At 38.3% G+C, this 121,896-nt stretch overlaps 16 protein-coding genes, 1 non-coding gene and 2 pseudogenes across 17 annotated transcripts; 17 read left to right on the forward strand and 2 right to left on the reverse strand.

Annotated features, from left to right (window-relative positions):
• Nucleotides 1-6,198: 6,198 nt before the first annotated feature.
• Nucleotides 6,199-6,270, forward strand: trnaa-ugc (transfer RNA alanine (anticodon UGC)). Its single transcript has one exon. It is a non-coding gene; the product is annotated as a tRNA-Ala (tRNA).
• A 201-nt stretch (nucleotides 6,271-6,471) lies between these two features.
• On the reverse strand, nucleotides 6,472-34,962 carry LOC129104447 (alsin-like). Its single transcript, XM_054615133.1, is given in 41 exon segments — nucleotides 6,472-9,800; nucleotides 9,993-10,089; nucleotides 10,325-10,474; nucleotides 11,241-11,302; nucleotides 11,486-11,531; nucleotides 11,673-11,855; nucleotides 11,981-12,022; nucleotides 12,024-12,077; nucleotides 12,187-12,344; nucleotides 12,858-12,972; nucleotides 14,240-14,395; nucleotides 14,583-14,719; nucleotides 15,019-15,096; nucleotides 15,352-15,463; nucleotides 15,768-15,932; nucleotides 16,200-16,298; nucleotides 16,535-16,600; nucleotides 16,796-16,974; nucleotides 17,663-17,729; nucleotides 18,291-18,361; nucleotides 20,323-20,451; nucleotides 20,753-20,884; nucleotides 21,317-21,476; nucleotides 21,617-21,682; nucleotides 22,470-22,665; nucleotides 22,957-23,128; nucleotides 23,331-23,546; nucleotides 23,970-24,047; nucleotides 24,310-24,406; nucleotides 24,587-24,755; nucleotides 26,453-26,622; nucleotides 26,831-26,918; nucleotides 27,209-27,423; nucleotides 27,533-27,657; nucleotides 27,841-28,035; nucleotides 28,132-28,164; nucleotides 28,407-28,597; nucleotides 28,836-29,051; nucleotides 29,334-29,494; nucleotides 30,522-30,707; nucleotides 34,799-34,962. Coding segments are annotated over 40 exon segments (4,905 nt in total). The 5' UTR covers nucleotides 30,542-30,707; nucleotides 34,799-34,962; the 3' UTR covers nucleotides 6,472-9,761.
• A 14,880-nt stretch (nucleotides 34,963-49,842) lies between these two features.
• On the forward strand, nucleotides 49,843-54,788 carry LOC129104597 (frizzled-7-A-like). Its single transcript, XM_054615362.1, has one exon. It carries the CDS (start codon nucleotides 50,353-50,355, stop codon nucleotides 52,042-52,044), a length of 1,692 nt encoding a protein of 563 aa, XP_054471337.1. The 5' UTR covers nucleotides 49,843-50,352; the 3' UTR covers nucleotides 52,045-54,788.
• A 2,764-nt stretch (nucleotides 54,789-57,552) lies between these two features.
• Nucleotides 57,553-58,491, reverse strand: LOC129104948 (olfactory receptor 4D10-like). Its single transcript, XM_054615813.1, has one exon. It carries the CDS (start codon nucleotides 58,489-58,491, stop codon nucleotides 57,553-57,555), a length of 939 nt encoding a protein of 312 aa, XP_054471788.1.
• Nucleotides 58,492-63,491: 5,000 nt separating this feature from the next.
• LOC129104949 (olfactory receptor 52D1-like) lies at nucleotides 63,492-64,439 on the forward strand. The gene has a single exon (XM_054615814.1). The coding sequence runs from the start codon at nucleotides 63,498-63,500 to the stop codon at nucleotides 64,437-64,439; it is 942 nt and encodes a 313-aa protein (XP_054471789.1). The 5' UTR covers nucleotides 63,492-63,497.
• Nucleotides 64,440-67,251: 2,812 nt separating this feature from the next.
• Nucleotides 67,252-70,061, forward strand: LOC129104950 (olfactory receptor 4E1-like). Its single transcript, XM_054615815.1, has 3 exons — nucleotides 67,252-68,171; nucleotides 69,452-69,538; nucleotides 69,992-70,061. Exons 1-3 carry the CDS (start codon nucleotides 67,270-67,272, stop codon nucleotides 70,059-70,061), a joined length of 1,059 nt encoding a protein of 352 aa, XP_054471790.1. The 5' UTR covers nucleotides 67,252-67,269.
• Nucleotides 70,062-71,352: 1,291 nt separating this feature from the next.
• Nucleotides 71,353-74,955, forward strand: LOC129104951 (olfactory receptor 2K2-like). The gene is made up of 2 exons (XM_054615816.1): nucleotides 71,353-72,286; nucleotides 74,864-74,955. Exons 1-2 carry the CDS (start codon nucleotides 71,371-71,373, stop codon nucleotides 74,953-74,955), a joined length of 1,008 nt encoding a protein of 335 aa, XP_054471791.1. The 5' UTR covers nucleotides 71,353-71,370.
• Nucleotides 74,956-76,304: 1,349 nt separating this feature from the next.
• Nucleotides 76,305-77,864, forward strand: LOC129105059 (olfactory receptor 142-like). The gene is made up of 2 exons (XM_054615932.1): nucleotides 76,305-77,215; nucleotides 77,840-77,864. Exons 1-2 carry the CDS (start codon nucleotides 76,305-76,307, stop codon nucleotides 77,862-77,864), a joined length of 936 nt encoding a protein of 311 aa, XP_054471907.1.
• Nucleotides 77,865-78,732: 868 nt separating this feature from the next.
• LOC129104952 (olfactory receptor 1D2-like) lies at nucleotides 78,733-80,366 on the forward strand. The gene is made up of 2 exons (XM_054615817.1): nucleotides 78,733-79,430; nucleotides 80,174-80,366. The coding sequence occupies exons 1-2, from the start codon at nucleotides 78,733-78,735 to the stop codon at nucleotides 80,364-80,366; spliced, it is 891 nt and encodes a 296-aa protein (XP_054471792.1).
• A 1,903-nt stretch (nucleotides 80,367-82,269) lies between these two features.
• Nucleotides 82,270-84,544, forward strand: LOC129104955 (olfactory receptor 4Q2-like). The gene is made up of 3 exons (XM_054615818.1): nucleotides 82,270-82,967; nucleotides 83,704-83,886; nucleotides 84,520-84,544. Exons 1-3 carry the CDS (start codon nucleotides 82,270-82,272, stop codon nucleotides 84,542-84,544), a joined length of 906 nt encoding a protein of 301 aa, XP_054471793.1.
• Nucleotides 84,545-85,770: 1,226 nt separating this feature from the next.
• On the forward strand, nucleotides 85,771-87,678 carry LOC129104956 (olfactory receptor 4P4-like). Its single transcript, XM_054615819.1, has 2 exons — nucleotides 85,771-86,399; nucleotides 87,384-87,678. Exons 1-2 carry the CDS (start codon nucleotides 85,771-85,773, stop codon nucleotides 87,676-87,678), a joined length of 924 nt encoding a protein of 307 aa, XP_054471794.1.
• Nucleotides 87,679-90,152: 2,474 nt separating this feature from the next.
• On the forward strand, nucleotides 90,153-91,109 carry LOC129104957 (olfactory receptor 4S2-like). Its single transcript, XM_054615820.1, has one exon. The coding sequence runs from the start codon at nucleotides 90,153-90,155 to the stop codon at nucleotides 91,107-91,109; it is 957 nt and encodes a 318-aa protein (XP_054471795.1).
• Nucleotides 91,110-92,801: 1,692 nt separating this feature from the next.
• LOC129104958 (olfactory receptor 51G2-like) lies at nucleotides 92,802-93,335 on the forward strand. Its single transcript, XM_054615822.1, has one exon. It carries the CDS (start codon nucleotides 92,802-92,804, stop codon nucleotides 93,333-93,335), a length of 534 nt encoding a protein of 177 aa, XP_054471797.1.
• Nucleotides 93,336-95,243: 1,908 nt separating this feature from the next.
• On the forward strand, nucleotides 95,244-96,167 carry LOC129104959 (olfactory receptor 142-like). Its single transcript, XM_054615823.1, has one exon. It carries the CDS (start codon nucleotides 95,244-95,246, stop codon nucleotides 96,165-96,167), a length of 924 nt encoding a protein of 307 aa, XP_054471798.1.
• Nucleotides 96,168-98,648: 2,481 nt separating this feature from the next.
• On the forward strand, nucleotides 98,649-99,605 carry LOC129104960 (olfactory receptor 4E1-like). The gene has a single exon (XM_054615824.1). It carries the CDS (start codon nucleotides 98,649-98,651, stop codon nucleotides 99,603-99,605), a length of 957 nt encoding a protein of 318 aa, XP_054471799.1.
• Nucleotides 99,606-101,601: 1,996 nt separating this feature from the next.
• On the forward strand, nucleotides 101,602-102,610 carry LOC129104961 (olfactory receptor 142-like; annotated as a pseudogene).
• A 2,303-nt stretch (nucleotides 102,611-104,913) lies between these two features.
• Nucleotides 104,914-105,740, forward strand: LOC129104962 (olfactory receptor 6N2-like; annotated as a pseudogene).
• Nucleotides 105,741-109,535: 3,795 nt separating this feature from the next.
• On the forward strand, nucleotides 109,536-110,465 carry LOC129104846 (olfactory receptor 6B2-like). The gene has a single exon (XM_054615705.1). It carries the CDS (start codon nucleotides 109,536-109,538, stop codon nucleotides 110,463-110,465), a length of 930 nt encoding a protein of 309 aa, XP_054471680.1.
• A 3,826-nt stretch (nucleotides 110,466-114,291) lies between these two features.
• Nucleotides 114,292-115,221, forward strand: LOC129104819 (olfactory receptor 4E1-like). Its single transcript, XM_054615670.1, has one exon. The coding sequence runs from the start codon at nucleotides 114,292-114,294 to the stop codon at nucleotides 115,219-115,221; it is 930 nt and encodes a 309-aa protein (XP_054471645.1).
• Nucleotides 115,222-121,896: the final 6,675 nt, after the last annotated feature.

Here is a 121,896-nt window from a genome sequence, read left to right on the forward strand (position 1 = left end):
CCCAACCTTTCACAAGCACCGGCCCACATTCCTGCAGACCACTTTCAAATAAATGCAGGATGTGTGTTCACGGGAATACAAGATGCTCAAACAGATTAATGTCGACGTTTACATAAGAAAGAAGAAAAAACTACACAGGATTCAGGGGTGAAGTTTGACTTGATGAAAATTGAAATGTCGATTTTCAGTTCACACTTGACCAGACAACAGACTGTTTCCACCCTGATGGAAAAATGTAGCAGGAAGTGTCCTCAGACATCTTTGTGACTAAAACAAACTGAATGTGTTTGTGTATGTATCAATGTTTCAATGATAAATAGCTCTATAAACATAACAGCCCTCTTCTTTTATATTGAAAAGCATTGACTGTATTTTGACCCCTTAAGGACCGGAGGAACAACTCCAGCCACAAATAACATTTCCATACGGGCATATGGGTATTTTTTCAATAACTTAAACCCACTGACAAGTCTGCTGTCTTAACCCGTATCCTGACTAAAACCCAGCACGCTTCCTTCCTGATCTCTCTCCAAGAACTCTGTCAAGACAAAGAACAGACACAATGAACCGAACAATGTGTTGGATACGGTATGCACACTCTCAAACGGTCTCTTCAAAGAAAGTCATGTTTTTGCAAATGCGCAAGAAGATCATTTGGAAAAACATGGTAGGTGCTAAGGGAAAAAGAAAATCCACATGTAGAGCCTATTTTGTGTCTTATTGTTCTCAAACTGTCTTCATCATTCTGAAACAATAACACAGCAAATGTTGTGGCCGACTAATTTTCATCCCGACCAGCTAAAAAGAGAAAGTGAGCAGAAAAGTAGGGTAGGAATCTGGCATGAGCAGCCTTAATAATCTTGAAACATATTTCCTGATGTGTGTCATGATTAAGATGCAAGAAAAGTCCAATTAAGACATTTTAGATCATCAAAAGAACCATGTAGTTCTATTCAAGATGGATAGATTAATAGATTGCTAATGTTTTGCGCACTAAGCACATATTTAAACATAATTGACCTTTTTGGCAGCTTCATACTTTGCATACTGATTTATCTCACGGTGCATATTCTCATATGTGAGTTCAGTGGAGAGAAAAGTGGCCTTTAAGTTGCCTTTAATTTTTGTCCCTGTCACGTCACTAATGTCCTCTACTTTCAGTAAAATTGAAATAACTCACGGGTGAATGAGTGGTGATGGCAGAGTTCTGTACTGGAGGCCGGATGGCCGGGCGATGCACGTGTACCGGGCATGCCAGCGTTTAGTCACGGCAGATAACTGGGTCAATAACCCAGAATCCCCCAGAACAACATCTCTCTGCTGCAGAGGTCTCTTTATATTCATGCTTTCCCTCTTTCTAACGTCTCAACCTTTCTCTCCTTTGAATAAAAATCTAAATGAATGTTAACATCTATTGCCATGTGGAGCTGCTGAAGGGTGAAGATGTTTTTCTTCTTAAACAGGTGTTTTTTGTTTATTAAATCAGTCTAGATGACAGTTACACCTGGTTTGTAATCTTTCAGTCAAATTAATCCTGAAACTTGGCTCCTTTCTTGGTGCCGGCAGGACGATTTTAAGGTAAGAAGGATAACGTGATGAGACTTGAGATCTCTTTTTCCTTCTCCATCTGCTTTGTATTCTCTCCCGTGCTCTCCCTGTCTGTCTCTCCTCCGCCTCACTTTCTGTCATCCTCTCTGCAGTGAAGCACAGCTGAGGTACGGGGGAAAACCACCAAAATGTGTGTGTGTGTGTGTGTGTGTGTGTGTGTGTGTGTGTGTGTGTGTGTGTGTGTGTGTGTGTGTGTGTGTGTGTGTGTGTGTGTGTGTGTGTGTGTTGTGTTTGTGTGTGTGTGTGTGTGTGTGTGTTTAAGAAGCAGTGCCAACCTGAACCTGCTGAACTGCAGCTCTGACAATCCCTCAGCTTTCTCTTCCTCTCTTTGCAGATGAGTTGGATTTCAGCACTCGCTGTGTGATCCAGCCAGCAAAACAAACAAGTCCATTTGTTTTATTAGTACTTCTTATTGGAGTTAAATAAACTGGATATTGGATATTAACTGCATTACATGACTGTAATCAAACAGGGCTGACTGTGTACAGAAAGCACTGTAGTTCCTTTTAATCTGGTACATTTTCATTTAATATATTAAAATAATGATGATTAACAGATGAAGGCCAGCAGGTAAGACATTGTTAAAGACAGACAGGATTTCATTTCTTGACGTCCTGCAGGATTGTGACACTGTGATTGTCAGTCACAAACTGTGCATTCAAATACACGTACTACCATGATAGGTGTATGCCAGACAAAGAGTTCGTCCCAATACATAGTATGTCAAATTCAGTGTGCCAAAATACCAGGATGTCCTACTACATCCGCTCACATTTTGCAGTATGAAACCCAGCATGCTTCTCCGACTATTCTGACCCACAATCCTCTCTGCAGCAGATTGTATGAGCAAGAGGGTCAAAGTTCAAGGTGCAATGATATGATGAATGTCATATTTGAATGCATAAGTCATGCAAACAGTACGTACTTTGTGAAGGCGGCTGCGGTGTGTACTTAAAAGTCAAAAGAAAAAACATTCCAGGTGGAACGCAGCTCCAGGACTGAATCCTGCAGATTTGTCATGACGGTCAATCTGTTTTTTTTTTTTGTTTTTTTTTTACATCTCTGGGTTTCCAGCTGGTGATTTGCTCCAGATTTTGTGGGTTTGTAGCTGTAATCAAATGTTGTGTATTCTATAATGTATTTATTTATACTTAAGTTTGGCCAATTTTCATACCGACCCTATTACATCAACGCTATTTCCTCCAAGATTGCTATTTGCTGTATTTTCTCATCTCCCTCCCTGACCCTAACTTGCAGCGTAAACAGCACCAGTGTGAATGTATTCGTGTCCTTTCACTGATGCAGCTGAAATGTCTTAATCTGCAACAGCCTGAAGCTCTCACTGTGTTTTCTCCGCTGCAGGTTTGCTGAAGCTCCTAAAGGTCACTCTGCCCGTCTCCTCGTCCACCAGAAACAACTTCCACTTTTTATTTTGCTGCCGTCTTTCCAAAACACGAGCCAGCAGGGTTTGATGTTTTTTAAACACTCTGCAGTTCCTGTGTTTCCCTGATTAGCCTCCGGCTTTGACACCTCGTTACAGGCCACCGACACTGGAGGAGGAAAAGTAAGAACAAACAAAACCAGCTGCATCACCAAGAAACTCAGCAGCAGACATTGTTCATTTCCACAGAAATGATTATTTTCAATTGCAGCATCGCTCATGTCCTCCCCCACTGAGGAGTTTATTACATAGGTTACAGATCTAAAGTATATATATATATATATATATATATATGTGTGTGTGTGTATATATGTGTGTGTATATATATATATATATATATATACTAACTTCTCTGTCATAGGTTTTGAAGAAACACTAAAATTAACATTATTACATGCATGTTGTTCTATTCATGTGCCACATTAATATATCTGTACTTTTCAGTAATAATCCCCCCGCATGTTCCGACTGGACCACAAACACATAAAAAATAAAGCTAAAATAAAAAGGTTGCAGTAGTAAAGTTCAGTTGTTATTGCTCAGTTCTCTCTGTCTCATAAAACACTTCCAACTAACTGTCCAGAGAAGAGAACAGCTTCTTCTGCTCAATACTGAGACTCAGCAGATTCAACCCAAATTAAATCTCTCTGTATAATCAATACTGGGAGGTTTTTTCTCTGTACGGGAGCAACGACTTGGGATCTTAGAAGGAAAAAAATACAGCGTCAGCATTTAACTCAATGTTCCTTCACCGGTCAGTTTAATCCAATCTAACCAGCAGCAGATACACTCCTGACCTAAACGTGTAAATGTACAGCATTAGATTCACCTCAAGTGCTGCTAAGACAATGAAGTAAATGTACTTAAAAGGTCTCATTGGAGGTACAGCCTTGATATAAAGATACACACACACACACACACACACACACACAGACACACACACACACACACACACACACACACACACACACACACACACACACACACACACACACACACACACACACACACACACACACACACACACACACACGCAATGTCTTTGTCACACTTTACACAAAAGATGCAATCAAGTGAGTAACTACAGCATTAATTAATAATGAAAAAAAGATACCTGCTCTTGTTACAGCACAGGTGGGAATCCATGATCAAACTCCACACGCAGATGTTACATTCAGGTAACACACCGAAAGGTTTTGATGGTACCGACATCTGCTGTAAGTGGAATAGATCTGAACTCAGGTTTCATCTGCAGTCAAACATAGTTATCACTCTGTAAGATCAAGAGACTAAAACTACCGTCTCAGTCAGGACTAAGAAAGTCCAAATGATCAGATACACGAGTACTTCTGTCAATCATCAAGATACTCATAAAGACACTACTTTTCTTCTTTGTGTCTGTCTTATTTATAGGACCCTAATCATGTTCAGTGGTGGAAGAGAACATATTTACTGAAGAACTTCAATCAGTATACTTACTTTGAATCAAATGTGTTAGTTTAAAAGGAGCGGATTGAAGAGACTATTAAGGATCGTCAGCAACTATGCAACCCCACACAGCTTTTTGACTCTTAATGTTTTTTTTATTGATTTTTATTTGAACCTTTACTCCACCAGGATCGTCCCATTGGGTTTGAAATCTATTTTTTTCGTACAAGTCTTGGCCAAGAAGGCAGCATAAAAGTTTTACAATAAAGCAAAATACAACAATACTGCAGAAAGTTAAAAACAACTGAAGCAATTTCACATAAAAGAGTTAATTAGCAGATATAAATCAGACTTGCATCAACCAGAGAAACAGCAGTGATGTTCAGATCTACATTCAGCGCTCAATTAGTCCCTAATCCTGTTTTTAAAGCCTTTGATGCTTCTTTTGGGGGGGTTTCACTGCACTTTAAATTTGTGCACATTGTATGGAGTCTCACCACCTCCATGAATACATATCATAGCATATCATTGCTGTGTTCCACATTAATGGAAGCAAATGGTTCCCTCTAGTGTCCATTTTGTGCCATTGCCCTTTCTACAAGTTCAGTTTCTTGCTGAGTTGTGATGTTCAGATTCAGATTACTTGACTATCCATTAGATTTGCATAAAATAGAAATGTGTCTTTGTGACTGGCATACAATACACAACAATACACAACGTATAATACAACCAAGTAGCAGCAATAAGAACAGTGCTGAGTGGTAGTAGTATTATTGTATAGTATATTTTGTGTCACTCAATTTAAATCATAGCTGTTTCAGGATTTCAGGATCAGCATTCACCAAACACTGTTTCCACTATATTGCAAATATAAAGCTTCCAAATCTTTTGGTTGTTATTGTCAAACTTCTTGTCAGAAGTTAAAGAGGAAAAATCTTTATGTCACTGATGTTGGAGTATCTAAAAACTGTAACGTGCAGAAACAGATTTGGAGGGGATGTAGCTCAGTGGTGTGTGTGCTTTGCATGTTCAAGGTCCTGGGTTCAATCCCCAGCATCTCCAACAAGTTTGGTCTTCAGCCTTCAAACTTAGCATTAGATGCTTTCAAGAGTATCTTGTTTATTAATCAAGCAATTTAAAGAAAAGGATATGTGGATGACAATAATGAATTGGTTGAATTGATACCTAAATTGCACTGCATGAACACTCAATGGCCGCTTTATTAGGCACATCTGTTTACCACCAAGTACTGCGTGACGCGATCATGTCAACATGGAGCAGAATCTTGGAATCTTAGAAATTAAGCCACCATTAAGGTGGATAAAGGGGATCCAACCTAGTAATGTGTATGTTTATATCATCTCAAAAATAATATAGAAAATACATCATATAATAGAATAATAATAAAAATAGAAAGTTATGCATGAACGACAGAGGGTGTAGCTCAGTGTAAGAGCGTTTGCGTCGCGTGTATACAAGGGTTCAATCCCCAGCATCTCCAACATGGCTGTTGCCTTCCAACACCCAGTTGTACCAAATAGAAACTATGAAAAAAAGGCAAACAGACGCATCAGATAGTTGCTTAGGGCGACCAGAATGAAAGCTAAATACTTTTGATCAAAGTTACTCCTAATCTGTGTTTATATTGTCTCCACAGACGAGTTCTCAGTATAGATTATTTATTATTATTATAATACAGACCACCCATTCTCACAGTGTAAGGGGATGTAGCTCAGTGGTAGAGCGTGTGCTTTGCATGTACAAGGTCCTGGGTTCAATCCCCAGTATCTCCACTATTATTTGATTAAAGTATACATGTGATAGATCACATTATAACTACATATAGTAACATTTGTTAATAGTTTCTCAGAGCCATTGTTTACAGAGGATGTAGCTCAGTGGTAGCAATGCTAATGAACAAATAAACATATTAATAAATATGTCAAATTAAGGAATAGAAATAAAATACACATTTATCAGGAGACATTTCCAGATTTAAACCAAATTTATTGCCCACACATTTATTGTAAACACATTTTTAATTTCCCATCTCACTGCATTTATCTATCAAAACTAACATTCTGCAATCAGTTCCCCTGAATCATCTCTCTCTATTAATACATGAAGTTACAAAAATATAGGCTTAGTTACAAAAATAATAAACTCAAGTCATAAATTCAGTCAGGTTATAGCCTCATATTTTGAAACCTCCAAGAAATTTAGGTTTTTACAGAAGACGATGACATGTTTAACATGTTTGAGCCCAAAAAACTAGAAACTATGTGTGCTTTTATACAGTATATTACCTCTGGCCATTTTAGAAATCATAACTGCATTTTCTGAGTGATTAGTTTATTTAGGTACAACAAACCATAATGAAGTCCTGTCAGTGATAATGATTGGGTTGGTAGACTGAAAATGTCAGGTAATTTGTTGATATTTGGGCTAAAACATGCAAAACATCTGTACAGTCCGTTGACCTGGTGTCAATGGAGGCGAGCTGAATGCTTTAGTCTCATCCATCCTTAGTTGCTACTTCTGTATTAAAATAAACTGCAGCTGTTTTAATAGCAAAAAGAAAGAAAACTGTCTCAACACATACATGTCTACATTCTGCAAAAACCAAAGTAACAATAAATACAGTACAAACACTGTTCAGTAACACCGAAAAAGAGAATAATATTTTGAATCCAACAGCTGCTATTCTGTAATATTGTTTTTGTTGTATTCTGCAATTCAATCTGAAGTTTCTGCAGTTTTATTCATGACAACTTAAATACAAGTTTAGTTCATCAACAGTCAGTAACATGATGGCGGTGCTTAAAAACATCCAAAGTTCTCAGATGATTAATTTTTTCATTTTTTTAGATGGAATCTAAATGTTTGACTCCACAGGAATAATTAACATCCAAACAAGGTTGTTGTAAATTTTCTGATATAGGATTTATACTTTTAATAAATCTCTAATAAATAATTTAAATTGCTTCTTATAATAAATAAATGTAAGACAATTCCTTTGAGAGTGATTGGAGCTCCTGGGTTCTTAAAAAAGAAAGAAAACAAAATGATTTTTTTTACTCAAACAAATGTTAAAATTGCTGAGCTCGGGACATTCTGGGGGTTAAAACTGGTTGTCAGGTCAAATTGTAATCGTAAACTTTTTCTTTTGCCAGAGAAAGGAACTTAAAAAAAAAAAATACAGAGTACTGAAAGTTATTACTTGAAAATACAGTCCTTTACGATCAAAGGATCGAAAAACTAACTGAAAGAAGTACCTTGCTGTTTTCTGTAATCTAGTTAATTAGCTGCATTAAAACACACACAGTGATAGATAATCATGGCGTACATATGCCATATTTTTTTCTTTTAAGGAAGTGCAGTAGTTCTTAAGAAAATAGTGAATGTTTAAAATATCCTTTCCTCGCCATGTGAATGAATCCTTTGAAAAAAAATATTGGATACACATCAAGTGGTCATCACTTTTTGAGGGGTAAACATTTCACCAAATTTCAGTGAAATCTGCAGGATTTCCCCAACAGGACTGAAAACATAATGACTTTGATGGAGACAGGGTGAAATCCTGGAATACATATTATTTTTAAGGTAGCTTGGATTCCAAAGCGATTGCGTTTTAAAAGATAATATAATCTCCTGACTATTTCATGAACTAAACTAAAAAGCTGTCAGTTTAACTTTTAAAGTGTTCCTCGTCAGACTTGTTCACACACGCTCATTCAAACACAAACACACACTCGACAGAGTAACAAACGGAGTGAAATATAAGCAAAGGAATTAATATTTCCTTAATGCTCAACTATTCAGTGTTACTCTTATTAATTATATCAAGTAAAGTATAAAAAACCTTCCCTCTGTAGTGACATGTTACTGTCCTACTGGTCAGCTTATTTTTTTTACTAGTTGTGAATATCAGAAGTTCAGACCTGAGACAAACCGCTTCATGGCACGTTTCAACAGCACAGGCTAGGTTTGCATTACAGGAGAGTACAAGGGCGAAAAGATGAATAAATAAAAATAATTAAAAATGTTCAAGAAATGAAACTGTCTGTTTAGTGTAATGTTTTTAACTACCTCTCCTGCACTCAAAATACGTAAAAGGGTCTAAATTAGTTAAGGGAGTGAGAGGGGATGTCACTGAAATGTAACATATGCAAACAAAGTAAGATAATGTTTAGACTTATTTACGTTTGAAGGAACATAAATGTTAAATGAGACATTAAGCTTTCTGACTCGGTGAATTTGGTTTGGCTTCTGATGGAAGAAATATTGAAACCTCAGTTGAGTCATTTAGTGGTTGGTTTTGATTTCAAACAGACGGTAAAATTGTTAACTCCATCTGTGTCTCCTGACGTTGCTCTGGTAATGAAAAAAAAGTGCTCACATAACTACGAGTGATAAAAACATCCTCAATTGCAGGAGAATCTTTGTTTTTACAAAATCGACATCAAAACATAAAGCGCAACCTGTTTATGTCCTGACAAGCAGCAGTCTTAACTGCTCATTATGAGCAGAACTGCAGTTACCAAACACAGTGTACTGTATTTAGTTTTGATACTGCGATGTTAGGCTTCATTACATTTTTATATTTTCAACAGTGCATTTACTGTTAAATTAATACATGGAAATAGACAAAAAAAACTACTACTTTACTACTTTAAAACCTTGAAGTTCCCTTTGAGGATTTCCTGGCCATTTAAACAAGATCTACATTATTATATCATATTTTCAGTAACTAGCCCCTTAAAGTTTTTTTTTTTTTTTTTTTCATCAACTCCCTTTGCTTTGAGTATTATACAGTGCAACAACTTCCAGGGCCATCACTATTTATTTCATATAAAATAGTATGTTCTAATGAATGACCTTTTAGAGAAATCTGCTGCTACTGAGTTTAGAAATGAAAACTGAGCTGATGTATTAATATAAAATATGACTGAAAAAATATATACAGTGACATCTCACCAAATGTTATTTTGAGGATAATAAAGCATATTTCTTACTTGTCCAGAAGAGGGCGATGTGTTACTTTCCTATGAAAACTTAAGGTACAAAAGAAAGAAATTTGGTGTGTTGTGACATACTGACAGGATCGGCAGTTAACGAGGTTTCAGACATCAGTTTCCTGTTTGACAGACGGTGAAGGAGTGACGCTTTTCTCCTCCCTCCATCTGCAGCTTCCCAGTGGCCTCCAGTAGAATCCTGGTGGTTTGACTGGTTTTGTTCTGGCAGCTCCTATGTGTGAAGCACTGTGGTGTCTTCCTCTCTGCTCCTACATAGCAGCTTCGTGCAGGATCTGGATGTAGCAGGCCTGCAGCAGAGACATTTAACTTATGATAAAGTGATGAATGACTAAAGACTGATGAGGATGAATTTATTATATAAACTACAAAGCACTAATATTGCACACATATCTTTTTAAGGCGGTATAATCCTCTAAATTTATTATTTTAGTATTTTTTAGTCAATTGGTTAAGGAGTAATATGTGTTTGGGGGTTCCACCTTCAGTGTGGTGAACATCAGTCCCATCTCTCCGTGCTGAATGTTGGGATCCATTAAATCTTCTATCAGACTGACCTCAGCGTCGAGGTTCCTGATCCTGTAGAGCAGAGCAGCAGAAACATGATGATGAAGCCTCTTATTCAAAAGTGTGTCCTGCTTGACTTTTGTAGCTACAAACTAGCTACATTAGCTGCATACACACTAGTAACCAAATGACAGTATATATCTAAAATGAACAAAGTGTGTGTGTGTGTGTGTGTGTGTGTGTGTGTGTGTGTGTGTGTGTGTGTGTGTGTGTGTGTGTGTGTGTGTGTGTGTGTGTGGTAACACACCTCGCTCTGAGCACCACATAGATGAAGAGAGGGAGCAGGTCGTCCATGCACCACAGGAAGTTGCTACCCTGCATAGGTTTCACTTCCTGGGTCAACTCCTCAAACGTCTTCTGGATGACCAGGAGTTTGTCTGACGGAGTGAAGGTGGTGCTGCGTGCGTTGGGAGACATATTTTTTTGTTTATACATATAATATTACACTTTCAACTTTAGTCATGTCCTGAATTGCACTGTTCTGTCACAGCTTGCTGCATCAGTGAGGGGATTGTTTTTTGGGTTTGTTTTCGTGCTGGTGGATAAACTTTTGAAATGTGACTTGGGGCTGAGTCAGTGAAACCTCTTCAGTCGCTCCATCAGTTTGCAATCTTGTGATCATAAGGATTCATGAAAATTCAACCAATCCAAGCATTATTTGCAATTTTGTCCAATCAAAATGTTCAGGCATAAAAAATAAGAAAAAAATCAATCAATAGCCTCAACAATTCAACTTACATACATTTTCTTAATTTGCTGTGTTTGGGACGTATCTGGGCACCAAACTCTATAAAAACGTAAAGTTCAGGTGCCAGATTATAAGCAAGCATCAGAGAGGACACTACGGAAATGGAAGATAGAGTATTGAAACGCCAAGCAGTCAAAGCTCGTTCCAAATAGAGAGTTAATCTGGGGTTGGCTTTCACCCGCTGGCGAGCACCGTAACCCTCGGTGAGCCGGGGAGGAGGGGAAAACAGGACCCGACAAATCCTTCTCATTGTGCCTTTAAGTTGTGTATTAACTGAGATGTTGGACATGAACTCTAGCTCCATGGGTCTGGATGGTAATCCTGCTCCATCATCTGCTAATCACACTGTCTCAGGTGGTCACATCACATTTAGTGACATCTCTAGTTATGTAAAGTCAGGTCACATGGCAGCTACCTGATTTGTTGGAGTGTCTCTACAGCAGAAACAAAGCAGGCATCTTTACTGCTGGACACAATCTGTGATAAAAGGTTGTAAAAGAAAATCAGTTATAGAGGACAAAATCAAAAAGAGCACACTTTAACCTCATGTTGGAATCACAGCAGATCCCTCAATGTGTGTGAGTGAAGGATGGGTGGATTGAAAGACGGTGAACAAAAATGGAGGAACATGAGGAGAAAATAGTACATTCATCATCTAACCTGCTTTTTCTCTCCCAGAATCGACATCCACACTGGCCAGAACTTCCTACAAAAAAAACACAAAGTAAGCTCTCAGCATTAGAAGGGCATTGGGAATGTTAAAGGCATTAAAAAAAACAACCAGAATGACATCATCTGTGGGTGTGCAAGAAAACGAGTGTGTGTTTGTTGAATGCAACACACTCACTCCTGCACTCCCAGGAAGCGGAGCAGCGACTGGTCGGGCTGTTTGTTGAGTCGGAGGATGCGCTCCCAGTACTGGGTGTCCTCCTGCTCCTCCTGCAGGCAGTACAGGGTGAAGAGGGGAGGGTAGAGTCGAGGGAGCAGCTGAGGGAGGAGCAGAGAGGAGCAGCTCACCACCATGACACCGCTGGAGGACGAGGTTGAGGAGGAGAGAGATGGAGATGAAGGTTCAATTTACAATAGCATAACCATTGCATTGGCTCAGATACCAATCACTGCCTCTATTTTCATAAACATGTGTGTGACACTCACCCTTGCTCTGCTATGTTAGAGTTCTGTTTGCTTTTAGATGGGGGCGGGCGGGTCTGGGATGATGCCGCCATCATCTGGTAGTCCTGGAAACAGAAACCTGCAAGCAAAAAAATGATGTTATTTAGTAAAGTGACAAAAATACACCATGTGAAGAACACTGCAGTGAAGAGGCCCCTCAAAGAGAAAAGCTCAGAGCTTGAGTCTACCTGACAATGCTGAAGAAATTAGTGAGGTAGGCCAGAACCTCCTGGACGGCCTGTCTGAGCAGCCGGCGGTTCGATCCCACGCCGACGTAGGTCATCCTGTAGACCGTCACCAATGTCTCCACCAGCCAGCCCAGAGGGTGGTGAGGAGTCTCGCACGCCTGACAAACAACAACAATCACAGAGTGCAAACTTAAGTATTACACCGACAAAACTACAGACAGAGGAACAGACAGTTTTCCTTGATTCAGTCGGAGATTAAGGCAGTCGTACTCTTCTTATGGTAAATCAAGTACTTCCTCACATGTGCTATTACTGCCACTATCCTCTTTAGCCAAAGCCTGACAGATTCTCTGCTTGCCAGTTTATTAGTTTAGTACAACTACCTTAAACTAATGTAGTCTAAAACAATAGTCCTGCAATAAATCCTCTCTTCATGAAGGTTTAAATGTTTTTTTGTGGAGACTGTTTTAGATGCTTTGATTAAACTACTTTGTAGTTCTGCTGCATTATATTGTATACTGAGAGGTACAGTTACATTTTTGTCTACCAGATTATAATGACTTTGGACAAAACAGTAGAAGCATTTCTAGTTAGAACTAATTTGCAGGGTTGTTAATTATTATAAATACAGAGAGAATGATATGGAGAGCATTTTTCACAGCCATTTGTACCTTGATGAGGTATCTTCGTATGTTGTCGTAGTTTGCCGTTGTCACCGGTTCTCCATGCTGAGGAATAAACTCCAAAGACTCCAGTACTTTACTCTGAGACCTACTGAGATTTGGGCTACAAACACACACACAAACATACACTCACGTTTTTTAATATACAGCTGTTTTCCCCACTTTACATGACACAATTCCCTTCCATTCATTGTGTTTTGGAAGCAACAGATTTGCTGCACAAAGCATGCTGGGATATCTATTTGGACCGAGCTGCCAGTGTAAGATCAACAATAAACTGGACTGGACACACAACACCGATGCCCTCTGCAGGAAAGGACAGAGCAGGCTGTTCTTCCTGAGGAGGCTGAGGTCGTTCAATGTGTGCAATAAACTGCTCAAGGCATTCTACCAGTCTGTGGTAGCCAGCGCCCTCTTCTTTGCTGTGGTGTGCTGGGGTGGTGGCATCAGGACTGGAGATGCCAACAAACTTAATAAGCTGGTGAGGAAAGCCAGCTCTGTGGTGGGTCTGGAGCTGGACAGTCTGGAGTCAGTGGGTGAGAGGAGGATGAAGGCCAAACTCGGAGCCATCCTGGACAATCCCTCTCACCCTCTCCATGAGGAACTGTGGCAGCTGGGCAGCTCTTTCAGCCATCGGCTGATTCTGCCAAAGAGCAGGACTGAGCGCTTCAGACGCTCATTTGTGCCCACTGCCATCAGACTGTATAACAACAGCGGAGACCACAGTCTGTCAACATGCTGACCAGCCCCCCCCCCCCCCCCCCCCATGTGGACATACTGTACATTTTTATTTTTATTCTTATTTTTATTTTTTTGTATAATATGTGTATTTATTATCTGTTTCTATGTAGTTGAGCTGCTGCAACACCTGAATTTCCCCCATGGGGATCAATAAAGGAATATAATAATAACACTGTGTGTGACGTTTGAAAAATTCTAACAAAATCAAGCTGCATCGACTTTCTGAAAAGTTGTGTGTACAATCAGGACATCTCAAGCAAGACATTACATTACATTACATTACAGTCATTTAGCAGACGCTTTTATCCAAAGCGACTTACAATCAGTAGTATATTACATATCATTCACCCATTCACACACTGATGACAGGCTACCATGCAAGGTGCCACCATCAGACTCTAACTAACATTCATCATCCAGTCCACACCGATGGCAAGCCTTCGGGAGCAACTTGGGGTTAAGTGTCTTGCCCAAGGACACATCGACTGCCGAAGCCGGGTATCGAACCAGACGAATGATTATTGTATGGTAGTAATTATCGATCCATGCAGGCGGATTTGAGTTAATGTGAATTGATCGCGTACAGGTTGCTTCACATTGCTTCTGTATGTGTGTGTTGCTGTTTCTACCTTTGTCGTCTTGCAGTTGTTATGGTGACAGCGATGTTGTCCCAGGCTGCAGTCCTCTCTCCTCTCCCAGCAGAATCACAGCCCAGTCGACTCCAACATTCGTCAAACACACAGAGCCACCTTTGACCTGCAGGCACCGCGTACTGACCCACCTGGCTGCACATGCACACATTTAAACATTTATTAAATAAAATAAAATAAAAATAAAATAAAATAGACATGCGCACTAGATGATACAAACTGGAATATCCTGTGTGTTAGTAACACCAATCAGCCTCACGCTTGCACATGGTATTTTTTTTACAGAAAATCAAGATTTAAAAGAGTACGAAGTAACACTCACAGCAGGCTGTTTCTCTCTTTGTTTTCAGGTTCATCTGCCGATGGTTTGATGTAGGTTCCCACTACTTTCAGCCCTGCGGTCCACTCTCCGCTGAACATGCCCTCCAGGCAGTCACCGTTAGCCAGGGATAAAGTACCCTGAAGAAGAAGGTAAGGGAGTAATGAATGTGCATGAAGTTATATCAAACGTCTTGTAATTGTGTAGGTCTGGTGTTTTTGGTGACTGACGAGGACTTTTTGCATTAACAACTGTGAGATTTTAATTGGAATGAAGTACAAAAAGACAAGTAACTAATATTCCAAATACTCATGTAGTCCTAAAGAAGGAAAACCAGTTACATTAGAAAGTTGTACAAACCATTAGACATGGACACTAGATACTCTTAGGGACAGAAACTGCCAGAGAGCATGACCAACATACAACCAGAGCTTTCTACCTTCCCGTTGACAATCCAGTCATCAGAAAATTCCCCGTGTAAAGCTGTGTCATCATCTGACACCAACAGACCTGGGCCCTGATGGAAAGCAATAAACAGATTAACAGTTACACATATATTATTTTATTATTGTTTTCAGCACATCATCGCCTGAAGCCATTTAGCACCTACAGTCGATGGGAGAAAATCGAAGCTCAGTGGCATCAACTTCTGTCTTTAAGCGGCGCTACGCATCAGAGACATTATGAGGTGGGACCTTTACTCGTGGGAAATGTTTAGTAACTTGAGCTCTTTGACTTTTGAATCAGTGGCCCCGCTTTAGGGTGAACTTACACACATCTTGTTGTCTCTGAAGATCCCTTCATAGTACAAACCGTACTGGGTGACAACAACAGCGCTGCCGTGCCGCTGCTCGTCCGCCCACAGTCCCATGTACTTCTCACCTCTGGGAAGAGCACATGAGAGCAGTGACTAGAGACAGTTGTGTGTCTTCATGAACAACATCTAAATAGAATTATTGCACATTCAGCACAGACAGGAAACTGCTCTTTTGCAGAAACACTTTGGACTGACGACTAAAAGTATAGTTAATCATAAAAAACGAATTGTGCCAATTATTCATCTTCCGACTATATTAACAAACGTGGATGTTCTCCTGAATTTCTCTTGTATTCTTTGCTTTAGCAGCTGATATTTTCAAGATCGAGCAACACACAACAATGTATATGGAGCTTTTTTTCAGATCAGACCTGGTCATGTCATCGTAGACTCCGTATCCCGTCTTCTTGTCATGGACCCACTGGCCAATGAAAACGCTGGAAGACATTTTGGCCAGCCTACCGGAGCTAAGCATGCCGTAACCGTGCCGCTGCCCGTCACAGAAGCAGCCCTCGTACACCTCGCCACTGGCATACCTGGGCAGAACCACCAGAGACATGAATACCTCTGTATGTTCATGTGCAAAAGGGCACTAAGGATGTGGTTGTAGGAGTCAGACATGATGACTTAATAATGCATTTACATGAGTGAGTTGGGGTTAAGTACTGCAACTTAACACCAGACATGACTTCTGTGATTCAAGTATGACTTTGGTGATGAAGACCCCTGTGACTTTGTTAAATACAAAAAAAAACAACTCAGAACTACTTTACTAAAAAGTCAGTAGAAAACGGTGTACTGACTTGTACTTGCCGAAACCATGGATCTTGCCATCTCTCCAGACACCTTGGTAGCTGTCTGGCTTATTCAGCACTTTGTCAGGCATTATACACTCTCCATAGCTGGAAAGAGAAAGAAAAATTGCACAGACATGTTGAGAAAGAAGTTTAAGCTCTGCTAATTAAGCTGGTTTTTACTGTTTATGCATACTAGATGTTTAAAACATAAGACTAAAAATCATCACCAATATACCGGTTTCTGCAATTATTTAAATATTCTCACGTCTCCCTTAAAGGTAGAGAGAACAACATCGTTCATAAACTAGCTCTTTAGCACTACATCAGGTTAATGTACTTACCCATCCTCCTGTCCATTCTTAAAGTTCCCGCTGTAGGTCCTTCCATCCGGCCACTTCATGGTGCCTCTGTAAAGACAAATACATTTCACTATCAAACTATTTGCATCAAGCCTGTTTTAAAATCTGTGGCCATTTAATTATTTACTACCGAGTATAATCAACTTGAAAAATTTAAATAAACCCTGGGTTTGTCTCACTGTGACGACATTTACTGCTGCATAGGATTTACTGATGCATGTTGAAACAAACATGCTCTCTAACCTGCCATGAACTCGTCCTGCCAGCCAGCCCCCGGTGTACTGGGCGTCTTTAAACCGGCCCTCTCCGGTGAACGTGTAGGAGGCCGTGCGAGACATTGCCGTCAACCCCGGAGACGATCCTTGACCTGCACCGCCAAGCACCTGATCCACCGCCTGGTTAAGAGACCGTAGCCACTTGTTCTGGAGAGAGAAAAACAAAAGTGAGTTTTTTTAACAAAGAATGGCCACAGGAGAAAGAAGCAGAATAAGAGCAGAGAATTCTGAAATGAAGATGACAATGTCATGAGAGAACAAAATAATAATTTCACACAGACGAACATTTCAAACTGAACTTTTTGCTGAGTTGAAGACAACAAACCATCTTTATGTCAAAACCCACCCTGAAGGAAACATGTAAAGACTGGATAACCGAGCCGTAAATCAACTGATGGATGGGAATTAACAAATCTGATTCCTGTTTAGCATGAAAATCTCCCAGATGAAAAACTGAAAGTATTCATCAGCATTAGTAAAGTTTTGTTTTATTGTCAGCTAATAAGCAAAACAAAAAAGCAATTAGTAGTAAAAAAACACTGAATAGAAATATGTCAATCTACTGCTGTTTAGTAATAATGCTGAACCATTTAAAATGCCAAGACGTCATTATTTGTTCACAAATCCCATCACTACTTATCACAAAATGAACTTCATACTTAATAATATTGAAAAAACAACAACTAAATTCTCCATCAAACTAGCTTAAATGTTTTTTTGCAATGTTTTTTTAAAATTTGCAGCATAATTGACAAAAAAACAATTAGCATAACACTTCTTGAATGAAAACCAAGCTGCAATAAGTGTGTAATGAGTGAGTAAACTACAGATGTACCTTCTCTTGTGGCGTCGAGGCCACCAGGGTGAAACTCTCCTCTGGACATGTTATTTTGATGGCATAGCTGAAAACACAAGGACAAAAATAAACTTGATCTGTTTAAAACGTTTTAATAGAAATGCTACAAAATGTTTTACAAGGTACAAGGTCATGAAAAATAATTTTTTGGGGTAAAAATAATTTAAATAATCTGACAAAGATTTTTAGTTTGAAGCAGGAGAGGGTGTCTGTGCTTAGACGCGGCCTATCTCAGGTACAATCAAGAGTCAACTAATGTCAGACAGATTCAAATGATAAAGCGTTTCTATATAATGTAGTTTCAGAGATAAACCCAGATATCAGCCAGGCAGTAAGCAGCCACTGAGGCTGAATGTTCAACAGCACTAAAATGTAATTCATCTACTAGCCACCAGATGCTGGAGCCAAAGAATTGAGTCAATAAAAAGAGAATGAAGAGAACTAATTTAATGTCCTCCAATAATGAGATGTCTTTTGCCCATTATTCATCATCATAAAACACTGATGGCTCACTGGTTTTACTGTCGCATACAAGCATTTTTAAGTATTCTTTTTCATGTTAGCCTTGACATTCATAGTTTGGATTTTTTAAATACAACAAACTCACAGTCCGCTGCTGTCTTCAGTCACCGGTTTCACCCACAGACAGGTCAGAGGGTAGATGTGATGTGTGGAGAACTGCAGAGAGAGAAAGAGAGAGAGAGAAAGAGCAACAGTTCAGGTATTTATCACCATATTTTTGCGGATATGGGACATTGATACTTCTCACAGTATTCAGTCCAGTCTTCCAAATCAATGTTCAAATCCACATTTGGATTACATGTCTCACTGTAGTTTTTAATATTCTGATAAATTAAGCTAATAACAAAACATGAAAAATGTAATTCCATTTGAACTATTAACGTGCCTGTAGGGAGTGTTGATTTAGAGGTCACTGTAAAGCACCTCCTGATTCTATACAAAAATCACATGGATTATGGAGATTTTCAATGTTTTTTTCACATAACCTCTGTTTTATTATTGGAAATAAATTAAACTAAACCAAAACACACTCAACAGACCTAAACCAAACCTAAATTAAAAACATTTCACAAAGCATTTATTCGTTTTTTGATTTATTGACTTATCTTAAGTAAGTTTCAATTCCATGATGGTTACTTTTATATACTTCAACTAAGAAACAGGAATTCTTTGAAGGTAGGAAATTCTCAAAAACATCCCTTAGAGAATGACTAACAATTATTCAAGTATATATGTGATTTTTTTACTAATAAACAAAAGCATGTGAATCATCTGATCCTTTTTAGTTTAATTTGTCCAGATTTGTCTAGATACATACAGTAGGCAATGCTGGATTAACAAAATGTAAAACGTCTACTACACAACACAGGACATGAACCCAAAACCACAGAGAGAGAAACAGGACAGGTGTCACCACTATCTGCTGTCTAACAACACTTCACCAAGCACCAAACAGTTAGAAAGCCAAACTATTAGTCAGGATTCAGTAGGAAACTCTTTTATACTGAAAACAACACAAAGAAGAGAGGAAAAGACACACAAGACAAGGCAACAGTCCAAGTTGTCATCTGGTCCAATCAGTGACAACACACGTTGTCTTATAACAGCGTGAGCTACTTTAACTATGACCTCATCTATTTGCACCAATAGTTGATAAACATTACTGTAGCAAACACGTCTAAACCCAAATCCACACACACACACACACACACACACACACACACACACACACACACACACACACACACACACACACACACACACACACACACACACACACACACACACACACACACACACACACACACACACACACACACACACACACACCTGTTTGGTAGCAGCTAAAGCTTAGCCATCAGAAAATGTGCAAAATAAATGTTAACAAAGGACATCTGCAATGCTAAGGTGTGCAATATTACAAAGCCCGATATTCAATCATTCTACCCTCATTGGGATGGATGAAATATTAATGAAAAACATAATACTGGGATTTTCAACACAAAATTGTTTAAAAGAAAAAAATATAATCATCCGTGAAAGGAGGATTTATTGCAAGCCTCATTGCCTGAACTACATTAGTTTGAGCTAGAGGTGAATCGTAAACTAGCAATCTAAAAATGTTTTGGGTTTTGTGTGAACAGTCCCTTTAACATTACACACATTCCTTTGTTAACACTTCTTTATTTGCTCACTGATCCCATGTGAACCTGTCAGATTGTAAGCACTGAACAGAGGCCAGCCCGCCCATGCTGCTGCAGCACAAAGCTCAGGGTGGTTAGACTGGTGTCAGATATACTCACAAGGCTCTGAGAGGGAATGGCACCCTGAGTGAATGAAAGATACAATGTAGAGATATCAACTTTATCTGCAAAACATGACAGATGTCCAGAAACACCAGGAAGACGGATGCAGTGGAAGTTTTGTCTGATCTGAACAAGAATACCAAAGATCCTGTGGCATTTCTCTGTAGACTTTTTAAACAGTGTGTGTTGTTGTTCACTGTCACTGGAGTTAAATGTTAAAAGGTCTGTCTGCAGAGAATTACTAGTGTCCACAACAAGAAGAAAAATACCATAATTTGGCTATTTTAGATTTATGTTTGCATGTGTGTGTACCTGTGTGTGCACCAGTGTGTCATTGAACAGCATGAACCAGTGGTTGGAGAACCGCCCGGCGTTCTGCAGAGTCAGAGATCTGTTGCTGCTTTCACAAACCACACGACGCTGTGGGAGACGCAGGATCTCCTGATGAACAAACACACAACAAACAACTGTGTATTACACTTAAGAGTAGGTCGACATGCTGCATTTATGAAAGACCAGCTTGAGACCTTCTGTATCATTGAAGAAAACTAGCCGATAAATACATTCATCACACTTTCACAGTACCTTAAGTGGTTTAGAGATTATTTTCACGAGCATACTCTTTGTCTTCTGTGTATTGTAGTTTGGCAATACAAAAACTCTTTAACATTTTCTTTCCAGAACAGTTCGATCAGGAGATATGACAGCAGGTTTGAATAACTTAACACACAGTTGTGCTCACCATAGTTTTTCCAGAGTGGGTACTCCAGAAGAGGAAGGTGGTTTCAGCATCCTTCTTCCTCCTCAGCAGGGACGAAGACAGGGAGTCATACTGACTACAGCCCTGATGGAGGGTCTGATACTCTGTAGTTAACTGTGGGAGAAAAAGAAAAATTGAGAAGGGTTTACTTGTTTTTCCTTTCTTTTTCAGTTTTAGAACATAGAGAAGATTCCACTTGGCCGTTCTTATGAAAGTAAAACTAATAATTAATGGAGCACAGTTAAAAATAAACAGTACATTCAGGCAGACTACCTGACCACTGGATTAACTCTGACCACAAACTGAGGATGAAGATACAGTGGAATATTTTCTTCTCCACTGTAGTAAATATAATAAAGAATGACTTCATTAAGAATAACAACACAAGAAAGCGTACATTTTAAAGTTTTAATGTATTTTTAATGTAAAAAAATCAATAATTCTTACGAAATCTTGTTTGTCATGTCATGTTTTTAATTTAAGAACGTAGTGTTACATTATATCTAAAGTACTCAATCGTTGGAAAAAAGAGAGTTTCCTTCTCACCACATCGTAACAGGCTGCCAGTTTGAGCAGGACTCGGCTATACTGGTGAAGCTGCTGCAGGGGCCAGTACAACAAGGCAACCAGATCAACATTTCCACTGATGGACTGGTCTGGTACACACAGCTGAGCGAGCACAGTCTGCTGAGAGCCCAAACACTCACTGCACAGAAACAGGCAGAGAGACACAAAGAGGAATAAGACGCAAATAGAAGTCAATTGTCTTCAGTATTTTCATCTAAATATGAGTCTGTTCGATTTACTTTTCTAAGAGCAAAGGAAAATAAGAATATAGGAGCTTACAGGGAGAGTTTATGGAGTGATTTGAATCCACCCATCACCTGGAAGTTACCTACTGAAGAACAATACCTGCAGAGAGACAGACACACAGAGAGAGAGAGATGTTAATCTGGGTTTATATTTAACTTCACATACTGGATACAATATAAAAAACGTTAAATGCACTAGAAAGGCCTTGGTGAAATGAACTTGTACCCTCTATTTCATATCAGCGGCACTCATTTACTGTTCTAATGTCAACGGAAACTCTGGAAGCTTTAATTCTATTTGCTCTGGAAAAACAGTGCCAGCTTCCTGGTTTATGTCATAAACAAATTCTTTCTAACAAGCCCAAAGACCAGAATGCTGAAACTGAAAAATAAGTTTACAGTTTCGGCTGAAGTCCGAACAAGAACAATCAATTCAAAAAGCTTAGTATTCAAACAGACGTATAAAGTTATTTACAGTACAGATACAGTATGTGGAGTCTGTTGTTACAGAAGTGGACTTTTAAATTGAGACAAATAATATGAGCTGGTATTCACAGCCAGGGTGGGTAATGTATTTTAAAAACCTTTTTTGTTATACTTTTTGAAATTCTCATTACATCCCGAAAAATATTCAGTATCGTGGCTGTCACATGACTGTTATAAGCCTGTCTAATTATTTCATTTAGCTTGAATGAAATAATTGTCTCTGCGAGAAATAAAGTAGTGAAAAACAGTAATGAGAAGTAAATAAGAGGAACATACGAGCACAAGAAAATAGTGAGACTGGGAGTAAAGTTCCCCCATGAAAGAATTGAAAAATGAAAACTGTATAGTTGTAATAATAAAAACATTAAGATGTCTGTATCATTAAAACAGTATGAGCTTACTCTTTATAAATGTCCAGAAAGTACTCATTGTGCGTCAGCAGCGGAAGGGATGTCACATCAGAGCCCTGCACGTCATGAAGGAAGTAGCTGAGTGACGTGGAGTGTCGACCGATCAGGAGGCTCAGACGGACAAAACTCTCACAGAGGGAGAAGAAGAGATGAGTGCATGGCTCCCCTAATGACGGACACACGCTCTCTGTGGAGGAGCGCACACAGACACACACATATCAAGTTTATGCATTCACTTATTAGATGCTCGAATCATGCACTCATTATTTCAGAGATTCATTGTTGTATTTTTACGGACCGTTCTTTTAATTTGCCACAATTTCATATGTATTTTTTCATTTATATTTAAGAGGAACATTCAATTCCCATATTTTAAACCAGCAACAGTATGGGGGTCAGAGGTGAAAAGGCAGAGTAGATACACCACAGCATCTGGTGCTGATCAGCAAAGAAGGAACCAGTAGAGAGTCCTCCTCACCTCTGTTACGTAGCGGTTTGAGGAGGAGCTTCCTGACGCTGCTCAGCCAGCAGTAGAACTGTCTCTCTCTGGAGGCCAGCTCATGGATAGCGGAGATAAAACCCATGACGTTCTGGTCCGCCAACAACGCACAGCTCTGACCACCGCTGCTAACACTGCTAATGTAACCCATCTACACACGACGAAGAAATAAACGTTAAACATGCATTAACAACATGATAACGTTGTCAAGTTTTCATAAAACTTCAAAGGAGAAATGTTTGTACTTTAAACAAACTTAAATATGATTAATGACTAAAAACAAAAACACTTTAGTGTTGCTATTGGAACATTTCTCCAGTCACACCTTGCAGTTGTGTTTTGGACATACAAACCTCCATGCAGAAGGGCAGCAGGTTGGGTCTGACAGTATAACTCTCTGCTCTCTTGGGTGACCTTTGACTCCGGTTTGACCTCTCCGTCTGCACTGATGTTGGCTCTTGCTGCTGGCCGCAGTACAACAGGACCGGTTGGACACAGTCTCCATCAGCCAGGAATAGGGAGTGGCTCTGACCCGCTGACACGTCCCAAACCCGAAGACCTTCAGACAGCTACAGTGAGCAGCAAAGGACAAAATATAAAACGCTATGTACTTGTTTGTTGTAGATCTTTTAGTGTGACCACAACATGATTACTTCACTGTAAGCTATCTCTCGTATCTTATCTTGCTCTGTTATTTCAGTATATTTTCTTTCATATTCATATGTCATTAGTTTTACAGTATAATCTTCACCCACCTAATAATACGTTACTTTCTCATTATCAGTCATATATTTCTGTGTATGATGCCAGGACATGGCATAAGTTCACAAATTTATTGACTAACTAATTAATTTTGTGAAAGACTGGATTGTTGTAAGTGCATAAGAGAAGAAGAAATAACCATTTCAAGAAATTTAAATTATTTGACTAAACGTGACATACTGTAAATCAGAGTGAATGACTGAAAGAACAGACATGACAGATTGCCGTACCTTTGTCTGTTGAGGTACAGTGACCGGACTGTTGACATGGCCGAGCTGTCCACACATGTTGCTGCCCCATGAGTACACCTGAAAAACAAGAGATAAGTTAACTGGTGTAAACGTGTGTGTGCACTTGTACTTCTATGTTTGTGAAAACCAATTGGACTTTTAATAATTTTCAAATTATGACATTTTGTTCAGTTGACATGACACTTTATTTACAGCTTAAAGTTAGACTCAGGCTAGGGTAAGGTGATTAGTTGTGATGGATAAGAAAAGTGTCAGGGGCGAGGGGGCATCGAGTCGTTCAATAACATGTGTGTCTGTTTGTGCACTGTGTGTCTGTTACCTGGCATTGAGCGGTGAGCGCCAGTGAATGGTGTGACCCTGCGGCGACTTTGATCACCTCCTCACCTGTCAAACACTTGATGCACAGAGGCTGGAGCCTGAACACACACAAAAACACACACTGACAAAGCTTGTCTATGTTGGAGGAGTTTCAGCCACGTTTCACTCCTACTACATACAAACAAATGCGACCCTAAATGTAGTGTTAACATGGCTATAAGTGCATAACTATAAGTGGTGTTCTACTATAAGCGTATGTGTTTGCTGTGTATCCACACCTGGCGAGCTGATCTCCATGTCCCAGTTGCCCCTCAGACCCGCGGCCCCAGCTCCACACTTCTGTCTCCAGAGACGGCAGCCCTTCTCCAGCCTCCTCCGGTGCTGCAGTCTGGGTCCGACCAGAGGAGAACGGCTTGCAGACACAAGCCCGCCGTCGCCGTGGAGACCCTTAAAGAAAAACAGCCCTGGTAACAGTGTAGATTCTACCAACAGAACCATCACCTACTAGTTACATTTGAGCGTCTCTCAAGACTGAAAATTAAAAACAGCAAGTTCAAACAGAGGAAGCAGATGATACGTCTCCTTCTGCAACATAACAGGGGGACACAAACTGTCACATATAAGAAGTATAACAAAAGTCTGGAGCTGGCCTGTGTTGCCTTTTCTCATCAGGAAAACTGCACCAGAGTTCACATATAATTTTCTCACCAGCCTCAATAAACTGTATTACATGGGCAAACAGAAATAAACCGCACCAACAGGTTTGGTAAGAACCAGCCCTAATGACTTATTGAGCTCCTCTGGAACAAACCTGTATGACCTTGTATCCTAAAAATATCCAGCAGTGAGCTGTGCCAAGGTTGGGTAATGAAGCTTTATTTTCAGCCACACAGGTAAGCAAAGGTTTAAAAACTATTTACCACTTAGGTCTGCCCCCCCCTCTTAGTTGAATAGACGAATAATCGATTGTTTTGGTCTTTGTCGACTAACATTTCTTCAGTATATTAGTTGTTTTTTGTGTTTTTTTCATGCTGAATGAATTATTTCCAGGATATTTATGAACACATCTCTGGGAAAGACAATATTCAAGCTGGTGCTTTTGTGTTATTCTTTGCAGGGAAACAGTTTTATAGATCTGTCGATTAAATCAACTAATTGATTCAATTGAAAGAGTGTTAATTGACCATGCATTTCTTTGGTGTACCACAGGCCTATTACAGCTATTCAATATCAAATAAATATCAAAAAGATTTTGGTGACTAGTAAAACAGAAAGATGTTCTTTATGCTCGATGGTCTTCAGATCTGTGGTGACTGAAAACACTTTCATTCTGACACTCCTGAAACTCTGGGAAAACCAGAAAACAAGAAGTTCGTCTGCTGCGTCTGCTAATCACAATTCCCCTAAAAGGTCCAACGGTGTGTCGGCCTGTCTTTTGTGGCGCCATTTATACCTTTCAACATCACAAAACCCATCTCATATGGCTTTGTCAATAAGTTATATTTAACCAAAGGACTTTCTGATTTTCAATGGGAAGTCATTCATTCATATAGTTGATCTGAGCTGATAACGTCAGATCCAGGAGAACCATTTATTGTTCAGTGTGTCAAGGTGAAAGGCAAACACAGGCAGAAGTATTGTGTGTTTCTATTGGAGATACCGTCTATAGTCTTCTTACTTGTCAGCCATGCTGAACCTTCATAGAGGAACAGATTTCAGTGATTCTGCAGATATTCTTAACTCCATTGGTACCAGATAATTTATTAGAAGTGCATTTCCATTTTCTGTGATAGCACATTTGAGAAGATTGAAACTAATCTCATATCTTTATAATTAACATGAAGCTGGACCAAACAGACAGTTAGCTTAGCTTAGCACAAAGACTGAAAACAGGGGAAAACAGCTAGCCTGGCTCTGTCACACGTCAATAAAATACTCCTACAAGCAACTCTAAGGGCTAAATGTTGGGTTAATTAGCACGTCTAAATATTAATTGGTGAACAGCATCTGCCATTCTTTGTGCTAAGCTAATAACTTCCTTGTTCTATAACTACAGCTCAGGTTACCTACTTATCTAACTCTTAGCAAGAAAGTAAATATTGCCCAAACGTGTGGTCAAGTTGTTCAAACCCTACTATTCATACCACGTGTCGGTGTTCCTGGCAGAGAGCGTCTCCTATTTGCTGCTGCTTCGCCCTTCTGATTTATATTTGTGAGACTGGTGCTCTTTGGTCCCTTCAGCGTCGGCTTCTCCGCCTCCAGACAAAGCCGAACTTCTTCCAAACACACAGGAGAGGAGGAATACGCCATTTTACTGTTACAGTAGGAAAGAAGGTCAAAGATCAGGCAGCGAATACATTGTATATGATTGTATATGTATTTTTTAAGTGGTTATTTTTACAGAGTCAAAAAGGAATCACTTAAATAAAATGAAGAGCCACACAAATATGCTATTTTCATGTCAAATTTAAAACATTAGATTATTTAAAAACTGATAAATTCTTGTGCTCCATTGGTCTTACTTGTTGGATTGACTCCTAATTGGTGAATCTTCTTTGTAACTGGAAGTCAACAGATCCGTGGAAGGAGTTGAGGAAACACAGCTGTCATCTGGAGAGGACAGTGGCAGAAGAGAATGAATGAAAACATTTTAGGAGAAAGAAAATAGATTAAATACTAAAGAACAAAGTAACAAACAATGAAGTGAATAAAGGAACGAATGGAACAAGCAAAGCAATGAACAACTCAATTAACAAGGTGCAAACAGCTATGAATAAATAAAGAAACTAGTGAAAGAAGCAAACGACCACAGGGATAAAGATGTAAAGGAGCTACTACACAAAAGAACAAATAACTAAACTTCAAAACAAAAAAAGAAGGAACAGAACTGATTTACCAACCTGAAGTGTAACTGCTCAGTGAGTCAGTATCTCCAGGCCCGGTGGTGTGGCGCATCTCCAATGAGTGACTTGAGAGTTTTTGGAGCAGGTTCTGGAGCTCTACTTCGTCAGGGAATGCAGGGCTCTTATTGGCTCTCCAGCCTGACACTGGTTGAGACTTGCGGCTGTTGTCAGTTTCATTGAGGGGGTGAGTGTGCCCAACTGGAAGATTTGTCCTTAAGTTTTGCAAGGGAGGGAAGGGAAAGAGAGAGAAAGCAGAATAAAATGAGATAGATGAATGTTAAATGCAACAAATGGAGCGATAATAAATTAATAAAACCATACTGTTTAGAGTTAGAGTTGCCATCTTCAGAAAATGGACATAAACCGGCTGCAGAGCCAGGGCTGCTACCAGCTGACCTTTCCCCAGGTTTGACCCTTTGTCTTGGGTCTCTTCTACTGGGAGAGGTCTGGGAACAAAAACCAAAGACGGGCATCAACCAATGCTGAAAAAGCTGAACCTCTTCAATAAGTATCAATAATTATGAAGTTTTAGCTACTTATATCTAAAACATTTTAACAGCGTCTAGATTCTGTAATTTGTATATTTCTGGATATCTTTCTGTAATTTCTCCTTGTTGAAGTATAGTTACCTCGTCTGTCATGACTTCAGTCAGCTCCACCCCCAGCGGACAGTAGTGACCAGTTTCAGCTGCAAACAGCTCCTCCCTTTCTGTCACTGAATAGTGAGGTGACCGACCCCGCTGCCTCCTCTCAGAAGGATTCTGGGTATTCTGTTGAGGTAAACTCCGAACCAGGGCCAGGCTGTGGTAGGCACCACAAGCCACCTGTGGATAAAATAGAGATGATATTTTTGGACACAGTGCATAGTATTTCTTGGGTAATTTAAATTTGGCAATGAAGATAAGAGGAAGAGAAACTACCTGAATTACATGTCTGCCTGCCAAGTGCTCCACCTGTCCCAGAGACAATAGAATTTTTTTTATTAAAATCTACATTTTTGTCAAGTGCTCACATGCACAAAGACAAAAACCCCATTGATAATTTATCAATCAGTGCACGCATTTAGTCTCATGTTTCTCAACAGATAAAAGATTCCATATTCAACAAAAGTATAAATATCCACAACCGGGTTGAGTCAACGGTTTTCATTTTGGCTTGTTGACATATGAAATTAATTGAGCTTTATACAAATTACCTTTTGTGGTCTCCACACAGGAAAGGTGTTGGTGACCAGGCCAAGTTGGCAGCCGCTTCCCCAGGCCCACAGCTCGTTCTGGGCCGATAGAGCCAGGCTGTGCTCCCGTCCGAGAGCCAGATCCACAACCCGAACCACTGCTGGAGGAACGACCTCACTGTCCACCACAGTGACCTGGCAAGGCTCTGAAACTGGAGGTTTCATATAGCTTATGCCTCCCCAACATTTACTAATTTATTATTACACTTACCAAAAGGATTATTTTATCTTAATTGACTTTAAAAAAGCCATATAGAAGGGGCGATGGACAGAAGAAAAAAAGTAAGGAGGGCAAGCAGTGTGTAGGATGGACAAACAACCAGGGGGCTGTGGGAAGAAAAGACGAGAGGAAGGAAGGAAGGAGGTAAGGTGTTTACTAACCTGTGATGCTTGTGTCTGTGCCCCTCTCAGTCAGCCCACACTGTCCTGCAGTGTTCTCCCCCCACATGTAGACATTGCCCTGCTCGCTTAGCGCTCCGCAGTGGAAACCACCCGCAGCCACACGGACCACCGTCCTCCCCAGCAGAGAGACCTCCAGCAACGGAGCTGACACCGGGATGCTAAAATCCCTCCATGACAGCACTCCAAAGGAATAGACCTGTCCACCTGGACGACAGCAACAACGGCGTGATATTAGTAATCTTGACCTTAAGATGCCTCTGTAATGATGTAACGAACCACGGCCGAGTTCACAGCAGCAGCTATGTTACAACGACAGCTACAGATACACACAGAAGAAAAGTCTTGCATACTGGTGAGACAATATGGACAAATAATCCTGATCATCATTACAACGTCATGTTATATGCACAAAACTGAGAATTTTAAATCACAATAGTATTATGTGTGTTAGTTGCATTGAACCATCACACACAAACACACACTCACCCTGTATCAGCAGGAGTCCATGTTGGTCTCCCAGGCTTGCCTGAAGGACAGGCCTGGACAGCAGCACTCTCTCTGGACTGACTTGTGAACTAGGGCCCGCTGACTGCCAGATGTGGAGCAGTCCTCGCTCTGGAGGTGTGGGGGCCTGCTCATCTGCAGGGCTGCAATGATACGTGCAAGGGAATGACTTACTTTAGCCTGAAATGGGCCTAAACTATTTAGATATAACCTGAACAGTAGGTGTCAGTCCATCCTACTTGCCCAGAGAGTTTTCCCAGGCCATTATCATAGTTGTTTACATTCCTCCAAAGGCATCATCATAAAACTTGTTGTACGCCAGACTACAGACTCTGCACCCAAGTGACCTCATAGCGATCTCTGGAGATTCTAACCATGTTACCTTAACAACAACAACCCTGGACTGCAAGACAAGTGGAAATAACACCCTCAGTGACTAAAGACCAGTGGCTTTGACTTCACATGGAGAGGTTGGTCCTGAAGCAACTCCGTTCATTACTCGAGCCATCTCTGCAGTTTTCCTACCAGACCCGCACTGGAGTGGAAGATGCCATCATCTTTCGACTGCACAGAGCTTATATCTGGTTCAAGCTGCACTTACAACAATAACAACCACATCATGTGCAATCGTACTTTTTTCAACATCCTTCAATACAACATTTTAATTTCATGTGCATATTATTTTCATTAATCTATGTGCAATATAACTTCAATATCATGTTCAATATTACTTTTTCTTTTAGTTTCTATAAGGCACTGGTGTGAGTATCACTTCTTTTACACTTTATATTTTAATCTTGTATTTAATCTTTGTTGTTGTATTTAACTTTTTCTATTTTAGTTAAATTGTTTACTTTATTTACCTTACTCTTATTGCTATTTTATTCTATTTTTCAATGGTGTCAGTATTCTTTACCTTACACCTAATACTTTTTATTCTATTATTCATATATGTTTATAATTATTTTCACTCACTTTTAACTGAACTAATGATATGAAAGTTGCTCTACATAGTAATTTAAGTCGAAATGTCAGATTAAGAGATCAGTGGCCTAAATCTTACATCTTGTCACACAAGATTTGGCATCTTGCTTTGTTATTCAACGTGTTTGCAGTGGAGGGTGCAGAACAGACGCAGTGCATATGTGTGTGTGTGTGAAGTGTGTTTACCTTTCCTCTCTGTTCTCCATCACTTCAGACTCTCTCTTCCACAGGATAGTGATGGCATCTTTATCAACATTTTGACAAAGCTCTTGTCTTCTGTTCCCTCCCAACAATAAATCAGTTTGCAGGAACAAAAGGAATCCTCTTTCCTGTTTTAACGCCTCTTTGGTTCATCTGGCTTCAAGTGCTTCTCTGCGTTAAAGAAAAAAGGTTTTAAAGTGTGGCATGCACAATAAAGAGAGGTCTCAAGATCAAAATATTATTTTTCATCATGTTAGCAATTATAACAACAATATCGAGGACTACAGCGGTGAATGTTTTCAAACTTTAGAATAACACTTTTTTTTATTAATTTCCATCTGTTCAGAGAGGTGCTACGAAAATCAACACTGAGCTCTAAAACTTAGTTATCCATCACATTTAATATTTAGTCATCTTATAGACACATGAATACATGTATATTACAAAACTTATCCTTGTTAATATGAGCACTTTCTAGCTTTTTCCGAGGTTTTTTAACTGCACCTTACAGTCTTAAACAGTTAGCTCAGAAACCTTGAATGTATCTTAACTTATCAAACCACTAAATTTCAGCTTCAACAAGTGAGAATTGTGAATAATTAATTTAAGTCATGAGGCAGCTAGTTTGTAATGGTTCCTCTAGCAGCAATAATGGTTTCTTCTGATCTGTGGCTTTACTGGATTCTGCTGACAAGTCACAACAGCTCATTGCTGAGTAAAACTATCTGAGAGGCGTGTAGCTGTTGCACCATGCTCTGTCTGTGCTCTACATTAAACTATATGAAAACAGCTGATCCAGACAGTGTTCACATGTTCCGGTCACTATGGAAACACACACCTCAGCAGTATGGAACACGCCATCTCTCTAATGTTCATTTAAAGCCATTTAACGCTACGTAGTAATAATAATAATAATAATAATAATAATAATAATAATAATAATAGCAAAACAGTATAATAGATGAAACATTAAAAACAATCGAGATCAAATTAATTAATAATAATAATAAATCAAATAATCAATAATTTATCAAATTAATTAATAATAATAAATCAAATAATCAATAATTAATCAAATAATTAATAATTAATCAATAATAATTAATCAATCAAACTAAGAAATAAAATGAAATAACAAGTGAGAATCAATTAAATGAATAAAATAAATAAAAGCAAATAAAATAAATAAACATAAAATATATTGAATCATAGCACAGAGACGGCACTGGTGAAAATTACCAATGACCTTCTAATAGCTTCAGACAAAGGACTTGTCTCTGTACTTGTATTGCTAGACCTTAGTGCTGCATTTGATACCATTGATCACCAAATCCTATTACAGAGATTGGAGCATCTAATAGGCATTAAAGGAACCGCACTTAGCTGGTTTAAGTCGTATTTATCAGACCGATCTCAGTTTGTATATGTAAACAATGAAAGCTCGATGAAAACCAGGGTTAGTCACGGAGTTCCACAGGGGTCTGTTCTTGGACCTATTTTATTTACCTTATATATGCTTCCCTTGGGGAATATTATCAGAAAACACTCAGTAAACTTTCATTGTTATGCAGATGATACCCAGTTGTATCTATCAATTAAGCCAGACGAAACTAACCAGTTCTCTAGACTTCAAGCATGTCTTACGGACATAAAAACCTGGATGACCTGTAACTTTTTAATGTTAAACTCTGAAAAAACAGAAGTTATCCTACTAGGTCCAGATCACCTTCGAATTCAATTATCTAACGATATAGTTTCTCTAGATGGCATTGCTCTAGCATCCAGCACTACCGTTAAGAACCTTGGAGTTATCTTTGACCAGGATCTGTCTTTTAACTCTTATATAAAACAGATCTCAAGGACAGCCTTTTTTCATTTACGTAACATTGCGAAAATCAGGCAAATCCTGTCTCAAAGTGATGCAGAAAAACTAGTTCATGCATTTGTTACCTCTAGACTAGATTACTGTAACTCCTTATTATCAGGCTGCTCTAATAGGTCTCTTAGATCTTTACAGTTGATCCAGAATGCTGCAGCACGTGTTCTAACAAAAACTAAGAAAAGAGATCATATTACTCCAGTATTAGCTTCTCTGCACTGGCTCCCTGTTAAATCAAGAATAGAATTTAAAATTCTTTTACTTACCTACAAAGCTCTAACTGGTCAGGCACCGTCTTATCTTAAGGAACTTATAGTTCCATATTACCCAACTAGAGAGCTGCGCTCAATCAATGCAGGGTTACTTGTGGTTCCTAGAGTATATAAAAGTAGGATGGGAGCCAGAGCCTTCAGTTATCAGGCTCCTCTTCTGTGGAACCAGGTTCCAGTTTCAGTCCGGGGGCAGACACACTCACCACTTTCAAGAGCAGGCTTAAGACCTTCCTTTTTGATAGCGCTTATAGTTAGGGCTGGTTCAGGTTCGCCTTGGTCCAGCCCCTAGATATGCTGCTATATGCCTAGACAGCCGGGGACTACCTAGGATACGCTGAGCTCCTCTCTCCTCTTCTCTCCCTCCTTCTTTATGCATTAATCTCCTATTTATGCACATTACTGATTTTGCTTCTTCCCGGAGTTCTTGTGCTTTCTCGCCTCGCAGGTTCCCAGGAATCGGAGTTATATTTGGACTGTCATCGTGCCACCTACTGAGGCCCTGCTGACACCCACTACTACTACCACTATCATTATTAGTCACATTACTATTATTATTGCCTGTACTATTACGCTTATTGACTTGCTTCTACCCTGGAGTCTTTGTGCTTTCTCGCTTCGCAGGCTTCTATAAATCGTGGCTGTACCTGGACCGTGGATGTGCATCCTGCTACGGCCCTGCTGACACCGACTGCTACCACCATTATTATTATTACTAGTCACATTACTATTACTATTACCTGTACCATTAAGCATTTTAGTTTTACTTCCACCCTGAAGCCCTTTTGCTTTCTCGTTCTGCAGGTTTCCATGAATCGTTGTGGTACCTGGACCGTAGTCGTGCCTCCTGCTGTGAGCGACTGACACCCACTGCTACTTCGATTATTATTATTAGTCACATTACTATCCCTATTTTCATGGCTATAATTCTACTGTAATAATTGCTGCTGTTATTATAAGTAGTCTTATTATATGAATCATTTATGTCATATACATTGAATGTGTTGTATCTAAGAACTGTTATGCTGCTCATTCTGTACACATGACATCTATTGCATTCTGTCCATCCTGGGAGAAGGATCCCTCCTCTGTCGTTCTCCCATAGGTTTCTTCCTTTTTCTCCCTGTTAAAGGGGTTTTTTAGGGGAGTTTTTCCTGTGCCGATGTGAGGGAAGGACAGAGGATGTCGCATGTGCACAGATTGTAAAGCCCTCTGAGGCAAATTTGTAATTTGTGATTCTGGGCTATACAAAATAAACTGAATTGAATTGAATAAAATAGTGTATGAAAATAAGATAAGGTAGTGAAACCAAATAAAACGAAACATTAAACGTTTTTCGGTCACTATGGAAACAAACACCTCAGCAACATGGAACACGTCATCGCTCTAATGTTAATTTAAAGCCATTTAACGTAATGGCTTTAATAATAATAATAATAATAATAATAATTATTATTATTATTATTAATAATAATATTATTATTATTATTATTATTTAAGGTGTTATTTATATAGCACCTTTAAAAACAGGGTTTACAAAGTGATTCGACAGACAAGGCAGCAAAGCAGTATAATAGACAAAAAACAAATTAATTAATAATAATAATAATAATAATTAATCAAATAATAATCAAATAATTAATAATTAATCAAATAATTAATTATGAATCAATAATCAATAATAATAATTAATCAATCAAACTAAGAAATAAAATGAAATAACAAGTGAGAATCAATAAAATAAATAAAAAATAAAAAATAAAATAAATAAAATAAAATAAATAAACATTAAATAGTGTATGAAAATAAGATAAGGTACATTAAGGTGTTTCGGTCACTATGGAAACAAACACCTTGGCAACATGGAACGTTGACCTGGAACGTTCATTTAAAGCCATGTGACCTGATCAGCTAATAAACACATGCATGTTTTCATACATGCACATACATAAGAGACACTTATCCTACCAGGTATGACATTATTTACATACAGCGGAATTCTTTCCCCTTAACTAAAACGTGAATGTCGCGTACTGTCAATATCAGCGAGGGTGAAGCTAGGTTAACGCACTGAAGTTGGTTAGCTCGATGCTAACGAAGCTAACTAAACTCACCCACTGCCCGTCCGACGCGGCGCCTCTGGATGACTGCGTGAGGCTGTCAGGACAGGAACACCGAGCTACGGATAGTATAAGTACACATGTTCAAACCAGTGCACCGCAGTGGAAGCAGAAGTTGTCTCTGACAGTTTCGGGTTGTTGATGGGAGAAAACCTCAGAGACGGAAGCCGGGCAGGGACAAACAGGACGGCGGCGCCACACCTGTTGCTGCTGAGGAATGTCAAATATGGAGGACGAAAGAAAGATTTAAAATGAATAAATGTATGAATTAATACAGGAATAAATAAATAAATGTTTAAATAAATACAGGAATAAATAAATGCTTAAATAAATACAGGAATAAATAAATAAATGCATAAATAATTGTATAAATTAATACAGGAATAAATAAATGCTTAAATAAATACTGAAATAAATAAATAAAAGTATAAATAAATAAATGCATAAATAATTGTATAAATTAATACAGGAATAAATAAATAAATGCTTAAATAAATACAGTAATAAATGCATGAATAATTGTATCCATAAATACAAGAATAAATAACAAAATGCTTAAATAAATACAGTAATAAATAAATGCTTAAATAAATACTGAAATAAATAAATAAATAATTGTATAAAAATAAATACAGGAATAAATAAATGCTTAAATAAATACTGAAATAAATAAATAAAAGTATAAATAAATAAGTAAATGCTGAAATAAATATGGAAATGAATACAATAATCTATAGATAAATAAATAAAAGTTAATAATCAAACAGGACATAAATAAATACATATCCTACATTTATTTCTACATTTCTTTTCACTTACATTTATTTATTCATTTCTGTATTTATACATTCATTTATGCATTTATTAATGTATTCCTTGATTTATTTTTACATTTATAAAAGCATTTAGTCATTTTCTTAATTATTCCTGTATTTATTTATAAATGTATTAATGCATTTATTTATTTATTTATACTTAAATCATAATCTGTCCTCCATAATCAAAGAGGCGACAGTAGAATTAGGATTATGTGTTGAATAAAACCATAGATCGGTTGAATATACTTTAGTTTGTTTGTGTTTTATTTGCAATATAACAAGCTAGCAATGTTAGCAAACTAGATGATCAGCTGTCATCATTCAATGTTGGGACGTTACTCTGTTAACTTGCAGTAATGCTTCCTCCTCATGCGATTGCAGTTGCAAATGGGGGTTCTGAGTTTTATTATGTAACACAAAAACAGTCACACTCAAAAATGTGTCCTCCTTTTTCAAATTAAATATAAAGTAATTAACCCAAATGTAAATTAGGGTCATAAAAAGTCATAATTACTTTTAAGTCTTCTTCCAGGATTGCTGTGTATAAAATAACAATGTATATGTACTATATTTGTGTGAATGTTTGTGAGTGCAGGATGCCCCATCGTCTCCAGTTGTGTGTTGGAACAGCAGAGGTCTCCCTCCTCTGAGATGCAAAAGCAGCAGCGTCTACACCTGCTTTTTTTGAGGAGCTTAGTTTGCCTCCCAGATGTTGAGCACCAGGCCCACAAGATGTACTATCACACCACGGACATTTACACCAACCAGGGTTTTAAATTTATGCTGTACAAAGTAACCCTGTCGACAGTGTACTCAAGTAGTGAGATCAATACAACATAAGACAACACAAGACATTTTGCATTATATGTTAATACCAAGCATGATTTTAGTTATAATGATAAGTGGTTATACAAAGTCTCTCAAGCGGGATGCCATGTTATAATCTCTGGTTTTTTATTTGAATGTCCTCTTTTTGTGTAGAGATGGTGTTAGGTCCTCAACAGAGAAGGGCTTCATAAACTTTTCCATGGATCTAAAAGTCTGGAGATTCAGTGAGTCAGTCTCTGGAGAAATACCTCAAGGTAAGTGGAACATCTGCTCATTTGCTCCTCAACATTTTAAGTGTGATTTTACTACTCCTGACTCACACACCACCAATGCCAAAAAGCGTTACTGGATCGTTTGTCTAAGAGTGACTTTGATATATTACCAATTCAAAAAGTATTTAAATTAAATCATGCTTTCTGCTGTTCTTAGCTGTACCTTTGGCATCTACAACTTCTCAGCGAGTTTGGAAGCTGAACGGTTTTAACCAGTTTGTTAGACTATCAAGCCGTGTGTGTGTGTGTATATATATATATATACACACGGCTATATATATATATATATATATATATATATATACACACACACACGGCTTGATAGTCTAACAACTATATATATTCCACTGCTACATCCTTTCCCCTCCCTTTTCCCCTTTCCTTTCCCCCCCTTTCACCCATGTTCGTGATCAGGTCTTGTTTGCCGTTTTAGTGTTTCTATATAAAAGTGTCCAGCAGGTTTTGGCTCCTTCTTTTACTGCCTGCAGTAAAAACAAGGGGGGGAAAATTAAAAAAGCTACAAGGGCAGGGAATTCTAGAGAAACAGGGCCTAATATTTTTTTGCCTGTTTGGAGCTGAACACAAGACGTTAAAGGATCACAGCTGCTGGCAGTAGCTTCCAGGCTCTTAAATGCAACATGTGCTCCTTTTTCCTTCTAATTTAATATTCAGTTCACCACACAAACCTCTCAGTGTTGTTGTCAAAATCAGCTCAATCGTCTTAAGAGACACACTGTTGATGTCATTGTTGTTCAGGTTCTATTTTAAAACCACCAGCATCATATTGGATTACTGTAAATTTATCAGTCCTGGTTCGAAAATCTCAACAAAACTTGAACCCACCACATCAGCCGACTTTTGAAATTAAAAATATGGGGTTTTTTATTTGGTTGTAACGGTGTTTGTTGCAGTTTATAGTTCATGCAAGTACAGACGTATCCTGCAATTTCAGAGCATTTTTAATCTAAAACACTGCTCCAATCTTTCTGTACCTCATTTTACCCCCCCCCCCATCATAGAAACACACACACACACGCTCAGACACACACAGTAACCCCATGTCGTGACCTGAGCGGGCGTATTCCCCTGTCCAAACTCTCGTAAACTTCTACTGCTGCTGGAAACAACACAATCTGGATTTACAAGACTGCAGAGGCTGTGTGTGTGTGTGTGTGTGTGTGTGTGTGTGTGTGTGTGTGTGTGTGTGTGTGTGTGTGTGTGTGTGTGTGTGTGTGTGTGTGTGTGTGTGTGTGTGTGTGTGTGTCTGTGTGGGTGAAACCATACAGGGTTACAGCCAGGCCACAAAGACACAGAAAGTCTGAGAGAGTGGTTTGATTGACCACGATGTCGTGAGGAGTGGAGGAGTAGGTAACTCAGACACACACACACACACACACCAGACACACACACTTTGCCTCAGAGCTTATAATGTCTGCAACTGTGCCAAAAACGCATCTGTATTTGCAATCTACATTTACTCCACTTGCTATTTATATTTGTTTGTTTCTGCCATACGAGTTACACTCAATGATGTTTTTTCTTGAAAAGCAAAGTTTTTCATCAAATAAGAGAGAGAGATTTTTTTTCACTTCATCTTCCATATCTGGTAATCAAGACTAAACATCTTGTATTAATAAAGATCAAAGATTTTAACGAGTGAGTTGCTCTGAGAAAAAAACAACTCGTAAATATAAGAAATGATCTTTGGATTCCTGATAGTTGTTGAATTCATAAAAGTAATTGCAAGATCTAAAGATAAGCCATAATTACCATTTTTGACGTTTTCTTTATTTTCGGTAAAACATACTTTACTGATGCACTGGTGTGTTTTAAACAGGTGAATCTTCCAAAATTAACTTATGTAGCGTGTATAAGATCAAACTTAATGTTCTTGGCATTGATACACATCCACAGTCAACTTTCCATCTCTTTCTCTATCAGGTTTTTATTCACATGTAGTCTGATACCAAAAGAAGAAAAAAAATGTACTTTGTCTCAACAAGGAAGGGGTTGATTTTAACAATTTGGCACTGGAAGTACTGTGCTTGTGTATATATGTGTGTGTGCGTGTGTGTGTGTGCGTAGGAGGCGTATTTAAAGAACATTGGAAACACATGTCTGGAGCCTGATAAAAACCTTTTAGGAACTGGGTAATTTGGCTTGATCTTTACACCAACACACCAACACACAAACACACAAACACACAAACACACAAACATACAAACATCCTCCCTTGTATGGTGGAGGTTTGACTTTCTGAGGAACAACATTAAAGTGCATTAAATACCTAGACAAGAAACACTCAAGACCTTCAGTTTAAACTAGTTAGTTAGTTCATTTAATTAAAAAAAACTCCCTTAATCCCCCAAATGTTAAATGGCAGATATACAGTATGTACAATGCTGTGTGTATGCTTAAGAAAACTAAATCTGTTAGATCAGACAGCATGGGTCGATAACTCTTATTGCATTAAATGGAAAGATTTTATGCTCATAAAACTGGGATGGGTTAATTGCAGAGGCTAAACTCCACTGGTTGATTTAGCACTGTTTTTCTGCATAGGGATAGTGGCGAGGGAGATCTGCATCATTGCTATAAATAAAGCTCAATTCGAATTAATTAATGTAAAATATAATATATTCCACCCACTCACTCACTCTACATAAAGATCATCTTTTTGCGAAAATGTTTTGAGAAGTCTGTTAAAAGATCAAACTGAACAAATGTCGATCTTTAATATTCTTTTCTATATCTTTTTGCTTAGCCCTACCTATTCTTTTTTGAAGGGCTCCATCACTCAGACTTTCTTAAAGTTTTTACAGCATAAATTAGGTTAATCATGAACCTACACTGTGATCTCCATTGGCATTCAAAATGAGTGATTACAGACAGTTTGAGGGGACAGAAATTTGTCCTCTTAGTATACAACTCCCTGTGAGGGCATGTTATTGATACATCATTGATTTGGCATTGTGTGCCTCGTTCACACTACAATGCTAGACTGGTGTTTTGAAACATATCCACTGTGGAGAGCGTATTTGAAAAGCTCAGTTTTTTTTAGGTGTGAAAAGCACTGGCTTAGTGTGGACATGACAGAAAAAAAGAGAGCCATAAAAAGAGAGAGCGGTGACCATCTGGCCCAGGTCAAACTCCCACAGAGGGTGATGATCACAGTAGTGTGTGTGTGTGTGTGTGTGTGTGTGTGTGTGTGTGTGTGTGTGTGTGTGTGTGTGTGTGTGTGTGTGTGTGTGTGTGTGTGTGTGTGTGTGTGTGTGTGTGTGTGTGTGTGTGTGTGTGTGTGAGTCCCCTGCAGTGAAAGGTGATGACCGCAGCTGTGTGTTTGACCTCAAAACTGCAGGAGGCCTCCCCCCTCCTAATCCTCTTCCTTCTCCGTGTTACTCTTTTCCTCCCTCTGCTCCCCATTCTTTAGCTTCTTCCTCTTCCTCCTCTTCTCTCCTCTGTTTTCTTTTTTCCCAATCTCTTGATCACTTCTCAAATCAAAAACACACCACCAGAATACATAAAGTTCACTGAATACAAGCCATGCAAGCAAAAGGAGCTCTGTGAAAAGCTTAGCAGGGCGGCCATTGTGGCTTCACCTCCTCCATTACTTTGCATCAATTAGCACATCACCTCCAAGACCGCTGTGTGTGTGCTGAGGGGGGGAGGGGAAGTAAAGGACTATTGTGTGAAGTCAAGAAAACAACAGAGATTTACTGTGTTGCTCAACTTAATCTGTTAAACCCAGTTCATCTGAGGGGTCAAATATAGCACCAATATTGTTGCTATGGTTACTTACAGTGTATTATTCTCGTAAGTTTCCATGATAGAGCCTTTGGTTCTCTGCTTCCTGTGCTCTAACAAACTTTCCCGAGCTACTTATGTGTTCTTTTCATGTTTTGAATTAGATTCTTTTCTACTTTAACTGAAGCTCATACAATATTATCAACAAACAGTCACAACAGGCTTCAACATTACCAATTTCACAATGAGTACCAGCCACAAACCCTCATTTATTTGTTATTTGTAGAGCACTGAAAAAAGTACTTTAACCTACTTTAACCTCCCTGTTCCAAGTATCATTCTAGCTAATGCTCAGTCCCTTAACAAGAGGTAGATGAACTGAACTCTTTGATTCATTTAATGTTTATCGCGTGACACAACCCTGTTAGATAACAATAGACGGGGCTCTGAAATTAGCATCACACAAGCTCTCAGTAGAGGTAAGAGGGTCTTACTTTAATGGTTCATAACTTGAGATGTATGAGTATTCTACTTCAACTTAGAGTTCAGCTCTACTACTCTAAAGGCCCTTTCCCACTGGACAAAAAAAACAACACAAACAGCCACTAACATCTGGCTTTTGTCTTAAGTGGGAAAGCTCCAGCTCCAATTGACAGTATTGAAAACATGACATCTGGCTGGAAACTCCAATTGTTTTGCCCATTTTCTGCTGTCTTTGTCACTGCCCATGCAGAGATCAAACACTGATCCAAATTATTGTCCTAATTTTAGTGAGAAATTAACACAATAGATAACAACAGGTTCTTCCAATATATTATCAGCACATACCTACAAGAGGTTAATAGACATTGGACCACTGCTATACGAACTCCCCCCGCCCTGCCTTTGGGAAAGGAGATCATATCTCCATTCTCCGGCTCCAAGCATAGAAGAAAAGACTCAAACTGGACAAACCTGTTCCACACAACTGTCCAGTGTTGAGTGACCACAGAGGAGTCACTCTCCTGTTTGAGAATACAGACCGACAAACTCATGGCAACATCAGTATGTTAGACTGGCTCTGGCATAAGTTATATCACAAAGTGCATTGACGACACTCTACTAAAATAAATGTAGAGTCCCTCCCCAACTAAAGACCATGTATTAATGATAACATCCACTTTAATCTGGTTAAGCGCGGCCCACTGCCTGTACTCTGGTGTCATGGACCCGGGACTTGACACCTTCCTCTGCAGCTGGGTCCTTGATCTCCTGATGATTAGGCCTCAGGTGGTGAGAATCCACAACTCCACCTCCTCCTCATTGACCCAAAGGCACTGGTGTCCTACAGGGCTGCATTCTCTCTTATGCAATATACTGCTCATGCATAATTGGAGAAAACTGCGGATGACACAACAGTTCTCGTCATTTAGGAGTCAGCATACAGGCAGGAAGTCAAAGTCCTAGTGAGTTAGTGTTACGACAACTCCCTGTTCCTCATTATCAACTAGACCAAAGAGATGATAGTGGACTTTGGGACTGAAGAAATTTGGCATGGACCAGACTATCCTCGCTAACTTTCACAGAGGATTAAGAGCATTCTGACTGGTTGGATCTCTGGTTTGGCAGCCCTCTGCTCACAACAGCCCGCCTGAGATTTGTACGAACAGGCGAGCATGGAGCTCCCTGCCCTTCAGGACACGTACCACACACGATGTCTGTGTGGAAAGCCCAAATGATGATCTTGGTGTCCTGCCACCCGGAGCACAAACTGTTTACCCTGCTGCCATCTGGCAGACAGTATCAGTATCAGAGCACAGACCTGCAGGCTGGAAGACCATCAGGTCTTAAGGCCCCATATCATGAAGACCTGCACTGGCTCACTTAATGATCATCTGACATTGAATGCTTTTATGCTGCTGCTACTTGATCACTATGTGCCATTATGTCAAAAACACTGTGAATTAAAGTTAACATAACATGTTTTGTTTTATTATATATATTTCTATACTCGAGTCATCTTTAGTTTTTTATGTTGTCAACATTGTCATTGTGAGCATGTTAGCGTGCTGACAGTAGCATTTAGCTCAAAGCATAGCCTCACAGTGCTGCCACATATAGGCTCTTAATCTTGTTCCCATATACAGTGAGTTCTTTCATACTGTCAGGTTTAATGCCTAGTAGTATCAGCGTGTGGCAGATACATCAATCTTGCTGTTTATGTTGGCTGATAAGTAACAAGCATTTACAGAACAGAAATATATAACAGGTAAATTAAAACGAAACAATTTTATTTTCAAGCTGAAAATGGAACCCCGTAGTCCTTGTTTCAATTCAAATGTAATCTTTTGGAGTACAAAGCACAAACAATGAAAAAAACACCATCTTTTTACTTATTCCCAGCCATTAGCCTGTATCAATAGGGAGGTGATCTGCCCATTGATATGTTCCAGTAGCATGAATACAACAAGACTGCCCTAAACCCAGACCATGCTAACTTTGACTGTATTTGATAGAACTGTATTTTATTACTACATACAACATTATGAATTGACTATTTGCGCCACAGTCTCGTAAGGAGTTTTTGTCCGAGTAGTTGAGATGTCAGCCATTGAGCTTCCTGCTGCCTGCCACTGGACCGAACACACACTCTGTTGGTCCAAATAAGTCGTTCTTTCATCAGTGTGTGTGTGTGTGTGTGTGTGTGTGTGTGTGTGTGTGTGCGTGTGCGTGTGTGTGTGTGTGTGAGTAGTCCAGTACTGTAGGCTCTCTGTGTTGCACTGACAGACACAAACCAGCTGCCTGCATTCCTCTCTCTCTCTCTGCTGACTTCTTAAGGGCGATCTCCCCTCCCCCCATTCAGACGAGTGTCCCACACATACTTCTATAATGCTATATATACCAACCCATAACTCAGACACACGTGAGGAAACCAGGCAGGAGACAGCTTAATGAAGAAATGTATAGTAATTAGAGTAGATTAGAAATTGCCTTTTTTTTGTATGATTTTTTATGCACCTTTTCCAGCATGCTTTAAAGCTGTCGTATTCAATATGTGTTGCCATCTATCCTTAGTTTGAAGTTACTGACTTAAAAAAATGATCCTCAGCCAATCAGATGCCTTTTAACACTATGTTTCAATACGTTATCTTCAGTTGTCTGGTGTATTTCTGCTTTCCTCCATTGTTGCCATGACTACCTGCTCTGTCGGTATAGTCTCACCTTGATAGTTAGTAATCCTCTTTCTGTTACCCTTGAGTTTTTGGTTGGGAAGTGTTTGTACATACATTTTGGATTTATGGCTGTGACATATCGTCACCTTTTAAGCTGAAATGACAAACGTGTTAGCAAGCAGTTTCCTATTTATAGATCAAGCAGATATGGACCAACATTAGCACGCATTTCGAGTTGTGTTTTCGTGTTCACAGTTGGAATGCAAACCTAATTCATTCATTATCCGTTTTTTTTCATCATCATTTCCTGAGGGAAATACCTTGTTCTTAATCTGCTAAGTGATCTATTAAGTTCACCAGTTAGTCGCTAACTTTGTCTGTCTGCTGTTTGGTGCAAGAAAAGAAGCATTCAGTTTCTTTATCAGAGCTTTATAATTCGAAAAAGTTGCCTGCTGCAGCTCAAAACAACACTATGAGAGTGGTGGGAGCAAACCAAAAAACAATATTATATTAAACCACTATTGATATAAAAATATTCACTTAATCAGACTTAAAGCAGAAAAGGTCAAAGTAAGCATGTCCAACCTCACATCCTTGTATTTGGTGGGACAGTGTACAGCAGACAATTCAAATAAAACGGTAAATAGTTAAAGAATGACTGTATAATGCAAACTGGTTAGAGGGCAGTAGGCCCAAAAAAATCCTGAAAATGATTGTTCACTTTTTACTGAAGTATCTGCACCACCCCCAGAGACTTTTCATATAAATCAATGAATGAGGATTCCTGGGTTTACAAGAAAACACAAAATACTGCAAATCACATCCAGAATGTATAATTTTCAAATGCAACTACAAAGGATTACAAATTCATATGACTTACACAGAAATCATACACACATTTGGATAGACGCATGAATTTAAACTGGCCTAGTACAAAAACGTTTAGCTCACTCTGGTTAGACCAACATGGTAAGCCAACATGTCCTGTAAGCCGTCCTCAAATTTAAAAATCCTCCTCAGACCGAACTGAAAGGCTTGTGTTTTTCCACCTCGACTCCACATCTAAATAGTTGTTCAGTATTGGGTTTCACACGGTAGCTCACATACTTTGCATGGCGGTCATGCCTCTCTTGGCTATCATTGAACTGAGCAAGCACAGTCTAAACCATCTACATCTACATTTTGTTTTGTTTATTTCACCTTGGTCTACTGTAAATCTAGTTGTTGTTAGTGTAACACGTTTTTTTTCTCTCTCTAGCAGATGTCCAGCTGCAGCTAAAACCGCAGTCCAAACACTGACTGACTGTCTGGAAACCTGCTGACCTGCCCACATCTGCTTGACCACTGCAGACACTATCCACATAAACACGCACACACACAAACAAACGGCTACAGTTAAACACGATGGAGTGCGTCCATTTGACCTGGCGTGGCTACTAACTGCTGTGTTTTACACCACAGGAGAGAAACGACAAGTGTGTGAGTGAGAGAGATCAAAGCCATTTCCAGCCCGTTTAAAACACCATCCCCCTGCATCCATTATAAATGTACGTTTGAACAAAGTGCATGTGTTTACATGTCTGTGCATGTGAGTATACTGGTGAAATGCATTATTATTACTATCTGCATGACAGTCATATATCATCAATCATCCTCCAAATTAGTGGTCAACAGTAAGCGGCCTGTAGTCTTCAACCAAAATGATAAAGCTCCTAATAAAAATGTATGTTTCTACAGCTATAATATTAATAATATTATGTACATGGAAAATGCACACATTTGCCATATTGTGATATATACATAGAGAGAGATTTTGGGAAACATCCTTGTTAATTTTGTGACGATGATATTAACCATACCACCCATTCTAAGTATAGTATGCATGTTTTTGGTTTATCTTTTGTTGTTTATAGTTTTAAAAGATTAGTTAGACCTATTTTTGACACAATGATTATCATCATATGATAGTTACAATCTTTACATTTTTACATTTACTGAAGTATTCATTATAAGAACCTGATCTCATTGCCCTTTAGGTCATCGAGGAAGGATTATCATATTGTTTATGTACTGACCTGATTTGTAATGGCTCTACCTAGACGTGCACACATTACAGAACAATAAAAGTCTGGGCAAAATGTTTCAATACATGTATCAAGCAATGTTATGAAAGACATCAAGTTGATTATTTTGTAATACTGTATTGGTTGACTTGGCTGTTCATTCATCAGAGCCACCCAGCCATCTATTAACCACTTCCTTAGTGTCTAACACCACTGGCTGTGACATTCAAATGGTGATTTATCCAATACCTCCAATACCCTCCTGGGAAATCAGTGTACTAACAACATCCTTAATCAATAGCTTTAATAGCTTAAGTCTTTATTTATTACATAGCTGCCTATCAGCTCCTTATACCCAGGCTTAATCCAACCAGTGAAACCAATCCTCTAATCAGAGGCAGTGGCCAGCAAATTGGACTCTTCCCTCTGATTTATAATTGAGCCATCTCAAGCTCCCAGCTATAATCCTTCTGTTTGTCATTTAGCTCATATAGGTGTAATAATATAGCCTCTTATTAGCATACTTTGACAAAGAAGTCAAATATCTGAGCCCCCACTAAAGCAGTGTGTCTCTAAAAAGCATCACGCAGAAGTTTACAGGCTGGAAAGTGAACAAACTGTTCACAACCGGACACCTCCCTAAAAATGTTTTCGCTGGAACTACCTCCTCCGCTTTTGCTCATCAATTCAGTTTCCTTTTGAGTAATCAACGTGTCGCCTGTTGGAATGAGATAGAGGTCAGTGTGCATATTAGAAACACTTGTTGGGTAGATGAAAAAGACACAGCTGCCAATAAGGTTTTAAATTGATTTCATCAACAAAACCACTCAGGATAAACAAACCTGTATCTGTGTGCGTTTTTAAAGCTGGGATTGGCAGTTTTATTGCATCAGTAAAAAAATCCCTTTAAATAATTATAATCTTAAAAGAAAATAAACATTTTCTATATGTTAAGATAAAAAATAAAAGAAACAAAGAAGAAAATTCCTAAGTACAGGGTGAATAACGGTGATTACTTAAAATTCATCCAAAGGCAGTGGAGTACATCAAACTGTTAAATCTATTTTATAAAGGAAGTTAAAGCAAACAATGCATCAAAAGACAATGTGAAAACATTGTGTAATGTGAAAGAGAAAGCCTGCAGTGATGAACCTACAAAGAGTTTTATCACTGGAATCAGCAGCTCCCCTCAGCTTAACAGAGCTTTATAGAAAGTTTCAGATCACTATTAAACTGCCTGGCCCCAAACTTTAATCTCAAGTATTTGTACTTGAATATTTATGTATTGCTGAGTAAGAGAAAATAGTCCCTGTTGCATAGAACGATCTTAGAAATTCCAACCTACTTTTCGAGCCTGTTTAGTTGTTTTGTGGTTGACTGTGTCACAGGCAGCACAAAGCATTTTTCTTGAATTGGGTGCTAGATTAAAATCAATCTGTGGTGGATCAGATATCCAGATCGGCCTACTGGCCTATTTCAATCTAACTTGCCTTCTTTTCTTACAGGCCAGTTTACAGCAGGGAAACTCTACTGACTTTTCCTTTTGGTTCAGCTTCTCTTCCTTCTCTCTCTCCCCCTGCCCTTTTCGACCTTCTCTCTTCTTCCTGTCCCTTCCCCCACCCAACCCTACCCCCACCCTCTTTTATCCCACTCAGGGTAGAAACACACCAAATGCAGCGAGGCCACCAGGAACCCTTCTACACCTCCCACAGTTGGTCGCCTGTGGGCAGATTGATCATGCTGTCAATCCTATTTACCGCTTCTTTGACTGTTGTTGATGTTAATTCCCACAATGATACAGATCAATGCAGGATCTGCATCTGATTGTTTGCAATGAAACCCCTTAAGCAGTAAACAGCAACAGGTTCTTGCGGTGCTTGCTGTGGTTAAGACGCTGGAATCCATTTAGGTTTTTTTTCATGGTTTGCTCACTGCGCTGCAATGTGTTTACATGTCCTGCACACAGTGAGTGACTGTGTGTATAGATATTCTGTGAAGAGATGGAAAGAGCTCAACTTCACAGCTTCACAGTAAAATAGTGTTGATGGGCAAAAAGCTTAAAACTTAAACAAATCATCTCGACAAATGTAACACTAAATTAATCTTATTCTACATTAGCAGATTTTAACAGATTGAACCCATTTTTCAGCTGCATTGAAATAAGAACTAAATGTAAACTAAAAAGGAACATTCCAGTTTAGTTTGCCAATAATGAGCATTAACTGTTCCTTAAAAGTAAAAAAAGAGAAATTAAGAAGGAAAGAATTACAAAAAGGATTTAACCGTTGACATATGTGTTAAAGTAATGTTATAGTCCTATTGCCGTTTGGGATTTACACCTTTTTTAAACTTTTTTCATAAATGCAAAAAACGTAGGTTTATATATTGTATGTGTTTTATATATTGTATCAATGAAATGCAAGAACTGAAAAGGCTTTTTTTTAAATAATCTAACCAGAAAAATGCATTTTTGTCTATTGTAAAGTCTCTGGTGTAATGTAATTACTGTAACACATTTTCCTTCTAAAAGGGAGTAAAGGCCAATCAAGAACGAGTCCTTAAGGAAAACAAGCTTTTGAACATTCCTTCAGTTTAGTTTACCAATAATGAGCATTAACTGTTCCTTAAAGTAAAAAAGAGAAAAAAAATAAGAAGAAAATAATTACAAAAAGGATTTAACCGATGCCATATGTGTTAAAGTGATGGTATAGTCTTATTGCTGTTTGGGATTTACACCTTTTTTCATAGATGCAAAAAACGTGATTTTATATATTGTATCAATGAAATGCAAGAACTGAAAAGTCTTATTGCTGTTTGGGATTTACACCTTTTTTAAACTTTTTTCATAGATGCAAAAAACGTGATTTTATATATTGTATCAATGAAATGCAAGAACTGATTTTTTTAAATAATCTAACCAGAAAAATGCATTTTTTTGCCTATTGTAAAGTCTCTGGTGTAATGTAATTACTGTAACACATTTTCCTTCTCAAAGGGAGTAAAGGCCAATCAAGAACGAGTCCTTAAGGAAAACAAGCTGGATTAAATGTAAACTAAAAAGGAACATTCCTTCAGTTTAGTTTACCAATAATGAGCATTAAAGTAAAAAAGAGAAATAAGAAAATAATTACAAAAAGGATTTAACCAATGCCATGTGTTAAAGTGATGTTATAGTCTTATTGCTGTTTGGGATTTACACCTTTTTTAAACTTTTTTCATAAATGCAAAAAACGTGTTTTTATATATTGTATCAATGAAATGCAAGAACTGATTTTTTATAATCTAACCAAGGGAGTAAAGGCCAATCAAGAACGAGTCCTTAAGGAAAACAAGCTGGATTAAATGTAAACTAAAAAGGAACATTCCTTCAGTTTAGTTTACCAATAATGAGCATTAACTGTTCCTTAAAAGTAAAAAAGAGAAAAAAGAAAATAATTACAAAAAGGATTTAACCAATGCCATATGTGTTAAAGTGATGGTATAGTCTTATTGCTGTTTGGGATTTACACCTTTTTTCATAGATGCAAAAAACGTGATTTTATATATTGTATCAATGAAACGTAAGAACTGAAAAGGCCAATCAAGAACGAGTCCTTAAGGAAAACAAGCTGGATTAAATGTAAACTAAAAAGGAACATTCCTTCAGTTTAGTTTACCAATAATGAGCATTAAAGTAAAAAAGAGAAAAGAAATAATAAGAAAATAAACTTTTTTCATAAATGCAAAAAATATATTGTATCAATGAAATGCAAGAACTGTTTTTTTAAAATAATCTAACCAGAAAAATGCATTTTTTTGTCTATTGTAAAGTCTCTGGTGTAATGTAATTACTGGGATTTACACCTTTTTTAAACTTTTTTCATAAATACAAAAAAACTTGATTTATATATTGTATGCGTTATCAATGAAATACATTCTTTTTTTAAATAATCTAACCAGAAAAATGCATTTTTTTGTCTATTGTAAAGTCTCTGGTGTAATGTAATTACTGTAACACATTTTCCTTCTCAAAGGGAGTAAAGGCCAATCAGGAACGAGTCCTTAAGGAAAACAAACGCTCTGATTGGCTGAGACGCGGCCTCGGTTTCAAGGCGCCCCCCGCTCTGTCGGAGGGGGTCTTGTGAATGAACGGGGCGCCTTGAAACCGGTGGAATCCGCACGCAGTGAGCAGAGCGAGTCTCTGGACTTCCAAGAGCCCAGCATGTGAACCGACTCTCTGTGTGAAGTCAAGTCGGGAAAACGATGGAAATATAAACCTTTCTGAGTCCAGACGTGGCAGCCAAAGTGACCGTGGTGACGTGTTGCACGCTGCTTGGATAGGACTTTGCAGGACTTTGAAGAAATGGGACTTTAGGGTGGGTTTTGGTGGTTTTTTGGGTTTTTTTTTTTTTGGAGTGGGCTGCTTGGAGTCACTTACAAAGACCATCAAGAAGTCATGACACTGAGGACGCTCCTCTTGGATCTATCTGCGTGAAACACGAGGGAAACCCGGCCACGGAGATCCACACTTGATTGACTCAAAACGCACGCAAAGTTTTTTTGATAATTAATGCAGGTTTCTTTGTTTTTTCACCGTTTTTCAAGTCGCCCTACTTGGATCAAAAGTTTTTCCTTCCCTCCCCCTCCTCCTCCTCCTCCTTCTCCTCCTCCTCCTCCTCCTTCTCTTCCACTATGGCGGCGGCCAGGTCCACCGCTGGCTCCGTGTTTCTGCAGATCATGTGTCTGCTGAGCTTCTCCTCCACTTGGGCTCAAAACTACAACAGTGAGAGCGGGATATCGATCCCAGAACACGGGTTCTGCCAGCCCATCTCCATCCCTTTGTGCACCGACATCGCCTACAACCAGACCATCATGCCGAACCTCCTGGGCCACACCAACCAGGAGGACGCCGGGCTGGAGGTGCACCAGTTCTACCCTCTGGTGAAGGTGCAATGCTCTGCAGATCTGAAGTTCTTCCTCTGCTCCATGTATGCTCCAGTGTGCACGGTGCTGGAGCAGGCCATCCCCCCATGTAGGTCTCTGTGTGAGCGTGCACGGCAGGGATGTGAAGCCCTCATGAATAAGTTTGGCTTCCAGTGGCCGGAGCGGCTCCGCTGTGAGGCCTTCCCCGTGCATGGAGCAGGGGAGATCTGCGTGGGCCAGAACACATCCGAGCCCAGCGGCCCGGTGTCCTCGTCCCCCAATGCGCACGACCTTGTTACCCTCCCCCCGAACATAGGCCGGCCCAACCAACGCACGCCCCACAACAACCAGCACCAGTTCTCCTGCCCTCTGCAGCTGGAGGTGCCCACCTATCTGGGCTACAGATTCATGGGGGTCAACGACTGCGGGGCCCCGTGTGAGCCCACTAAACCCACCGGCATCATGTATTTCCGGGAGGACGAGGTGAAATTCGGCCGGTTGTGGGTCGGGATCTGGTCCATCCTGTGCTGTGTGAGCACCCTATTCACGGTGCTCACCTACTTAGTGGACATGAGGCGGTTCCGATACCCCGAGAGGCCCATCATCTTCCTCTCCGGGTGTTACTTCATGGTGGCGGTGGCGTACGCAGCAGGGTTCTTCCTGGAGGACAAAGTGGTGTGTGTGGATAAATTCAAGGACGACGGCTACAGAACCGTGGCTCAGGGGACCAAGAAGGAGGGCTGCACCATCCTCTTCATGGTGTTGTACTTTTTCGGGATGGCCAGCTCCATCTGGTGGGTGATTTTGTCCCTGACCTGGTTCCTCTCTGCTGGGATGAAATGGGGCCATGAGGCCATTGAAGCCAACTCCCAGTACTTCCACCTGGCTGCGTGGGCTGTCCCGGCCATCAAAACCATCACCATCCTCGCCATGGGCATGGTGGACGGCGACGTCCTGACGGGGGTGTGCTTCGTGGGGATCTTCAACGTGGACGCCCTCCGCGGCTTCGTCCTGGCCCCGCTCTTCGTCTACCTGTTCATCGGCACGTCCTTCCTCCTGGCGGGCTTCGTGTCCCTGTTCCGGATCCGCACCATCATGAAGCACGACGGCACCAAGACGGAGAAGCTGGAGAAGCTGATGGTGCGGATCGGGGTGTTCAGCGTGCTCTACACGGTGCCGGCCACCATCGTGATCGCCTGTTACTTCTACGAGCAGGCCTTCAGGGAGCACTGGCAGCGGACCTGGCACATCCAGACCTGCAAGCGGTACGCCGTCCCCTGCCCGATTCACAACTTCGCCCCCATGACCCCAGACTTCACCGTGTTCATGATCAAGTACCTGATGACCATGATAGTCGGGATAACCTCGGGTTTCTGGGTCTGGTCCGGGAAGACGCTTCAGTCATGGCGGCGGTTCTACAAGCGCCTTAGCAACGGTAACCATGGGGAGACGACGGTTTGAAGTTACCAGGAAGGAAACGGGCACAAAGCCTCGATGTTCTGGATGTAATAACCATGTAAATGAGGTCAAATAGCTTTCATTTTTAATACCATTTTGGACACATTTTTATTTTTTTTTAGGTTGTGACAGCAAGTCAGGCTTTTGGTCACAGAACCAAACTTTGATCTATATTTTTTTTTTTTTTTTACATTTGTTTGTTCATCATCAAACAACCCACACTCCTGGCTTTTTTTTGTTTTTGCATCGTTGGATTATGAACTGGTGTAAATGGGCATACTGGTCCCTGGACTGTAATGCCTGACTGGTGAGGCTACTTTTGATATGAAACTCCCTATTATTGATTATATCCTCAATATCACAATGTTATTGTATTTCATGTCCACTTGGGTGAGAGGTTCTCACCATGAACAGAAAAGACTGATGTTTCCATGCAGTGTGGCCTTCTGTCCATGCTGCAGCAAAAAAAAAAAAAGGTCAAAGGTTTGGTCCCTACAGCCGCCGCACCCGCTGACTGTGAATTCATTAATTAGGGATGCCTGGATTATATGTTTTAGGTCACTCTGCTTTTAGTTTAAGACTGAAATGCTTTAATGTGTGTGTGAGAAATTGCAGAGTACAATCTCGCCCGTTTTTTAATCTGATCAAACAATTCATCAACTCGTGACTCCACGCCGTTACGTGCCAAGTGGCTGCCCAGAAGTCCAAACTATTATTTCCTGTTTTTTAACTTTTTTTATTTTTCAGACTGTCGAGTATTTGCTCTTGTATTGAATGTTCACTCCGAAGGTGAATGAAGTTATGTATTGGTTTGCACAGCTATCCTAAAGGTTAAAAGTGTTAAAAATGACTGATTCAATCTGTTAAAGAGACCACACACACACACACACACACACACACACACACACACACACACACACACACACACACACACACACACACACACACACACACACACACACACACACACAGGTCTCCACTCTCTGCAATGAAGACACAACAGCTCATTGTTTGTCTCAGTGTGTGGTCTCTCTCAACTGTTGGATCCCTCCATCTAAAAGACTTTTAAGCTTTTAAGACATCCAAAGCACCATTTCAAGGATACAGATTTGATCCACACAGAGTGGAAATGGTTGCTCAGGAGTCCTATGTTATTTTATCCTGACTAAAGATGACTGTACACATTCACGCCTGTATTCTTCCCAGTGTATCCGCGCCCTCCCTTATTATTTCACTTGAAATGTTGCATGGTTCAAATGCAGACTTAACATTTAAGAGTTTTCAATGAATCATTTTTTAAGAGTCTGGGCTACGTTACAGAAGCCTTCAAACACAAAGAACCTGCATTTATTTTCTCTGCGTCTGGAAACCGGACTCATGTTCGGTTTTCTAAGTCATGGAAACACCAGGGAAGAGGTCAAAGTTCACCACTTTGTGGGACATTTTTTTATTTGGAGACAGCGGTGGAGACAGACTGCAGTGTTCAGCAGAGGTGGAGGGTATTTTCTGGAGCTGAATCACTGGGGACAGCTAAGCAATTTGTTACTACAGAAATTGAAGACCTACATTGCCTAGTGACAAGTTTATCATTTCCATTTTTTAAATAAATATATATATTTATTAAAAAAAAAACTTGAAATCTTTAAATAAAAGCGATTTCAGAACTATTCATTTATTATCTGAAACTTGGGTAGTTTTTGAAATTTCAGTGGAAAACTAAACGGTCAACGTAAAAAGGTAACCAGTGATTTAGTCCCATTAATCATCTGTTCTATGCAGCACATTCGCTATTTAAATTGATTCAACAAACCAGTTTATTTCTCGGACTAAATAATACAATAAGTAGGATTGATAGCAGCATATGTTTGCCAGAAGGTTTTGTATCTTGTTGTATAGCATACGTCACCTGTACACGATGAAATGAAACATCCGGCAGCAATATGGGCTAAACTCACAGCATACTGGCCTTATAGACCTGCTATTCTAGTTATGTTTAATCTCTCCAAAGTTCGGACCTGAATCCTCACATACTAATAGATATATAGCCTAAGTACCAATCTTATACTGTTAAAGCAGTTTTGTATACAGGAACTGTACATTTCCCATGTGAATGCACTACATACCTCAACCCTGGTTAAAGTTACTAAGTAGGATTGAGATAGGAAACATGTTAACACTCCTCTACTCGAGTTATCTCTCGTCCATGGTTTAAATAAACGGTGCAAAAGTATTCTGTGTACTTGCCTTCAGGCAGCAGAGATCTGCCAGTGTCAATGGTACCAGACTGATGTGTTTGTATTGTACTACGTTTTCAGAAGGAATATGAGTGTGTGTGTTTTTTTTATTTTTTATTGGAACATATGCAACCTACCAAGAAAACACAGACTCTGTTTTTTAAAGGCATATTGTATTTATGGGGATACTCATTTTTTTTGTCTTTTTTCACTTGTTTTTTAATGAGATAAGCCTGTTGTATGTGTACAGTTTGAATAAAATTGCTACGGTTTGTAATGCATTGATCCCTGTGGTTTGTGTGCAGAAATGAACTTGTTGTCGAGCTTCACTGTATATTCCCTTGGAAACAGCTGTTGACAAAACAGTAAGTAGATCTTGACCTCAGATTGTTTTGGCAACATATGTGTGGTATTTGTTGTTTAAAAAATGCACCACTGTAACCATGTTTGGCCCTTATTGCTTTCACCTATCACCTACCACCTTAACCTTATTGCAGCCCAGTGAAAATACTTTTCGTTCATGGGCAGGACACATGACTTTGTAGACATTAGCGATGACACACAGGCCACATTGTGATGCTGCAAGTCCCACAATCCTTAATGATGTTGATTAAAATGTGCAACTCTCCATTGCTCGCACTGTCTTCAGAATCAGATTAAGCTTTATTTGCTAAGTATGTCTGCAGATACAAGGAATTCGACTGCAGCTGTAATCATACAAGAAAAAGTCATTCTGGCTAAATACGAAAAAAGTACATATTGTATAAACAGAGCAACAGAACTGAGAATAGTCCTGAATCTAGGGAAATAGTGATGCCGTTTACCTGCCAAACATCTGTCACCAGATGAAAGCTGAGCGTACCAACACGTCTTAAATAAATATAACAGCACTGAACAAAAGGTCTTTTTGGGTTGTATTCTGCTGCACAGCTGTATAAAATCCCCTGCTACGTTTATGAACATATTGCATTCGTTTGCGATACTGCGGCATCGTCTACAAACAGGCAAACACAGGTACATAAATGGTTAAGTTCTTAGGGGAAAAGAGGAGAAAACGCTTTTGATGTTGACTAGAGGTAAAGGCGCCGGCCTGAGAACAGAACTGATGCTTCTCTCTTACTGAGATTTTACTGAAGCATATGATCACTGATGCGTAACAGTGTCTAATAAAAAATACACTGAGATGGATACACAAAAGTTACATTTTATTAATAACACCAGTGACTCCATGATACCAGTGATTTGTATGTGGCAGTGATGTTTAACTTCAGTGTCCGTAGCTTCTCAGCAAGCACACCCTTTTAGCTGAGCTTTAATGTATCAATTGTAGAAATGTAGGAGACCTAAGTGGACGTTTTGGTGAAGAGACAGCTGATGGACAATGATGCTGATCCACTCTGACTGACTAGAACTGTAACCCTTTACATATAACTTAAAAGAGCACTCCACCCATTTAGCATTTCGCTTCTATATCATTGTCGAACTATTAGTTTTCTTTATCAAAACCTGTAGCCTACATTACCCACAATGCAAAGTGACTGCCTTAGTATTATGCTTGTGGCAGCTACTAGCCTCGAGCAGAGTTAAGGAGAGTCTAGTAGTCACTTTTTTTTTAATCTCAAAAAAAGCTTTCAAACTTTCAAAACTTTCTTTCATTTTTAAACCTTGTAGTTTTTGGTCCAAACTGAAGTATTTGTCAGACTTCACACTTCCTTCTGAAGCAACTAAAGGCTTAGTACAACTTTTTTTCCCCCCAACATGTAGTTGTAGTCCCCAAGACCTGTGAACAGCTCTCTGAGGTCTCACACAATTACACTCTGGTCTGATGCTGCCCTCTGGTGGCCAAAGCTATAAACACATGCATCAGTCTGAATGCTGCTAAAGAAGGCATATATGAACTTTAAATCAATCATCCTGAATCATTCATTTTACTTTACAGTGTTTCTCCATTGTTTTAATCAATTGTAAGAAACAAAGGCTTCAGTTTTGAATCCACAGAAGCAACCAAATCCTAAAAAAACTAAAGTGTTTCAGTTTGTAATACAGAAAATGCATTTCCCTAAATCAAAATTACTTTAATTGTGTTTATGTAAAAAAAAAAATGATGTTGGATAACAACTCCTCACTCAAGATAGCAAAAATAGGAATATTTTCAAAGCAGTGCATTAAATCATAAGTTCACATTGGTAATAAGTTAGTGGTGATATTGGATGCTTGTTTTAAAAGTAAAGATAACAGAGTGAAACAATCCAAAAATCAATAAAAGGTAATAATATTTGCATTTATGATCACTGCATCACTTCATTAGTAGTTTGTGATTACACCAGGCAGAAGTAAAGGTGATACTGACCTCTAGTGGCCACAACTAGGAATACATATAATAGCCTGATATAACTTTATATTAGATCATATACACTTTACATTATCCATTTTGTTACATGCACTTGGTCAAACTTAATTTCACTTTTCCTCAAAATGTCAAATAAAAAATGAAGGGCCTTTTTTTTCAAATGATTTTATATTATTACCCAGTTTAGAGGATGAAAATATAATATAATATAATCATCCTCTCTCTAATACCAGAAATTGTAACAGATAACTGGAGCCACATCCTGCCTCTGAATTGTTTTTTCAGGTGTCCTGGTACAGACCTACAGAAAGTATTTGAATTTTGAGCAGTGGTAGTATTAAGTAGCAGTCTAAAGCTACCTTGTGTAGTTTTTTAAAGGCTGTGTCTGTCACTTGGAGTAAACAAAGTTGAATTTATCTTCAGATCTTACATAACGGTGCTTTAGGAGAAGAGATTTTGACAGAAAAGGAGGTAGAATTAAGCTCAGAAGAGAACTTACGGTTTACTCTGATTAGCAGCAGTCAAGCTGAGAAATGAGCCCGTTGAATTTTTAAAATCATGGTTTCATCAAAAGTCATATTTACTCTTCTTTCCTACAACAATTTGTTTTACGTTACTGTTATGATAATGTAAATCACTCAAATTGGCTGTAATATACTGTTAATATTTATTTTCGTTTCTAATGTTTTTATTGTGAATAGATCCTCATCATATATGGCATCCAGATTGCATGTGTGGAACAACAAGTCATGTGTAGAGCAGAGAAACCCCTCATTGTTCTTAAAATACTCAAATTTAGACAAATATTTTATGTTTCAAATGGTTTATTATCATGACGAACATACATAAATGTAAATTTCCCCGCTGCGGGACTAATAAAGGATTATCTTATCTTATCTAAAGAACTTTACATCAAAGTGAACATTATCACAAAACTATACATTTTCTCTCAAACAGAAATCTTTTACACGACTGTCTTATTTTGGGTAGCTTAAATCCATATATAAAGGGGGTGATAATTGGTTGGAAAATGAGGAGATATACAGATAAAACAATGCGCACTATATCCGGTACGTGGGCGTTATCGAACCTGGAATCCACAAAGTGAAAAATGCAGCCGACAAACATGTTTGACAGTGAGACAATCTGAGGTGTGCAGGTGGTAACGGCTTTTTGTGTGTTTTCTTTGGACGTATTTAGACAAACGGACAAAATCTTCATGTAAGAGACTGAAATGAGAATAAACGGTATAACCATAGTCACAAAGGCAAAGAGCAGGTCAGATAAGCTGATGAACACTGAGACCGAACATGCAAGTTTAATCACTAAGTGGTGGTCACAAAACACCTTGTCAATGACATTTCCACAAAATGTCAAAGGGATGACGAACGAAAATGCAAACATAACGTTAGCAAACGAATACGTCCATATAAACAGGATTATCAAACCTACTCTCCCTGTGCTCATAATGACATTGTAGTGTAAAGGGTAACAGATACAGACATATCTGTCAAAGGCCATAGCTGCTAAACTGCAAAACTCAACAGAACCACACGTGTAGAGGCAACACATCTGCAGGAAACACCACGGCAGCGTCACCTCATGTGTGTCCGACAACATCTGTGTGAGCAGAAGAGGATACATGGATGTGCTGCCACCCATTTCACTCACAAATATATTACACAATAATATATACATCGGCTCATGCAATCTCCTGTCCATATATATGACCACAATAAGAATTGTGTTTGACATGCAAATAGAGAGGTACCACAGTAGAATTATGCTGAAATACAGGTATTTTAAGTTTCCGATGTTCCCATAGGCAGCCAGCACGAAAGACACAATCTCAGTTGAGTTCTCCATTTCTTTCTTGTGCACTATGCGAGCTGCAAAGTAAACCCAGAGCCTATAGCAGCAACACTGGCTCAGTAATAGTGTTATCTATTATCCTTTAAAAAAATGCCTAAACTTAATTATTCTATCTGCATTTCAATTGTTTTATAATCGTTGTGCAAGGCAGGCAAACACAGCTTTTTTTCCACTGTTAAATTCCAGAGAACAGAAACAAAGAATCACAAAAGAACCTCATCGGCTTGAATTTTGTCCAAAAGTTATTTTCCCCATCAGTTGAGATAAATGTCACCAAGACTGATCTCTGCACACCAGTGTGCAACAGCACCACGGTGTGTATCACCTCGCTGGTCAAAATAACAACACCAAAGGGATTCTGGTCAAAGAGGAATACAACATTGCTTTAGTGTCTCATAGATTATGATGCAGACAACTGTCTTCTCAGTCACCTGTGACAAAATGGATTTAGATATCAGTAATCACAGTGCAATATTTAGCATACAGTATATGAACATAAATTCACATTTTACACTAATGCTCCAAGGTGTCTCTGAAGTATGAAAGCCTCCAGGCGGCCCTCCCAACTGAACAAGACAAAAGCCTCTGCTGTACTTTGTACACTTCTTGTACACAAATTGGTGGGTTGGGCTGCACTGAATTTGCATTAGAGAATACTATGCAATTTCATATTCTCAATTTGGATTTGTGAACAACCGGACATGATGGGGATGATGGTCCATGAGGGGTTTAGCCATGTTTGTTAAGGAGGAAAGGACAGATGGAAAAACTGAACATTTCTTTAAAGTTAGTTAGACTGATGAGAGAATGAGGGTGAGACATCAGGATCTTCTACATGAACCTATTCTGAACCCATCAGAGATTGATTTGACATTATCAATCCCTAAAAATGTTTTTGTGGATCTTGTAAATCTTGTAAAACGCATGAGTCATTCTTAAACTCGGTGTGTAGAGATCGCTATGCCTCCAGGTCGGATAAAGTAAGAGGAAAGAAACTCTAGCAACTACTGACAGCGGCCCTTATTCTTTAGTGTCTCATGTTTAACTCTAAGAAGGAAAATATATCAAACATGATTCCTCTCACTGTATTCTCTTCTTCCATCTCTTACTTTTGTTCAGTTTTTCTCAACAGGAAGTAAAAGTTGGAGCCAAAAATAAAATAAAAATTTGATCACAAACATTGGTGAGAGGAAAGGGAAATTTAAAGGAGATGTATTTAACATTCGGAACGCTAATATAACAGAAAACAACTATTATCTTTTTAAAGATATAGTGGAGTAATGTCTAACTGAGCAGATAATTAAGTCACTCTGCCTTTGTTTGTGTTGTTATCAAAGCTTCTCCTTGCTTTGTCGACATAGCCGGGCCGGCCATGAGTGCTTTTAGTGCATGTGAGCGTGCACCACTGGTTGGCTCAAAGACGCCGCTTGGCACTGCTCTCATATGGCGGTTACAGCTGATAACGGCGTCCCAAACAAGAGAGTCGCCACGGAAGCGCCCACCCTCCGGTTCCCCCTCAGGTAAACACTGCTAGTCCTGTTAGCACTTAGCCGTAGTTTGCACCGTTAGCATCATTAGCTGTGTGCGAGTCGCTGGCTTGCCTACGCCATGTTGAGAGCCATTAAGAGGCAAGCGAAATGCTCTCCAAATCTCGTATCTTGCACCTGTCGTATCTTTCATGCGACAGTGCTGTTGAAGTGATGAGAAAGGATGCTCCGCGGACACTGTTCTTGCTGGTATAATAAAGTTTATTACAAACAAGCAACACATGTCATGACGGACGTCTAGAGCGCCCGGAGGTCTCGAGTCAAATCTGTGAGTCCCCTGCCTTTCGGGCTCTTACACCTCCTTATATAGGGTACATCTTAATCACATTTGGGGGGGAAGTCAAGATAATGTATGTGGCTCCGTCATTCTACACACTTAATCACATTTGGCCCCTGGTATCCTGTCCATCTGCTTCCTGTATCCTATGTAAGACAAAAACACTTGGGTCCTTCGCTGTATTGTGCAAGACCTGAAAATATACCACACACCTTTAAAAAGAGGAGGACGGGGTAATGTTTTAGTATTATGATGTTTTTCATTCTGTACACGAAAAGGCATCAAATCGAGAAACAAAAGGAAGACAAGCAACACATGAGAGGAAACAATCTATACACCCGTATAGACTGTCTTGTCGTGAACTCTGAACTCAAACCCATCCATACTTTCATGATGAATTTGAACAGTGACTCTGAATCAGGCCTTATCACACAACCTTTTGTGCTTTTGACCTTGTTTTGGGCCTCAGAGTCACAGTTTATATGGTATTTTTGTACGTCATTGCCCTTATACTGGGACCAAGCTGTTGTGTTGATGGACCTAATTAGCAAAAGATTAATGGCATGGTGAAAAGGAAGTGTTCTCTCCGATATTACTGGTTACCATAGAAAATCACTAGGGTTATTTTTTTTTCTGATTTTGAAAAAGCTCCTTGCAGAGCCACTGATGATATACAACCATTTTTACAGGAGTCATACGCCCCAGTATGATATGATATGTAAAATCTGGGTTCGGTATTGGTACAGTACTTGAGTATTATAAACTATGAGGATGATTGTATGGATTTAGTTAGACACATATTTTAGAGAAAGCCTGAAAAAGCTGACAAATAGTGTTATTTACTACAGTTAATACCAAAGATATCATGCATACACATTACACTGTACGGCACCAGACTCAATACAGATTCATACTTTCATTAAAGTGTATTTGTGACAAACAAGCCCCTTAATGAACGTTTAACTTGACTAAACACTGGCCTTTGACACCGAGGACATCAGCCAGCACATTTCCTGAAAAACAACCTGATGTGTTCAGTTAATTCACATGAGATTACCATGCTATTGACAATAAAGACCTGCTGGTGTAACTCCCAGCTGCTGTAACTCATTGTCACAGGGACACAGACATGCAGAGTAAACATGATGATTAAGCCTCAGGATCATTACTCCACTACATTGTCTACGTATCCCCAGGACATCAGTCTGTTGTTGATGTCCTGCACTGGGACCAGCAGTCTCCATGCAGAAGAAACATGCAACTGTGTGCATCAACTCCCTGTGCACTGAGAGAAGGCCACTAACATTAGATACTAGATGACAAAGGCTTTTGTAATCTAAAATTAAGTAAAAAATAAGTATTTATGTCACATCAGATTAAGTGTAGCAAAAATATCTGACCAAAATCTTCTGAATCACCACAATCATTGGATACTTTCAAAGGAGTAAAAAAGTTTTACTCCTTTGAAAGTACAGCTTTGGTGAACTTGAACGGACAAACAGCAGCTATCATATTTTTTGTGTAGCACCTTCCAATATTATGTAACATTACTGTGTATAAACACAGTAAAAAATGTATCAGTTCAGTATCATTTCAACTTAAACATAATTTCCATGTTTTTCAGGTAAAATGTAACATATTTTAGAGAGCAACCTGGATGTAAGGGGGGAAAAAAGAAAATGAAAGAACTGGTATCATGTTTTTTATCTTTTACATACATGGTCAACTAAAGTTAAAAAAGAAACAGCCAAGAAATATACCTTTGACAGGTGACACCATGTCTGACCCTGATCCCTGATCTAACACACCTTTAAGCTGGCTTTAAGTCCTCCTCACAGCCAAGCACAGAGCAGATACTTGGTGGCTTGACCCGGCCTTGCATCTACATTGTATCTGCTTAGTTGCACCCACTGGCTTTTTTAATAAACTTTTTTTGTTTCATAACACAATAAACATGAGTTACATTGGAGAGAGAGAGAGATTCATTTTTATGTTCTTTAATTGTGTTTATGATGGTATCAGTTGTCAGGAATATATTCAAGTGAAATCAGTAACAAATCCTTTTATACTCTTGAGGCGGATTGAATATCAGTCCAGAAAGGCTAGAAAAAGCGACACAACAAAAAGATTTGAGTGTGATCTGCCATGAAGTGCCCACACTGCTTACAGCATTGATTCAGAAGTCCAGTTTGTTTTGATTTGATTTTTGGGGCTATGAAAAACCTCACACAGTTCTGCACCCTCTGGCACCTCTCAGTTGTCCAGTTGCCATTTATCTCGCTCCACTAGTGTTACAATTGACCACAAATAAGCAAACCCTTGGTTATCATTAATGTTTCTACGCATGAATTAAGGTTTCTCGTGCCACAGTAAAGTTGAGGGCACGTTGTTTGGTAATTCAAGGATTGCAACTGGGCCTCCAGGCAGCATGCTGTCTGTTGTTGACGACTCATTAATTTGCTTTCTGTTCTTTGGCATTATTGCATTGATCTGAATAAAAGCTGTTTCTATACTGAGCCTCAATCCCCCCTTAAGAATGAGCCTTTCTGTATCTTTGTCCGTTTGTATAGTACGTTTACCATTTTTTGCAGATGTGCAGTGTCTACGGGAATACTGTATTTTTGAGGCAGATAAAATTAAATTCTAACAGCAATATATATAACAGTTGATATATATAACAGTTGAACTTCAATTGATATTTTTCTTCAAAATAAAATAACAAGTAACCAAGTGTCAGCATACACCCTTTAAGATTTACCATCTAATTTTCTAGATACAGTACATTTGTTTGTGTATATTCTCAGGGATCAAAACAACAATAATAACATAACATGAGTACTTCTTTAACTAATAATGTTGATAATCAGTATAATGATATTAAAGAGTGATTTATGACCAAACAGGGACAAAAGTGAGATTATTTCTATTGTTTAATCAGGGCCGGTAATTAAACTCTGGAGCTTTATAGAATCCTGACAGCTGATTGGAGAATGACGATGCTCAACAAAGAATAAAAGCACTTACATTGTTTATGGACCAGTGGTAAGTTATTCCAGATGTTGTGACTCATCTTTTGAGTACTGCGTTTCGCATATAGCCAGCTGAGGCAATCATTATCAAAGACAAGGAAGTAATTACTATCCGGTAAAATTTTTGTTTGATAAATAGGTAAAAAAATGATCAATGCAACCATTTTAAGTACATTTTCCTTGTTAGGATTAGATGACACGACAACAAAGCACAGAATGACTCTTTTCTCTCTGACTTTATTGTGTTACGGTGTGATTCTACTTGTTAATGGGGCTCTTATTGTTACTATCATATTCGAAGAAAAGCTTCATGAACCCATGTACATCTTCCTATGTAATTTGTGCATTAATAGTCTTTATGGGACAGCAGCCTTTTACCCCAAATTCCTTTATGATCTGTGGTCTAACACTCATGTCATATCTTACACCGGTTGCTTGTTGCAGGTCTTTGTTATATACTCCTATTGCGCAACCGATTTGTCTATTCTAGCCCTGATGGCATACGACCGATATGTGGCTATATGTCGACCACTGGAGTATCACTCTGTTATGACTAAACAAAATGCTCTTTTGATGGTGTGTTTCTCCAGACTTATACCTTTGCTTTGTAAGGCTGTTGTGGTTATAATGACATCCCAACTTAAATTATGTGGCTCCCACATAGAAAAACTTTATTGTGAGAACTGGTCAATCCTTAAACTTTCCTGCGGTTCAATAACAACAAACAGTATTGTCGGGTTTATCGTCATAGTTTTCTATTTTGGGCATGACCTTTTCATCGTGTGTTCATATGTGCAGTTAGTAAAATCTGTTTTAAAGTCGAGAAAGGGAAGGAGGAAGTTCATGCAGACGTGTGTGCCACATTTATTATGCTTGTTTAACGTCTCAGTTGCTCTGCTTTTCGACCTCATGTATGCTAGATATGGATCAAGCTCTGTGTCACAGGGTGTAAAGAACTTCATGGCCATACAGTTTCTCATGATTCCACCTATTCTCAACCCTATTATTTATGGACTTAAACTGACTCAGGTCCGCAACAGTTTTTTAAGTTTGTGTAAAGTCAACAAACAGTTAAAAGGATCAGGCTGACACATTGTGAAATTTAGTTTTTTACGTCAGCCGTTCTCATGAAATACTTGGAAGTATATCCAACTATACGTGAAGCCTCTTTCAATCTCTGCTTCCAGAATTTTGGTTGATGTATAGTAAAACACACACTAAAATCAGGCAGGGGCTTTCTAAACTCATAGTTCTTAAAACATTTAACGATATCTTTTGTAAATTATTAATCAGAAAAATACAACTCAAGTTTTTTGTTTACTCTTTCTACGAGAAAGATGTTGATTAAACTTCATGGTCATTCATCAATTTTTTGCTGCTGTTGTTTTGTATTATTGAAAAGTGTTAATATTTGTAATAATAATACTAATTAATACTAATACTTGTTCATTTCTATTGCCTTGAATACTTTTATTGTAATAAAACAGTTGATATAATTTCTGGGTATTTATGCAGTTATTGTATTTTAAAAGAAAATAATTATTCACGTATATGGTTGCTTTTGCTTCAACTGTTTTAATAGTCATTTTATATAGAAATGTGTTTAAAATCCTTATCAAAAATACTACTAATATAGTTAGGAGAAGTGGGCTGCTGTAAATCGCCAGTGGAGCAACTTAGGGTTCACTGTCTTGCTCAAGGATACTTAGACCTAACCACCAACCTTGTGATTATTAACGTTGTCTTAAATTACATCACTTACATCAAATAATATAGGGGTGCCAGAATTATAGAAATAATAATTACTTTATTTATATAGCACCTTTAAAAACAGAGTTTACAAAGTGCTTTGACAAAGCAGAAAAAGCAAGGCAATAAAACAACAGCAAGCTCAACAATGAGGCCCAACAAAGCAAGACAAACTGAGGAAAGAGTTAAACTCACATAAAGCAGTAAAATATTTAACATGGTAAAACCAATCGATGCTATATAAATAAAAAAATAAAAAATAAATTAAAGAATAATTAAGTAAAACCAATAATAAAATAAAGCATTAAAGCAACAACATCACTTAAAAAACAGTCTGTAAAAGTGGGTTTTAAGAAGTGATTTAAACGAATAAAATGTTTTAGCCTCGACTTTGGAACAACCAGAAGGGCCCCACCTGAAGATCTAAGGTTGCGAGCTGGCTCATAAGTGGATCAACATTTCTGCTACATATTTTGGGGCCCAACCCATATGTTCTTTAAAAATTAAAATCATAAATCATAAAATGAATTCTAAAACAAACAGTGAGCCAATGAAGAAGCCAGGATTGGGGTGATGTGATGTCGTCTGTTAAAACCAGTCAAAAGCCTAGCTGCTGCGTTCTGAACTAGTTGGAGGCGAGAGAATGAATTGTGGTTGATGCCAGAGAGGAGGGAGTTACAGTAGTCAAGTCTGGAAAACATGAATGAATGAATGATTTTTTCAGAGTGAGGGAAGATCGGTTTGATTTAGGAGATGGTTCTGATTCGAAGGAAACGAGACTGGACAACTTTGAGATGTGTGGTTTGAAGCTTACATCTGAATAAAAAATAACTCCTAAGTTTCTGAGAGTGGACTTTATGTTAACAGACAGCGGACCAAGGGCACTTTCAATGGGACTGATAGGGTTCGGGGGACTAAATAATATGATTTCCGATTTTGAGTTGTTGAGTTGAAGAACATATTGTACCATCCAACAGTTGATATCCTTAAGAAAGTCTAATTTAGCAGCTATACTTCTTGGTACATCAGGTTCCAAGGGAAGTTATATATGTGTGTCGTCTGCGTAGCAATGAAAAGAGACATTATGACCTTGGATGATCTGACCTAGGGGGAGCATGTATATGGAAAATAAAATTGGACCTGAAATTGAACTATGCGGTACACCACAAGTGATGTGCGATGTCGAAGATGAGTACTTACCTATGGTGACCGAGTTGGTTCTATCTGAAAGGTAAGAATAAAACCAACTAAGTGCAGCGTTGTGGATGCCAACCAATTTTTTTAGACAGTTGATTAAAATGACATGGGCGACTGTGTCAAAGGCTTCACTTGGGTCTAAATTATTGTATTATGTGTTTGTTATTGTGCACCAGCTCATAAAATAAAATATTGTTTTGTAGTGAATTACATTAGTTATGCTTGAAGACTCTTTTGTCTCCACATTGTCACGACCTGGCTCTGGGCCATGACAAATATGAGTCACACCGTGTTCAGAAGGACAAAAAAACGAATTTATTTGTGACAAAATACCAGAAACTTAGACAAAACAGGATCAAAAGGTATGGTATGTGAGTGTCAGTAGCATCAGTAATGTAGGGTGTGCGTGGAAGTGAGGAATGATGTGTGAGAATGTTGTTTAAGTGCAACATTAAGCCAAAAAAGAACTACAGCAACGTAAACGGCCATATCACCAACAGGGTACCTGAAGTGAGAGAAAAACAGGACACAGTGAGTAGTCTGGCCTAGCTTTTATATACCCCAATGACACCGGGCCCAGGTGTCAAAGCAAGCCTTGATTACCAGCCCATCCCACAATCAAGCTGATCAATGCCAGACACTACTACATGAGCCGTCACAATGTATATATTTAAGTCAAGAAAATGTTTGAAAATATAAAATTGCACACATTTTTTTTTGTTCTGTGATGCCAGCCAATGAAATGCCTGCAGTAGAGGAGGAGTTCCCTTTAATATCCAACTATAAAGTTCATAAACACTGCTCCCCACACTGAGACATGTCTCATACTGTATGTTTATCATATCAATGTTTAACATACCCAGAGCCTATCCCTGGCTAACAATGAATGTTTTAACCTTTTTAAAACATTGCATCTAGTCTTGCTGTTTATTATTTTGCTGTTTGAGGTTTGGTTTTGGAGAGTTTTTGCAAAATGAATAATACATCTAATATAGTTCTATTTTCACTGTCTGGCTTCAGCACCACTGCCAACTACAAAGTCACACTTTTCTCTCTCACTTTACTTTGTTATTGTCTAATCGTGGTGGTAAACGTGTCTCTCATTTTAACCATAATATTGGATCAAAACTTACATGAACCAATGTATGTTTTTGTATGTTCTTTGTGCATCAATGGACTTTATGGGTCCATAGGCTTTTATCCTAAGTTTCTCTATGATCTTCTATCTATTATCCAGGTAATATCATATGAAAGATGCCTTTTGCAAGTCTTTGTAATATACTCCAATTCAAAAATTGACTACTCTATTCTAGTTCTCATGGCCTATGACAGGTATGTGGCTATATGTCGACCCCTGGAGTATCACTCTGTAATGTCTGTGCAAAGGACTTCAGTTTTGCTTGGTTTGTCCTGGCTTGTACCCTTGTGCTGTGAAGGTATGGTTACAACTGCGACATCCACGCTGAAATTATGTGCATCCAAAATAGATAAACTCTACTGTGAGAATTGGTCAATTGTCAAACTTGCCTGTGGCTCAGCGCAAGCAAACGACATTGTTGGATTGATAATTATTGCTTTCTACTGTGTGCATGTCCTCTTCATTGTGTGCTCTTATGTGATGTTGGTAAAATCAGCTTTAAAATCCAGAGAGGGCAAGAGAAAGTTTACACAGACATGTGTGCCGCATTTCTTATGTCTGTTTAATGTCACTGCTGCTTTGCTCTTTGATGTCATGTACTCTAGGTATGGATCAGCATCTTTGCCACAGAGTGTAAAAAACTTTTTGGCCATACAATTTCTCATAATTCCACCAATTCTAAACCCTATTATTTATGGACTGATCCTGACTAAAATACGAAACAAAATGATATATTTGTGTGTGTTGGTTTGTCAAAGATTTAAATTGAGAGTCAAGGTTTGATATATGTAAGCACTCCAAAATCACTTTATTTGTCTCAACGCATGGCTGTTTTGTTCAGGTGATTTTCCCTTTTGTACCTTTTCTCTGACAGTTTTTTTTTAATGTCAATGACCTCCAAGAATTGTGGAGCACACTTTGTGAAAACAGGTTTCAGGTTGTTTATGGACAAAAAACGGGATAAAGGGTTATAGTTTGAAATACAGGTTTAGTGCTTTCAGATACACATAACTGCACTTTATATCATCAAAAGGGAAAATATATAAAATCAAATATTGTTTTTTTAATAGTTAGAGAACAGATTATACGATTATATGACCCTTCTGTGTTTCAGCTTCTACTATTTGAAGCTTACATAATGCGCTGAAAATAAGAAAATTATAGAAATAATAAATCACATGATTACATAATTATTTGTGCTAAACTCTTATCTAATGACCTTAGTTCCTTAAAAAACTCAAGGACATCTTTGTCAAATTATTCATCAGATAATAGGACAATATTGAGTCCTGTAAAGCACAGTACAGTTCTACAGCTTTGACTATTGTACAATGATGTGAAAAAGAATAGTATCATACTGTTATGAGGTTATTATGTCAACTGGCCCAAGTTTCTGGCTGGTAGACAAAAGTAATATCTACACCTTTGCTGAAATTATAAACTACACTATACTTTTATTAGGTTAACAAATTGGTGCTATTTCACATCAAGAAACATTTATTGGTCATCAAATAATAAAAACGGGAGGGAAAATGCAAACCTACTCTGGTGAGGTGCTGGCTTGCAGGCAGACATAAAAAAGCCACACACTCCTAACTCTGAAGGAGTATTATAATGAGCAAATGCATGTAATTATTTTCATATGTAGTTCCTCACACCAGAGAGAAAATTCATCTGGTTGTCAGAGTCGGATCTCTGGTCCCATACACTGTAATGAATTGTATGCAATTACATTGCATTTAAAAGTTCAAAATGTTTTAGATGCGCACCTCTATCTCTCTCTATATCTCTCTCTGTCAAGTCAGTGAATCATTAGATTGATTGCAGTGTGTGTGTGTGTGCGTGTGTGTGTGTTTAACCCATCTAATGCAGACATATATCTGTATACACAGTCACCTTACAGGGCCTTGCGCTGCTTATGCGGATAAAACGCACGTCCACATAAGGTAAAACATAACATTTTACGCTGAAGACTTGACTGTGTGTATGTGTTATATGATATGCAACTATGTCCTAGGTTGACCCCCCTGTCGACAATTGGGAGCAGAGAGCAGGACCGGCACCAGATCAGCTCCCAACCAGTCGATCAGCTCTCTGGCGCCAGGCAAGTCCTCGGAGGAGGTACAGAATCGGTGGTCATTTCTGAGCTTTTTTTCCGCTCATACAAATACAATAAAGCGATATAGCTGCCCCACTCCGGAAAATATTATATGGTTTTGAAAATTGCTCTGCCACCCGAAAGCTTCTGGAAAATAAAATCTAATAGTGTCAATACACCGGATACTGATAACATGTTAATAAGACAGCTTTGGGGATGATGTATTTGTTCACTTTTGACAGAGGCTCACTGTTTTTTGTTTAATATGAGCCTTGGCTGTGGAAGGCCTGCATTGTTCCACTGCTAAACAGAGGACATCCTAAACATAGTATAGGTCAGATATGATAATGTCAGTGATAACAGGCCTGTGGTGCTAACTGCATTGTCATGAAGGCCTTTGAGAGACCTGTTTTACAGCATCTGAACACTCTGGAGACTGATTTTCTGGATCTCCTGCAGCTTTGTGTACCCGGCACATGTGAAGGATGGCAGTTTCTTGGATGATGCTGGTGTAGAGAAAATCCACTGAAAGATGATAAAAACTAAAATGTGATAATAACAACAATACAACTTCGTCCAGAGACTTTTCTCAGGGACCTGTAGGTTACTTAATAACCATATTCAAGGATTCAAGGATAATTTATTGTCATCGTGCAACACATGGATGCACAACAAAATTCAGTTGTAGCCCATTTTGTAACACAACAAGCATACATACATAACAAACAAAACAAAACAAAAATAGCAATGAAGTCCTGTTGTGCAGCATTAACAGTGCTCTGATCAGATGGCGTCGATCATTGTGAGATTGACAGTACTCTCGCCCAATAGCGTGGGCTGGTGTTGATCCAGTCGCTGTATTAACGTTTTATTCACTTATTCGCAGTAGGTTTGCTAGATGTGTGTTACTTTATAGGATATGATAATGGAGCCTCCTTTCAGTGTACTTAATGTTGTGTTCACTCTGATCAATCTCTAATCGCATCAGAAACATGTTGGCTAAAACATAAGCAGCCAGCTCTGACAGATTTTAGTTTTTGCAGTCCCCACATGGTATCTCTGTAGCTGCATTCGCCCTGATGTGTAGTTACATTTTTGAGGAGACACACGTTAACTACACCGTAGCTCATGAATTACATCCTGTCTGAATCGGGGGGATCTCACACACTCCAGTCCATTCAGACGAGTCACCACGACCTCAGCATGACACAATGGGGAACGCTCCCCAGATGTAAACCTTCAACGGAGCTGACCTCTTGAGCTCCAGAAGGTAACATTGCTCTGGACTAGAGGGGGAATATTGATATGTGTTGTTTGTCACAGGTCAGGTACAATTTTGACCTTGCAAACTTCCTCTAAAGCCCAGATATATATTAAACTGGCCAATGAAAACATATATGTAGCTAAATAAAAACAGCAATGTAAATAAATTGCATCTGGATCAGTAATTTATATATTTGATTAGTTTTAGTAATTTCAGCCATGTAATTATGTTTTTTAACAAGTCTGATAAAACAAAAATGACTTTTAGCCATGAATGAGATCAGTGACATTTGTAGACTATTTTGTCTTATATTTATCTCAATAAAGACAATCTTCAATATATTTTTTTCCTTTGCCAGCCAATGACATACCTGCAGTAGAGAAGGCGTTCCCTTTAACAACCAACTATAAGTTTCACAAACAACGTGCAGCACTTACATTTGGACATGCTGTTTAGCAAAGTCAGAGCATATTCCTGGCTAAGAATGAGTGTATTTTTATTTACAGCATTGCTTTCAGTGTTCTAATTACTGTTTATAACTTTGACAGTTTTGGTTTTGGAGAATTACTGCAAAATGAGTAATACATCTAATATAGTTATTTTTTCACTGTCTGGCTTCAATGCCACTGCCAACTACAAAGTCACACTTTTCTCTCTCACTTTACTTATTTATTGTCTGATTGTTGGTGTTAACGTGTCTCTCATTTTAACCATAATATTGGATCAAAACTTACACGAACCCATGTATGTTTTTATTTGTAATCTCTGCATTAATGTACTTTATGGGACTGCAGGCTTTTATCCAAAATTTGTCTTTGATCTTTTGTCTGATATTCAAGTAATATCATACGAAGGATGCTTTTTGCAAGTTTTTGTTATATACACCTATGCAACAATTGATTATTCAGTTTTAGCTCTTATGGCCTATGATAGATATGTGGCTATTTGTCGACCCCTGGAGTATCACTCTGTAATGTGTGTGCGAAAGACTGCAGCGTTAATTGGTTTGTCCTGGCTTATTCCGATGTGCTGTGAGGTTTTGGTTATAACTTTGACATCTACATTGAAATTATGCGGCTCCAAAATAGATAAACTCTACTGCGAGAACTGGTCAATTGTCAAACTTGCCTGTAGTACAACGATAGCAAACAACATTGTTGGATTGATAATTATTGCTTTCTACTGTGTGCATGTCCTCTTCATTGTGTGCTCTTATGTGATGTTGGTAAGATCAGCTTTAAAATCCAGAGATGGCAGAAGAAAGTTTACACAGACATGTGTGCCACATTTGTTATGTCTGCTTAATGTCACTGCTGCTTTGCTTTTTGATGTCATGTACTCTAGGTATGGATCAGCATCCGTGCCACAGAGTGTAAAAAACTTCATGGCCATACAGTTTCTCATGATGCCCCCTGTTCTCAACCCTATTATTTATGGACTGATTCTGACTAAAATACGACACAGAATGGCGACTTTGTGTATGATGGCCGGTCAGAGATTTAAGTTGAGATTGAAGGCTTGATTTTCGGAATTAGTGTACTTTCCTGTCTGAAAGAGGCAGACTCTATCATCCACCCTGCACATTTTATCAAACAAGCTGGTTTCAGTCATCAAATGCATGAAGCAATACATAAAGCTTATAGTATGTGAGCACCTGAATCGAGTATAATACTTTTCTTTCCCAGGAGCAGAGCTCAAAGGAAAAACTGATTAAATCATCAGGCCAGAATAATAAGATCTGTATTAATCTCTGGCAATGACTAGTTTTTTAAACTGTTGTCAAATTATCCTGAAGATCATGGGAGTTTTTCAAGAGTTCAACTGATGTCTGTTTGATATATTTGTAACAAACAAATAAAATTATATAATATTGATATATGTGCCTGGCACCTGATATTGACTTGATTTTAGTCCATAGACAAAAATGTATATAGACACTTTACACTTTTTACAATATTGTACTTGTTGCCTGTGGAAATAATATAATAATTAATAATAAATATATTTATCAACGATCGGTGTATTCTGTCCTTGTGATGACGGCAGACAAAATCCACTAATATTCCACTGAAGTTAGCCACTTCACTCACACATTGAGCATTTATAATTTTTATGATATTTTGATAACATTTATTATAGACAGGGCTTCTGCACACTTAAACTATATATTATTTATTTTCATTATCTTGTTCTGCATCAGTTTATAGCTTTGCTTCACAAACGTTCATAATAATTAATCTTGTTCCTTTTTTTGCAGAATACATGGGTCAGACAAAATAACTAAAAACACCTTACAGTATAATGCAATCAAATACAACTGTCACCTACTGTTGTAGAGTGTACACATTATTACACAGATGGCCTGGTGTTGGCATATCCTGTTACTGTGTCTTAAACCGTGTCTTACAGGGGATTAAACTACGACTATGTATTTTTGTTTGGATCAGAAACAGATTTAAAGATTGTTCTCCTTTGGCTTTTATTTGGTGAACTTTATGTTTAAGAGGTCAAAGGCGGGCATTGACGATTACTCTTAATGCAGCTTAAAACTGATGGGAAATATAATTTTATTTGTGTGTGTTTGTATGTGCGTGGACCTTATGCCTCAGAGGGATGAATGATCAGAAATTTACAATCACAATGATACAATGCAAGTGATGTTATTTCTAATCTCTGAGTGACTTGCCTATTGTTTCCATAGCTAATGAAAGGCTGCTGTAACTGGTATCATTACTGTGACCTCCCTGGTGAGCCTCAGTGGAAAACAACGAGTCTCAGGGAACACCTAATGACTACAGCCAGCTAATTAAGATCCAACGGTCAAAACTGTAAGCTGCTAAAGAAATGCGTTGATGCTTTATATGATTAAAGAAAAGACAATTTCAATTATTGAGAATGTAATGTTTGACAGTGTTTTATTCTTATTTAACAGTGACTTTACCTGTTAACGACCAAAAACATGTAAAGGAGTTTTACTTCAATCATGAGTACCACCGAGGGGATACTGTTCCATAGAGAAATGGTCAACAGGTCATTAACTCAACCCTCCTCTGAGAGCAATTAATAAAACAACACCACTCTGGAGAGCCAGTCCAAGAACTAATTTACACAAACAGGTTTCTAGCCAGTATCCCTGAAGTTTTACTTACCCACTGAAAGCAGAACTAAATACATGAAACAAAGTTAATGTTCTATTTTACTTTAATACTGTTCTGTTTATTCAGCTGTTGAATTTGCATTCTTATTTATACGTCTTCACGAGTCTCGCTGAGTGCAAAACCCATTAAAAACTACTACGTAACTGAATTGTATGTATAATGCAATCAGGATAAAGCCACCATTAGCTACAGCTTTTAAATGTCCACAGTGCTGATTCAACAATTGTCATGCACAATGTCAAGTTAACCTTACAAGCTTCCTAATTTCAGATATATTGGATTGCATTATGTTGTAACAGCAATTATGCTTAATAAGATATGGTTTTCCAATCAGCCATAAATTACTTGTTAAATCTTCATTCTATGACATCATATGATTGCACTAAACTCATCCCTTGATGAGTTTTGTCTGCAGTTTGTGATGCTCTGACACATTCTTCATCATACATGAAAGACTGAAAGCACAGGATGCCGCTTTGTGACTGCATCTTCAGTGTACCTATATGCTAACACAAATGGTCCTGTGTAACACAACCGACACACACCCACTCTTTACCCTTTAACAGGTTGATCCTGTTCCAGCAAGAACATAGCGTCCTGCTGTGTAACTGTCAAACTTGAACAACTCCTTTAGTTCTTTGGAACAGATAAGGGATTTGGTTTGAAGGTATCCCTGCTAAGGTCACTGATCAACTGGGGTCAGCGAGCAACCGAGGTGCACCAACAGGGCAGTTAGTTCACACACCCTCCTAGCTGAGGGCAGAGCAAGCAGCAAAGCTGTCTTGAACTGCAAAGCCTTCAGAGGGGAATGCTCCAGAGGCTCAAAGGAACCTTTTACTAAGGCCTCTAGCATCACTGGTTGTTGCCTCCTGACCCCATGCAAGACTTGCCTCACATGAGGGCGACCAGGGACCTATGGAGGCCTAGGAGTCAAGCCTGTAGAGGACGGCCCAGAGTTGGCAAGCGCCTACCACACCCGCCTCATGAGACGGAGCCCCTAGAACAGGCCGATGGTCCAGGGCCATCGTGATAAAAGAAGACCAACATGCCTTGGTCACGCAGTTGCTATAGCGCCGTGTCCATTAATCTGCTATGGGTCAAGGGAATGTGAACACATTACCGCCATGCCTGTAAATACAGCAGCAGTTAACTTGTCCCAGCTTTCAATCCTTCTTGCTGAGGGTGAGCAGATGGCAGTTGGCAGCTGAGCTTTGATTTCTCCTCATATAGATGTTGAAAGCACTGAGAGACCGATGAAATCGATCCAAATTAGTGTTGATGGAGGCTCCCAGAAGATCATCCCTGTCCTTCCTTAGAAGCGCGGTGAGTCCCATACATCTCACCATGTACAGTTGGTCTTTATCCTGAGCAAATGCATCTGTCGCTGCGTCAAACTAGGCTTAAGTAGATATAGACAATGTTACTGCCGTTAAGTTAACAGCAACATGTAAAGTAGCAGCAACCCAAAACAAAAGGGTTTACCCCAGTATGTCTACTCGGCGGATCTAAGCACACATGCATTAACTGAAATAATGTTGATGGAAAAGGGAGAATAAGGTAACTTTTATAGGAAACAGGAAGTTGACTGCATTTTGAATAGCTATGCAGGGCGGGTCTTGGATTCATAATAACGCTATTTAGAGACGTTGCTAAATGCTCAACCACTTTAAAAACATCTTGGCAAAGCGCATCAGGAAAAATAGCGTGGTGCACCTGGGAAGCGGGCATATGTGTGCAACTGTTATTAATGGAAAAATGTTTTCAGAAGACAACAGCCAAAATGAAAACTTTCACAACATGAGATATAAATCCCCCCTCCATTCTTACATTCTTCGCAGTGCTCTTAAAGTCCATCAGCTAACTAGCTAGCTAGCCCTACCACATCTAACTGCATCTTGCTTGATTAAATTGAACGCCTGGGCCAAGTGTTACTATGACTAGTAATAAATTACTTGATCAATTTGATTATGTTACCATCATAACTCTCTGGAGTACAAAAACTGTGATGACATGTGCAGTCAGACAACATAAAAGACTCCCATTACCTACACCTATGGTGTGTCTATAGCTTTAACCAAGAGCGAAATGTAGAACAGACCTGAGGAATTTTGACCACTAGTTCAGTAAGTATAGTGAAACTGCTGTATGCATGACCAATATTATATCACATTATGTTACAATGCCAGTACTAAAGCAATTTATCACACAGCTGCTTGTATTTTCTTTACACAGATGTAAAGATGCTGCAAAGTCAAGTCAGATCACTGATTCCTTAAGACCCGAATGAGAGTTTGTCCAACAACAAAGACAAAAATTCTGATATACTTGTTGCTGATTTATTGTAAGTGTAATGGAAAACAGTACTGTTTCATTTTACTTTAACCTCACCATGTTTGTGAGCATTGGATACTACCGCTATCCTGTCTTTGTTTTTTGCCTCCTGATCTACAGCTTTATTTTATCTGCTAACCTTGTCATAATACTGGTGATATTTCGAGAGCGAACACTACACGAGCCCATGTACATGTTTATTGCATGTTTATCTTTCAACTCTCTGTATGGTTCTACTGGTTTCTTTCCCAGGTTTCTCATGGACATTTTGTCTGATACCCATATGATTTCCCGTCCTGCTTGTTACACTCAGATATATGTAATTTACACATATGCATGCCATGAATTGACCATTCTTGGCATTATGGCATATGATAGATATGTCGCTGTTTGCCATCCTTTACAATATCACAGAAAAATGACATCCAAAACCGTTTTTTATTTGGCAGCATTGGCTTGGATTTTTCCAGCCTGTGGTCTAACAGTATGCATTTATTTGTCTTCCCAGCTTCCTTTATGTGGTAATGAAATACAAAAAGTGTTTTGTGCCAACTGGAATGTAGTAAAATTATCATGTGTTTCCACTGTTGTCAACAACATTGTAGGTATGCTTTATACCATAGCTACAGCTTTCCTTCCCCTTTTTTTTGTCTTGTACACCTATTTCCGAATTGTAGTTGTTTGCTGGAAAAGCTCTGCAGAATTCAAAGGGAAAGTATTACAGAGCTGTCTACCACATGTTGTTTCATTTGTGATTTATTCCATCACAGGATTTTGTGATATTGCCTTGAGCCGGTACAATATAGAAGAAATACACCCATTTGTGGCTGTTATTCTGTCACTGGAGTTTGTTGTTATTCCTCCAGTTCTGAATCCTCTTGTTTATGGCCTTAAGTTACCAGAAATTAGAAAGCACATTTTAAAGATGTTATTGTGGTATTGACTAAGGATCAGTTAGAACCACACCACAGCTTATACATGCCTGTGATTTCTTTAACACAGACTATGGGAACACATCAGTCTACAGAAGCTAAGGATATTAAGTAATTGCTGAAAGAAAACATATTACATTTTGATTATCTCTCACAATAAAGCTAAAAGGAATAGGGATCATATCAAAGATATCATATGCGCCACAAATAATCTGACTGTTAAAATATTATGGCCACGTATTTGATAAAATAAATTCACAAAAAACCTACTGCAGAATGTGTTGTGTAAACATAAATTACTGTATAATTATTTTCCTGTTGACTTGATTAAATGGTAAACTGAACATGCTATTTCAAATTTTTCATCACATAAAATGTTACAAATCCTTATTCGATGTAAACATGTTTGGTTACAGCTGGGAAAATAAAAAAAGTATGATGGAAATACAAAAGAAATGAATAAATTACAATTAAAAAAAGAATGTTGGTAATCTGCATTACCTGGTCCCTTCCAAAACCCCAGTACACCTTACTTTCCATGCACACGAAACATATCAGCATTTTATATTTTAAGACCTCAGGTCGGGTAAGAATGAGGAGATTAGCTTAATTTTGATAACAATACAAGACATGGCCTAATCATATAGCATTATTTTATAAATGTGTTTGGTAATATATTCATTTTATTTGATTACAAACTGAAAGCATTAATTAATATGCTCCTTTAGAAATAAAATGCAATGCTGTTGTCATTGATTTGCTGTCACATGCACTGTGACTATATGGACTTAACTGATATTATCAGTCTTCCACTTAACATCTTTTGAGATATTGAAACAGGGGAGATGATTTCCAGGTTTATGGGAATAATACTGAAAGACATTATTAAAAGAGGTGTTTAATGATTCTTCACAAATGATCTCTTGTTCAAACCGAGTGTGTGAAATAAAAAATTGATACCATAATGAATGACACTTTAAATTTTAAAATAACATTTTCGTGAAACTGATAATATTTTAAATCTACACGGTTGATTTCTCGCTTTACAAATAATCAGAAGTGAATTAAAATGAAGGTATAGTAAACAAGCTGCCGTGGCAAAGTCGCTCCTTCTGGGCTTGTCTAGTTTGAAGCGCTACCAGAGTTACAAAACATATTTTCAGGATGTTTTCATGTTTTAAAAGTCTTTCAGAAACTCTCTCTCTGAAACAATTACTTAGAAAGTCACAACATTACGTAATATTGTAATATTATAGTATTTGACAGGGACAGACGTTATTTCCTGTTTTCGAATCGCGGACAACACCGTCGACATCCCTGATTGGGAGATTGAAGTCCCCAGTAACAGAGGGTTACTGCCAAGAGAGAATATAAACCACTGGTTACACATCATGTGAGGAGATGGGTGGGCACAGAAGAGATTGGACCTTTTTTTCTCCCATGAATTTCTCTCTGTTCAGTATGAAAATGAGAAAACTGTAAAATGCTATGATGGATAATGTTTCAGTAATAACTATGTTTACTCTGTCAGGCTTAAGTGGGACAACACACTACAGAGTTATTCTCTTTGCTCTGACTTTATTGTGTTACTGTGTGATTTGGCTGGTGAATTTGACCATTATTGTGACAGTCATTGTGGACAAAAAGCTCCATGAGCCCATGTATATCTTCATCTGTAACCTGTGCATCAATGGACTCTATGGGACAGCAGGATTTTACCCCAAGTTCCTCCTGGACCTTCTGTCTACCGCTCATGTCATCTCTTATGCCGGATGTCTTCTGCAGGGTTTCGTGTTGCACTCTTCAGCCTCTGCTGATTTCTCTCTTCTAGTGCTCATGGCCTATGACAGATATGTGGCTATATGTCGGCCTCTGGTGTACCACTCTGTGATGACTAAGCAGAGAGTTTGTGTGCTTTTGTTTTTCGCTTGGCTTACACCCTTTTTCCTGTTGCTCATAAGCACAGTAACAACTTCAACATCAAGGTTATGCGGCTCACATATACCAAAGATCTTCTGTGTTAATTGGTTGATGGGTAAACTAGCTTGTTCTTCCTCCTTAGCAAACATTGCTGTTCCAGCTTTTAATTATACTTTTTATTTTGGCCATTGTACGTTTGTTTGTTGGTCCTATATATACATGGTCAGAACATGCCTAAAATCCAAAGAGAACAGGAGTAAATTTATGCAGACATGTGTACCACACTTATTCTCTTTAATAGTAGTAGTTGGTTCCTTGCTGTTTGATTTGTTGTATATGCGATTTGGTTCAAAGGAGTTAACACAAGGTGTCCAGAATTTAATGGCAATGGAATTCATCCTTGTTCCCCCAATTGTCAATCCACTGATATATGGTTTCAAATTGACACGAATAAGAAACAGGATTCAAAGTTTTATGTGCAGTAAATGTTAATTATTTAGAATCATGTCATGAGTTAGTCTGCAGAAAGGAATCTTCTGTTTGCATATGTATGTTATTTGAAAGATATATCCAATATGTCTAACAATATTGTTAATACTAGACAATGCGACATATACAGTACAAAAGTGCCAACACAGCACAGAATGGAAGAAAGCAGATTAAAAGGGTCAACTAAATGTACCTTTATTTATCTTGACAATCAGGTTTTAAATGTTTCCTCAAATGTTTGTCACATTTGATACATTTTCAACCGTATGTGGCTTTCAATAAATATGTATCTTATCATGAAACGTATGACTTGTTTGACATAGATGTACTCATTTTGCACGAGTTATGGAGTATTGAAAGTGACTGTGAAAGTGAAAAAAGCAGCACACAGCGTGTGTAGAAAAGAACGGCTGTGTCTTTGGGGAACGTTTGTCAAGTAGTAGTTTTTGTACACACAACATTCAAAAGCACTCTGGAGTAACTTAATATCTAAAGCAGTGATTTATTTACCTCATTAAAAAGTTTTGTTACTACCACATTTTGTTTAATTTGTGATTCATTCCATCACAGGATTTTGTGATATTGCCTTGAGCCGGTACAATATAGAAGAAATACACCCATTTGTGGCTGTTATTCTGTCACTGGAGTTTGTTGTTATTCCTCCAGTTCTGAATCCTCTTGTTTATGGCCTTAAGTTACCAGAAATTAAAAAGCACATTTTAAAGATGTTATTGTGGTAATGACTTAGGATCAGTGAGAACCACACCACAGCTTATACATGCCTGTGATTTCTTTAACACAGACTGTGGGAACACATCAGTCAAGAGAAGCATATTGTAATATTGCTAAAAAAAAACATCTCTCACAATAAAGCTAAAAGGAATATAATCAGATCATAGATATGATATGCTCCACAAATAACGTTATAGATACAATATAATGGCCACGTGTTGTTCTCAACATATTTAATGAAATAAACTGCAGCATGTGTTGTGTAAACATAAATTACTGTATGTAACTTCCCTGTGGACCTGATTAAGTGGTAAACTGAACATGCAATTTCATATTTTTGTCACATAAAATGTTACAAATCTTTAGCTGATGTAAACAGTTTCGGTTACAGATGGGAAAATAAAAAAAGTATGATGGAAATACATTTGCAATACTTGAATAAACAAAAACAATAATACATAATTAGACCTCCTAAATAAATACAATTGAATAAAAAATTGTGGTAATCTGCTTTACCTGGTACTTTCCAAAATACCATTAAACCTCACTTTGCATGCACACAACATATATCAGCATATTTTAGGACCTCAGGTCGAGTAAGAATGAGGAGATTAGCTGAATTTTGAAAACAATACAAGACATGGCCCAATCATATAGGATTATTTTATAAATGTGTTTGGTGAGATATTTATTTTATTTGTTTACAAACTGAACAAATTAACTAATGTGCTGTGTTAAAAATAAAATGCAATGCAGTTGTCATTAATTTGCTATCACATGCACTGTGACTATATGTACTGAACTGATATTCAGTTGATATCTTCTCAAATACTACTCCTTCACCTGGAGACTAGGAGGTTTCTAGTTCGGATTCTGCAAATATTATAGTATTTGACAAGGACAGAGCATAAATGTCGGTCTGCAGGATATTTGTATCATCTGACCATTCATTTATTTAATTCAATCAAGAAAACTCACCAAAAAAACGCTCAAACAGGCCCTATTATGCTATTTTCCGGGTGCATATTTTTATCTCAAGTTACAGTTACAACATGTTTACAAGTGTTAAAGCTCATAATCCGCTTTTTTTTCTCATCCTGGCTGTCCTGCAGCACCTCTTCTCACCCTCTCTCTGAAACGCTCCGTTGTAGCGCTTGCCCCTCCCTCCAGAAAGCAAAGTCTTCCCTGATTGGTCAGCTAGCCCGCTCTGTTGTCAACGTTTCACATTTCAAAAAACTGTCCCTCTGTAGCATGACAAATAAATGACAGGTCCCAGCAGGATTGAAACCCAGGCCTCCTGGGTGAGAGACTGTTTTCATAACCACTATACCATGATAGATGTGAACTTCAGCTCCATCCCTCTCTTTTGTTGTTTGAGGGCCAAATTAGCTGGAGAATTTTAGCTCACTTCCGTAACATAATGACTTCATAAAGTTACGGAAGTGAAGGAGAGAATTCAACTGAGCCATTTCAGGCAGCTCAGGAGCAGTGATTATGAGGGGGAGGGTAACTCCTTTTAGGCGTGGATTTCAGGTTTTACACTCTACGGACCTTTTACATGTACAAAAATATATATAACACACTAAAGAAGAGGGGAAAAGTGGGAAAACCATAATACGGCCACTATAAGAATTTTATAGGCTTTAAAAAAGAAAAATGACGTAATTTCTTGTTTTCGAACCGCGGACAACACCTTCGACATCCCTGATTGGGAGATTGAAGTCCCATGTTAACAAACTCATAGAGGGTTACTGCCGAGAGAGAATATAAACAACTGGTTACACATCTTGTGAGGAGATGGGTGGGCACAGAAGAGATTGGACCTTTTTTCCTCCCATGAATTTCTCTCTGTTCAGTATGAAAATGAGAAAACTGTAAAATGCTATGATGGATAATGTTTCAGTAATAACTATGTTTACTCTGTCAGGCTTAAGTGGGACAAAAAACTACAGAGTTATTCTATTTGCTCTGACTTTATTGTGTTACTGTGTGATTTGGCTGGTGAATTTGACCATTATTGTGACAGTCATTGTGGACAAAAAGCTCCATGAGCCCATGTATATCTTCATCTGTAACCTGTGCATCAATGGACTCTATGGGACAGCAGGATTTTACCCCAAATTCCTCCTGGACCTTCTGTCTACCGCTCATGTCATCTCTTATGCCGGATGTCTTCTGCAGGGTTTCGTGTTGCACTCTGCAGTCTGTGCTGATTTCTCTCTTCTAGTGCTCATGGCCTACGACAGATATGTGGCTATATGTCGGCCTCTGGTGTACCACTCTGTGATGACTAAGCAGAGAGTTTGTGTGCTTTTGTTTTCCGCTTGGCTTACACCCTTTTTCCTGATGCTCATAAGCACAGTAACAACTTCAACATCAAGGTTATGCGGCTCACATATACCAAAAATCTTCTGTGTTAATTGGTTGATGGGTAAACTAGCTTGTTCTTCCTCCGTAGCAAACATTGCTGTTCCAGCTTTTAATTATACTTTTTATTTTGGCCATTGTACGTTTGTTTGTTGGTCCTATATATACATGGTCAGAACATGCCTAAAATCCAAAGAGAACAGGAGCAAATTTATGCAGACATGTGTACCACACTTATTCTCTTTAATAGTAGTAGTTGGTTCCTTGCTGTTTGATATGTTGTATATGCGATTTGGTTCAAAGGACTTAACACAAGGTGTCCAGAATTTAATGGCAATGGAATTCATCCTTGTTCCCCCAATTGTCAATCCACTGATATATGGTTTCAAATTGACACGAATAAGAAAGAGGATTCAAAATTTTATGTGCAGTAAAAGTTAATTATTTAGAATCATGTCATGAGTTAGTAAGGAATCTTCTGTTTGTATATGTATGTTATTTGAAAGATATATCCAATATGTCTAACAATATTGTTAATACTAGACAATGCGACATATACAGTACAAAAGTGCCAACACAGCACAGAATGGAAGAAAGCAGATTAAAAGGGTCAACTAAATGTACCTTTATTTATCTTGACAATCAGGTTTTAAATGTTTCCTCAAATGTTTGTCACATTTGATACATTTTCAACCGTATGTGGCTTTCAATAAATATGTATCTTATCATGAAACGTATGACTTGTTTGACATAGATGTACTCATTTTGCACGAGTTATGGAGTATTGAAAGTGACTGTGAAAGTGAAAAAAGCAGCACACAGCGTGTGTAGAAAAGAACGGCTGTGTCTTTGGGGAACGTTTGTCAAGTAGTAGTTTTTGTACACACAACATTCAAAAGCACTCTGGAGTAACTTAATATCTAAAGCAGTGATTTATTTACCTCATTAAAAAGTTTTGTTACTACCACATTTTGTTTAATTTGTGATTCATTCCATCACAGGATTTTGTGATATTGCCTTGAGCCGGTACAATATAGAAGAAATACACCCATTTGTGGCTGTTATTCTGTCACTGGAGTTTGTTGTTATTCCTCCAGTTCTGAATCCTCTTGTTTATGGCCTTAAGTTACCAGAAATTAAAAAGCACATTTTAAAGATGTTATTGTGGTAATGACTTAGGATCAGTGAGAACCACACCACAGCTTATACATGCCTGTGATTTCTTTAACACAGACTGTGGGAACACATCAGTCAAGAGAAGCATATTGTAATATTGCTAAAAAAAAAACATCTCTCACAATAAAGCTAAAAGGAATATAATCAGATCATAGATATGATATGCTCCACAAATAACGTTATAGATACAATATAATGGCCACGTGTTGTTCTCAACATATTTAATGAAATAAACTGCAGCATGTGTTGTGTAAACATAAATTACTGTATGTAACTTCCCTGTGGACCTGATTAAATGGTAAACTGAACATGCAATTTCATATTTTTGTCACATAAAATGTTACAAATCTTTAGCTGATGTAAACAGTTTTGGTTACAGATGGGAAAATAAAAAAAGTATGATGGAAATACATTTGTTATGCTTTAATAAACAAAAATAATAATACATAATTAGACCTCCTAAATAAATACAATTGAATAAAAAATTGTGGTAATCTGCTTTACCTGGTACTTTCCAAAACCCCAGTAAACCTCACTTTGCATGCACACAACATATATCAGCATTTTAGGACCTCAGGTCGAGTAAGAATGAGGAGATTAGCTTAATTTTGAAAACAATACAAGACATGGCCTAATCATATAGGATTATTTTATAAATGTGTTTGGTGAGATATTCATTTTATTTGTTTACAAACTGAACATATTAATTAATGTGCTGTGTTAAAAATAAAATGCAATGCAGTTGTCATGAATTTGCTATCACATGCACTGTGACTATATGTACTGAACTGATATTCAGTTAATATCTTCTCAAATACTACTCCTTCACCTGGAGACTAGGAGGTTTCTAGTTCGGATTCTGCAAATATTATAGTATTTGACAGGGACAGAGCATAAATGTCGGTCTGCAGGATATTTGTATCATCTGACCATTCATTTATTTAATTCAATCAAGAAAACTCACCAAAAAAACGCTCAAACAGGCCCTATTATGCTATTTTCCGGGTGTATATTTTTATCTCATGTTACAGTTACAACATGTTTACATGTGTTAAAGCTCATAATCCGCTTTTTTTTCTCATCCTGGCTGTCCTGCAGCACCTCTTCTCACCCTCTCTCTGAAACGCTCCGTTGTAGCGCTTGCACCTCCCTCCAGAAAGCAAAGTCTTCCCTGATTGGTCAGCTAGCCCGCTCTGTTGTCAACGTTTCACATTTCAAAAAACTGTCCCTCTGTAGCATGACAAATAAATGACAGGTCCCAGCAGGATTGAAACCCAGGCCTCCTGGGTGAGAGACTGTTTTCATAACCACTATACCATGATAGATGTGAACTTCTACTCCATCCCTCTCTTTTGTTGTTTGAGGGCCAAATTAGCTGGAGAATTTTAGCTCACTTCCGTAACATAATGACTTCATAAAGTTACGGAAGTGAAGGAGAGAATTCAACTGAGCCATTTCAGGCAGCTCAGGAGCAGTGATTATGAGGCGGAGGGTAACTCCTTTTAGGCGTGGATTTCAGGTTTTACACTCTACGGACATTTTACATGTACAAAAATATATATAACACAGTAAAGAAGAGGGAAAAAGTGGGAAAACCATAATACGGCCACTATAAGAATTTTATAGGCTTTACAAAAAAAAATGACGTAATTTCTTGTTTTCGAACCGCGGACAACACCTTCGACATCCCTGATTGGGAGATTGAAGTCCCATGTTAACAAAGTCATAGAGGGTTACTGCCGAGAGAGAATATAAACCACTGGTTACACATCATGTGAGGAGATGGGTGGGCCCAGAAGAGATTGGACCTTTTTTCCTCCCATGAATTTCTCTCTGTTCAGTATGAAAATGAGAAAACTGTAAAATGCTATGATGGATAATGTTTCAGTAATAACTATGTTTACTCTGTCAGGCTTAAGTGGGACAAAAAACTACAGAGTTATTCTATTTGCTCTGACTTTATTGTGTTACTGTGTGATTTGGCTGGTGAATTTGACCATTATTGTGACAGTCATTGTGGACAAAAAGCTCCATGAGCCCATGTATATCTTCATCTGTAACCTGTGCATCAATGGACTCTATGGGACAGCAGGATTTTACCCCAAATTCCTCCTGGACCTTCTGTCTACCGCTCATGTCATCTCTTATGCCGGATGTCTTCTGCAGGGTTTCGTGTTGCACTCTTCAGCCTGTGCTGATTTCTCTCTTCTAGTACTCATGGCCTATGACAGATATGTGGCTATATGTCGGCCTCTGGTGTACCACTCTGTGATGACTAAACAGAGAGTTTGTGTGCTTTTGTTTTTTGCTTGGCTTACACCCTTTTTCCTGATTGCTCATGAGCACAGTAACAACATCAACATTGAGTTATGCGGCTCACATATACCAAAGATCTTCTGTGTTAATTGGTTAGTTTCTAGACTAGCGTGTTCTGTCTCCATAGCAAACATTGCTTTTCCAGCTTTTAATTATACTTTTTATGTTAGCCATCTCATCTCATCTCATTCATTTTGGTCCGCTTATCCGGGGTCGGGTCCAAAGGGGAGCAGCTCAAGCAGGGGGCCCCAGACTTCCCTTTCCCGGGCCACATTGACCAACTCTGATTTGGGGATCCCGAAAGGAGTTAACAGGCCAGTGTTGAGATATAATCTCTCCACCTAGTCCTGGGTCTTCCCCCAATTCTCCTCCCCACTGATACGTGCCTGAAACACCTCCCAAGGAAGGCGCCCAGTGGGCATCCTTGCCAGATGCCCGAACCACCTCAGCTGACTCCTTTCTAAGTAAAGGAGCAGCGGCTCTAATCCGAGTTCCTCACGGATGGCTGAGCTTCTCACCCTATCCCTAAGGGAGACGCCAGCCACCCTTCTGAGAAAACTCATCTCGGCCGCTTTAAATGTACCCTCGATCTTTGTCCATTTGGTCATCACCCAGCCCTCATGACCATAGGTGAGGATAGGAACGAAGATCGACTTGTTTGATCGAGAGCTTTGCCTTGCGGCTCAGCTCTATTTCGTTACAACGGTGCGGTAAAGCGAACGCAATGTGTAGAAAAGCCCCCTAGCTGCTCCGATTCTCCGGCCAATCTCACGCTCCATAGTACCCTCACTGTTACTAACAAGACCCCGAGGTACTTGAACTCCTTCACTTGGGCTAAGGACTCATTTCCTACCCGGAGTAAGCAATCCATCGGTTTCCTGCTAAGAGTCATGGCCTCAGATTTAGCGGTGCTGATCCTCATCCCAGCCGCTCATGGCCTACTGGATATGTGCCAGCCGATCCAGTGAGTGCTGAAGGTCACAGGCCGATGATCCAATGAGGACCACATCATCTGCAAAAAGCAGTGACGAGATCCTCAAGAGACCACCGAACTGCACCCCTCCCAAAGATCCACGTGTTAATTGCCTCGATATCCTGTCCATGTATATCACAAACAGGATTGGTGACAAGGCGCAGCCCTGGCGGATGTTAGCCATGTTTTTTTTAATTTATTGGTCTTATGTGTGTCTGATCAGAACATGCAGGAAATCCAAAGAGAACAGGAAAACGTTTATGCAGACATGTGTTCCACATTTGTTCTGTTTACTTACTTTTAGTGTGTGTTTGCTGTTTGATTTGTTGTATTTTCGATTTAGCTCAAAAGAGTTAGAACAAAGTGTCCGGAATTTCATGGCAATAGAATTTCTCCTTATTCCCCCAATGATCAATCCCGTCATATATGGATTAAAACTGACACAAATAAGGAACAGAATTTTACCATTTTTAACATCTCTAGACTAGTACATGTACTGTGTGTGTTTTTCATAGTGATAAGATAAGATAAGATCAAATAAGATAATCCTTTATTAGTCCCACAGCGGGGAAATTTGCAGGATTACAGCAGCATAGTTGATAGTGCAAACACACAATTAAGAAATATAAGTAGAAAACAAGATATAAAACAAGTACAATAAATAAGTAATCACAAAGTAAAGAGCCCATTTATGCAATCACAAAATGTCTTTCATAATCTTTATGTATGCATGTATGTATTTCAATAGCAATAAAGAAAGGCTCAGATGTAATATTCATGCTATTTGAAATATCTTTTGCTCGTTGACAGACAAGCGAAGTCTGTGGACCATCATGGGACCTTAATTAAGAAAAAATATGTATGGTAGTCAAATGCGGTAGAAAAATATTGTTATTTTGGAAAGAGAGTTATATGTTTAATCTTTTGAGACCAGGAGGATAGAGGCTGGGTGTACATGAGCCAAAATAAATTCACCTCCATGAAGCACCAAAGTCCCAAAACAAAGTAATGCAACCCAAAAATAAGAATTTGTGCTAATCAACTTTTGCTGTTGTTTTTATGTAATGCTAAAAACAAAAGAAACCAACATGGAAACTCTTTAAATGAAATTCTTTAAATGCAAAGGCCCTATCTCAAATAGGCTACACACCAACATTCATGTTGTGAATAGCCATGAACACTTTTGTCTTCCTGTGGATGATAAGAGTAGAAACATTTCACAATTTAAACTCTCCATCACGCATCAATAAAAATATAATTCTCTCGTGATGGTCATAACGTGTACGACGATCAGGGCTCAGTAAGTCCACTAGGAATCAAACAGGTATTAGATATATTAACACACTGACTTACAAAAACCCAATAAGATGAAGTGGCCTATACTTTGAATCAAACCCAATTTGAGTCCTTGGCTGGATATCAGATACCTGGAGCCTGGTGGATTGATGGAGCCCTCCAGGCATGCATAGATACGGTGGGCCAAAGTTGGAGCAGGGATTCAGACTGCAAACTCCACTTTATTGGCTTCCCAATATTATGTTTCTTATCAATTAAATAAAAATAAATAAAAGTTTGGCTTCTACTGAAGGAAATGGTTTTCAATTAACAATAATAATCAGAAAGGCCTTTTGTTTAACCACAAATTAATCCAGTAGGTTACTATCTCAGCACCGATATGGCCCAAACTGACATTATGATATTGTAACCCTAGTTCTATGATCACAGGTGTCGCCCTCTACTGGAGTCTTTTGGTAATACTCTCCTAGAATCACGAGTGTGCATTGGCCCACAGATAATCCCGTATTTTCCTTGAAACTGCTCGGAGGGATGGTAAAACTATGCCCCTACTGTCCAAAGTCAATATCTACAGCAGGACGACTGCGGGGAGAATCTTATGAGCGCCAGGCTTTGCAGCTAATTTTACTCAGTCGCCAAACAAGGATTTATTTCCTTTACATATTTAAAGTTAAGGTTTAACTACCTGGTTACAGATGTTTACAACAAACAGTTTGGTTTATCATTGCACTGTTGACCTTCGTGTTGTCCTACGAACAAACTTGGAAACCATGGGGCTCTTTAAAAAAACCTGTATGATCAATCAATTGTCCATTTATATTTCCTGTTAGATTTATTCTTAGTGATGTTGCTGTGTTCCCAGATCGCAGCATTTGACTTAGCGTCAATGTCAATATTACCAATAGGATGATGGCCAAAACTACAAAAATGAAGCCCAAGTATTTTAAATCTCACTGATATGCATTTGTTCTGCTTCAATACCGACATCACTAAACAACTGTTTTGGATTATAAATTGAAAGTTGCAGCTAATCATTTTTATTTTTAAATTAAAATTAATCTAAAGGCTAAAATACACTATTTTTCATTTCATTAACTCCCCATCAATATTATTACTTTCCACGGCAAACTAAACAGCTTTTTATGTTTAAAATCATGCAAATGTGTATTTTATGGGCCTGTTTCTGTTTTTAGAGAAGGTTCAGAATGCCTACAAAACTTTTGTACATCCACAAGATACAGCTCTCCTAAATATCTGATTCTATCTGCTCCATGGTGGAACTGTGCGATAAACATTATTTGAATTAACAACAAAGACACAGACTGGAGATTGTTTTAACTTCAGAGTATCACATAAATGACTGAAATTATTGAAACCTGAGATTTGTATTTCAGATCACTGCATTTTCCTTTTATTGCAAACATTTAAACATACAGTACCTTGTGCTTGTTTTGATCACTTCAACATTAACTTTGTTGTACAGGTTTGCGTTTTAATTCCCAGTAGATATGTTGCCAAAGGTGTTATAATAGAAAGTGTAGAGGGACAACAGACTTTGATGAGGGTGTAGCTTCAGCACAGTGTGATTTTTTTCTGTAAGCATTCATGCTGTGACACTGGTAAAGAATAATTTGAGGAGACTGGTATAAAAAGTTGTGATTTTATTATGGATAATGTTTCTGTTGTGAGAATTTTCATTCTATCAGGGTTGAACGAGACATACAATTACAGAGTAACTCTCCTGACATTCACTTCACTGTATTACTGTGTGATTTTGTTTTTCAATATCTCTATCATCATGATCATTATCTTAGATCAAAACCTACACGAACCCATGTACGTCTTATTGTGCAGTCTTTGCTTTAATGGACTTTATGGGACCACAGGATTTTACCCCAAACTGCTCTTTGATCTGTTTTCTTCCTCTCAACAGATTTCATATGAAGGATGCCTTTTACAGGCTTTTGTCATGTACTCATTTGCTTGCGGTGAATTATCCATTCTAGCAGTCATGGCCTACGACAGATACGTGGCTATATGTCGACCACTGCACTACCTTTCTGTCATGACAAAGAGGAGGCTCGCTCAGCTGATATGTTTTTCCTGGCTAACACCTTTCTCCATATTCTCCATCAATGTTCTGCTAACGTCAAGACTAAAGTTATGTGGTACAAAAATTGAAAGACTCTTTTGTGTGAACTGGGTTATTGTGAAACTTACTTGCTATGACACTGACACCTTTTCTAACAACATGGTTGCATATTTTACAATGTTCATTTATGTGTCTCATGGATTTTTCATTATTTGGACCTATATGCATCTTATTAGAACTTGTGTGAGGTCGAAAGAAGAACGGGTAAAGTTTATGCAGACATGTGTGCCTCATGTAGTCTCTTTAGTCACATTCCTTTTTGTCATACTTTTTGATTTGATGTATATGCGATTCGGCTCCACAGATTTGCCTCAGAGCATTCAAAACTTCATCGCTATAGAATTCCTGCTCATTCCTCCTGTGATGAATCCTCTAATATATGGATTTAAACTGACCAAAATACGAAACAGAATTTTAAGTTTAGTTTGCTTTGAAAGAGAATTTGCTCCTCCATCAAAGTTTAATCTCTAATTCAATCTAATGTGAGAAATAAAAAAAAAATGCAGTGTTTTTGTTTGAGCAGCCATCATGATTTCTGCATAATGTCTTAATCTGATCTACATGACTGATGAATGTAACCCTCAATATATGTTGACTAACAGAGCGTTTCAATTTTCAGTTTTTGTTGAAGATCAATGAACAATGCAACATGTTGTGTTTGCTCTGTTATGTGTATGTCTGATACTCTACATTTAATATTTATGACCAAATGGACATTTTTATGTTATGTTCCTGCATGTGATGCAATTATTGTAAACCAGGAATTTGTGCAGACATACAAGGGACCAAAGCTCTGTTTAAAAAAAGAGCAAATTCTCCTGCCTCGTAAAATTAAAGTAAAATACATAAATAAACCTGACCAGAAGATGTGGGTTGCATAACCTATTGACATGCAAATGTAACTCTCTGAACTGGGTCGTACTTGTTATGATGCTTCATCCTGAAAGTACTGAATATTTCATTTTAACACTACATATAACTGCATTGTACACTTTTAAGTGACTTACAATTAATGAGTCATAGCTGGGAAAATAAAAGAAAGTATGATGGAAATACATTTGTTATGCTTGAATAAACAAAAATAATAATAAATAATTAGACCTCCTAATGAATACAATTGAATAAAAAATTGTGGTAATCTGCTTTACCTGGTACTTTCCAAAACCCCATTTGCATGCACACAACATATATCAGCAGTTTATGACCTCAGGTCGAGTAAGAATGAGGAGATTAGATTCATTTTGAAAACAATACAAGAAAAGGCCTAATCATATAGGATTATTTTATAAATGTGTTTGGTGAGATATTCATTTTATTTGTTTACAAACTGAAAACACTAACTAATGTGCTGTGTCAAAAATAAAATGCAATGCAGTTGTCATGAATTTGCTATCACATGCACTGTGACTATATGTACTTAACTGATATTCAGTTAATATCTTCTCAAATACTACTCCTTCACCTGGAGACTAAGAGGTTTCTAGTTCGAATTCTGCAAATATTAGAGTATTTGACAGGGACAGAGCATAAATGTCGGTCTGCAGGGTATTTGTATCATCTGATCATTCAATTATTTAATTCAATCAAGAAATCTCACCAAGGCGCTTGCCCCTCCCTCCAGAAAGCAAAGTCTTCCCTGATTGGTCAGCTAGCACGCTCTGTTTTCAACGTTTCACATTTCAAAAAACTCTCTCTCTGTAGCATGACAAATAAATGACAGGTCCCAGCAGGATTGAAACCCAGGCCTCCTGGGTGAGAGACTGTTTTCATAACCACTATACCATGATAGATGTGAACTTCAGCTCCTTCTCTCTGATATATTGTTTGAGGTCCAAACTAGCCGGAGAATTTTATGTGACTTCCGTAACATTATGACCTCATAAAGTTACGGAAGTGAAGGAGAGAATTCAATCGAGCCGTTTCAGGCAGCTCAGGAGCAGTGATTCTGAGGGGGAGGGTAACTCCTTTTAGGCGTGGACTTCAGATTTTACACTCTACGGACATTTTACATATATAAAAAATATATAACACACTAAAGAAGAGGAAGAGGGAAAAAGTGGAAAAGCATAATATGGTCACTTTAAGAATTTTATAGGCTTTAAAAAAGGAAAATGACGTTATTTAAAAAAATATTTTAAAAAAAAAAAAAGGCGCCCCCGGCGGATGGAGGCGCCCGTAGCATTCGCCTATACTGCCTATGCCCAGAGCCGGGCCTGGCTTACACCCTTTTTCCTGATTCTCATGGGCACAGTAACAACTTCAACATCAAGGTTATGCGGCTCACATATACCAAAGATCTACTGTGTTAATTGGTTGATGGGTAAACTAGCTTGTTCTTCCTCCGTAGCAAACATTGCTGTTCCAGCTTTTAATTATACTTTTTATTTTGGCCATTGTACGTTTGTTTGTTGGTCCTATATATACATGGTCAGAACATGCCTAAAATCCAAAGAGAACAGGAGTAAATTTATGCAGACATGTGTACCACACTTATTCTCTTTAATAGTAGTAGTTGGTTCCTTGCTGTTTGATTTGTTGTATATGCGATTTGGTTCAAAGGAGTTAACACAAGGTGTCCAGAATTTAATGGCAATGGAATTTCTCCTTGTTCCCCCAATTGTCAATCCACTGATATATGGTTTCAAATTGACACAAATAAGAAACAGGATTCAAAATGTTATGTGCAGTAAAAATTAGTTATTTAGAATCATGTCATGAGTTAGTCTGCAGAAAGGAATCTTCTGTTTGCATATGTAAGTTATTTTAAAGATATATCCAATATGTCTAAGAATATTGTTAATACTAGACAATGCGACATATACAGTACAAAAGTGCCAACACAGCACAGAATGGAAGAAAGCAGTTTAAAAGGGTCAACTAAATTTACCTTTATTTATCTTTCCAATCCTGTTTTAAATGTTTCCTCAAATGTTTGTCACATTTGATACATTTTCAACCGTATGTGGCTTTCAATAAATATGTATTTTATCATAAAACGTATGTCTTGTTTGACATAGATGTGCTTATTTTGCATGAGTTATGGAGTATTGAAAGTGACTGTGGAAGTGAAAAAAGGAAAAAAGCAGCACACACAAACAGAGTGTGTAGAAAAGAACGGCTGTGTATTTGGGGACCGTTTGTCAAGTAGTAGTTTTTGTACACACAACATTCAAAAGCACTCTGGAGTAACTTAATATCGAAAGCAGTCTTTTATTTACCTTATTCAATATTGTTTTACTCTCACAGCAGAACCGTGTGTGAACATGTTGTCCTTCCATACAGAACACTGGTCACCTTTGCCTGATTTTTGATTAAGATGATAAAAAAAAATGTAAAGTGACTCGGACGTAATAAAACAAACTTTAGATGTGAAGCAATATTCTAGGATGGTCTACGGCGAGTTTTTGAGGGGAAAAGCACTGGCTTGTAAATTACATTATGAGCTCTTAAAAGTGGCAAAATAATGGGAACTATTTGGAGATTTTAGATTTAATTTCTCAGTTTGATCCCTTTCTGGCAGAACAAATTTAAATGCATGGTCAAAAGAGTAGAGGCTGTGTTTCACACTCATTTCCAAACAATATGTGAAGTGTAACAGCCTCTCATTTTCAGTCCAGAAACATGAAAAGTTTGTTGGGTTAACAGGTGAAAAAAAGGGTTGCGAAATATTTAATTGTAGCTTCAACTCCAGACATATCTTAAGTCAGTCAGTTAACATATATATTGAGCTTTGTGAGCAAGCAAGGTCATTTAGACAAATGTTTTCTGGCTTGTGTGTTTGATTTTTGATTTGTTGTACATGGGATTTGAAAAGGTCACCTTCTGTGTGCTGAATGTCTTTAGACTAGGGTCATATCTTCTTCTGTGGGTAAAACTAAGACATGTGATTAGGAGAAACAAAAAAAATTCAGTGAGTGCTCAAAGAAAAAACATATAGAAAATGTTTTGCAATATAGTTACAAAACTCACATATGTCCCTCAACCTAAAAATAATAATAAAGTATATTTGTTGTTATTGTCTAATTGTTCTCATTAATCTCAGATTTTCTATATCAGTGTCTTTGTCTGTTATCATACATACATGTACTAAACAAGTTATTTGTAATTGTTGTACATTCATGTTGTGAGGTTGTGGATTGTAGAATTAAGATCAACTTTGCTGTCATTCTGTAAAAATTGTCTAACCATAATGCAAGAAGGTAAAAATAAAAGAAGAACTAATTAACAGTTTCAATTTTCCTAATTCTTCAGTCAGTCAAAATAAAAGCTCCCCATCACATGTAAGATGATAGTTTTTTCTTTTTTAAGTTAGGGTCATGGCTGCTATGATAACTGCATTATTTTCTGTGTTGTAATTTGGGGATTGTTTTCCATCTGTTCCCATGGAATGAGGGCCAACACTCTGATTGGACAATCCAATCAGTGAGCCTTAGCTCACTTATTGAATCTCCATGTTCAGCAGTTTATTATCTGTTGTTGCTATAAACAGACATCAAAGCCACTGGACAGACCCAGAACACTATGTCCTTTTAGCAGGCTCTATAAAGGGAATATACCTTCTCTCTATGGCATCAACATCTAAAAAATGCAAAACTGTAAAATGCTATGATGGATAATGTTTCAGTAATAACTATGTTTACTCTGTCAGGCTTAAGTGGGACAAAAAACTACAGAGTTATTCTATTTGCTCTGACTTTATTGTGTTACTGTGTGATTTGGCTGGTGAATTTGACCATTATTGTGACAGTCATTGTGGACAAAAAGCTCCATGAGCCCATGTATATCTTCATCTGTAACCTGTGCATCAATGGACTCTATGGGACAGCAGGATTTTACCCCAAGTTCCTCCTGGACCTCTTGTCTCCCACTCATGTCATCTCTTATGCCGGATGTCTTCTGCAGGGTTTCGTGTTGCACTCTGCAGTCTGTGCTGATTTCTCTCTTCTAGTGCTCATGGCCTACGACAGATATGTGGCTATATGTCGGCCTCTGGTGTACCACTCTGTGATGACTAAACAGAGAGTTTGTGTGTTGGTGTTTTTTGCTTGGCTTGTACCCTTTTTCCTGTTGCTTGTGAGCACAGTAACAACATCAAGATTGAGGTTATGCGGCTCACATATACCAAAGATCTACTGTGTTAATTGGTTGATTGGTAAACTAGCTTGTTCTGTCTCCATAGCAAGCATTGCTTTTCCAGCTTTTAATTATACTTTTTATGTTAGCCATGTTTTTTTAATTTATTGGTCTTATGTGCGTCTGATCAGAACATGCAGGAAATCCAAAGAGAACAGGAAAAAGTTTATGCAGACATGTGTTCCACATTTGTTCTGTTTACTTACTTTTACTGTGTGTTTGCTGTTTGATTTGTTGTATTCGCGATTTAGTTCAAAAGAGTTAGAACAAAGTGTCCGGAATTTCGTGGCAATAGAATTTCTCCTTATTCCCCCAATTATCAATCCCGTCATATATGGTTTAAAACTGACACAAATAAGGAACAGAATTTTACCATTTTTAACATCTCTAGACTAGTACATGTACTGTGTGTGTTTTTCATAGTGATAAGATAAGATAAGATCAAATAAGATAATCCTTTATTAGTCCCACAGCGGGGAAATTTGCAGGATTACAGCAGCATAGTTGATAGTGCAAACACACAATTAAGAAATATAAGTAGAAAACAAGATATAAAACAAGTACAATAAATAAGTAATCACAAAGTAAAGAGCCCATTTATGCAATCACAAAATGTCTTTCATAATCTTTATGTATGCATGTATGTATTTCAATAGCAATAAAGAAAGGCTCAGATGTAATATTCATGCTATTTGAAATATATTTTGCTCATTGACAGCCGTGTTAATTAGTTGGGAAATATAATCTTTCCAGAGTGGAGTCAACTTCCAAAAGACAGGTTCATGTACCTGAACGCAGCATGTTGTCTGTAAAATTAGGGCCTGATTATTAATATTATAAATAACACTGTTTTTGTTCATTATGTCAAATTAGGCAAAGCTTCATATTAAATACCACTAACAAAAACTGAAAGAGAAGCTTTTTAACCCAATAAAATAACATTTGTGTTTACGGACAAATGCTAGTTGAAAGGTGAACAAATTTACTCAGAGGTAACAATTCATAACGGCCTCCAAATTGTGTTGTAGTGTGATTGATTTTGTGTGCAGGTCTGTGTAAAAACCGTAGGGCCTTGTTGAACATTAGAGCCACTGACTGTAAATCCTACATGTATACATTTACTGTAAGTTAAATGAAAAAGTGAGTCACAAGTTGAATTTTATCTTTAAATGACCACGTTGGTAAATGCAAGTGTGTTCTTTTATCTAACATCACATTACTCCTTTTTTGGGTGTTAACATTTTACAATAATACCTATTTTTACTGTCATTTGGAGCAAACAGTTTGTGCCAGTTTTACATGGTCAACTTTATGAATGTTTCATGCATAATTTCATTTTTATTGTTTGTATTTATTGTCGAGTTCAAAACAAACTTTAAAAATAGATATTGAACAACAGGAATAATGGAAAATTGCTGTTCTTCTATAATGAAAGCAGTTAAAGCCATTTAACATAACGTTTTTTTAAGCTAATGAAATTAAACTTGAGGTTATCACCTATTTCAATATTTTTATATTTTTTGGCTACACACCAACATTCATGTTGTGAATAGCCATGAACACTGTTGTCTTCCTGTGGATGATAAGAGTAGAAACATTTCACAATTTAAACTCTCATCACGCATCAATAAAAATATAATTCTCTAGTGATGGTCATAACGTGTACGACGATCAGGGCTCAGTAAGTCCACTAGGAATCAAACAGGTATTAGATATATTGACACACTGACTCCAGACCTGTGGAAATACAACAGGTCTTTACAAAAACCCAATAAGATGAAGTGGCCTATACTTTGAATCAAACCCAATTTGAGTCCTTGGCTGGATATCAGATACCTGGAGCCTGGTGGATTAGCGGAGCACTCCAGGCATGCATAGATACGGTGGGCCAAAGTTGGAGCAGGGATTCAGACTGCAAACTCCACTTTATTGGCTTCCCAATATTATGTTTCTTATCAATTAAATAAAAATAAATAAAAGTTTGGCTTCAACTGAAGGAAATGGTTTTCAATTAACAATAATAAACAGAAAGGCCTTTTGTTGAACTACAAATGAATCCAGTAGGTTACTATCTCAGCACCGATATGGCCCACACTGACATTATGATATTGTAACCCTAGTTCTATGATCACAGGTGTCGCCCTCTATTGGAGTCTTTTGGTAATACTCTCCTAGAATCACGAGTGTGCATTGGCCAACAGATAATCCCGTATTTTCCTTGAAACTGCTCGGAGGGATGGTAAAACTATGCCCCTACTGTCCAAAGTCAATATCTACAGCAGGACGGCTGTGGGGGAAAATCTTATGAGCGCCAGGCTTTGCAGCTAATTTTACAGAGTCGCCAAACAAGGATTTATTTCCTTTACATATTTAAAGTTAAGGTTTAACTATGTTTACAACAGATGTTTACAACAAACAGTTTTGTACAGCCACAAAATACAACTCTCCTAGCTATCTGATTCTATCTGCTCCATGGTGGAACTGTGCAATAAACATAATTTGAATTAACAACAAAGACACATTCAAGCTCAGACTGGAGATTGTTTTAACTTTAGAGTATCACATAAATGACTGAAATGATTGAAACCTGAAAATTGTGTTTCAGATCACTGCATTTTCCTTTTATTGCAAACATTTAAACATACAGTACCTTGTGCTTGTTTTGATCACTTCAACATTAACTTTGTTGTACAGGTTTGCATTTTAATTCCCAGTAGATATGTTGCCAAAGGTGTTATAATAGAAAATGTAGAGGGACAACAGACTTTGATGAGGGTGTAGCTTCAGCACAGTGTGATTTTTTTCTGTAAGCATTCATGCTGTGACACTGGTAAAGAATAATTTGAGGAGACTGGTATAAAAAGTTGTGATCTTATCATGGATAATGTTTCTGTTGTGAGAATTTTCATTCTATCAGGGTTGAACGAGACATACAATTACAGAGTAACTCTCCTGACATTCACTTCACTGTATTACTGTGTGATTTTGTTTTTCAATATCTCTATCATCATTATCATTATCTTAGATCAAAACCTACACGAACCCATGTACGTCTTATTGTGCAGTTTTTGCTTTAATGGACTTTATGGGACCACAGGATTTTACCCCAAACTGCTCTTTGATCTGTTTTCTTCCTCTCAACAGATTTCATATGAAGGATGCCTTTTACAGGGTTTTGTCATGTACTCATTTGCTTGCGGTGAATTATCCATTCTAGCAGTCATGGCCTACGACAGATACGTGGCTATATGTCGACCACTGCACTACCTTTCTGTCATGACAAAGAGGAAGCTCGCTCAGCTGATATGTTTTTCCTGGCTAACACCTTTCTCCATCTTCTCCATCAATGTTCTGCTAACGTCAAGACTAAAGTTATGTGGTACAAAAATTGAAAGACTCTTTTGTGTGAACTGGGTTATTGTGAAACTTACTTGCTATGACACTGACACCTTTTCTAACAACATGGTTGCATATTTTACTATGTTCATTTATTTCTGTCATGGGTTATTCACAATTTGGACTTATATGCATATGATAAGAACTTGTGTGAGGTCGAAAGAAGAACGGGTAAAGTTTATGCAGACATGTGTGCCTCATTTAGTCTCTTTAGTCACATTTATTTTTGCAATGCTTTTTGATTTGATGTATATGCGATTCGGTTCCACAGATTTGCCTCAGAGCCTTCAAAACTTCATCGCTATAGAATTCCTGCTCATTCCTCCTGTGATGAATCCTCTAATATATGGATTTAAACTGACCAAAATACGAAACAGAATTTTAAGTTTAGTTTGCTTTGAAAGAGAATTCGCTCCTCCATCAAAGTTTAATCTCTAATTCAATCTAATGTGAGAAATAAAAAAAATGCAGTGTTTATGTTTGAGCAGCCATCATGATTTCTGCATAATGTCTTAATCTGATCTACATGACTGATGAATGTAACCCTCAATATATGTTGACTAACAGAGCGTTTCAATTTTCAGTTTTTGTTGAAGATCAATGAACAATGCAACATGTTGTGTTTGCTCTGTTATGTGTATGTCTGATACTCTACATTTAATATTTATGACCAAATGGACATTTTTATGTTATGTTCCTGCATGTGATGCAATTATTGTAAACCAGGAATTTGTGCAGACATACAAGGGACCAAAGCTCTGTTAAAAAAAAGTGCAAATTCTCCTGCCTCGTAAAATTAAAGTAAAATACATAAATAAACCTGACCAGAAGATGTGGGTTGCATAACCTATTGACATGCAAATGTGACTCTCTGAACTGGGTCGTACTTGTTATGATGCTTCATCCTGAAAGTACTGAATATTTCATTTTAACACTACATATAACTGTATTGTACACTTTTAAGTGACTTACAATTAATGAGTCATAGCTGGGAAAATAAAAGAAAGTATGATGGAAATACATTTGTTATGCTTGAATAAACAAAAATAATAATAAATAATTAGACCTAATAAATACAATTGAATAAAAAATTGTGGTAATCTGCTTTACCTGGTACTTTCCAAAACCCCATTTGCATGCACACAACATATATCAGCATTTTATTACCTCAGGTCGAGTAAGAATGAGGAGATTAGATTAATTTTGAAAACAATACAAGAAAAGGCCTAATCATATAGGATTATTTTATCAATGTGTTTGGTGAGATATTCATTTTATTTGTTTACAAACTGAAAACACTAACTAATGTGCTGTGTTAAAAATAAAATGCAATGCAGTTGTCATGAATTTGTTATCACATGCACTGTGACTATATGTACTGAACTGATATTCAGTTAATATCTTCTCAAATACTACTCCTTCACCTGGAGACTAGGAGGTTTCTAGTTCGGATTCTGCAAATATTATAGTATTTGACAGGGACAGAGCATAAATGTCGGTCTGCAGGGTATTTGTATCATCTGATGATTCAATTACTTAATTCAATCAAGAAAACTCACCAAAGCACTTGCCCCTCCCTCCAGAAAGCAAAGTCTTCCCTGATTGGTCAGCTAGCCCGCTCTGCTTTCAACGTTTCACATTTCAAAAAACTCTCACTCTGTAGCATGACAAATAAATGACAGGTCCCAGCAGGAATGAAACCCCAGCCTCCTGGGTGAGAGACTGTTTTCATAACCACTATACCATGATAGATGTGAACTTCAGCTCCTTCTCTCTCTGAGGTCCAAACTAGCCGGAGACTTCCGTAACATTATGACCTCCTAAAGTTACGGAAGTGAAGGAGAGAATTCAATCGAGCCGTTTCAGGCAGCTCAGGAGCAGTGATTCTGAGGGGGAGGGTAACTCCTTTTAGGTGTGGACTTCAGGTTTTACACTCTACGGACATTTTACATATTAAAAAAAAATCTATAACACACTAAAGAAGAGGGAAAGAGTGGAAAAGCATAATAGGGTCACTTTAAGAATTTTATAGGCTTTAAAAAAGGAAAATGACGTTATTTCTGGTTTTCGAAACCACGGACAACACCTTCGACATCCCTGATTGGGAGAAGTCCCATGTTAACAAAGTCATAGAGGGTTACTGCCGAGAGAGAATATAAACCATTGGTTACAAATCTTGTGAGGAGATGGGTGGGCACAGAGGAGATTGCACCTTTTTTTCTCCCATGAATTTCTCTCTGTTCAGTATGAAAATGAAAAAACTGTAAAATGCTATGATGGATAATGTTTCAGTAATAACTATGTTTACTCTGTCAGGCTTAAGTGGGACAAAAAACTACAGTTATTCTCTTTGCTCTGACTTTATTGTGTGATTTGGCTGGTGAATTTGACCATTATTGTGACAGTCATTGGGGACAAAAAGCTCCATTAGCCCATGTATATCTTCATCTGTAACCTGTGCATCAATGGACTCCATGGGACAGCAGGATTTTACCCCAAATTCCTCCTGGATCTCTTGTCTACCGATGTCTTCTGCAGGGTTTCGTGTTGCACTCTTCAGCCTGTGCTGATTTCTCTCTTCTAGTACTCATGGCCTATGACAGATTTGTGGCTATATGTCGGCCTCTGGTGTACCACTCTGTGATGACTAAGCAGAGAGTTTGGGTGCTTTTGTTTTTCGCTTGGCTTACACCCTTTTTCCTGATTCTCCTGGGCACAGTAACAACTCCTACATCATAATTATGCGGCTCACATATACCAAAGATCTACTTTGTTAATTGGTTAGTTTCTAGACTAGCTTGTTCTGCCTCCGTAGCAAGCATTGCTATTCAAGCTTTTAATTATACTTTTTTATTTTGGCCATTGTACGTTTGTTTGTTGGCCCTATATATACATGGTACAGAACATGCCTAAAATCCAAAGAGAACAGGAGCAAATTTATGCAGACATTTTTACCACACTTATTCTCTTTAATAGTAGTAGTTGTTTCCTTGCTGTTTGATTTGTTGTATATGCGATTTGGTTCAAAGGAGTTAACACAAGGTGTCCAGAATTTAATGGCAATGGAATTTCTCCTTGTTCCCCCAATTGTCAATCCACTGATACATGGTTTCAAATTGACAAAAATAAGAAACAGGATTCAAAATTTAACGTGCAGTAAAAATTATTTACAATGATTTCATAAGTTAATCTGCAGAAAGGAATCTTCTGTTTGTATGTGTATGCTATTTCAATCAGGAGAGACTTCTCGGAATCACGGAATTGATAGCGGGGGTATCGACAGACTGCAGGAAAGGATAGGTGGCGGTCATGTTAGACCGCAGAACAGAACAGTTGTGGTTCAAGGTAGAACTCAGCACAGGACAATTGTGGGCCATGTCAAACCGCAGCACAGGACAGTTCTGGGTCATATCGGACCGCAGAACAGTTGTGATTCAAGGTAGAACGCAGCACAGGACAGTTGTTGGCCATGTCAGACCGCAGCACAGGACGGTTGTGGGTCATATCGGACCGCAGAACAGGATAGTTGGGGTCAAGGATAGGGGGGTAGAGTTAGACCATAGGGAGATCAGATAGTTCCCCAAACTGGATAAAGGAGATGTTTGAACAGAATTTGAGAAAAGCGGTCCTTCTTGACCAGGTCACTGCCGGCCAGGAAATTAGAAATTTGGGTCACTCAGACTAGATTACTGCCGACCAGGAAATGAGAAACTGGGTCTTCGGGACCGGGTCACATTCCGACCGGGAAATGAGAAACGGTCACATTAGACCTGGGGAATGGAAAACTGTCATGTTAGACCAGGTAAATGAGAACAGGTCACTTAAGACCAGGTCATGTCAGACCAGGAAATGAGAAAACTGTCACGTTAGACCGGGAGATTGAGAAAGGGTCCGTTAGACCAGGAAATGAGAAAACTGTAACGTTAGACCGGGAGATTGAGAAACGGTCCGTTAGACCAGCAAATTGAGAACCTGGACACGATAGACCAGAGAATAGTCTGACTCAATGAACAGACAGGAAGGCAATGGCATTATACAGTGAATGAGAGAATATCTGCTTTAACAATAGAATGCAAGAAGTAACTTTAGAGATAATATAAGGAACATTAGGCCTTACTAAGATAATGGTATCCCATGTTATTGGACAAATTAAATGACATGCCAATATTGCAAGACAGAACCTGAAAGTGACACCACCACCAGTTATATGCATGACTTACTGGACCTTATTTTAAGGCTTAGCTGATGTTTAATGGAGGTGAAGGCTGAAGATAACCAACGTCCCATTTATCCCAAGGATGTAGAGGAGATGCCTTGGTTAGTGGCCGACGAAGCAGCCCCTATTCATAAAGAATGCCCTGACTAATGCTGATAATTAAACCAGGATTTAGCAAAGGAGGATTACCTGGGGTAAGAAATAAGGCGAAGTGGAACAAGTAGGGGAGTTAGACCTAGGTATTTAATCCTGAATTTAAAAGAAGCAAAAGAGCGTCTGTACGAACTACAAACAGAGCATGCACCTCTGCCTTTCCCAAGTGTTTAAGACGTAGCTTATAATGCCTAAGATGAAAGGCCAGATCGGAAAATGTGACATCTCTATTTTTGGTTTAAGGATTTAGAAGATGATGTAAATTCATCACATCTGAGCGCGCATAGAAGGCTAATAGAAAACAGAATCAAACAGCGCATTTATGTAAGGGGAAAATGCCTGCTCTGGTTCTGTCAGCATTATATGCCATTAAAGAGTAATAGGCTGTCTGCTTTCGATAACTGGGTAGAAGCTTTAGCAAACTTTTCAGCAGTAATTTTAATGCCGAATTAGCAAACAAACTTGATGAAGAGGATCGTACCATCTAATGTACATTGAATGCCGGCAATAAAGCTTGAAATAGGCAGGTATAAAATGCGACCATCAATGCAGTAGCAAATGAAGGCACTCGATTTATGAGAAGAAGTTAAAGAGGCAATCCAACAGAACCAAAACAAAGCAAAGGTACACCAAGCATATCATAACTTTTTACCATGGAAACTGCTAAACCCTTACTCTTATACATCTTAGCTGAGTCCCTACATTTAACCATGAGGCTTTGATTTAGGAAAGCATCAGAGTCTGATAAGGGGAAACTGATACTGATACTGCTGGCCTCTGGAAAGATTCTCCGGAAAGTCTGGAATGTAAAACGGGAAAGTTAATCAGCTTTTATGTTACCTGCATGTCACAGGCTGATAATAAAGTTATGTTTGATGGCTGACCACGTGATGTTTCTCATAAAAGGCATGATGACTTTGGAAGAGGAGCACCCGCTGTTGATGATAACGATGACAACTTAATTATTGCAAAGACAGAGATCAAACTGTGCAAAGAGAGGCCAGTGACTAGCAAACCACTGTCATGATAGAATCCCCCAAAACCAACAGATGTTGCGGCATCTGTGTAGGAGTTAAGTGACTCAAAGGACTCATCAGTTCGTTGTAGAAATGTTACACTATTTCAGTGATCGAGCGGAAAAGACCAGAAAAGACCAGAGAAGCAGGTCACAGCGGCACCCATCCACAAGATATTTAGACACAGAAGACGCCAAGTCCAGCAAATGTCAGATGAAAGAGTGCCCCTGAGGGATGACTTGCCTGCTGAATTTGAGATGGCCAAGGAGGGAGCTCCAAGCATTAACGGAGCCATTTAAACTCTTTGGCCTGTTATTCTCTCCAAAACGCCAGTGCGCATACAAGCAAATGACTTGTGAGAATGGGTGTAACCCATAGAATACCCATAGACTGTATGTGTAACCGGCAAAAGCCATAAAACAACTTCCACAATGCTGAGGAGTGATTGTAATTATCTGTAAGATCTATTTACTGATCAATGGACTCTATGGGACAGCAGGATTTTATCCCAAATTCCTCCTGGATCTCTTGTCTCCCACTCATGTCATCTCTTATGCCGGATGTCTTCTGCAGAGTTTTGTGTTGCACTCTTCAGTCTGTGCTGATTTCTCTCTTCTAGTGCTCATGGCCTACGACAGATATGTGGCTATATGTCGGCCTCTGGTGTACCACTCTGTGATGACTAAACAGAGAGTTTGTGTGTTGGTGTTTTTTGCTTGGCTTGTCCCCTTTTCCTGTTGCTCGTGAGCACAGTAACAACATCAAGATTGAGGTTATGCGGCTCACATATACCAAAGATCTACTGTGTTAATTGGTTGATTGGTAAACTAGCTTGTTCTGTCTCCATAGCAAGCATTGCTATTCCAGCTTTTAATTATACTTTTTATGTTGGCAATTTCTTGGTTTTATGTGCGTCTGATCAGAACATGCAGGAAATCCAAAGAGAACAGGAAAAAGTTTATGCAGGCATGTGTTCCACATTTGTTCTGTTTACTTACTTTTAGTGTGTGTTTGCTGTTTGATTTGTTGTATTTTCGATTTAGCTCAAAGGAGTTAGAACAAAGTGTCCAGAATTTCATGGCAATAGAATTTCTTCTTATTCCCCCAATGATCAATCCCGTCATATATGGTTTAAAACTGACACAAATAAGGAACAGAATTTTACCATTTTTAACATCTCTAGACTAGTACATGTACTGTGTGCGTTTTTTAATAGTGATACGATAAGATAATCCTTTATTAGTCCCACAGCGGGGAACTTTGCAGGATTACAGCAGCATAGTTGATAGTGCAAGCACACAAATAACAATACATACAGTACCAGTCAAAAGTTTGGACACACCTTCTCATTCAATGGTTTTTCTTTATTTTTATTTTTATTTTTCTCTACATTGTAGATTAATATTGAAGACATCCAAACTATGAAGGAACACATATGGAATTATGTGGTAAACAAACAAATGCTCAATAAACCAGAATATGTTTTATATTTTAGATTCTTCAAAGTAGTTGAATGAGAAGTTGTGTCCAAACCTTTGACTGGTACTGTAAGTAGAAAACAAGATCAAAAACATATACAATAAATAAGTAATCACACAGCCCATTTATGCAATCACAAAATGTCTTTCATAATCTTTATGTATGCATGTATGTATTTCAATAGCAATAAAGAAAGGCTCAGATGTAATATTCATGCTATTTGAAAAATATTTTGCTCATTGACAGCCGTGTTAATTAGTTGGGAAATATAATCTTTTTAATCACAAGGTTGGTGGTTCAAAACCCCTCTACCGGCAACATGCCGAGGTGTCCTTGAGCAAGACACCTAACCCCAAGTTGCTCCCCGGGCGCTTCATTGCAGCCCACTGCTCCTCCAGGATGGGTTAAATGCAGAGAAATAATTTCCCCATTGTGGGACTAATAAAGGCTTAATTATTATTATTATTATTATTATTAACTTCCAAAAGACAGGTTCATGTACCTGAACGCAGCATGTTGTCTGTAAAATTAGGGCCTGATTATTAATATTATAAATAACACTGTTTTTGTTCATTATGTCAAATTAGGCAAAGCTTCATATTAAATACCACTAACAAAAACTGAAAGAGAAGCTTTTTAACCCAATAAAATAACATTTGTGTTTACGGACAAATGCTAGTTGAAAGGTGAACAAATTTACTCAGAGGTAACAATTCATAACGGCCTCCAAATTGTGTTGTAGTGTGATTGATTTTGTGTGCAGGTCTGTGTAAAAACCGTAGGGCCTTGTTGAACATTAGAGCCACTGATTGTAAATCCTACATGTATACATTTACTGTAAGTTAAATGAAAAAGTGAGTCACAAGTTGAATTTTATCTTTAAATGACCACGTTGGTAAATGCAATGTGTGTTCTTTTCTCTAACATCACATTACTCCTTTTTTGGGTGTTAACATTTTACAATAATACCTATTTTTACTGTCATTTGGAGCAAACAGTTTGTGCCAGTTTTACATGGTCAACTTTATGAATGTTTCATGCATAATTTCATTTTTATTGTTTGTATTTATTGTCAAGTTCAAAACATTGGCCTCTTTTTGATAAAATGCAAACAAACTTTAAAAATAGATATTGAACAACAGCAATAATGGAAAATTACTGTTCTACTATAATGAAAGCAGTTAAAGCCATTTTAACATAACGTTTTTTTAAGCTAATGAAATTAAACTTGAGGTTATCACCTATTTTAATATTTTTTTATTTCTTACAAAAAACTAACACACGCAACAGACAGGCGAAGTCTCATCATGGGACCTTAATTAAGAAATAAATATGTATGGTAGTCAACTGCCGGAGAATAATATTGTTATTTTGGAAAGAGAGTTATATGTTTAATCTTTTGAGACCAGGAGGATAGTGGCTGGGTGTACATGAGCCAAAATAAATTCACCTCCATGAAGCACCAAAGTCCCAAAACAAAGTAATGCAACCCAAAAATAAGAATTTGTGCTAATCAACTTTTGCTGTTGTTTTTATGTAATGCTAAAAACAAAAGAAACCAACATGGAAACTCTTTAAATGAAACTCTTTAAATGCAAAGGACCTATCTCAAATAGGCTACACACCAACATTCATGTTGTGAATAGCCATGAACACTTTTGTCTTCCTGTGGATGATAAGAGTAGAAACATTTCACAGTTTAAACTCTCCATCACGCATCAATAAAAATATAATTCTCTAGTGATGGGCATAACGTGTACGACGATCAGGGCTCAGTAAGTCCACTAGGAATCAAACAGGTATTAGATATATTGACACACTGACTCCAGACCTGTGGAAATACAACAGGTCTTTACAAAAACCCAATAAGATGAAGTGGCCTATACTTTGAATCAAACCCAATTTGAGTCCTTGGCTGGATATCAGATACCTGGAGCCTGGTGGATTGATGGAGCCCTCCAGGCATGCATAGATACGGTGGGCCAAAGTTGGAGCAGGGATTCAGACTGCAAACTCCACTTTATTGGCTTCCCAATATTATGTTTCTTATCAATTAAATAAAAATAAATAAAAGTTTGGCTTCAACTGCAGGAAATGGTTTTCAATTAACAATAATAAACAGAAAGGCCTTTTGTTGAACTACAAATGAATCCAGTAGGTTACTATCTCAGCACTGATCTGGCCCAAACTGACATTATGATATTGTAACCCTAGTTCTATGATCACAGGTGTCGCCCTCTATTGGAGTCTTTTGGTAATACGCTCCTAGAATCACGAGTGTGCATTGGCCCACAGATAATTCCGTATTATCCTTGAAACTGCTCGGAGGGATGGTAAAACTATGCCCCTACTGTCCAAAGTCAATATCTGCAGGACGACTGCGGGGAGAATCTTATGAGCGCCAGGCTTTGCAGCTAATTTTACAGAGTTGCCAAACAAGGATTTATTTCCTTTACATATTTAAAGTTAAGGTTTAACTATGTTTACAACAGATGTTTACAACAAACAGTTTGGTTTATCATTGCACTGTTGACCTTCGGGTTGTCCTACGAACAAACTTGGAAACCATGGGGCTCTTTAAAAAAACCTGTATGATCAATCAATTGTCCATTTATATTTCCTGTTATATTTATTCTTAGTGATGTTGCTGTGTTCCCAGATCGCAGCATTTGACTTAGCGTCAATGTCAATATTACCAATAGGATGATGGCCAAAACTACAAAAATGAAGCCCAAGTTTTTTAAATCTCACACTGATATGCATTTGTTCTGCTTCAAAACCGACATCACTAAACAATTGTTTTGGACTATAGGTTGAAAGTATTTGAGTTCTACCAAATAAACACTCAATTGCAGCTAATCATTATTATTTTTAAGTTAAAATGTATCTAAAGGCTAAAATACACTATTTTTCTTTTCATTAACTCCCCATCAATATTATTACTTTCCACGGCAAACTAAACAGCTTTTTATGTTTAAAATCATGCAAATGTGTATTTTATGGGCCTGTTTCTGTTTTTAGAGAAGGTTCAGAATGCCTACAAAACTTTTGTACAGCCACAAGATACAACTCTCCTAGCTATCTGATTCTATCTGCTCCATGGTGGAACTGTGCGATAAACATTATTTGAATTAACAACAAAGACACATTCAAGCTCAGACTGGAGATTGTTTTAACTTTAGAGTATCACATAAATGACTGAAATGATTGAAACCTGAAAATTGTGTTTCAGATCACTGCATTTTCCTTTTATTGCAAACATTTAAACATACAGTACCTTGTGCTTGTTTTGATCACTTCAACATTAACTTTGTTGTACAGGTTTGCATTTTAATTCCCAGTAGATATGTTGCCAAAGGTGTTATAATAGAAAATGTAGAGGGACAACAGACTTTGATGAGGGTGTAGCTTCAGCACAGTGTGATTTTTTTCTGTAAGCATTCATGCTGTGACACTGGTAAAGAATAATTTGAGGAGACTGGTATAAAAAGTTGTGATCTTATCATGGATAATGTTTCTGTTGTGAGAATTTTCATTCTATCAGGGTTGAACGAGACATATAATTACAGAGTAACTCTCCTGACATTCACTTCACTGTATTACTGTGTGATTTTGTTTTTCAATATCTCTATCATCATTATCATTATCTTAGATCAAAACCTACACGAACCCATGTACGTCTTATTGTGCAGTTTTTGCTTTAATGGACTTTATGGGACCACAGGATTTTACCCCAAACTGCTCTTTGATCTACTGTCTTCCTCTCAACAGATTTCATATGAAGGATGCCTTTTACAGGGTTTTGTCATGGGCTCATTTGCTTGCGGTGAATTATCCATTCTAGCAGTCATGGCCTACGACAGATACGTGGCTATATGTCGACCACTGCACTACCTTTCTGTCATGACAAAGAGGAAGCTCGCTCAGCTGATATGTTTTTCCTGGCTAACACCTTTCTGCATCTTCTCCATCAATGTTCTGCTAACGTCAAGACTAAAGTTATGTGGTACAAAAATTGAAAGACTCTTTTGTGTGAACTGGGTTATTGTGAAACTTACTTGCTTTGACACTGACACCTTTTCTAACAACATGGTTGCATATTTTACGATGTTCATTTATGTGTCTCATGGGTTATTCACAAATTGGACTTATATGCATATGATAAGAACTTGTGTGAGGTCGAAAGAAAAATGGGTAAAGTTTATGCAGACATGTGTGCCTCATTTAGTCTCTTTAGTCACATTTATTTTTGCAATGCTTTTTGATTTGATGTATATGCGATTCGGTTCCACAGATTTGCCTCAGAGCCTTCAAAACTTCATCGCTATAGAATTCCTGCTCATTCCTCCTGTGATGAATCCTCTAATATATGGATTTAAACTGACCAAAATACGAAACAGAATTATAGGTTTTGTGTATGTTGAAAAGAAATGACTGCTTCCATTCAATTTCAACTCTCATGTATGTATTATCATGTTGTTGAGACAATAGAGATAAGCATTGTTTATTCAAGGAGGTAATGTAACAGATGTAATTCTGTTATGTATATACAGCATCTAGCTGAAGCCAATTTGCAGCCCCCGTCCCTGTTAAGGCAAAAAAATCTAATGTGACTTTGAAATATTCTATATATTTGCAAGATATGTTATGATGTTTGAGTTTTCCTGAAATGTCAGCAGTATGCCAAATTTGTATCTATGTGTATGTGGAATGCAGGCCTCAATATATGCTTATTAACAAAGCATTGAACTTTCAATGTTGCTTGTATAAATATTTTATTTTTGCTCTGCTCTTGCATCTAATGCAATTAGTGAATTGAATCCATGATATTTTAGTTTGCTTTGAAATTGAATTCGCTCCTCCATCAAAGTTTAATCTCTAATTCAATCTAATGTGAGAAATAAAAAAAATGCAGTGTTTTTGTTTGAGGATCCATCATGATTTCTGCATAATGTCTTAATCTGATCTACATGACTGATGAATGTAACCCTCAATATATGTTGACTAACAGAGCGTTTCAATTTTCAGTTTTTGTTGAAGATCAATGAACAATGTAACATGTTGTGTTTGCTCTGTTATGTGTATGTCTGATACTCTACATTTAATATGTATGACTAAATGGACATTTTTATGATATGTTCCTGAATGTAATGCAATTATTATAAACCAGGAATTTGTGTAGACATAAAAGGGACCAAAGTTCTGTTAAAAAAAAAGAGCAAATTCTCCTGCCTCGTAAAATTAAAGTAAAATACATAAATAAACCTGACCAGAAGATGTGGGTTGCATAACCTATTGACATGCAAATGTAACTCTCTGAACTGGGTCGTACTTGTTATGATGCTTCATCCTGAAAGTACTGAATATTTCATTTTAACACTACATATAACTGCATTGTACACTTTTAAGTGAATTACAATTAATCACTTTTTTTAAAAATATTGTGGAATTAAGGCTATTAGTTCTGCTACACATAAAGACATATTTCTAGTTCAACTAATTGCTCCCAGTAGAGTGCAGATCTGAGACTGGTGTGTCTGCATCAATCACGGCAACCACAAATGTCTAACTCCCCATCTAGACAGCAGGCGTGTCACATGTTTTTTAACCATGCGGCTCACGCAACAGGTTCACTCTCATTTTAATGGATGCAGCTGTCTGCACCGGCTCCCTGCAGGCTTGTGTCTCCTCTGCATCAACTGCGACCTCAAGCGTTTTGCTCTTCAAGTCTATCTTTTTGACAATATGTGCATAATTACTGGGATGATGCCCAATTAAAAAGTCAATGAATAAATAAATTCATCTACATTTTGCATCCTAAACAGAGCAGCAGTGTGCTGCTCTCTGAACTCTATAATCTCACAAACCAGAAGATGTTAGTTGAATAAACTATTTACTTGTAAATGTAACCATTGTGGGGCCTCATCCAGGACTGAATGTTTCATTAATCACAACATGAAAATGAACCCAACTTTAAAAAGATCATATAAATTTTATGATCAGCAAAAACCTGTTTCTATAATTAACAATGTTTGTTTACATACTTAAACTTACTATATTACTTCTTCCCTGTGTACATAACAGTTTCTTAATAATGCATTACTGCCTACCACCATTACATATTATTTTATGTTCTAAATTCACATTTTTCACTTGCACGTGATTTTTTTATACATGTTAATGAGATTGTTGGAGGGAGCTTGAGATCTAATATTTCACTGCCAACAACTTCTTCACTGTAATTGTTTGTGAAATGACAATAAAGTAATTGAAACATCAAACACAACCTACAGAGACTTTCTCAATATTTCATTCATAATGATCCATCCTCAATTGCTGCCTTTAAATCAACATTACAGAAAAAATATTTCTTTATCTGCTTCTGTGATCTTTCCGCAGAGGTCTAATTTAGAGTAGAATTTAAAACAAATCCCTCTACGTGCGTTGTGGTAAATAACAATTTTATTTAGCTAGCAACATAAAGGAACATCTGGAATCTTTTTCCGTTAAAAATGTTTTTGGGGCTGTATCCAATGTGGGACACATTTTTCACCTTCATTAAAATCTGTTATCCTGCTTCTGTCCTACAAATAGAGCAAAATGCGCACATACACTTCTGCAAAGACTAGAAGCTTCTTGTTAAAGTGAGAAAAGACGGTCAGTACAACTCTCAATGTAACAACATAGGTAACTTTTGCTTTGTGTTCCCGCACCAAAGCTCAGGCCCTGCCAGTGGCGGTTCTGTTTTCTAGCAGCAGGTTAAGCAGCAGGGCCTTTGCGACCTTTTGGATTGTCGCAGTGTCTTTTCATTCAGCAGGCAGTGCCTGAGGTCCCGAGGGTATCGCCTGTTTTCTTGTGAAGTGGAGTCACTTTACAGAGGCGGCTGGTTTGCCAGTGCTAGACATCCGAGAGCTGGAACAACTGGAGAGCTGTCGTTGCAATGAAGGTGTCTCAGGAGGTAAAGACCTGTGAAGGGGCAGCTGGAGTTCCCGGCATAAGCGATGCTAGTAACAGCCCTTTGTTGTGTTGTGAGGCCCGGTAATGCAGGATTGTTTGATGCAAGCTGTGTGTGATCTTGTAGCCCTGAAGCCATTTCTCAGTGTCTGATTGAGGCACTCTACTCCTCCGTTCGCTTGGGGGTTGAAAATGCTCTGTAAATTTGCCAAATTCCATTGTCAGCCAGGTAGGATGAGAATTGGGTGTCTTCAAACACCTTAATCATGACTAAGCCCACTGGCGTTACTTCAGGCCACTTACAGTGAAGGTTGTGTGTTACCAATGTGAAACTGATGATAGGGCATCCAGTGGAGTTCCCCGCCAATGTCTAACTGCAGGTGTTGCCAGGGGGTTGATGGCCAGGCTAAGGTTTGGTGTGGGAGTGTTTTATAGGTCCCTGTCTTGCCAGGGACCTCCAAAACACTCCCACCAGATTGACTCCAGGGTCAAAGAGGAGCTGTCATGGTGGAACAAAACTTTCGTAGCCTTGGGCTTTGCAAGGTGATCCCCAACTCCCTCAGTGGACGGGGGCTCTTGATGGTGCACAAATGCCACCTAGGCGCAGTATGTGTCCAACAGAGGTACCATGTCTTGGTGTTATTGACAGGGACATATAGGCCCTCATCAAGGACTGTGGTTCCTCAAGGTCTTTGTGTCTTAATGTGGTATTTTAGAGGGATTATTTTTAATCCTTTTTTATCAATTCTCAAGTAGTAAAAGTTGTTGTAGCCAAATCTGTGTAACAAATTGTATCAACCCCAAAATTGCTGCAAGAACTTATGAGACAAAAATGGGAATGGCTATCATATATTTCCATTATATTGTTCAAAGTGCTTTTTCCACTTTCACAATTATTTATATGAATTAATTAGACTGTGCCTCTGCAAAACAAATGTATTGTATCATGAGAAGGCAGCTTTGATGTGATATATATTTTGCATTTGTAATGTAACTGCAGATTTTTTGAGGGATGACCCAATAAATACATTTTCTATTTTTTTTCATGCTGGGCAGATTAGTCAGCTGGTTGTTTTAATCACTCATCATCTAGTGTTCCTGGACAAATGATCAGAGTTTTGAAATCCCAAAGGAGGTGTTGTCATAGTCCAGGTTGTTATAAATAAGTGGTGTGGAAGGAGACCAGAGTCAGAGCAGACATCACCTCACTACCTAACACCTTGCTCTGTAACGATTTACTGTTTGTTGTGACACCGGACAGGTACAATTTGTATATTTCAAAACTGTGATAATTTGCTCGCTAATCATGGAAAATGTTTCTGTTGTAAGAATTTTTGTTCTCTCAGGGATAAATGAGACAATGAATTACAGAATTGCTATATTTTCATTCACTTTACTGTATTACTGTGTGATTTTGTTTTTGAATATCTCTATCATCATGATCATTATCTTAGATCAAAACCTACACGAACCCATGTACATCTTGTTGTGCAGTCTTTGCTTTAATGGACTTTATGGGACCACAGGTTTCTACCCTAAATTCCTCTTTGATCTACTGTCTTCCTCTCAACAGATTTCATATGAAGGATGCCTTTTACAGGCTTTTGTCATGTATTCATTTGCTTGTTGTGAATTATCCATTCTAGCAGTCATGGCCTACGACAGATACGTGGCTATATGTCGACCACTGCACTACCTTTCTGTCATGACAAAGAGGAAGCTCGCTCAGCTGATATGTTTTTCCTGGCTAACACCTTTCTGCATCTTTTCCATCAGTATTTTTCTAACATCTACACTGAAGTTATGTGGTTCAAAAATTCCAAAACTCTTTTGCGTGAACTGGATAATTGTCAAACTCACTTGCCCTGACACTGACACTGTTTCAAGTAATATTCTCTCATATGCAACAATTATCATTTATGTGTGTCATGGGTTATTCACAATTTGGACTTATATGCATATGACAAGAACTTGTGTGAGGTCGAAAGATGACAGGGCAAGGTTTATGCAGACATGTGTGCCTCATTTAGTCTCTTTGGTCACATTCCTTGTTGTAATACTTTTTGATTTGATGTATATGCGATTCGGCTCCACAGATTTGCCTCAGAGCATTCAAAACTTCATCGCTATAGAATTCCTGCTCATTCCTCCTGTGATGAATCCTCTAATATATGGATTTAAACTGACCAAAATACGAAACAGAATTATAGGTTTTGTGTATGTTGAAAAGAAATGACTGCTTCCATTCAATTTCAACTCTCATGTATGTATTATCATGTTGTTGAGACAATAGAGATAAGCATTGTTTATTTAAGGAGGTAATGTAACAGATGTAATTCTGTTATGTATATACAGCATCTAGCTGAAGCCAATTTGCAGCCCCCGTCCCTGTTAAGGCAAAAAAATCTAATGTGACTTTGAAATATTCTATATATTTGCAAGATATGTTATGATGTTTGAGTTTTCCTGAAATGTCAGCAGTATGCCAAATTTGTATCTATGTGTATGTGGAATGCAGGCCTCAATATATGCTTATTAACAAAGCATTGAACTTTCAATGTTGCTTGTATAAATATTTTATTTTTGCTCTGCTCTTGTATCTAATGCAATTAGTGAATTGAATCCATGATATTTTATGCACTACATCATACGAAATAGTATATATCATGACACACACAACCGCCCTTTTTGCACATATCGGAAGTTGTATTCTCTGTGTAGAAAATAAAAAAATAAACTGTTGTCTTAAACATGGATCTTTTGTTTGGGCTTCAGTGTAAATGTATTTTATAGAATATGTTTGTTTTTTTACAGCACAGCATAGCACAACATAGAGCAGCCATGTTAAAAAAAAACTTGCTTCACCTTGAGGAGTTATTCACTGAGACAATAGAGATAAACACGGTTTCATTGGAAGTGATGCAACAGATGTAATGTTGTTATGTTTACACTGCATTAAAATATTAAATGTTTAAAACACATTAGCTGAACCGTGATGAGTTATTCACTGAAGCTTTCAGTTTTGCTGTGTAAAATGAGTAGAGCTTTTCTCCATTCAAACAAATATTCCAAGTAAAGCTACACCTTAAATGTTTAGAAACCCTTCGACCTGAATACATTTAAAAAACAAACATCCACACATATTATTTTATTTATTTTGTCTGATCAGACCTGGTGTGAATATGTACAGACCTTGCTTGATGGAGAAATAACTTATGGAATCGCTTTTTTTGATACTAATTAGGAATTATTATGTACATGCTGTCTCAAAATGAATCTAATTTCTCATGGTAGAGATTCACTTGCTGTTGGTGTCTGACTCCATTTCCCCCTGCTGGAGCCTGCCTCCTTGGACCAGTAAGCTGACCAGCAGAGCCCCAGCTGCAGCCCCAACAGCTGACCTGGTACTCATCCCTCTAGCCAACCTGGAGGAGCCAGCAAGAGCCCCAAATGCAGCTCCCAGCGCAGCACCTCCGGCCCTCAGCCACCAGTCAGCCTCAAGTTTCCACACCTTGCTAGCAGTCTCGTTCTATGAAACCAATAACAATCTCTGTATTAGTATACGTTAAGTGCACTATATCTTACATCTGATAAGGGGGATGGGCTCCTGCTGTTCTTCCTTTAGGCCCTCGATGTCCAGCCAGTACGGCTGACATCGAGGTTCAAGGCTGTCTAGCAGAGCAGAGCAGACCCATGCTCTCCCCAAACGCCTCAGGCCGCCTCAAATCTCTCTTCCTTAGCTGTCTAGCCTGGAACCCCAGCAGGATTACGTTGGCTTGCTGCAGCTCAAAGTAGTCCTGCACTCCACTTACCTGGGATTTGATCCCTGTATGAGCCTACTGACAGGCCTCTAGTGTCACTTCCTATGCTTATTCCCATCCAGAGTGATTGTTTTTAACAAATCTAGTAGGCCATTGTTTTGAGATAAATAGCCAACTAGTGTAGTTACATTAGTAATTGCATTTCAGGCTACCATATTCAAAGATTTACAGAATAAAAATCAATAAAAGAAACCCATGTTAGCCCCCACCCTATAAGAAATACACACATAAGTAACATGAGAGCACATACATCAAGCAGCACTAAGCACATAAAATTGAGGTGCAAGACCAAAATAAGAGAAATAACAAAATAAAATAAATTGATGCCATGGGTTGGTTTTCCTCCTGGAAAGAAGCTAAGTTGCTTTATAAATTTGAAGCGTCCAAAAATCCCACCAAGACCCTTTACAAAAGGTCAGTTGTGGGAAGCTAAAGGTCAAATATTACCAACAGAGTCATACAATAGGTCAGGTCGTCTGAACATAATGATCTCAGTCTTATTTTTATGAAGTATGAGAAGGTTAAAATCTATACAAGTTTTGATATAAATTTAACAGTTCAGTAAAGACTGCAATGAACTAATTGATTTTATAGGAAAATAGATTTGTACATCATCAGTGAAACAATGAAAATAAGTATTATATGACTTCAAGGGCAGCAGATACAACAAGAAGAGGATAGGGCCCCGAAATAGAGCCTTGAGGAACCCCACAGGTGAGTGGGGCTGCAGTTGAACAATATTTGCTGTGATGAAAAGAGAAACTCCCATCTGTCAGGTATGACTGGAACCATTTGAGGGCAGTACCTTTAATGCCAACACATTGTTTAAGGCGTAATAAAATGAGTTCCCTGAGTCAACAATTAAGAGAAGATCATTAAGATCAGATCTTTAAAGATTTGTTTCAGTTCTATTGAGGGATTTAGAGCCAGACTGAAACTTTTCATGAATGTCATGGTTAGCTAAAAATGTTTGCAATTGACTAAAAACTACTTTTAGAAAGAAAAGGTAGCTTGTTGATAAAACATTTAAACATTTAATTGAACTATTGCACTCCTCCCTAATACAGTTTTCAACCAAGATTTAATTGATCTGTTTGGGTTTATTAATTCTATTGTAAATAATGAAAACAGCCATTTTCACTCACCTTCTCATGTACCATGATGTCATTGTCTAACACGTCCAGCCTTTTCTTTTCTGTCTCTGTAAATAAAAGACGTTACATTTACCGTATATAATTACAGCAGACTCAGGACCATATCACTCAGGATCTGTGCTGCGAATGAGTTTGTACTTACTGGGTTTAGCGTCTTCTTCTTCATGGTGGCGCAGTTGCACCGCAAATGCCCATTTATGTTGTCGGGCAAGCTCCTCTAATGACTTGAGGTCCGTCATTGTTTTCCTGCGTGGGTTACTTTTGTTAAAGTCCACAGTTTTACTCTCATTTGTTCTATCAATTTCCTTCCTCTGATAGTACCTCTGCATCCATTTGATTGCTGCTTTCAACACCTTCTTTGTATCTTCATTTTCTCCCTTCAGCTGTTTAATTGTCTCTTTAAGCTCCTTCACTTCCCTTTTCTGATTCATCATCATTTGATCAAACGCACGCTTTTCCTTAAAGGCTGCTGTCTCCTGCTCTTGTTCGTTTACTTCCTCCAGCACTTCCTTTTCCACCTCACTGCTTTGCTTTGTAGCTGTACTCACATCATCTTTCCCAGCACATCTTTCACACAGGCTTGTTATCATTCTCTCTTTCCCCATAATGACTTGTTTGAGCTGCTTGTTCTCCCTCTGAGCCTCCACTAATCTTCTGCCAATCTCTTCTTCATATCTTTTATTTTTCTGCTCCTCTGACTCCCTTGCCGCTTTCAGAGCTTCGATCGGCTCATCTTTCTCTTTAGCTGTTTGAATCATGTCCTCTACCATCATCTCTTTCTCCTTGACTGTTTGTGTAAGCAGGTCAAGGTCCCTCCTGGCCTTTTTGAGCTGTTTTGCTTTATTTTTGGAGGTTTGGTCCAGCTTTCTGTTGATTTCTTGGAGATTTATAAAACTACCCAACAAGTGTCCAGTATCATTCCCCGCCTCTGTTTCCTCAATCTTTGCCAGCAGTTCTTTCACCTGAATATCTTCCACCTTGTTTGAGTTATCAAAGACATGATATCTATTCCCACATTTGTCCACCAAACCCTTAAGGGCAGGCCAACTCTCAATGTGCTGCTCAATGGGAGTGACTCCCAGTTTGTCTCCCCAAGTGAACAGCACGATGACTCGAGTCCACACCCAAACCCCGAGCAAGCTCAGGTGTTCCTCCACTCTCAACAGGTCGGTTTCTGTGAAAGTCTCATCGCTGCGTATGGCCACCAGGACAGAATTTGGAATGGGGGCACACAGAGACACACTGTGGGTAATCTGCTCTTGGACCTCCCGTGGCGTGTCCTCTGAACAGTATCTCCCATGCCAGCCAGGAGCCTCAACCACGGTGACTTGCTTTTTGTGAACGTCTCCCCATCCCTCGGCGCTCTGTGATGTTGGAAGTCCAACAGGGAATACTTGCTCTCCAAGAATGGTGTTTCCAGCTGAGCTTTTCCCAACTTGCTTTGGTCCCACGATGAGAACTTTGAGCAATGAGATCGGAGGAGACTCGCCTGGATTTGAAAACAAAGTGCAGGATTTAGGCAACAATATTATCTTGGAATAATCTAATTTCTGGATGCACTTTGAAAAATTAAGATGACAATGGGATCAGATAGGATAGGTGAGGAACTTAACTGGATATTACTTGGAAGAACCATAAACTTGTTCAATTGTTCTTTAGTTTGAGTTCTAGAGTAGTATTCAAACATAACTTTACCATGTTAACATAAACCTGCAATAACTTTATATTGGCCACTTGGATCCAGCAAAACAAGCTGTGAGCACACCACAGTATGTGTATTACCACACTTTTAAATGTATGTGGCAAATGTTAGCATACAGCCTATTTACACGAGTGCCATTTGGAGGTGCAAGTCAATATTCGCTCTTTTTTAGCTCGGTTTTTGGTGTCCACCAACTATTTTTTTTGTTGAAAACACTTGACTCTGCAATTAACTGTAATAAACTAATAAGTCCTGTATTTGTTTGACCACTGCCACCTACCCTTGTTGGACATTCTCACTTGTTACAGGCTCAATCCCAATGGCCCTCTTAGGCTTTAAACCATGAACCGGGGCTGCAAGACTTGAAATGGTATAAATACGGATGGGACATCCCTGTGCAGTGACATATCACATCACCGTCAAAACATGTTATGTACAATTGTGGGTTTATTTATATATTTTTTTTATTGATTTATGATTTTAACGTCTTCCAGGCTCTTGCCTTAAAAAAGTGGATGAGAGGCGGTGTGACATGTTAGAACATTATCAAGCCCTCAAGCCTTTGACAACGTCTGGTCAAAAAAGAAAGTAATGTTAGCATTCTAGCAACTGGGCTGGTAAAGCTGAGGGAAACTGCAGAGTCAGGTGATAATTCTTGTACGTTCATCTCCTCAAGTGATTCATTTCACATTGCAGAAGGTAATTTGATCCAGTGTTAATATAAAATTGATTAACTGATACTTACCAATGAGAGATCTGAGTGAGTTTCTGGACTTCTGCATATTCATTCGCCTCAGACTCGCCCTCTCTTCTAACTCTTTCCTTTCCCTCCCAGTTATTCTGGAGACTTCCTCATTTGTTGTCAACCAACCAACTCCTCCCGCCTTTATGTTTCCTGCAACCATTGCCTCAATCTTCTCCAGAAGTTCTGCAACCTGAGCATCATCATCTTCTCCCCAAATGCTCGTGTCCAACAGGTGGTATCTATGACCACACCTCTCCAAGACCGCTTTGAGAAACCTGTGTCTCGCAGCGTAGTCCTCTACTGACGACCCTCTCAGTCTCTCACATCTGGTGAATATCACTATCATGTTTCTCCACACTGTATCATTAAGCAGCTCAAGAGGAACCTCGACCGTCCACTCCCGGCCTCGGTGAGGGCTGATGGGTATGACCATGAGGAAGGCATGAGGTCCTGGCGGGCACATAGCCATGCAGGCTGTCATGTTGTCGTTCACCAGGCCGGGGTCTCGGACGGAGTAGTTGATCCACCTTTCTGGGCTATTGATGATAATAACTGTTCGGCTATTGTCGAGAACAGCCTGTCTCCTAACGCACATCTTCACGTCTCTGCTGATATCAAACATCTGCCGGCCGAGGATAGTGTTTCCTGTCAGACTCTTTTCCAGCCAGTCGTTCCCCAGCAGGACAATCCTCAGCTCCTGAAGACACTGTTTACCCCCTGGCAGCAGACAAGATATTACAACAGCAGTGCAAATATGTCATCATATCATAGTCTTGCTATAATGCATGCATTGTAAATTGTAACTATATAAACATTTTTCTTTACTGAAATCTTATTGAATAAACACTGAATAAATAGAGATATATTCAAATATCAAAAACAAACATTTTATACATTTTCCCATGAATTTAGTTAGGCCTAAAAGTTCATACTGGACCATAGAAACAGTAGTTTATGAGTAAGATTGTGTGATATGATTGAAAGCTCCAGAACGGCTGCAAAATGGACTGTGTTGAGCTTGTTTTGTTTTTTCAAAAGGTCAAGAATGAACTTTCAATCTAAACTTTCAATCTAAACTCAGAAAAACTGGAAATTTGAACATGATGGTGGTAATAATCCAGATGGTGAGGAGGACCATTTGATAAAATTGAAGGATAACAACTACATAGTGCTCTTGCTTGCTCTTCTTTAACAGCCATAAAGTTAAAGTTATAAAGCTGTGATATAACTGTCAAAAATACACATTTTATACAGTTAAAGGTAAGACCAAATGTAACTCAACAGCATACCTTTCATTGTCTCTGCTCTGCGACCCACTGAAACCCGTACTTCCACCTTTTATTCCGTCACATATTTCTTCAAAGACCTCATGTAAATGTATACCTGTGCATTAATGTGTAACTCAGCTTTCTGTTTGATAAGCGGTCAAAGTCCTGCCAACCCAACCAGTCATAAACGTATATAAACATAAACATATTATCTCTCTATT

Source organism: Anoplopoma fimbria, chromosome 16, assembly GCF_027596085.1.
Source record: "Anoplopoma fimbria isolate UVic2021 breed Golden Eagle Sablefish chromosome 16, Afim_UVic_2022, whole genome shotgun sequence".
NCBI lineage: Eukaryota > Metazoa > Chordata > Actinopteri > Perciformes > Anoplopomatidae > Anoplopoma > Anoplopoma fimbria.

Bases quoted from the DNA above. Each gene is read 5' to 3' on its own strand.
- LOC129104597 (XM_054615362.1), top strand. From the start codon at position 50,353: ATGGCGGCGGCCAGGTCCACCGCTGGCTCCGTGTTTCTGCAGATCATG.
- LOC129104948 (XM_054615813.1), bottom strand. From the start codon at position 58,491: ATGGAGAACTCAACTGAGATTGTGTCTTTCGTGCTGGCTGCCTATGGG.
- LOC129104949 (XM_054615814.1), top strand. From the start codon at position 63,498: ATGATCAATGCAACCATTTTAAGTACATTTTCCTTGTTAGGATTAGAT.
- LOC129104950 (XM_054615815.1), top strand. From the start codon at position 67,270: ATGAATAATACATCTAATATAGTTCTATTTTCACTGTCTGGCTTCAGC. The intron at 68,172-69,451 runs GTGTGTGTTGGT...ACTATGTCCTAG, and splicing joins CGAAACAAAATGATATATTT to GTTGACCCCCCTGTCGACAA. The intron at 69,539-69,991 runs GCAAGTCCTCGG...GATCTCCTGCAG, and splicing joins GATCAGCTCTCTGGCGCCAG to CTTTGTGTACCCGGCACATG.
- LOC129104951 (XM_054615816.1), top strand. From the start codon at position 71,371: ATGAGTAATACATCTAATATAGTTATTTTTTCACTGTCTGGCTTCAAT. The intron at 72,287-74,863 runs GTCAGAGATTTA...GAGGGCGACCAG, and splicing joins GACTTTGTGTATGATGGCCG to GGACCTATGGAGGCCTAGGA.
- LOC129105059 (XM_054615932.1), top strand. From the start codon at position 76,305: ATGGAAAACAGTACTGTTTCATTTTACTTTAACCTCACCATGTTTGTG. The intron at 77,216-77,839 runs ATTGTGGTATTG...TTTTGATAACAA, and splicing joins AAGCACATTTTAAAGATGTT to TACAAGACATGGCCTAATCA.
- LOC129104952 (XM_054615817.1), top strand. From the start codon at position 78,733: ATGTTTACTCTGTCAGGCTTAAGTGGGACAACACACTACAGAGTTATT. The intron at 79,431-80,173 runs TTTAATAGTAGT...ACATTTTGTTTA, and splicing joins TGTGTACCACACTTATTCTC to ATTTGTGATTCATTCCATCA.
- LOC129104955 (XM_054615818.1), top strand. From the start codon at position 82,270: ATGTTTACTCTGTCAGGCTTAAGTGGGACAAAAAACTACAGAGTTATT. The intron at 82,968-83,703 runs TTTAATAGTAGT...ACATTTTGTTTA, and splicing joins TGTGTACCACACTTATTCTC to ATTTGTGATTCATTCCATCA. The intron at 83,887-84,519 runs ATTGTGGTAATG...TTTTGAAAACAA, and splicing joins AAGCACATTTTAAAGATGTT to TACAAGACATGGCCTAATCA.
- LOC129104956 (XM_054615819.1), top strand. From the start codon at position 85,771: ATGATGGATAATGTTTCAGTAATAACTATGTTTACTCTGTCAGGCTTA. The intron at 86,400-87,383 runs ATCTCATTCATT...CATGTTTTTTTT, and splicing joins TATGTTAGCCATCTCATCTC to AATTTATTGGTCTTATGTGT.
- LOC129104957 (XM_054615820.1), top strand. From the start codon at position 90,153: ATGGATAATGTTTCTGTTGTGAGAATTTTCATTCTATCAGGGTTGAAC.
- LOC129104958 (XM_054615822.1), top strand. From the start codon at position 92,802: ATGGAGGCGCCCGTAGCATTCGCCTATACTGCCTATGCCCAGAGCCGG.
- LOC129104959 (XM_054615823.1), top strand. From the start codon at position 95,244: ATGATGGATAATGTTTCAGTAATAACTATGTTTACTCTGTCAGGCTTA.
- LOC129104960 (XM_054615824.1), top strand. From the start codon at position 98,649: ATGGATAATGTTTCTGTTGTGAGAATTTTCATTCTATCAGGGTTGAAC.
- LOC129104846 (XM_054615705.1), top strand. From the start codon at position 109,536: ATGGATAATGTTTCTGTTGTGAGAATTTTCATTCTATCAGGGTTGAAC.
- LOC129104819 (XM_054615670.1), top strand. From the start codon at position 114,292: ATGGAAAATGTTTCTGTTGTAAGAATTTTTGTTCTCTCAGGGATAAAT.